General features: G+C 39.5%; 3 protein-coding genes across 10 annotated transcripts in view; 2 read left to right on the top strand and 1 right to left on the bottom strand.

Moving 5' to 3' along the window:
* Window positions 1–1,208, top strand: part of LOC124113393 (G kinase-anchoring protein 1-like) — a 13,605-nt gene extending 12,397 nt beyond the window's left edge. The window contains exon 10 of the mRNA XM_046473714.2: window positions 1–1,208. This exon is cut by the window's left edge and continues 1,569 nt beyond it. The gene's annotated coding sequence lies outside the window, so the exon portion shown is untranslated.
* Window positions 1,209–3,757: 2,549 nt separating this feature from the next.
* LOC124113392 lies at window positions 3,758–23,089 on the top strand. The gene is made up of 14 exons (XM_048392698.1): window positions 3,758–3,880; window positions 4,958–5,156; window positions 5,810–5,872; window positions 7,134–7,196; window positions 7,960–8,003; window positions 9,532–9,628; window positions 10,450–10,558; window positions 11,522–11,632; window positions 15,272–15,367; window positions 16,623–16,746; window positions 18,299–18,437; window positions 19,947–19,982; window positions 20,482–20,524; window positions 21,691–23,089. The coding sequence occupies exons 1-14, from the start codon at window positions 3,842–3,844 to the stop codon at window positions 21,737–21,739; spliced, it is 1,212 nt and encodes a 403-aa protein (XP_048248655.1). The 5' UTR covers window positions 3,758–3,841; the 3' UTR covers window positions 21,740–23,089.
* A 25,980-nt stretch (window positions 23,090–49,069) lies between these two features.
* LOC124113391 lies at window positions 49,070–140,178 on the bottom strand. Of its 8 annotated transcripts, XM_046473704.2 has the most exons (9): window positions 140,052–140,178; window positions 120,321–120,446; window positions 108,600–108,643; window positions 106,507–106,581; window positions 105,394–105,525; window positions 98,287–98,362; window positions 90,108–90,172; window positions 51,971–54,536; window positions 49,070–51,008 (listed from the first exon to the last, which is right to left on the bottom strand). In XM_046473704.2, the coding sequence occupies exons 3-9, from the start codon at window positions 108,627–108,629 to the stop codon at window positions 50,923–50,925; spliced, it is 3,030 nt and encodes a 1,009-aa protein (XP_046329660.2). In that variant the 5' UTR covers window positions 108,630–108,643; window positions 120,321–120,446; window positions 140,052–140,178; the 3' UTR covers window positions 49,070–50,922. The 8 variants fall into 8 exon arrangements, with proteins under 8 accessions (XP_046329660.2, XP_046329661.2, XP_046329663.2 ...); XM_046473705.2 differs by lacking the exons at window positions 106,507–106,581; window positions 108,600–108,643; window positions 120,321–120,446; window positions 140,052–140,178 and adding an exon at window positions 105,891–106,494; XM_046473707.2 differs by lacking the exons at window positions 98,287–98,362; window positions 106,507–106,581; window positions 108,600–108,643; window positions 120,321–120,446; window positions 140,052–140,178 and having other exon boundaries at window positions 105,394–105,527.
* Window positions 140,179–144,179: the final 4,001 nt, after the last annotated feature.

Genomic DNA, 144,179 nt, shown 5'->3' with positions numbered 1-144,179 from the left:
AGCTCTTCAAGCTGAGAGGTTTCATATCGCAGTAAATGATCAGATTTTATTGAGGTTGTCTTTTGTTTTTTTAACATTATAAAGTGTATAGTTATTCAGTATCTCACTTGATTCCCAAGGTTTAGATCCATTGTCTGGGTGATATGATTCTTCAGGTTATAGTTAGCATGTGATCATACTGAGGCCAGACCAGCTAGTCCACTATGTCAAAGGAGTGGTCAGAACAGAAATACAAACGTACTGTCATCAGGGTTGAGTTTAGTCTCCTACCTTTATATATATGAGGCTTAAAAATATACAGAATTGGTTCTCAGGCATTTTAAAAATACAGTGCAGGTGGGCATGCAAACTCCTATTGCTGCCATTACCATAACGTGAGATACGCAGTAAAGCAGTGAGCATGTAAAGGGAAGTAACTGCCTGCTATATTAGATCGCATTGTTAATAAGTATTAGGATTTCTTAATTTTAAAAAAAATGGAAATATAACTAAATATGCAGCAGACTTTATGATGATGCGGGCAGTGCCTGAGAACCAAGACTATTATTTTTTTTAGCCTGTAATAGAACTTTTAACAAAAAAATACAAAGGTGTTTTAAAAGCATTTTATCAGTCAATTTAGAATTTGTTTCCTTTTGCAAGATCACAATTGCTTAATCATTAAAACTCTAGCGTACATCGGTCTGGCCTAATCCCCAGACTGGTTCAAGTTGACGTGATATTACTGCCAGACAAATGTGTGTGCTGAATCACTAGACCTCAGGTCACCATGTCAGGATTCAGTGAAGATCTGGTGCGATGGGATGACCTTGAAATGGAAGGGGGATGTTTCTGGCTTCATGTTTACTCAGTGACTGCATGTAAGGGTTGTGGCACATATTTGCAGGTCCATGATGGCGTCAGTAAGTATGATTAGTATGTACATACCATTCACTTCAACATACAGTCAAACACTGTTGGGGCGAACTTTGATGTGTCGAACTTACGGTTGTCTCCAAGTAAAAGCTTGGTCCTTGCGTATTCCTTCTTTATTCATCATTTTCGGTTGTGTCGAACACACAAAGTATTTATGTAGGTTCCTTCAACTTCCCGCAACAGTGTTTGGCTGCATTTGCATTTCTCGCTCTGTTCTGAAGAAGATTCAGATTTCCTTGTTATAATTCATTATTGCCAGTTTATTTCAAGATGGAAATAAATGATTACAAACTTTTTTGTGTTTCTTTATCATTATGCAATGCCAGTCATGTTGATCTGTCAAAAATCACATGGTCTGTAAACAGCTGATAAAGCTAAAATTTTGCAGATCTCTGCCACTGAATGGATTGAAGTCACATGCATCTGAGTGTTATCCAGCTTGTAATCTTCTGCTTGACCATGTACTTCGAAAACAAACCTTCAGACCTGCAGCACAACATCTGACCCAGCTAGTTAAGACCATTGGCAATTTAAGATGATTGTGACCCGTGAAGGTCCGGGGTAAAATAGGTCTTCAGCAACCCATGCTTGCTGTAAAAGGTGACTATGCTTGTCGTAAGAGGCGACTAACAGGATTGGGTGGTCAGGCTCTTTGACATGGTTGATGCATGTCATCGTATCCCAATTGCATGGATCAATGCTCATGATGTCAATCACTAGATTGTCTGGTCCAGACTCAATTACTTACAGACCGCCGGCATATAGGTGGAATATTGCTGAGTGCGGTGTTAAACAACAAAGAAACAAACAAATAAGATGATTGGATGGGGCTGATGTGTATCTTCGTACCTGGATGGCCTACGCGTTGCTCATACTGTCAACCAAAGATACATGCATCATACTGTGCTTTCCTCATTGAGCTGGGGGCACGAATGGCCCAGTCGTCTAAGGAGCTGCAATTAGCTGTGCAGAGTTGCGTCCCTTGGGCACGCCAGAAACCTATGATTGTGGGTTCGAATCCCAGTTTGCCCCGATTATGTTTCTAGGTTTGTCAGCACCATACCCGTGCTCGTGGGTTTCACTGAAGTGGTAAACGTCTGAGACCTGCATCACTTCTGGCCTTCCTCCCACATTAAGCTGACACGCTGTGATATAACTGGATTAATGTTAAAAGCGGCGTTAAACCAAACTCACTCACACTCCTCATTGAGCTGCCATGCCATGACATAACTGAAATACATACCAAGTGGTGTTTAACCCAACTCTATCACCAAAGCACTATCACATGCATGTACATCTTTTCTTTGTCATCTTGGAAGTTATTTTCAATATAGTTCGTTATTTCTGTATTTCTTGAAGGTGACAAAGTGTGTGGACATTATCCACACTGTTGACAGTGCAGTTGCAATTTGCATCTATTGAGAAGAAGTGATCGACACAAATACTGTTTACTTTGACATATGACCTGAAGAAATGCTTGATTTGTCACATCCATACTCATTTACTGATGCACACCACAGATGACAACTGGAATTTTGTGAATATCCTATGCACTGCAGGTATGTTTGTACTCGAGAGGACAACCAGATCACATTAACACGTAATGAACATCTTACAAAATAATGATAGGGAGATTCAAACACAATTTGTTTTATATACATGTATGTTATAACTTAGGGTGTGCAGTATTGCCGGTATATCGGTATATTGAGGTTCACTCTTTCCATGACACATCACAATACAAGCTGAGATGAGTATTAAATGAAACAATGCGGCTTATGTTTGTTGTTGCTGTGATTTGATTTTATGTGAGTATAATGCCAGATCTGTGTACGATATGTTTTTTCACAACCGGAACAAAAGGCAGAATGATTTAGATCACATTCAGCCGGATACAATGAACGTAATTGTTTTACAAATACACACACGTGTACATGGACTTGGAATTAAATTTCATCAGTTTATTTGTAACTTTATTTGCTTTAACGCGAATTTAGGGGGAAATTCTTCATGCATTTTTGGGAGCCATGGTTTACCCCGCGGTGCATCCGGAGTAGCGGTACATCGAGGAGCGTTAAGTCGAGGGACCACTGTATCATTTTTTAATGCTCCGTATATCAGGTTATTTCAAATAGCAATTTTTATCATGTGTTTAATGTTAAGAACTTGCCAAATACCGGGAGCTTGCATTTGTGTGAATTTATTGAATTAGTAAAAATACTGTTCCAGCATCTTGTAATGTTCAATTTATGAACTTCAATTCATACAATGGTGTTTCAAACTGCTTCTGAATTGAAAATTTAGAATTATACAATATATAGTGATACGTATTGCAATATGTCCTTTTGCATCATAAAATATTGTGATACACTTCAAACCTCCATCTCTAATAATAACTGATACAGCATTATATATTATATTTATCAGGTACTCCTGCTTATTGAAAAATAGGAAAAAATGCATAACTTCTTAATAATATCGTGCTAATAGTTTTTACATAAATTTCTAATGTCAATACATTTTTTTTAGTTGTTAACCAAATTTTCAAAGTAATTTTTATGTTATGATTTTCCAATGATTGTTTCATTTGAAGCAGACCAACAGCTATGTTTCTTTTGTATTTTTAGTCTGCTGCATATAAACATATTGGCTTAAGAAATGTGAAAGTAAGATATCAAATATAACAACAGATATAATATTAGCATTGTGGTTTACATATGCGACGAGAAGGGTGATAATTTGTTTATGACATGATTATCCTATCTCAGAGACTGATTTTATGGCAACCTCTATCAGTTCCTATAGTGGTCAAAGGGAGGTAATTAATGTTAACCGGTAGTTCCTTCATTCTAAAAATAGACTCGTACTAATGTGTCAAAATGCGACGTTTGAGCTGTTGATATAGCAGAACACGAACACCCACAGAATGACTGACAAGACAGGAGAGTTACCTCTTGTTATACCTGTAAGTATAATCTTGTTTCATGATAGTTGCTAGTCTTTAATAATGAATACCATGGGTAGACAAATGATAGAAAATACGACGAGATATTACAAGGCCTCGAGTGGGTTCCACATGAATTTCAGGCAATTCCTTTCTAGCTTTTACCAGAGACCATATAGCGTTATGGTCTCTGCTTTTACTAAACCCACAGTGATCAATATCCAGAAGGGATAAAACACTGAACAGCAGTATCATCGTCCACAGTAGGACATCTTAGATGTATTCCTCTCAAAACAGCTTAAAACAAAGCTGTGAAAATGTCAATATTGAAAATAATTTTGAGAAACAGCCAGTTCAACATTTCAAATTCTTACAACTAGATCTATATGTTGTTAAAGACCTATAACAGTCAGTGCTATACATATAAATGTATGATGACAAGGGCTACTGTCCTAAAGTTACTCACAAGCAGTAGGAGGGGGCACGAATGGCCCAGTCGTCTAAGGTGCCGCGATTCGCTGTGCAGAGTTGCGTCCCTTGGCCATGCCAGAAACCTATAATTGTGGGTCCGAATCCCGGTTCGTCCCGATTATGTTTCTAGGTTTGTCAGCACCATACCCGTGCTCGTGGGTTTCACCGAAGTGGTAAACGTCTGAGACCTGCATCACTTCTGGCTTTCCTCCCACATTAAGCTGACACGCCGTGATATGACTGGAATACTGTTAAAAACGGCGTTAAAACCCAACTCACTCACTCACTGACAAGCAGTAGGACACCTCCGTGGATAGATCATCTGCCTGGAGAGCGGGAGGTCAGTGGTTTGATACCTGACTGCGTCATACCAACCTCAAAAGATGACACTTGTTGTTTCCCTGCCTGGCACTCGACATAAGTGATAAAACAAGGACTGGTCTGCTTGGAGCCTGAATACTGTCTGAATGGGGTATCCATGTTAAACTGTGGCATGTTAATTAATGTAGTTTCCAAGGATGAAGGCAAGGAGTGGCTGAAGAAGAAAGCTGACAGCCCTGAAAACGGCGAGAGGACTCCTGGCATCATGGCCATGCACCTCTCATGGTAGTTCCACTTTATTCTCAGATCTCTATCCTGGAGGAGTACTTCCAGTGTTCAATATGCCTGAACAACATGACGGACACCATGACGACGGTGTGTGGACATCGCTATTGTGGGAAGTGTATTCAGGAGTGGGTTGACCGCAACCATAACTGCCCGTGCTGCAACAGCTCGGTCAACTCCATCCAGCTCATCAAGGACCATCAGTTCGACAGTCTTATAGGTGAGAGCTACCTTGTGATGTAACTAGTTTCACTAGGAATTCAGAAGTAGGCTTGGAACGAGTCCAAATTTACTACCCGGGTACACGACCCCCTATTGCCTGACCCTACCCGTGTACCTGCTGTAGGTCTTAAGTTGGGTACAAAAAGTGTTTAGATATGTATAAAACGATCTGATTGTGCAACTGAAGTTGACTGAAGCTTTTTCTTTACTCAAACATTTAAAAGTTAGAAGGAATGTGCACATAGTACTAGTGTAACCATCAAATTTTATTATTTTTGTCATTAAACCATATATCACATGACTAACCACGGGTCCGGGTAGTCCTGTGGATACCCAGGTCCTGCTCAGGACCAACCCTACCCAAGTTACCCATCCCAGCCCTATTCAGAAGACAATATAATACTGTATCAAATATACAGGAAGAGTATTATAAAACACATAAAAGGAAAATATAATAAAAGTTATATACGCTTTAGTGACTTGTACTGACAAGTGTTCAATGTTTTGTAGTGTGACTACGAGTACATTCAGAACAGAAATTACATGTTATTTAAGACTTTCTTAATTTAGGATATATTCATGTCAGCATTTCATGTTAGTGTTACACATTTCTAGCTGATCTGTAACCTGTCTTTGTGATTATTATTTTAGGTGAGGTTGATGCTGAAAAAACCAAGGCAGAGGCTAACTACTTTGAGAATCTCATCAACAGTGGTATGTTGGAAATAGTTTATTACTATTATATTAGTGAATATTTCTAAATGAAACTTGCTTTACAGATCAGTCTAGTGGTGAACTGGTGCATTTAATGGTTTGGGATATTGTTTGTTTGTTGTTTAATGCTGCACTCAGCAATATTCCAGCTATATGATGGCTGGCTGTAAATAATCTGATCTGGACCAGACAATCCAGGGATTGACATCATGAGCATCAATCTACACAATTTGGATATGACAACATACATCAAGGAGGTCAGCAAGCACCGTTATTCTTGTAATGACGGCCTGTAGAGTAATTGGGGCTGTAGCATGTTTCCTGGTTACAGCCTGGTGGACCTCTGACCATGCTGTCAGCCACTTGTTTGGTCCAGACTTGAAAATTGAAGGCAGACATTAATTGGTTGACTGGTGTAAACAAGATTCTCTCTCACTCATTTTCCTCTCTGCAAACAAAAGATGGATTTTACCGGGCATGAAACAAAAGAAAATTATACTACACGCTAATTACTTTCCTTGTAATGCATCCAGATTTATGTTGTCATGGTGATTATTCTCTGAGAAGCAATGTCCGTTGTTTGCCTGAGAAAATGTTTTGTCTTGATATTGTCCCCCACCCACAGCTTCCTTTGCCTTCACAACAAGGGGGGACAACTCTACACAAGTTACAGTCTCTGTGTCAATGTGCTCCCCAAGTCTCATCACCGCCTTGCTTTCCCCCTCACCTTAGGATTGGGTTGTTACTTGTGTGCATTGTGAAATTTATTGCTTACTAAATCTAATCCAGTTAAAATCTTCAAACTGTTGGCTAGACTTGAGGCACAATATGTCTCCCAAGTACCATCACAGAGTTCCAGATACCAAGATTTGTTGGTTTAATGCTGCACTCAGCAATATTAGAGCTATATGAAGTCAGTCTGTAAATAATCGAGTCTGGACCAGACAATCCAGTGATTGACATCATGAGCATCGATCCACGCAATTGGGATACGATGACATGCATCAACCAAGTCGGCGAACCTGACCTGCTGATCCCGTTAGTCGCCTCTTACGACAAGTATAGTCACCTTTTACAGCAAGCATGGGTTGCTGAAGACCTGTTTTACCCCAGATCTTCACAGGTGTCAAGATACCAAGCAGGCTAGTTAGTATGACAGACTCCGTTAGTAATAGTGGGAAGAAGAGCTGGGTTCATTGTACTTCTGCATTATTTTGCATGTATTTCTCATCTTGGAAACCTGTTTTTTATATTTTTATAGCTACCAAGTCCTCCAGTGACTTCAGTGATCGCAAGTTCTCACCAGTAGAAGAAGTGTTGAAGAGTAAGTCATGGTGTATAAGTAGAGCTCTAACAAGAAACTTTGTGATGATGTGATACATATCTCCATAATAAGGTTGTGATGCGATACACGATACACGATACACTACACGCAAACTCCAAGCTTGTCCTGCTGGGAGCATGTTGCCTCATCAAAGGGAATGCATTGAACCAAACCAAACAGATATTTAGTAGATTTAAGTTCATTAATGAAAATGTCGCCTGGGCAGTGTGAAAACCGTGTGTGACCATGAAGCTGGATTGCACCTCATAAACTGCTGACAAAGCAGTCTCAGTACATTTCTCAAGTCATAGTTGTTTAGAATCTTTGAATGGAATACATGTTGTGACTGCTTAACTGACTGATATGAGGCTTAAAAAATAAAAGAATTGGCTCTCAGGCAATAGCTTTTGAAAATATAGTGCGGGCGGGCGTTCGGTGTTTTTGTTTTTTTTGGTTCAAACTAGTATGTAACCAAATTTTGTCTACAATATTTTTTGCAAAATCATATTCTTCTTAAATATTGTAGCATTTAACTGCTGGGGTCGTGTGTTCAAGATGCGGACTATATAAAGATTTTTGTTTTCCGAAAATGGAAATAATAACGAAACGTGATGATGATGATGCGGGCAGTGCCTGAGAACCAAGACTATTATTTTTTAGTACACACACATTACTGGGGCTATTAAGGAACAAGGTGTTGAATGTACAGAACGTTGCATGCCACTGTCACTACACTCCTGATACTGGGGTTGTTTCCTTGCAGAGCATTTACGACAGAGTCTGACATCACATGAAAAGTACTTCCAGGTGAGAAAGTCAGGTGTCGCCTGCTCCTGTGACGTGTGAACACCTGTGTCGTGTGTTCACCTGTGTCGTGTGTTGAAAGGACTTTGTGTGAAGGATAAAGCACGGCTCCCTGGTTATGGTCGAGGAAGTAAGACCTAGGCAATCAGGTATTGCTCCGAAGTATTACATTGCTGATACCTGATTGCCGAGGTCTTACTTACTCATCCATAACCGAGGAGCGGTGCTTTATCTCACTTATAAACCGTTTAAATGCAAGAAATAACAGAAAAAATAAGAAAACATTGAGATATGTTATAGTGAAACAATACAGTGTGTCGCAGTATAAAAGGAATGTGATCAAAGCCTGCAAGAGAAAAAACGTGCAGCATAGACAAAACTAAGTCATGACATCTAAAATTGAACATTCTCTCATTCCCTGCCCCGATGGCTCAGTGTAAAAACAATTTGTTACAAAACTCAACGCGATATGTGTGGTTGCATGTTCGGTTCCTGTCATCCATAATAAAAAAAAATCATTTCTTGTCTTTGATTTTAGAACTTTGAACTTTTGAAACACTAAGGCCAAATTCCATCTGCTAATCAAAAACATCAGGTCTTACTAGGAAAAAGTAAAACCTCATACCCAGGATGAGGTCTTTACTAGGAAAAAGTAAAACCTCCCAAGAGATTATTACAAGATAGAAAGACACCTACAATATAATAGGCAATAGTAGCAGGAGCTCAATAGGTCAAGTTGTGTACCAGTGTATGAATTGGGTGGGGCTCTAGGATATATGTGTACAGGGACTTACTGGATGCAAAATGGTGCATCTTATAACTGATAATGGCCACACACAGAATACATTGCGAGGCCTGTGGGATGCAGAAAAGGTATGGTTGTTTGATTCACTAAATTCATCAACATTGTAGATTGCATGTATAATGATGTTTGAGTGACATTTATTGTTTGGTAAGGAGTAGTTCTAGATGTCACTGGATTTTCTTCACTCTCAAAAAACATGATAATAATCTTAAGGCTTCTGAGCATGTGCAGTGATATTACATTAGTAGAATTCCTGGAAATCAAGTGAAGCGTGCCACAAGTCAAGACCTAGGACCCCCATGGGAAAGTAATGGACACCCCGCATGTATGCCTGTTAGCCCCCTGGCCATTAAAGCAAGCAAGCCAGTATGGTTTTACGCAGCTTAGCAATATTCCAGCAATATCACGGGGGACACCAGGAATTGGCTTCAGACATTGTACCCGTGTGGGGAATTGAACCTGGGACTTCGCCGGGATGAGCGAACACTTTAACCACTAAGTGTGAACGATGTGTCTACAAGTCTTTCAACATGGCCGTGTCTTGCTGTCTTGCACAGACATCTCCTGTCTGACCTGTATGCACTGACCTGGCCTCATGTTGCAGATGAAACCTGCATCACTTCGGGCTCTCCTCCCACATTAAGCTGACACACCGATATAACTGGAATAATGTTAAAACAGGCATTAAGCCCAACTCACTCACTCATTCACTTACTCATGTTGCAGAGTCTGCGCCTGGAGTTCACACAACGCATGCAGATGTTGGAGAGGGACACGGAGAGGGCGCTGCAGACGCTGATGTTCGATGGACTCTCGCCTACAGGTGGGGCATATCTAACTGACTGGTAGTCTGTAGCCCATGGCAGGAGGGGAGACTAACATTATTATAATGATTGCTGTATGAATGCTTGGCAGTGTGTTCTTGACAGTATTGAGGAAACTAACATTATCATGATGAAGTGTTTTCAAATTTTCAAATTTCAATATATGGAAATGTCAATAACATCTGCAATTTGAAAACATTAATATTTGACCCGTGAAGATCCGGGTCAGAACAGGTCCTCAGCAACCCATGCTTGCTGTAAAAGGCGACTATGCTTGTCATAAGAGGCGACTAATAGGATCGGGTGGTCAGGCTCGCTGACTTGGTTGATGCATGTCATCGTATCCCAATTGCATGGATCGATGCTCATGATGTCAGTCAGTGGATTGTCTGGTCCAGACTCAATTATTTACAGACTGCCGTCATATAGCTGGAATATTGCTGAGTGTGGCGTTAAATAACAAACAAACGTGTAGTATATATTAAAATAGTAAATACAAAACGTGATTCTTTCAAAGCATGCTCTTTTTAAGAGTACTCTATCAGCACTGACACTTGACATCACTTGATAGTTCACAAGAATGTTCACAAGAATGCTTCCTCTAAGCTGTATAACACCATAGTAGTTCTAGAATAGGTCAGCAGTATGTCATCTAAAGAGGATTGGGTGGTCAGGCTCCGTGACTCGGCTGATTTGTGCCCAGATGACGTCGATCGTTGGTCATGCTGGCAGTCACTGGTTTGTTCATTTCCACCAACACAGAAGTACTTGGACAACAGTGCTGAGAACATTCACTCAATAAGATGTGTGTCAATTGCAGAGGTGCAGCTCCAGACCGCGGAGATGGAGTCGCGGCTGACGTCACAGAAGGATGCGCTCACAGATCAGCTAGAGCGATGCATGGACCAAGTGGCAGACGCCTACGACAGGTCAGACTCCCAGCCAGATAGTCATCAGAGTGCATTTTATCTATTGATAGGTTTCCACCAATTCCTGCTTTATTTACAGGTTGAGGTGTATCCAGGAGTGTGAAAAGGGAGGTAACCCAGTAACACAGTGAAGAAGAACACATGGTTCTCTCCCTTGCCCCTCCTTCTGGATCCACTGGTGTAGATTCAAGTTGACGTCATTCAGGCTTTGGAGTCAAACCTTATATTACTGTTTTATAGATGTGGTCTTTTGAAACCTACTTAAAGTTAAACAAAACAACAAAATCGTGATGCCAAGTTTATCAGACTTACCACATCGATAACCCTATCCATTATAAGATAATCCTTGTCATTAGAACTACAGAAGATTTTTAGTTAAGCCTAAGTTACCTGATGTCATAACCATCACCACTTGTTAGAAAATACAAGAAACTGTATTACATATATATCTCTTAGATGGAAACTTTATCATAAAGCAGCACAATAATTGAAAGTAAAAGTGAGTATGGTTTTACACTAATTCCAACAATATACCATTCACCTCCCTGCAGGGGACAAGGAAAATGAACTTCAACATTGCCCCTCATGTTGGGAATCAAACCCAGGCATTCAGTGTGATGGGTGAATGCTTTAACCACAAGGCTACCCCTGTCTGACTGTAAGATGAAAGCAGGGCTATGTAGTGATGTGATCATTATGTGTGTACTTTCCACATAGTGTGACACAGCCCAGGTAGTGGGAAGAAGGCAGCAGTCTGTTGTTCTGACACTAGCTCTATGTTTTCTAGGGGCGGTCTGGTAGCCTAGTGGTTAAAGCCTTCGCTCATCATGCTGAAGACCTGGATTCCCGACATGGGTACATTGTGTGAAGCCCATTTCTGGTGTCCCCTGCTGTGATATTGCTGGAATATTGCTAAAAGCGGCGTAAAACCATACTCACTCACTCACTCTATGTTTTCTTCAGATATCTGACCAACCACATCCCCATGTTGGAGATACTTCCGGTGAAGGTGTCTGTGTACGTCATAGACAAGAACCTGCACATTCCAGACGTTACCATCAAGGCTTCTGACGAGTGAGTCACTTCTCACACATTGAACAATCTACAATGAGTATGATTCTTTGCCAGGTTGATCAAGATGTTGTTGTAACATTGTTCAGAATACCGATATTATAGATCAATGGCATGTTTTATTTAGTTTTTATTTGTTTTAATTTACAATTTTGAGGGAAAAATGTTTTATCCTACGAAAGCCTAATGGTGCCACTTAGGTAACATTTATTTGGTTTTTTTTAAATCAAAATTTCTCTTTACTTTGATTATTATCCTCCGCCACGAAGTGGAAGGGGGATATAGGTATGGGTGCCGTTCGTCCGTCCTTCCGTCCGGCTGTCCGTCCGTCCGTCCGTCACATTTCGTTTCCGGAGCAGATCTTGAAAACCGTACCATATTTCTTCAACAAACTTGGCACATAGATAGATCTAGTGGTGAACTGGTGCCTTTTGATAGTTTGGGATTTTAAAAAAAGTTATTTTTCGAGTTTCCATGGCAACGACTTTGCTTTAGACTGAAAATGGCGGTAGTCCTCGTTTCCGGGGTAGATCTTGAAAACCCGACAATATATATTCACCAAACTTGACACATAGATAGATCTTGTGGTGAACTGGTGCCTTTTGATAGTTTGGGATTTCCAAAAAAATTATTTTTCGAGTTTCCATGGCAACGAGTTTGATTTAGACTGAAAATGGCGGTAGTCCTCGTTTCCGGAGCAGATCTTGAAAACCGTACCATATTTATTCACCAAACTTGGCACATAGATAGATCTAGTGGTGAACTGGTGCCTTTTGATAGTTTGGTATTTTCAAAAAAAATAATTTTTCGAGTTTCCATAGCAACGACTTTGATTTAGACTGAAAATGGCGGTAGTCCTTGTTTTACGGAGCAGATCTTGAAAACCGTACCATATTTCTTCACCATACTTGGCACACAGATAGATCTTGTGGTGAACTGGTGCCTTTTGATAGTTTGGGATTTAAAAAAAAGTTATTTTTCGAGTTTCCATGGCAATGACTTTGATTTAGACTGAAAATGGCGGTAGCCCTCGTTTCCGGGGCAGATCTTGAAAAACCGTACTATATTTCTTTACCAAACTTGACACATAGATAGATCTAGTGGTGAACTGGTGCCTTTTGATAGTTTGGGATTTTTAAAAAAGTTATCTTTCGAGTTTCCATGGCAACAACTTTGATTTAGACTGAAAATGGCGGTAGTCCTCTTTTCCGGAGCAGATCTTGAAAACCGTACCATATTTCTTCACCATACTTGGCACATAATGTCATCTCACAGTATTGAACAACATTTCCTTTCTTGTTGGTAAGTTCTGCATTGCTTGACTGTATGTTCCTCCAAAAGTGTCATGGACATGGTTGTTACATTCACTGACTAACTTCATACAGAAACACAACTCATTACAAATAAAACAGTGTAACTGATCTTAAACCTACTCAACTGTATAAACAATATATATTCTTGTCAACCATACTCTGTACTTCACTTGCTTGATAATGGTGTTAGAACCTACGGAGAAACCGCATTATCAGTGGTTCATATTGGGAAAGGGAGGTCACTCTAATTTCAAACGGGAGCTATCTCCGTTGTTTTCGTATTTGCGAGAAATGGCGTCAGTCAAGCTGAACGTTGTTGGTCCAGCTATTAAATGCCCAGCTTATCCCTAGGGTAAAACGTATCTTAATTAAATGTTTGAATGCATTATATATTTATGTTTCCATCCGTACATCATCTTAGATTGGTTTAGTGCTGATAACCATTTTCTATAATGTAGGCCCACATTTTTCCCGTCATATATGGTAATCGAAACAAGTGGGCCCACATTTGTATATCGCCTAGCTTCGTTACGTTGTTTAATTAGTTCGGTTGATAATCAATTCCTAAATGTGGGCAGACGTTCTTCCGTCATATTGATTGCAACAGGAGGGACCACATTTATTAATCGCGAAATTCTACTTAAATGTTGATAACCATTTTCTAAAATGTGGGCCCACATTGTTCCCGTCATATATGGTGATCGAAACAGGTGGGCCCACATTTGTAAATCACTTGGCTTCATTGGGTTGACTAAGTCATTTAGGCTAGTGAGCTCACATTTGTCATTACTTTGCATGGGTATGTGACATTATATATTATTCTCATTTTGTAATATTGATGGGAAATATCTTTATAAATGCACAGAAAGTCTTTGAAGTTTGAATAACATCATCATAGCTGACCACACTAGTTTTGCAAAAATAGTTACAAAGCAAGAAACTTAGATCTACTTCAAATTAAATTTACAGAGGCAATACCACTCATTCTACTTTTTCCAGTATAACACATCAATCTAATCATAAGTTTGCCACTGGAAATATGTCTACACTTGATTTGATCTCGGACATGACAGTCATGATACAAGCCTTAAACCTTTCCGAGAACTTGTTCTATGAAAGGAATAACTCATGAATATTAATGACCCCACGACCTAGTTTGGCGATGTTCGTAGAAGTGAGTTCTGCTGTATTGTCATCGCATTTGTACATTCTAATCCAATTATAAGTCATAATACTTATTTTAAATAGACAAAATAGCAGTTCATAATGCGTGTTTGTTTACATAGTACATATTCTCAACAACAAGTGCGTTTAGTTTCGAATGTGGGCCCACCTCGAACTTTCGATTAGGCAAACGGAGTTAGCTCCCTTCTCGAACCACTGATAATGCGAAACCATCGCTCCTAATTGTAATAAAGAATGCCGTGATATGACTGGAATACTGTTAAAAGCGGCGTTAAACCCAACTTACTCACTCACTGTAATAAAGAAGTTGTTCGTCCATATGTCTCATCCTTACTCATGACAAATTCAGTAACATATTCTATCATAAACTACAGATGGAAAAACAACACCAGTAATAACTTTTTTTTAGTGCTGCAATTAGGCCATTTACAAAAAGGCCCAGTGAACATAGTTCACAGGAGCTAATGCATTGCACACACCCGACATGTCATACTGGCGGGGGATGTGAGTATTTCATGCTTGTTTTCTCGTTACTTTGATTATTTTCTCGTAATTTCAATTTTGTTGTTGTAATTTCTTGTTTATTTCAAAAACACAAAATTTCCATTTTTTTCTTGCTTTTTCAATTCATTTCTCGAAATTACCATTTTTTGCTTCTTACTTTCTCGTAAGGAGAAAAACCTCGAAATTGAGAAAATAATTCATATTACGAGAAAATAGTCAAAGTACCAAGAAAAACTCAAAGCAGCAAGAAAATAAATGAAATAACGAGTACTTAATTGAAGTACAAATTTCAAGTTTTTTAAATAAACTTGCAATAATGAGAAAATAATCGAAGTAACGAGAAAAAATTGAAATTTCGGGGTTTTTTAAATAACGAGAAAATAATTGAAATTATGAGAAAATGATCATAGTAACGAGAATAAACTAGAAATTTTGAGAATACAAACAAATAAATGAAATAAGAAGAATTTTCTGTTTAAAAAAAATATATATGCTTCCAAAGTGGCATCATTAGGCTTTTGTAAAACATTACAAACACAATTGGGACAATTATTACTGTATGACATGATAACACTGAAATTGGATTGACTGATGATATTCTGGTAGATACTTATGTTGATGCTTCTGTCAACTGTTCCAGCATCACCCACATACAGACTGTCATAGAGAAGACACTGAACCTCCGAGGGGACCCTCTCATCAGATGGGGGTGTGAGGGAAGAGTATACCTGGTGGGGTGAGTGTGTGGGGTGACTCTGTCATCAGATGGGGTGTGGGATTGGGGTATACCTGGTGGGGTGAGTGTGGGGAGTATGGGGGACCCTCTCATCAGATGGGGGTGTGAGGGAACAGTATACCTGGTGGGGTGAGTGTGGGGAGTATGGGGGACCCTCTCATCAGATGGGGGTGTGAGGGAACAGTATACCTGGTGGGGTGAGTGTGGGGAGTATGGGGGGACCCTCTCATCAGATGGGGGTGTGAGGGAAGAGTATACCTGGTGGGGTGAGTGTGGGGAGTATGGGGGGACCCTCTCATCAGATGGGGGTGTGAGGGAAGAGTATACCTGGTGGGGTGAGTGTGGGGAGTATGGGGGGACCCTCTCATCAGATGGGGGTGTGAGGGAAGAGTATACCTGGTGGGGTGAGTGTGTGGAGTATGGGGGGACCCTCTCATCAGATGGGGGTGTGAGGGAAGAGTATACCTGGTGGGGTGAGTGTGTTGAGTATGGGGGACCCTCTCATCAGATGGGGGTGTGAGGCGACCCTGGTGGGGTAAATAGTGTGATATATATGAACATAAGGCAATACTTGTATTTGAAAATTTTACGGTATGAAAATTATTTGAAACACACTGTTTCATGATGGTATGTACAAGTGTTGTATTTGTTAGGTTTAGTTTCTAGAGTCAACAGAGTAATCTTGGCTCTATATGTGCCCAGGGATTTATCTAGACCTGCTCAGAGGCTGACATTTGGTCCCAAGTTTACAGTATAATTTCCCAGTTTGATTTAAAAATTCCCAATACATCAGAATTTACAAAAATAAGAACATTAAAAATATCAAATTTTGAACAATATCACTATGTGCCTAGTTTGGAATCTTAGATAAATCGCAGTGTGCCTTGTTTGGAATCTTAGATAAATCGCTGTGTGCCTTGTTTGGAATCTGAGATAAATCGCTGTGTGCCTTGAACAATAGGAAGATATTACCAGAGATAAATTAGCTTTGCCAGAAACACTTGAATAATCTCCAACATTAGTATGAAGGACACATGTTAATGAGTTCATGAAGAATCAAGGATAGAATCTCCTGGCTTTTGTCACTTTTCCTGATTATACACACATCTCAATCTGCCACAATTAAGTTATGTCTGTACCAAACACATGACCAACTACGATAAGAGAATCTTCTGCAGGACAGTTTTCATATTGTAAGCAAGATAAATCATGATGAAGAGTGCCTGTATTCAGCAACCTATATCGCCTGTTTCAGTCCCTTGTCCGGTGACAACAGATGTGACCTTCAGAAGGTCCTTGACAACCCTGACTGTATCGAGTCCTTCCCGGACATCCACCTGCTGACCTGGCACTCCCGACCGGTTCTGCAGTACAGCATGGTGAGCTTCACCCCTTCCCCTGCATGGCATAGGCTAAAAAACAAGTAGTCTTGATTCTCAGGCACCGCTGCTTCTTCATTAAGTCAGATGCATGTTTTAGTTTTAGTTTCATTTGGGAGGTCGGGTAGGCTAGTGGTTAAGGCGTTCGCTCGTCATGCCGAAGACCCGGGTTCGATTCCTGACATGGGTACAATGTGTGAAGCCCATTTCTGGTGTCCCCTGCCGCGATATTGCTTGAATATTGCTAAAAGCAGCGTAAAACCATACTCCCTTTTTTGCCTTTAAAAAAAAATAAATCTGTAAATATTCTGTGTCTTGAACACATGACCTTGCTAATGCAATGCTGCAATACTGAAAATGAGAGGATCCAATATACTGCACAGTTACTTCCCTTTTCATGCCCATTGCTGTACTGTGCATCTGGTGTTATGATCATGGTGGCAGTAAGAGTTTGTGTGCTTGTTAGGGCTGGGACGGGTAACTCGGGTACCATGTTAAGTCTATGTTAAATTATCTAGAACTATATGGTTACACTAATGTTCGTATTTCGTTATGACTATGCACCATTCCTTCTGACTTTTATATGTTTGAAAAACGATAAAACTTCAGTCTACTTCAGTGTATGCATGACCAGATTGTTTTATACATGTATCTAAATACAATTTGTCCAGGGCTACAGTCAAACTATTCCCAATCGGACATCTCTTTATTTTTATTATACGTGTATCTCCTGCTACAAATACAGACCCTCTTATACATTATAAAATGTTATACATAAATTCCATGTATAAATCACTATCCGTGAATATATGATCATGATGATAGCTATGCAATAAATTGCAAAAAACAATGAAGAACAAAGCATGTTTTTTTTCACGATCAAACATTGTTCTATCATGATGTCATTTCTGGAGATTCGAACATGTGCTCGCAACTTGATGATGTCATAAATCAGACAACGTTATTTTTGAGAGGGAAGTGTCCAGCGAGTTGTTTTCCATATATGTAGCTGGGAAACGCAGATAAACGCGATCGCCGAACAATCGCATCCAAAAGAGGGAGAGATATGACATCAGTATTGGGAGGAAAGGTACAGGTAATTGACGTGAGGATTGTGAGAATGTGCAGGAAATACACACCTGTGCATAAAATGGGCTTGTCCGACATTGCCGAGGTCGGATTGTATTCAGGGAGTCATCATTATTAAAATATGGGAAAATATTTTTAAAGCATGTACACTTTATTGACATCTTTAAAAAGGATGTACAAAATGTTGATATCTCATATAAGAAATGAATGAATGAATGAATGAATGAATGAATGAACAACTTCTTTATTACAAGCTCACTTCTCTGGTGTAGGTATTTATTCTTTCCAAGGGTTGAAATATGGCACATGGAACATGTTATGGGTATTACGTCAGTGCGAATTTGTTATTTAAAACCCTTGGGACAATGAGAGATGTATTGAGTTGTAGTTGAGCTGTATCTGAGACACACTGACTGTCCATAGTTTAATGTTTTGAGTGAACAAGGTTTGACTTTAACTGCAGAAACCCGGCAGCCAGATCGTGGTAAAGGGCTGCTTCAAGTGTGAGAGTGACCTGCCCAAGATCTGCTTCGTCCAGAAGTACAAGGAACAGGGGCCCCACCCGGTCGACTACTTCTCATGTAAAAACTGTGGATTCAACTGTAAGTGTCCTGCAAACCACATCATTGACTATACAGTGATCCCTCGCTTTTGCTACATTACACGCGATCGCACGAAACGATGGAAATAATAACTTAGATGTAAGTTTGATTACTTTTAGATATATTTTTGTTGATTTTATTTATCACTTTGTATATTATATTTAAAGATTTGCTTAAAACGTCTTTATTTTGCTCTTTGACATGTTCGATGCGGACCCGTTGTCGAAATGTGTGTCCGAGAATTTTATTTTCAATAACATTGCGGGAAATAGGGCCTAGTGAATAATTTTTTAATTTATCGATAAAAAATGATAAATTGAAATCGAATACGTATTTCAGACATTGTGAAATGTGACAGATTTAATAAATGAATGATATTACAGGTAGATCTAGGTCCATAAAAATATATACTATTTTGACGTGACGTGAGATAAACACATATTGATGATTTGAGATTTGCCGAGCGCGCTCCCCCGCCTCGGCCACGGTTAAACGGCTCATCGTCTATAACGCCCACCAATTATTTGGACCCCATTGGTAGCGTTGTAGCGAGGGACCACTGTATCACCAACCAAGTCAGTATAGCGCAACACCGCTGTTAACAATAATCAAGCAATATCACCGCAGGGGACACCAGAAATGGGCTTCAAGCATTGTGCCCATGTGGGGATTAAAACCCAGGCCTTCAGCATAAGGAGCCACCACTTTACCCACTAGACTACCACACCCTAGAAATGTTATTGCATAGTGGCCATTATGAAATGTTTGTTAGTTTGTGTGTTGTTTAACACAGCACTCAGAAATATTCCAGCTACATGACGGCAGCCTGTAAATAATCAAGTCTGGACCAGACAATCCAGTGATTGACATTATGGGAATCGATCCACGCAATTGGGATATAATGACATGCATCAACCAAGTCAGCGAGCCTGACCACCTGATCCCGTTAGTTGCCTCTTGCGACAAGCGTAGTGCCTCTTATGGCAAGCATGGGTTGATGAAGACCAATTCTACCCCAGATCTTCACGGGTTCCATGGGGGCACGGGTAGCCCAGTCGTCTAAGGCGCCGCGATTCTCTGTGCAGAGTTGCGTCCCCTGGACACGCCAGCAACCTATGATTGTGGGTTCGAATCCCGGTTCACCACAATTATGTTTCTAGGTTTGTCAGCACCATACCCGTGCTTGTGGGTTTCACCGAAGTGGTAAACGTCAGAGACCTGCATCACTTCGGGCTTTATTCCCACATTAAGCTTACACGCCGTGATATAACTGGAATAATGTTAAAAAAGCGGCGTTAAACCCAACTCACTCACTCACCTACGGGTTCCATTATTAACTGTATTAGTTTTGATGGTGGTTGTATGAGCCCTTGTAGGGTGCTGACCATCAGTTCTCTGTACAACAGGTGGGATTCACTCGTTTTATAAAATTGGTATTACACGGGAGCTCGTTTAGTATTCTACATGTATCTGTGTGATGTCACTAATCAGGCTGTTTGTATCTTACAGGGATCTGCAAGTCATGTGTTCAGATTTGCCATCAAGGTAAGTTTAGTGGCAGTATTTTCCATTAGTTAGTGAGTGAGTGAGTGAGTGATTATGGTTTTACGCTGCTTTTAGCAATATTCCAGCAATATCACGGCGGTGGACACCAGAAATTGGCTTCACACATTGTACCCATCGGAATCGAATTCGGGTCTTCGGCATAACAAGCGAACGCTTTAGTCACTAGGCTACCCGGCTGCCCCAATCTCCATTAGTATTGGAAAAGACAATTAATGTCTTCCTTCAAGTCTTGCAGATTCACTCTCTGATGATTAATAAACACAACATGTTTGGCGAACATGAAATTTATCTTATAAGCGTGTAGTCTGTCATATAGTCCCTGAAACAAATATATCGAATACAGCCCATGCAAGTCTATAATATATGGCAAGTCTAGATTACTGCAGTATCAGGTTTCTGTAAAATATGTTCATTTCCTCGACTAGATGTTAGTCTATGGTAAAAAGTGTAAGGTATTTTTGTCATTGTTTACTTGCAGGACATGAAGTCAGTGCACATGTACTCAACCACAAACCAACCTGGTAAGTCACCATCCCTCCCAGAGACAACAGCAACAAGGATCAGTGAACTTCTTACCTGGCAATAGTTGGCTGCTTAATTACTACACGATATTTGTGAAAGTTATTTTGTGTTCCCTTCCTTTCCCAACTGTTGTATTTTGCATATTTCTGTGGATTATCCTTGATTGCTCCTTGATACAGAGCCATGGGGTCTACCTTTCATGTTGAAAGAGTTTTTCAAGTTAAGCTGATTTATCCACAGTCAGGCAGCCAGTTAGTCCTAGATTTACATTTCTTTGTGGTCTGTCTTCAAATTGTGGATAAAGTTTCAATGTGTAGAACTATCTACTTCAGAAAATATAATGCATTGATATTAGTTTTTGTAGAATTGAACATAGTGAACCGGGCCTAACCTGTCCATCATGTCCCCGTGTCCTTAGAAGTTGTGAGGGAATTGAGGAAGGTACATCTCATTATTATTATCGTTAAAATTTCTGAATGTAAACTCACTCATGTTTTTGAGGTAAATAAAGGTTGGTTGGTTTGGTTTGTTGTTTAACACCGCACTCAGCAATATTCCAGCTATATGACGGCGGTCTGTAAAATAATCGAGTCTGGACCAGACAATCCAGTGATTGACAGAATGAGCATCGATCCACGCAATTGGGATCGATGACATGTATCAACCAAGTCAGTGAGCCTGACCACCCGATCCCGTTAGTCGCCTTTTACGACAAACATAGTCGCCTTTTACGGCAAGTATGTTTTGCTGAAGACCTATTCTACCCCGGAATCTTCAGGGTCAACAAAGGTATTGTGGATAAAAATTAATGGATGAATTAAAGAATAATAGTTTGTTTTGTCATATACAGTGAAACATGGTTCTGATGAAGGCAGCGGGACTGTCGAAATGTCCGTATTTCATTCCTCTTTGCCTGACCCTCGACATTACAGGGATAAAACAAGGACTGGTTGGGTCAGAGTCAGTATGCTCTGGCATGGTATCTCAGTGGGTTAGCACTATAAAACCTGCATAAGTCGGGAGGAGTACAAGCAGCCACACCCACACACAAACCCACCTGTGCATGCACGTCGCTATATAAGTGCAGTAATGTTGAATGTGACGTTCACCCTATTTCACCTCACCCCCTGTAGGCTGTGAGTCATGTCTGTGTTGTCTGTTGCAGGGCTTGCTGCTACTGCCCAAAGAAGAAGAAATGTCAGCTCCTCACATGATGGAGGAGTTCCGTGTCCACATCCTGGACTGCCCATGGTAGTCATCTCTCTTGGTAGTGCATGCCCCACTGTGTGCAGTCTATAGCTTACCTGTGTGCTCCCAGTCCCCAGTGCATGTGGTAGAATCAGACTGAGTCTTGCATTTGAGGATGGTTTAAGAATGGAATCTCTTTGTGATGGAAAGTGTGCTGAGATTAGTGAATGTCTGCTTGTAGTGCAGGGTGAGTGAGTGAGTGAGTGAGTGTGTGAGTGTTCCGTGGGCTGCATCCAGCAGACCTCCAGCTATGTCGGGCAGTCCTGCATAGCTTGTTTGAATGAAGGACATAGAACCCTATCTGGGAACTCGGCGAGGACCTTGAATGTAAGCACACTGGGGGAATACTTTGTAGTGCTGTGTGTGTGACATGAGAAAGATGCTGTGATATGACAGTATAAATCGATGTATTTTATAAAACATGTTTCCTCCAAATATTACCTAAAAGGTACCTCTTTTTTTATTTATTATCAATCATATGTCTGGAGATAATAAGTCATTAGAGATTGTTAAAGTGCAATTAAAGTCTTCATGGGACATTTGATGGTGTATTAAAAAATAATTCAATCCTGTTTCCATATGACAATGTTCATGGAAGGGATGTTGATAGTTTTGTACGTCATTGTGATCAAAATTACCCTGATCTGGGCAAGTTTGTTTGTTTGTTTGTTGTTTAACGCTGCAATCAGCAATATTACAGCTACATGACAGGCATCTATGATGGCCATAAATTTGTTGAAGGGACCAAATTTCATTTTTATTTGTTATGGATTTGTTACAACATATCTTTGTTTTCGTTAAATGAAAAAGAACATAAACTGTACTATCTGATGGTAGAGTCTCCTATCAACATAGAGGTAGGGCAGCAGTTGTTAGGCTTCAATGATACTGTTTCCTCATAGGAAGGATCTAGTCCCCCTTCGTACCTCTCAGCAGTTGTTAGGCTACAATGATACTGTTTCCTCATAGGAAGGATCTAGTCCCCCTTCGTACCTCTCAGCAGTTATTCTTGTTAACCATCTCAGTCAAATCTTTGAATTTATATACCAAAATATCAAGTTTCAAATATAGAAATGTATATTCTGAAGAAAAAAGGACAGATATTGTGTTCTTGTAAGTAAATTGGCTTTCATTAAATTAGTGGAGTCATGTAATCTGAGCCCCGATCACATTAAAATCGCTTGCTACTTCTCAACAAAGATCTGAGGTCGTCCCATTATGGGTCACAGGACGACCTTTCATCCGACCAATCAGAGCATCACTTACCAGAAAGTGAGTGAGTTGGGTTTAACACGCTTCCAACAGTATTCCAGTTAGATCGTGGCATGTCAGCTTAATGCAGGAGGAAAGCTCAAAGTGATTAAGGTCTCAGACGTTTACCACTTCGGTGAAACCCACGAGCACGGGTTTGATGCTGACAAATCTAGAAACATAATCAGGGGAACCAGGATTCAAACCCACAATCATAGGTTTCTGGCGTGCCCAAGGGACAGCGAATCGCAGCGCCTTAGACGACTGGGCCCATGTGCCCCCTGTGCCACCCCCACCCCCCACCCCCTTACCAGAAAGTGACAGTCTAAATGTGTTTTCTAATCATGCAACCTCTAAAAGATCACATGGGGCATTCCGAACAACTATACTACAGATTTTGTCCCGCTTCAATAGGATAAACATTTGAAATGGGAGAGACCATCCTAAGCTTGTGGGAAGTACTGCTATGCATTTTCAAAGCGTAGTATGGAATGGAAGTCAGCAGTTTGAAACTAGTGACATAAAGCTCGAGAAAGCTGCTGTCTGATTGGCTAATGTCAACTTCTTGTTAGTCATTTCATTGGTTGGTCAAAGTTTGCAAAAGGCTGTTCTGACGTGACCCGTAATGGGATGTCCTCAGTTCATTGTTTAGCAGTAGCGAGAAACTAAGATCGGATTTTAGGGAGATTGTGTGAACCCAATCTCATATTGTTTCCTGTGTTGATCTGATTACTTAGGGAACATCAAGTATTGATTGTGTTGTTTGTTTGTTTTTTCTGGTAATACATGATATAGAAATGAAATGGTAACTGCTGATGTGATTATGGAAGAAATACCCAAATGACAAACTTTTATATATGTGTGACTCAGAATGAGGAAGAGGAGCTTTATAACTTAATGTCAGAAGACGATAAAGTGTATATAGTTATGTATATAATATTACCCCTAGCGGCACCAATATTGGTTATATGAGCATTACCTCATTGTTGTATGTTCCTTATTGTGACTGGCTATTTCATAGATTGTTCCATTGATGTGATTGTTTGAGAAGCAGCCTGAGTAACATGATGTCATATCAGCACATTGTCACAGATAATTGAAGCATTACCTCATTGTTGTATGTTCCTTATTGTGACTGGCTATTTCATAGATTGTTCCATTGAGGTGATTGTTTGAGAAGCAGCCTGAGTAACATGATGTCATATCAGCACATTGTCACAGATAATTGAAGCTGATGCCATCCATTGTTCTTGATGTCACAGAGGATATGTACGATATTGGGGGATGTTGTTCCAACACAAGATTAACTGATGTATCCATTTGTGTATGGGAAACACACATTTTATTTATTTTATTTTAACACACAGTTTGTTGGAAAAGGAAACTATGGATAATATATAGAACAAACTACAAGTGATGATATATTATCTGTTCTATGTGAATCAGTGTAACAGTCCTTGTTCAAGGCTTGGGTCTTGAAAAGAATTTCTTCAAACGTGACACAATCTGAAGTCACTTGACAATAGAGAATATCACCTGATTTCTTTTATATCAAGTTATATCAGCATATCTCAGTAAAAATAACTCTTGACGCTTTCCAAGATTTAGACTTTTATCAACAACAACAACAACAATAATAATAATAGCTATTTATGTTGTGCATATTTCCACACCACTCAGGGGCATGCTCAAAGCGCTATTATTACCCCAATCACTAGATCAATATGCACTCAATAAACAAGTGTTTTTATTTTTGATATAAAGAAGACACTTGGGTGAGATTCAATTTTTCATCCAAAATCATTCTTTCCACTTTGTAAACCGTATTAACCAGAGTCTAACAAGCTTGTCACATAGTGATGTCATTTGATTGTCACATGTGATTACACCCAAGTGATGACCACCTCAGTGGTCTAGTGGTAGAGCGTCCACCCACAGTGCAGAAGGTCCAGAGTTTTGATCCCCGGACGCGTCATACCAAAAGATGTTCAAAAGATAGTACTTGTTACCCTGTCAGGCGCTCGGCATTAAGGGGCTAAAACAAAGACTAGTCGGCTCGGAGTCAGTTTACTGTGTCTGAGTGGGGTCTTCATGTTAAACTCCATGGTATTCCAGTGGGCTAGCACTATAAATCGGCATTAGTCCGGACTTGTACAAGCAGCCACACGCATGCACACACACACACACACACGTGCATGCATGTCACTACGTAAGGGCAATAATCTTGGACGCGACGTTAAACCCTACTTCACCTCACCTCACTCAAGTGATATTTCCTGTGAAAGCCAGTTTTTGGATGATACAATGTCATGACTCAAAGGTTATTCTGTGAGGGCTTCAGTATGCTGTGTGTGGGCAGGGATTTGTCAGTACAGCTGCCTTGTGATCCATGTGACAAACATCGTACAGGTTCTCCAGCACTGACTCATTGCCCATCAATAGCTGATGACTTTGTAAATGATACAGATGGTAGAATATTCTCTCTCAGTGGTTCATCCACATTAATCATGTTAATACCAAGATATATCTAATTATCATTATCATGTTATAATGTGTTGCCATGGTTATTCCTATGCCTCTAACTGTGGAGTTTCCATGGAAACCATTAACCCTTCATGTGTATCATGGCATCTTCATGTGTTTGAAGTATAAATTCTTTCATTACAATTTTGTTGCTGTTTTTGTGACTATTGATATTTTACCTTGTGTGTATCCTGTGCACCAGCCTGCTCATTGCGCCATTGTTTGTTACTGTGTCATGGTAGGTTTTTCACATTTATTTGGCTTACCCTATTTTCAGATATGTTATCAATTTGTTGCTGAAGGAATAAACTGTTGAATCATTTGCTTCATGATCCCCTAGTTGTCTGGATTTTATCCCCCGGCCAAACTAAGCTTGGCGGGGCATATAGAAATGGGTTCCATCTGACCATCACGTTTTGTTGCAGAGCATAACTTATCTGTTTAACCGTTCAATGTTTCGTCATGAAACTGTGGCATGCACTGAACAGGTGCTTTTTATTAATCAGGAAGTTTGAATGTTATGTCAGGGCAACAGGTCTTCAGCAACCCATGCTTGCCGTGAAAGGCGACTAACTGGATCGGGTGGTCAGGCTCACTGACTTGGTTGATGCATGTCATTGTATCCCATTGCGTGGATTGATGCTCATGATATCAATCATTGGATTTTCTTGTCCAGACTCGATTACTTACAGATGGCCATCATATAGCTGGAATATTGCTGAGTGTGGCGTTAAACAACAAACAAACAATCAATATGGTCGGTTAGGGACCAAATATTGAATCCCTCTTGGGTGCCTCTCTCAAGAATATTTTCTAAAGTCACATAATAAATATATATTTAAATTAGAGAAGACTGATAATAGAAAAACATGTTAAGTAGACAGAGCAGTTGATGACAAGTCCAGTCTTGGTAGTTATACAAGAAGGTAACGTAAATATTCCACGTCAGAGGATACCACAAATTCAGCAGTTGGGACAGATACACACTTTATTATCAAGAGAACGGTTAGCATCTAAAGAGTCGAAGGTCTGTGGTTCTATCCCCGGCCGTGTCACACCAATATACCTTAAGAGAAGTACTTGGGTTAAAGGGATAGAACAAGAACTGGTCGTCTGGAAGTCCGTATACTATGTCTAAGTGGGGTGTCATTGTCATTGACTTGGGTTCCATATGTCACACATGGAATAGTAGATTTTCAATATGAAGGCCACCATTACTGTCTAAAACTGGCATCTTTGCCCCATGGATGCAATCAGATGCCGAATTGTGGCCTGGGGAAGGTTCACCCACTCTGCCTGCAGTGCCTCTGCCAACTGTCTGAGGTTCTGTGGTTGTTGCTGACGTCCTCGCAGTCGTTGATCCAGTGCATCTCATTAATGTACGATAGGGTTTAAATCTGGAGATATAGAGGGCCACGGCAGGGCCTGAATGTTGGGATTCCTGAAAAAGGCCGTTCTTGTCAGTCTTGGCGTGTGAGGTCGGGCGTTGTCTTGTTGGAAAATTGTGTTCGCTTGTTGCATAATGGGAGGACGTGTGGCCGAAGAATCTCATCCGTGTAACATTGTGCCGTCAAATTCTGGTGAATTCTGTTCTACTTGTGTAGGAGATGGCTGCCCACATCATCACACTACCACCACCAAATCTGTCCACTGTGAAAACAGTAACACTATCGTCTACCATCCGCACGGGGAAGAATTAAACGTGACTCTGACTTGTCTCCATCCCAGTTGTGGCCATACTCTGTGACCTTGACACCATTCACGTCGCAGCTAACCTGGCTACAGCTAAAGATGAGTCTCCTATTTGCAGTCGACACGTGCATGCACGTCGCTATACAAGTGCAATAATCTTGGACGCGACGTTAAACCCAATTTCACCTCACCACACCTATTTGCAGTCGGCCAATGGCGTTGTTGCGTTGGACTTTATTCATTCAATCATGGCATGTTTTCGCTGTTCACTTGCTGTAAGATTGTAATGGCATACAATTGAAAACCCAACGATTTTATAGCCCATCAAGTGATGTTGAACGTGCATGTCATGTTGGTGTGTTTCGGCGCCAGGCGCTCACGTGGTTATGTTTTTGCGATTTTTGCATCTTTTCACAAAATTTCTGCAGTACCTCACTCTTTCCACACAAATCAATCCGAAACCATGTGGAAATGACCAATTCAGTTTTGGTGTTAAGTTTGTATGGATGTCGGCAACACCGATATTTACGATTTTACTACTTATGCGTTTCTTGTTTAGTATGTGTATTAGGAACAAACGTATCATGCTAGCCTTTGGAGAACATAATACATATTTATTATTCCTAATATTTGATATTTATGAAAGGGTTACGAGGATAATAATCACCATCACAAAATGTCATAGAATAAAAATGTCTTTAAAAAATTAATGTTTCTGGCGTAATTTCGCAAAATGAACTAACTTTAGAAAATGTGCGTGAACATTGAACTGTTCCATTTGTCTCATGGTGCCAGGTGATTTATAGCCATGTTTATCTACATGATCACAATGACATCGAAAATTTAATATCTACACTTATTGGGAACCTTAGTCAATAGTTCATTGAGCAAGCAGGCATTGAATCGATGTATAGGGACTAAAAGTAGTTCCTACTTGGTGATCTTATTTTCATTATTTTCGGATAGTGAGACAATCTATATTGGATTGGTTTATCAGTTTGATAACACATTTCATTATATGATAATCTATAGCAATTTAAAGACTATTGTTATGGAGAGGATATTGGTTGGCACCAAATCCAGGTATATATTCCCAAGAAGGATTAAACAAATATCTGTCGCAAAATCTTTGTTGAAAGATCGTGTATTTTGTAGGCAAAGACGGCATTCTTGGAATTGTTTGTTTGCCATTTTATGGAAATTAAATATTGGGAACTTGTACTCGTTGTATTAAAATAGCAGTATATGATAACTATTGTATACATCAGGTGCTGGTATAAGTACGAGGGTTAAGTGACCCTCAAACAGAAACACTAGACCTAAAGATTTTTCTTTCATCATAATACCCATTCTACATTGATACGCTTTTGGCAACGAGCTTGGACGTATTTGTTCCCAATTTCGTGGAAGTCCTCCTCTTGCCTGTCCAAACGGTTCTCCACAGCTGCAATGACGTCATCGTTCGAGTTAAAATATGTTCCAGCTTTAGGTTTCTTCATGTGTGGGGACAGATGGAAGTATCAGAAGTGACTCCAAGCTATACTGATGGATTGTAGCCATGGCACTGACTGATTTGTGCACTGGCGTATTGTCCAGAAGGAGGAGCACACATTTTCCCAGCTTTCCATATCTCGAAGTCTTAATTTTTATATGATTGCCGAAAAGTGCAGCATTATATGCTCCGTTTGTTGTCTTGGCTTTTTTAAAGATAACATGAAGACACCCTCGCCATCCCACAACGCCGAGGTCATAACCTTTCCAGCTGATGGCACAGTCTTCATCTTCTTTAGTTGTGATGACGTCTAATACTTCCACCGTTTTGATTCTTGTTTGGACTCGGACTTGGTGAACTCAGGTTTCATCCACAGTCGCTAATCGTTGCAAGAACCTTTCTGGTTCAGCTTCAAACAAAGCTAGATTATCACGAGACATGTTCTGCCTGGTGCATTTTGGATCTGATGCCAGAAGTTCAGAAACCCAACGAGATTCTTTCTTCATTGCCAAAGTTTCTGTGATAGCGCCAATGCCACCTGAACAGAGAGTGAGTGAGTTTGGTTTTACGCCGCTTTTAGCAATATTCCAGCAATATCACGGCGGGGGACACCAGAAATGGGCTTCACACATTGTACCCATGTCGGGAATCGAACCCGGGTCTTCGGCGTGAGGAGCGAACGCTTTAACCACTAGGCTACCCGACCGCCCCCTGAACAGAGAAGATGACGCTCAGTCATTCGCCGGTCGGTGATCACCATCACCTTTACGGTGACATTGGGAGGGGCATCCTTCCCTTGTACTCATATCTTCATGGATGGCCTATGGTGTTTGTCCATGTTCCAAAGGTCACAGATCCCCGTTTTACTGCCATGTCACTGTCAAACAATTTTCTCAGTTGACATAAGTTTTTGTAGATGTACCTCTATGACATCATGTAATGTCTACAAGTCACAACACACGCAATTCCTTCTGTGTGAAGCTCAGAACTGATTAGCCAACCATCGCACGTTGAATAAAAGCAGCAAAAACCCTTTCCATATTTATATGAAATTTCTGACAAAAAAACGATAGTCGATTGTACTAACAACGCGTGGCGGTCTGACGTTGATTAATGAATAATTTGCATACTCGTATATGCCAGGGGCCGACGTATGGTTCTCAGTAGGAAGTGACAACTTGGAGACGATGGCTTGCGGTATATACAGTTTTACTTTATACATGTAGATATATACATACAAAAGACACTATGTGCCAGGTCAGCACATAGTGGTAGTGGTTGTTGTCTAGGTGCCCCGGAGCACACAGCCTAACCCTAGCTAGGCTAAGGGTAAGACCTTTCTTTCTTCTTTTTCCTCAATCTCTCTGGGCCAAGGCTTATATAGCTTATATAGCTTATATAGCACCTGACATTAGTAAGTAATAAATATAAATGTAAACAGTAATTCATTAGCAGGATTGCAGACGGTCGATGAACACAAAAATGGGGATCAACAATTAGGATTAGCATCTTATAAATAACAGCAACTAAGTGTTTCAAGGCATATAGATGTCATGGCTCCAGGGTAATGAGCCTTTGCAATTAAATGTTCTTCAGACATGGGTGTCGTAAATCAGTCGCTATGACAGTACAATTCCGACTTTTTCACGAACATGTGTTTATGAATCACTATCAAATAGTAATGATACCTGGTGTTCGCGAAAAGGTGAGCCTATCCTGCCCCACCAGTGGCAAATGTCACAAACACATGCAAAGGTACAAATCAAAATGGGGAATTTCGGCGGCGTATCTAGGCTGGTTATGCTTTGCTTTGACAATTTATTGTAAGTAAATGTTAGCGTCATCCAATCAGTAAATAAATAGAGTAAAGTTAGTTTGTTGTTTAACGCCGGACTCAGTAATATTCCAGCTATATGACGGCGGTCTGTAAATAATCGGGTCTGGACTAAACAATCCAGTGATTGACATCATGAGCATCGATTCACGCAATTGGGATACAATGACATGCATCAACCACGTCAACGAGCCTGACCACCCGATCCCGTCAGTCGCCTTTTACGGCAAGCATGGGTTGCTGAAGACGTATTCTACCCAGGATCTTCACAGGTTGTGATTGCACACAGGTCAGCAGTTTCACGACTTGTGTTCAGATTTATATTTGTGTACTCAACCTTCTCCTTTGTGGCAACTAAGTTTTCATTCTAAACAGCTGCATAGAATAATGAGAGGAGGGAATGATTTTAGATCGCATTTCACTTTCAGTCAAGCAAATTTACAATGTACTGTAATCTGAATAAAACATTACTCCAAGAAATTTTGTTTACTAAATGTTTTTGGTTAAGAGAAGGCTGTTTCGCTCAGTAGGGTTTGTTCCGCCATCAGAGAGATGTCCCTTGCATGCTGTGGAGTGTGCCAGGGGTGCTCTCCATTGGAATTCCATTATCTGCCGAAGTGTGAGATGGAGAACCTGCAACAGGCAAGGGATATGATGAACTAACGTTTTGGGAGATTTATCAGCTAAAGTTAAAGTACATAAGTCATTAAAGTACATTCTTTACTGGCGATTTCGATCCATCATACTGCTCATCATATGCACCAGCTGTTTTGTCCGGGAACCTGCCTCTGACATGACGGATCTAACCTGGGTAAACCAGTGTAGTTCCCGCTCGTGCCATGCCCCCACCATGCTGCAAGGGATGAAATAATATCAGAACATTATCCACCTTTCTCTATCTTCCTAGGAATCCTGCTCTTTCCCTCTGTGCTACTATGTGTATCTTTCGTGCTCTCTCTCACTCTCTGACTCTGCCTTTTTGTCACTGCTCTGACTTTGACTCACACTGCAAAACTATTCTTTGCAACACTGCACATCTCTCTCTCTCTCTCTCGCTCTCTCTCTCTCTCACTCTCTCTTTCTCTCACTCTCTCTCTCTCTCCCTCTCACTCTCTGTCTCTCTTACTCTCATTTCCTACCTCCCCTCTTCTCCACCTGTGCTCCATCTTCCCTTTCTCTCTTTTTATTCCTCTCTCTTCCTCCCACTCTCTTTCCCTTCCATTCTCTTACTTTCCCTTCCATTCTCTTACTTTCCCTTCCATTTTGTCTATCTTACCCTTTCACTCACTCTCCTGTGTTGCAATGAAATACACGCATACCACAAGTTGGCCATACTCATACATCCTTCCTGGTCTCCCCATGAAGTTGAAGGACATGGATCAGTCCGGCAGACACAATTAATCTGCAAATAGAACCTTTATATTATAACTTTCGGCAACACATCATTTACTGGAGTGTCAAAAATAAAATTAAACTATAAATTCGAATATAACACCTATACCTACCCTTCAGCTTGTAATTTCTTCTGCAGTTGCCCCATGATGCTGTACTGAGACTAGTGTCCAGTACCCGCTCTAGAAATAGTCTGGCCCCCTTCATGTGTCGCAAGTAGAAACATATAAAAGATACAGGGCTTTACAGGTACGGGGGAAAGGGATTGCGAATAGAAAAAAAGGCTAAATCTCGTTCTTACAGCGACGAAATGTTTCAGTTCGAGAATGTCAAACACAGCAACTGACTTAATACTTAACCACAAAAGATACGTCATTCCGGTGCAAGATTTCAGAGTCTTTAATTTAAAAAAATGATGAACACAAATTGAGAAGTAGGACTAATATGAAACATTACAGTTATGATCACCTTTTGTCAAAAAACGATGTCAAACGGTCTCAATAACAAAATCACCAGAACAGATAAGAACTCAAAGTCAGTATCTTGTGTGACCACCGCGGCCTTGATTACATCCATACATCTTCTATACGTGGAGTGAATTAATCGGTTGATGAAGGCCATTGGCACTTGGTCCCACACGCTCAGAAACACCTGACTGAGTTCATCCGCGGTAGTCCGCCTTGGTCGCATGTCATTCAGTCTTCTTTGAACCTCGTCCCACATGTGTTCTATGGGGTTTAAACCTGGGCTGTGCAGGTCACTGCACGGTTCGGATGCCATGTTGTTGCAGGAAGGCCCATGTTGCTCTGGCAGTGTGGGAATGGACGTTGTGCTGGAAGACATTGTTAGCACTGTGGCACTATGTGAGGTCTGATTACTTGATCGACGTAGCCGGCAGCTGTGACACCATTGCCTCTTTCCTGGACCAATACACTTGAACACCACAAGATCAACCTCCAAGCACCCCACACCATCATGCTTGGACCACTCCATGGGACTCTTACCATCACACAGCCATCTGGATAGCGTTCCCCACGCCTCACTCTGCCTTCTGCAGTGGAAACAGTGTCGGCTTTCGTGCCCTAAAGAGAACGGTTCTCTACTGCCGATAAGGCTAATTTTGATGCATGCTGTGTGGCCCACTGTAGGTAGTCGCTAATGGCGGTGACGAGCTGTGAGAATGGAGCAATGATACCGTCTCTGACAGTGGACATTCCTACAGGCCAAACGTTCACGCACTGTATCAGCCCTGATGCGTCTCTGGCGGGTTCCAAGCGTCTGTGGTGCAGTTTCTGTACCATGGTGAAAATGGGCTTAACACATTGTACCCATGTGGGAGTCGAACCCGTGTCTTAGCCCAGCGAACTCTTTAACCACTAAGCTACCCCACCGCTTCTGTGCCTCACCGCTGTCATCGTATCCCAATTGCATGGATCGATGCTCATGATGTCAATCACTGGATTGCCTGGTCCAGACTCGATTATTCCCAGACCGCCGTCATATAGCTTGAATATCGCTGAGTGTGGCGTTAAACAACAAACAAACAAACATTTTATCAAATAATTTTATTTTTTTAAACACAAACATATATTTAAAATTGTGATTTATCAATCTAAACATGTGACAAAGAATGGTAACAAAGTAAATACTGACATATTTGCAAAGTTTCCTCTGCACCATACAACGGCTGAAGCAGGACTGACGGGTATCGGGTTCATAGTCCATCTATACCGTAAGCGCCCCCTTAAGTGACACTTTTTTGACGGATCCGCCGACGTTTGCACATATGGTACTTGTTATCGGTAGGGTGAGGCCTGGACATGACACGGGTCCGTACAGGTCATTTATCGAGTTGGTATGCTGATTCGCAAACATTTTGATTGCAGTGATATGTGATTCCATTATTTGAATGCATGTAATGGATGACCAGTGTTGACACATTTGTCCTAAACAGTTGAAATTCTTTATGACACATGTTCAACTGGGTTCTGATCTGGGGATCTGATGGCCACTGAAGAATGGGAACGTCATTCTGAGCTAGGAAATCAGTTCTCAAGCGAGTTGAGTGTTGTCGGTCATTGCTATGTTAAGAATTCCCTTCAATCCTTTTTGCTTTTTGTTTGTTTGTTGTTTAACGCCGCATCGATCCACGCAATCGGGATACGATGACATGCATCAACCAAGTCAGCGAGTCTGACTACCCGATCCTGCTAGTCGCCTCATACGACAAGCATAGTCGCTTTTTACGGCAAGCATTGGTTGCTGAAAACCAATTCTACCCCGCATCTTTGCGGGTCCAATCCTTTTTGCGTCCAAGCATGACTTACAACGTTCACTGTTCGATACCCATACGCTTTACAGCCACTAGTGTTGCACGTGCCTCCAGTGTTGAGATTCATGTGACATTTCTTTTGCCGTTTCCCTTGCTTTCATGTTTCCAACGCGGCATTATCACATGCGAAATAAATGAAAACCAGGACCTGTGAAAAACAACACTATGAGTGAATGAGAGTGTGGTTTTACGCCGGTTTTAGCATTATTCCAGGAATATCACGGCGGGTGACACCAGAAATGGGCTTCACACATTGTACCGATGTTGGGAATCGTACCCGGGTCTTCGGTGTGACGAGCGAACGCTTTAACCACTAGGTTACCCCACCGCCCCCCAACAATATGAACAGCGTAAAACCATTTATTGATAATGATACCCATCTGTGAATCACACCGAAGACCATAGTTACGTTCCCCAAACTATGTGTAAGTCCAATATTCAAGTTCACGTAAAGTTCAAGGGAAAACCATTTTGTTGATTGTTTCAAACCCCGATCTTCGCAATAACTACCATATTTGAAATTATACCCATGGTTAAATCGGACGTAGGACTTCAAATGTTTCAGTAGAAAATGCCTACTTTGTCTACATTGTTGAGCTCTCTGCACTGAAAGTACAGGCGTGGGGGGTCCCATTTGTCAGACAGCTTAGACAAGGATTAGTCAAGGTTGGTTAGTCAAGCAATAGTTACCTGTTTACCTTTCATTAAAGTGGGACAGACCAAAAAAAAATCATTTTGAGGAATTTACAGGATTGGTTTATTATGCACTTATAATCATCAAATCAGACCAGAAATCACACTTTTTGAAGTATTCATTACATTATTGCAATATTGCTATACACACAATACACACTGATCACAGTTCAGTACAATGGCTGTTTTCAGCTCAGCTTCAGCAAATGTCCAACAGCATCCAGGAATTGAAGAGGTGTGTTCTGCCCACTGACCAGCTTCTCTTTAAGACGCACCAGCCTTCCCTCTGACTCTCTGAAGACCTTCTTCCTGGGTGGGGGAGCAGCACCAAAGTCTATCTGTGTCAGCTTGGCACCTTCCGACTTCTCAATGCCTTGAAGCAAGTCAACAAATCTGTACAGGTTGGGATGCTGATGTGGAAGACTGCGGTTGACACGGGCATGAAAACCCCCGAGGTTGTTGTTTGTCCTAGGTCCTACTGGTGGTGAAGATTCCAAGGGGGGAGTCGGAAAAGGGCCTCATCATCAACCCATGTCGTCACCATGTAATCGTTGAAATCTTGGGACCTTCCCACCTCAGGTGTCGCATCCATCGCCTCCAGCCAGGCTTCTTGCACTTCAGGAAGAGGAAGAAGGGGAAACCCAGCTGCTCTTCGTATTCAGCTCTGCACCTGGGGATCTTCTTTGTACTGGACAGCTAAGCCAAGGTCTTGAGTCTTCCTCCATGTAGCCTGACGGCGGTCTGTAAATAATCGAGTCTGGACCAGACAATCCAGTGATTGACATCATGTGCATCGATCCACGCAATTGAGATAAGATGACATGCATCAACCAAGTCAGCGAGCCTGACCACCCGATCCCGTTAGTCGCCTCTTACGACAAGCATATTCGCCTTTAACGGCAAGCATGGGTTGCTGAAGACCTACTCTAGCCCGGATCTTCACGGGTCCAATCTGTTTTTGCGATTATGGAGGTATAAACGTAAAAAGCGGCGTGCACACAGGTTTTTGCTTAATAATAACTTCATGAGCTGCTTTTTCAATTAACACATTAAAAAACTGAAGACAACAAGACGACATCAGCGACATTGTTCAGAGCAATAATCCAACAAAAGCCCAGACATTTATATTTAGAAGTAATCAAGAAACAGTAGTCCCTTAGTGGGCGTGCTTAATTTCTTTCATAAACATAAACGCGAAAGATATGATTAGTTAACCAATCAATTGCCACGGAATCACTTTTAATATATTTGTTTGAAAAACGACGTTACGTTGGTCCATGAATGGAATGATGGAATGTGTGGAATGATCTTGTTGCAGTAACGAACGGATCTTAGTTGTCTGGGACGTGGACAAGGGCTGATCTTGACGTGTATATAAGTAATAGCTTCTCACACCATAACCCTGTCACCACCAGATCTGTCCACTTGTTAAACACAGAATGGCGCCAACTGTCATTCATTACATTGCTTGTGTAGCTCTTCTCTTACACCCGGATTCATTACAGAAAACAACAATCCTCCATCGCTGCCAATGCCATCCATGTTGAATTTGAAGTTGGTGGTATGTCACGTGGCAGAACAATGTCACTTTATGGTCTGCGAGCTCTAATTCCTGCTTCCCTTAAACGATTCCTGACGGTAGGTCAGAGACTGCGCAAACCTGAGACCTAAGAGGAATAAGGTGGCATGGGTGGGCGTAGTCAGCCGTGGTCTTTGAGAAAGAGGCAGGTCACGTGTTGTTCTTTGTGCCTGGTAGCCAAAGTCGTCCCATTGTGCTCTGTGAAATGTTCAATAGCTTTGCCAGGGCTGAACCTCCTAATGGCTAATGGCATTGTTTCTTGGAGCCTCAGTGGATCCAGGCATGACTTACAACGTTCTATAAAAGCTCGATACCCCTGTGCTTTATAGCCACTAGCGTAGCACGTGCATCCAAGTGTTGACATCATGTGACATTTTTGCGGAAGATGGTCATGAAAACAAGGACCAGGACTAGATTCCAAGGGGGTAGTCGGAAAAGGGCCTCATCATCAACCCATGTCGTCACCATGTTATCGTTGAAATCTTGGGACCTTCCCACCTCAGGTGTTGCATCCATCGCCTCCAGCCAGGCTTCTTGCACCTCAGGAAGAGGAAGAAGGGGAAATCCAGCTGCTCTTCGTATTCAGCTCTGCACCTGGGGATCTTCTTTGTACTGGACAGCTATGCCAAGGTCTTGAGTCTTCCTCCATGTAGCCTGGGTGTAGTGGAAGAAACACCCCTTGACGTCTGCTGTTGGGAATTCACTTTCAATCGCTCGAATGGCCGCTATCTCAAAATCTGTCTATACGGTAGCTGGTGAGAAGGGTCGGTTGAGAGTCTGCTGTACCTCTGTTTTTTGCAAAGTGAAGAATCTGGCGTATGTCGAGTTTCCTGTACTCTATATCCTTGGAAAAACTTCTCGAAATCATTGCTAATAAAACACACGCAATAGTCTTCCCACAGTTTGGAGCAGCTCATTAATTAGTACTTAAGACCAGGCAGTTTTACTGGTCACACTTGACTGGTCTGTCTGACAACTGGATCGTCTGACAAATGGGACGTCTGACAATTGGGAGTGAACCGCGTGGGGTCGCCGCGGTAATCATATAAGTGCCTTCACGATATCAATAGAGGGAGTATCTATGCTCTGCAGTGTGAATCATGACGCTCTAGTGACGTTGCATCAATGCTGGTCTTACAAAGACTCCGTGCCGCTTGATCGTACATTTTGAGTTTATTTTATATTTTATTTTATTTTATCCAACTTACGAGGACGAGTTTAATGCGTTTTGCATATTACATGCTCACCTAACTGCAGTGAAAAACGACTGTTGCCAAGTGGAAGGCGACGATCACGTGCCTACCTTCCGTCCTTCTGAAATTATACAATTAATAGGGAACATAACGCGATTCTCTTCTGATGTCATATGGAGACTAAACGTGATTCTCTTATGGAATAAATGAAAATAAAGAAACTATGGAAGGTACATGACCACGAATGTAGGAGCAAGTACACGTTTTACATTTGTAAGGACCACGAATATTTGTCTACGATCACAAAAAGTAAAGTGTGTCTTGCGCCATCGAACGAAAAGCCTACACTGAAGATTGCAATGCATCACGTGTCAGAATCCATCTTCTGCACATGCAGTGAATGCCCTGAACCGCGAAGTATGTGGTGTTTATATGAATTGTTCATGTAACATGAACCAAAGTCATGTTTTGTTTGGTTTTTATTATATCTCCTCAACATACCTCCTCTTGATGATAGACCCATGTCTATCAACTAATACCAATAACAAGTTTAACACGAAGACCTATAACTAAACGAAGCCCGATCAAAATTAAAAGATTTACACTGAGTACAAGAAAAACTTATCAGATATGCTACATCTTCAGCCTTCCAGTTTCACTGTACTGGAACATTAATTCTCTGCGACACTGTTCCATTCTCAAGGACAAATCTTTGTCGCAGGTCTGTAAGTTTTGATTGTCCATCTTGAACCTCGACTCGAACGTGACCATCCTTTCCAGGAAATATCATGACTATCCTTTCAAGAGGCCAACAAGTACAAGGTGGTGTTCAAAGACACGATAATCACGACGTCATCAACTCTAAAGCCTTTGTTAAATGTGTGAACCATTTATTTCCCGACATTGAGAGTTGGTAACCATTCTCTCATCCAATGTCTCCAAACTTGTCTCACAAGCTTTTGGACTCGTCTCCATCGCCTCCTTGGAGTAAACGATGAATCAGTTTCTGGAGCAAATTCTCCTCCCATCTGGCCATGAAGGAAATTGTTTGGTGTTAAAGGTGTCTCGTCTTGTGGATGAGGACTCTGGTAAGTCAATGGTCGAGAGCTGACAAGAGCTTCTGCACCTGTGAAGGCAGTCATTAACTCCTCATCAGTAACATCTCCGGCGCTCAATATTGCAAAGATAGCGCGTTTGGCCGACTTGATCATGGACACAAAGACACCACCAAAGTGAGGTGCATGAGGAGGATTGAAAGTCCAAGTAACTCCTTTTTTGCAAGTGAACCTTTGTGCCATTATCAGAAATTATTTCCTTTGGCATCCCACGTCTATATGCCATTCTTAAAAGGAGTTCAAAAAGGAGTCTGTGTCAAGTCCATATGCCACCTTTAATGGTACAGCTCGTGTGCAGAGACACGTAAAGAGACAAAGGTATCGCTTTTGGTGACATTTTCCTCGATCTTGCACGGTGATAAATGGGCCAGCAAAGTCAACACCAACTGAAGTAAATGCACTAATGAACATTTCACTCTGATAGCCGGAAGATCTGCCATGATTTGATGATGAGTGGGTTTGTCTTTAGACACCGACACCAAGAACACTCTCTCTCCAACTCACGAATCTCTTCCCTGGTTATAAACCAGAATCTTCACGATAGTGCTGCCAAAATACTGCTCGTCCCCATGTGCTTACCTTCTTTAAAAAAAAAAACCTCTGTGGTCTAGTGGTAGAGGATTTGATCCCCGGCCGCGTCATACCAAAAGACGTTAAAAAATGATACTTGTTGTTACCATGTCTGGCATTCGGCATTAAGGGGCTAAAACAAGGACTGAACGGCTCGGAGTCAGTATACAATGTGTGAGCGGGGTATTCATGTTCAACTGCGGCATGGTATCACAGTGTCCTACCACCATAAATTGGCATCAGTCCGGACTAGTACAAGCAGCCACACACATGCATACACTCACACGTGCATGCACGTCACTATGTAAATGCAATAACCCCATTTCACCTCACCTCACCTTCTAAAAAGTTTTGACTGTCAGTTTTGTAACCCAATTTCGTCTTGGAAGTATGAAAGGAAATCTTGCGTCTGCAGATAACACCTCTGCATATTTCAATTTTCCACCAGATCGCAGGAAACCATTTTCATCAAGCATTGGATTGAGTTTACTTGTTGTGGGCAATGGTTTGACCCTTGGGCCAAGGCAATGTATTCTGCAGATAACGCCTCTTTTTGTGTTTTGGTCAACAGTTTCATTTCAGCATCTTTAATTTCTTCAAGATCCAGCTCACCTTTTTTACGGATATAGGTTGGTATACGAGAATTGTTGAAGAATCTGAAAACCCATGCAAGAATTCTGCAAAGTTGTTTCCCGTCTGAAAACGTAGAATGTTCTAAATGCCAAAGTGGTACTTCATCTGTTTCACAGAACATTGTAACTGCCATATGAGGAATTCGTCTTTCAAGTTTAGCACAGTGAATGAAATCAACAACTTGTTTTGGCGAATCCTTTTCAGTTGAAGTCATGAATTCAGGACCGTTTAACCATTTCCTGTTCTCCAATGTTTGAACTTGAGCACCTCTACTGACAATATATGCAGCATTGTGCAGTTGTGAGGGGACATACCTCCACTGATTAGGATTTGTATTCTCAAAGATGACTTCAACACTATTTCCCACAAATGACATAAAACTTCTACTCGAAGTTTTCACCCACCACAACACATTTTATCTGTCAGACCATAGTGTTGCAGACTGAGGTGTTATTGCTAAGGTTTTTACAACAGCATTGAGAAATTTAACTCCAATGACAGCTGCAAGCAATTCCATTATTGGAATACTCACTGCTTTAAGAGGTGCCACATGACTCCCTGCAAGTACGATATTACTTGAGACCACGTCTCCTTTGGCCACAGACAGTTACATGTTGCTGATGCGTCAAAGACTATTCTGACTTTCGTTGTTGTTCTATCTGGTTTCACGACAGGAACATGAGATGAGATTCATTTTGTTTCTTTAATTTCTTTTTCAGGCACCTTCCTGATGTAACCTTTGTTGGCATATTGTGCAATGATATCATCATATGCTTCTGATTCGCGTGTGAGTGAGTATGGTTTTTGCACTTTTAGCAATATTCCAGCAATATCACGGCGGGGGACACCAGAAATTGACTCCACACATTGTACCTGTCTGGCATTGCTCCCTGACGATAGGTCATAGACTCTGTGCATACCTGAGACGTAAGCGGATAAAAGAGTCATTGGCGGTCGTGCTGTTCTTTGTGCCTGGTAACTGTGCCAAAATCGTCTTATTGTGCTCTGTGAAATGTTCAAAAGCTTTGCCAGGGCTGAACCTCCTAATGGCTAATGGCTAATGGCATTGTTTCGTGGAGCCTCAGTGGGTCTAGGCATGACTTATAATGTTCTATAACAGCTCGATACCCCTGTGCTTTATAGCCACTAGCGCAGCACGTGCATCCAAGTGTTGTGATTCATGTGACATTTATTATGCCGTTTCCCTACAATTTCATATTTCCTCACTCTGCAGCAAACGCGGCATAATCACATGCTGATGAAAACCAGGACCTGTGAAAACCAACAATATGAACAGCGTGAAACCATTTATTGTCATTTATACCAATCTGTGAATCACTAACATAATTTATTAGTAGTATTTTTGAAGTATGTTGAAGGTAGAGAGGTGAAACTCATGCAAATATCATCATTCCTTAACTGAGGTGGGTATATCCCAGTGGTTAATACTTCCGTTCTTCACACCGAAGACCATAGTTACGTTCCCCAAACTATGTAAAAGCCCAATATTCAAGTTCGCGTAAAGTTCAAGGGAAAAACATTTTGCTGATTGTTTCAAAACCTGATCTACGCAATAACTACCATATTTGACATTATATCCATATAATCGGACGTAGGACTTCAAATGTCTCAGTAGAAAATGCATACTTTGTCTACATTGTTGAGCTCTCTACACTGAAAGTAAAGGCGTGGGGTGGCCGCGGTATTCATATAAGTGCCTTCGCCACATCAACAGAGGTAGTATGTATGCCCTGCAGTGCGGATGGTGACGCTTCAGTGACGTTGCATCCTTGCTGGTCTTACAAAGACTCCCTGCTGCTTGTACACACATTTCGAGTTTATTGTTTATTTAATTTAATTTATTCCAACTTACGAGGACGAGTTTAATGCGTTTTGCATATTACATGCTCACCTAACTGCAGTGGAAAACGACTTGCGCAGTGGAAGGCGACGATCACGTGTCTACCTTCCGTCCTTCTGACTCCACATGGATTATACAATTAATGGGGAACTATACGTGATTCTCTTATGATGACATATGGGGAACTATACGTGATTCTCTTATGATGACATATGGGGAACTAAACGTGATTCTCTTTTGGAATAAATGAAAATAAAGAAACTATAGAAGGTACATGACCACGAATGTAGGAATGAACCACTAACTATAGGAGCAAGTACACGTTTTACATTTGTAAGGACAACGAATATTGGTCTACGACCACAAAAAGTAAAGTGTCTCTTACTCCATCGAACAAAAGCCTACATTGAAGATTGCAATGCATCATTTTCTGCACGTGCAACGAATGCCAAGATGTGTTTTCCGCGAAGCATGTGGCGTTTATATGCATTGTTCGTGTTACATGAACCGAAACAATGTTTTATTTTGTACTCTCCTCAAAAATGGTGCTGAACCGAAGTGCATGTGTCCCAACAATGTGCATTTACTGGGTTGGCTTGTGCAAATGTATATGTTTACACAATGCCATGGTCTTGGGATTCTTCCAAGTGGTAAATTCTCAAGATATATGAAACTGTAAGCTTTCTTTACATATTATTAAGATACCCTGTGACATGACAATAATACTGTTCTTTGTCAGAGTGAGTGAGTGAGAATGTTTATACGCCACTTTTTTAGCAATATTCTAGCAACATCACGCCGGGGGACACCAGAAATGGGCTTCACACATTGTACCCATGTTGGGAATCAAACCTGGCCAGGGTCTTCGGCGTGACGAGCGAACGCTTTAACCAGTAGGCTACCCGACCACTCCTCTTTGTCAGATATATGTAGTTCAGTTAGTCATATCTCAACATACATCTCTCAATAGTTATTACTGTCAGGTAGCACAGTCTTATAATCGAAATCCAATCTGACCTATTCGTGTCACCTACTTTTAGCCTGGATGCATTTCATTAGTCTTGATGATGACCTCATGGTATTGATGTGAGAAAACATTATGGAACAGATGGCGACTTTTTTGCCCATTCCACCTTTCAACATCAGCATCATTTGGCATCTTCCAGTATCTGGCAGTCCAGAAAGAGAGGGGACAAATCATGGCATTAGTACCAGACACGAATACATGCTGCAGGTAAGGCAGTTATGAAAACATATTTATTGATGTCCACTGATCATAAATAGGAGGCCAGGGCAATGACTTTGTTTATGCAAGAGACAAAGACATCTTCATGAGAGAAGCAGGTTGAAGACAAAGACAAAGACAGAGAAGCAGGTTGAAGGTTATTATTTTGCAAAGAGTTTCAGCACATCCCTGAGACATTGAGCATGACCCTTATTTCCATCTGGAGGGTACTTTCATACCCAGGCAGCATAGGCTGTTCAGTTTGTTTAACCTGTGCAAAGAACAACATACAAATACAGTATCATAATTCTTTATTCATGAAACAAATAGTCACTAGAAAACTGTACAAAAAGTATAACAGCCATGATTGCTTTGGTCTACTAAACCGTACAGGACAGTAATAAGTACCATTATTGCTCTATCTCAACCACACAGGAACATAGAGCATGAAGATGGACAAGGACTATACAGACTTGCAAACTTAATCTCTTTGGAAAATGTTAAGCATCAATACAAAGGTTTGAATACCACGATCATGATGAAATAGTCAGTATGTAGTAAGACAACCCCAAACAAGTGAACATTTGAAGTACATGAGGAAGTACCTTTGTCAAAGACCTTAAATCCCATTGTATGAATTTGGTAGGATCTTTGATGTCTTCATCAAACTTGCCTTGACATCCAAAAACATAAATCTTCTGTTGTGTATTGCGAACAGATACAATAGCAATGATTATTGCTGAGTTTTTTCTAACTGAAAATACAGCACTTTTTAAAAATGGTATTCAAACCTTTCAAACAATTCTAAAGCACTAAACAGATTACCCTTTTCTTGCTTACAAATAATTTGGTTAGGGAACCCCAAACATGGACATCTTACCAGCAGTGATAATAACAGCAGAGTTTCTCACTTGTGTTTCACTACAGTATGTCCACATGTAAGATTTTTCAACAATACCTATGTAAAACTTCTGCAACCCCAAAGCCATTCAAATCTTCCCTCATTCTATTAACACACGAACTGATATGAGTATGTATATTACGAAGATACTTCAATTATCCAGTATTCATTGTATTTGAAGTTAACATAATAATTATCTTACTCTAAACACAAATGATAAGATCAAAAACTAAAAACTTAAACAAATGCAGCATAGTTACAAGTTCATAACAAAATTGAAAATGGAACAAATTACTAAAAATAAAAAAGAGTTTGGAAAGTTTTATTGCATGGGATACTACAAGTTTGGTAAAGTTCATCAAAGGTATTTACATTATCCACTGGCTTATCGACTCTAAGTATTAGTAAAACTTGGGATGGAAGAAAGCTGTTTTGTAGGTACTTAACAAACATACATATACTTCATACTTCTATAAAGCTATTTACAACATTGCTGACTGCAAAACACTTAATAAGCATTGTGCACTTAGCAACATACTTGTATGGGTACATATTTGTACACATTGCTCACATATTGTAGAAATGAAGATTTCTATCCAAGATAATGCCCATACAAAATCAAAATGGCAGCACAAAACTATATAATGATATAAGGAAAAGGAAATACTGACCTTTCAAAATAATTGTAATGTAAAGGACTAGAAATAAAACACTGCTTCCATCATGGTTTTGATATGATTAAATATGTCATTCATCGTAAATGAATGTGTTTTATCAAAAATAAGTAATGCCATTTAACACTTTCCAATCATTTCAAGCATATAATGCCGGGAAGAAATCTTAATGTTTCTGCTTCATTATATTAAGAAAATAGTCAAACAACTCCTCCAATATCTAAGTATGCATATGCATGTTCTGGAGTCTACTTCCAATGCATAAGTACATCTATACTGGCTTTTTCAGGTAAAAACTTCTCTGCATCATAGTACTCCAACAAACCAATAGTCAGTTATTCGGACATAATGTTTTCTCCTAATAATATATATTCACTAAAGCAACAATTGAAAGACTGACGCATTTTACACAAAAATGTTTTTTACAAAGTTGCCATTTTACTTACATCAGGGTCCAACTTTGGACACAAAAGACAAAATCTTGTTTCTTGTTGCTAGGTGATTTTGACCCTGCTGTTTGCCATCATTCTTCCTGTTACACAGCAAGGACACACTTCAGTGGTAGTATGACATGCAATTTTATGTCAAATTCTATTTTGCATTTGTATATCATTTTCCGAAGAAAGAATAATTGAATGCTTTCTTTATTTGATTCATGTTTCATTGCCTTCATAACATGTCTCTTTACCTTGGTAAAAAAACTAAATTATATTGTGAACTTTATCAAAAGATATCTTTGTCCTGGCTGTGCAATATTACTAAATGTATGAAATGATTCTTGTACCTTACTACACAATCTTTAATTCACATGATTTCAGGATTCCAGGAAACACCAACTGAAATGATGACTTACTATTTGGAAGTTATTGGCCTAGAATGGTTTTCATATCTCAGTTATCAACAAAACATTGAGTAGCATAAAAAGCACACATGGCCCTGTATTTGTAAAAGATACACACGCATAATGTGTATTTCATTGTGACCACAACCAAGGATCCTTACACAGTGAGACAAAAACACCACTGTGACCACTTTGCGGCAATCAAAGGGAACACTTGCACAGAGATTAAGTTCCGTAAGGTATCTACAGAACAAGTCAAAGAAAATGCCCAATAATTTCAGCCATGATGCTTGTTCAGAAAAAAATGTGAACTAATTTGACAAAGGCATCAACATGTTATCATCCACTATATATTGAAAGGATTGTTTGAGTCAATCACATATAAGTTTAAATTCATGACCAATGATATAGAAAAATAACAGTAGGGCCATAACACTGTGATATGAAAGTAATAGTGACTTACATCATATCACATAACAAAAAGTTCACAATTGTCTCATTACTGATTACTGATTACTTCTTAATATTGTGGCCATGACTTGTATTGGATCAGAATTTTGTGTGATTTCAAAGATGACACCATTGTCCATGAAGTTGAAACTTAACAACACTGACAATCTGTAGAAAGAGTTTGACATGTGTTTAGCACACACCACATACTGCTTATAAATGTATGCACATTGATATCATGCATACATGGCATATTATTGTACCAAAGTGACATTTGCAAAGTGGTTGTTGATCTGATTTGGCTGAGAAATGATGGAAATGACAAAACTGCCATTTATGCAAGTCCAGTGTTTTACCAATGCTCCTTTGGATTCATCATGAAGAAGTGGCTTACAATTCAGAATTAGTGGTGGAGAATTCATTTGCATGAATGATACTTAGCTCCTCCTACACAATGACCTCATAAATGCCATAAACATGCTTTCCAGGTCATTTCAGAAATAGGTTGCAGAAAAGATGTCAAACAAGACAACGTGCCATGATGAATAATTACCCACACCTCTGTGCCAGGGAGCCTGTACAACAGGTATACAAACTAAGGTGCTGAAAATGTACAACATGTACAACAAACCAAAGTGCATGTCAGAAACAATCACTGTACACACATGACTGATAGTACATCAAGTTGATATGAATGGTATCTGAACGGTTAGGGAACAGCCATGGCCCCATGGCAACGAGTGGGGAGATTCCCACCAGGGTCTATCTCAAACAATAGAGCCATGAGGCTCTGTAGCTCACCTACAATGCATAAGACTTCATTAAACAATGACCAACACGTTAGCCCCGAAATTAATATCAGATCTTATCTGTGGAGTGCCATTGTTAAGCCATGTTTGAAAGAGCAGAATTATTTGAGTACTACTGATCTGATAACTAATGTTGTTTACAATTTCAAGGACCATGAAACAAGTTCTGGGTTGAAAAACAAATGCTAAGGTAATATAACTATCAAAATACATAGTGCAACTTTTCTGCACACACCAAATGCTCACTGCACATAATATAATAAACTGATGCAGTGTTTGGCTGCCACTGTTAAATTTATAGTAAACACTACTACTTAATCCAGGAACATTTTCACTCAAACGGAGAAAATGACAAATTTGAAAGTTTACAGTGGATAATGGACAACATGCAAAATTCAAAAGCATAAATCACATGTAACTGTTGGTTCTGGTAAGCTAAACTTGTGACCCTGATTAGATTTACCTGACATGATCAGAGCAGGTGTCACTGTGTGTCGTATTTAATACACTGTTTCCTATTCAATTTTTACATACTGCCAACATTTTGGAGAATATTCAATCTCAATGTCAACTCAAAGAAAAACATTTCTCCTGATCCTATGTAGAACAAAACTTTTCCAAACGGTGATTATGGCCTTTTGCATAATTCTAATCAATTACATATTGAAAACATTAAACCCATCCCAAATCACAATCATAAACAGGGTAGCCCTTGTCCTTAACGAATGGCGATAAAGATACTATGTATGATATCTGTCTCATGCTTCGCCTCTTATCTGTGTCAGACATAAAGGTACCAACTCAGCAATAGCATACCTTCATTAAACACAGCATGATGTTTTATCTGCAAAATAAACTCTATAGTGCTGCTGTATGTATTTTAGTCAAAGGTCAATGCTTGAAATCAAATAACAATCAATACAGTCAATGAGAACATCTTTCATCATTTACTTATTTGGTGAAAAGGTTTTGATCACATTGCATCCTTAACATAATTCCAAGAATTAGGAAATGTATATATGACAACCAAGCCTTTCAACAAAATGACTTATTGCAATAAATTTTATACTTTGGCATTAAGATTTGAAGATTCACTCAATGTTAAATCATGAAGAAAACTTTGTGACCAAAGATCCCCTGAAGTCTGCTAGGTTCTGTGAATTAGACAACTTGTGAGAATCTCTGGCAAAATGATTCCAATGAAGGTAAACACATACACACAATAATAACATGTTCCAAAACAAGACAGACAACAGCCAATATAGAAACTGTCTATGATAAGTAGTGATGACACATGATCACAACACATATAGCACTGTGAAGTGGAAGCTCTGTACAGGATATGTATACAAAAACATACATGGTTAAATAGATCTAAGTTGGTCTAAGTAATGGCATGGTATCAACAGATTATTTGAATGACTAATAATTCAACACAGGAAAACAAACTTGTGAATTTTCATAAGGACATGTATTTGTTGGGTCCACTTGCACAAAGCAACCTTAGCGCTACAACATCTCCCAGACTCCATTGACTTACGACAGTGGGCCCTGATCCTTAAGGTGACTTGTGTTCCATCCAATATGAATGGGGAAGGAGGGCTATTTGATCAAGTTGTTTGGTGTTCATGCACTTGTGTTCAATCCAGTCAGTTGATGGAATGTCCTCTCGTGGATGCTTGCAATGTAATGATTAAATGTATCACTACAGTACTGCAAGCCCTACCAACAAAGTGTTGTATGATCTCATTTTTTCAACAAAATATTTGGAACAAAACAAAATGTCATATGTCTAAAGTCAAACACATTCTGTTATATTGATTTATATCAAACACTTCACCTACTGACAATTTTGGGCTGATTCTTGCATTCATCAGGTCATAAGTACAGGTATTAATTTTCTTCTGGACATTGCTGACAAAGTCACTTATATGTGAGTGAGTGAGTGAGTATGGTTTTACGCCGCTTTTAGCAATATTCCAGCAATATCATGGCGGTGGACACCAGAAAAGGGCTTCACACATTGTACACATGTCGGGAATCGAACCCTGGTCTTTGGCGTGAAGAGCGAATGCTTTAACCACTAGGCTACCTGACCGCCCCACACTTATATGTAGTTTCATCTTGATGCTAACATTACATGCAGAGTTACATAATCAGGTTTCATAATTCTTGCATGTACTTCATTATAGTTATGTTGATATCTGTCTTAGTTATCACACAGTTTGAGAATATATGTGTCATGATACCCATTGTCATGTTATTACAAAACACAGCAGTCCTTATTCTCCTTCAGACATTGTTCCTAAATGTGAGTGTGTTGTTAGTCAATACTTCAGTGTTTCCTAAATATGAAAGACAACGAAAGTATTTCCATCAGGTATTTCCAGTCGAATTACAATTCATTTTTAGCACATAGCACTATGTGTAGTATATGTCACAAGATAAAGACAAGAACACATGACATTTATAACTAGTCTTAAACAATGTACATGGATTTCATTTTAGTGAAAAAACAAACACAGCGACACAAAAGTTAAAAACAAATACTGCATACCTCTGCATATGGATCATTTTCAGTAATGCTAACTCAGCATATTAAAACATTTCATATATATTTAATCATGATCATCTTCATACAATCTTGAGTTCCAGGTCATCTTCAGTAATATTCCTCACAAACAAAATGGATTATCATGGAGAACATATTAAGCAAAAAACAAAATAAATTCTCAGACGGACTCTGACTAAATGGTGCAAGCAGGGATTTTTTCCTTTTTTGGGGTCGAAATGATTACATTAACTATTAGCTCACAAACATAGTTGTCTTATTTTGATGCAGGTGGTGCCTGAGAATCAAAGATTTGTTTTAGCCTGGATGCAAACATTGTCATGGAAGTAGCAATGGCCTAAAACAAATATAAATGGACACTAGTACAAAGTCAACTAAGAAAAAAACAAACACAACAGTTCCCTTATCAGGACTTCTTCTCACACTATCAATCCAACACTGTCATGGAACTCCTTTGTGATCAAACCCTTGCATAACCTTAGGTCATCATTCTGACTTGGCAGTGGAAACCCTTTTATCTGTAACTGTCACTAGAAGCCTTGTGATGAATGACTCCATCACCGATCATGTCACAAAACAACCCAGATTTTCATTTCAAGCTGAATTACTCAATCTCATTTCCAGCTTGCTCTAAGTCAACCTCTTATTTATTCCTTGAAGAAGTCAGTATTTCAAGAGAAATTACACAGAAAGCTCTTCCTTGTGGTTGTGGTTGTACTGTCTTCCTTCCCTCTGGTATGAATAACAGAGCTCCCAGGAAATCTTTTCCACATTCTCCAACTGTGTTCATCACCATGGATGGTCCATTTTGTCAGAGAGGTCATGTCACACAAAACGAAACAGCTGAAGTCAAAGAGCAGCTTCACTGCTTCTGGTGATTATTCTCAAAAAGTATTGGGGTGGGGGTACATTAAGAATTTGGTTACACATTAGCCATAAATGCCATTGTAAGCAGTGTTGCACCTTTACACTCGTTACCCTGAAGTCTCCAAAGAAATGATAGTACACTCTGCAAAATAAATAATGTGATAGCATTGTATGCAATGTCACAAAATGCTTTAGAATCCAGAATGAAAATGAATGTCTTGTTCTTGGTCACAAAAGAAGACATGAAACATCTCCAGTTATAGGTCACAACATTTACCACAGGGTTTCAAACAAGACTCACAGCGTCTCCTCTAATATCCTTACTGAAGCTCATGATAATGCTTCACATCCTTCGCCCAGCATTGTGTCTTCTGTGTAAGTTATCAAAATAGTTCTGACAAAATAAACATTAATCACTGTCCAACAGAGATTAAAGTTCTTAAAACAGAAATCTTGTATATATCCTTCAACTGAGCACAAGAAACGACAGTCTTTCATAAGAATACTGGTGATCCATTTTTCACATATCTGGAAGAAACTGACTCCTTTGCACAATATTCTTGGAGACCCATCCAAACAGACCTGTGTCAATACATAGATCAGTAGCAGTTCAAAATGTTTAAGTAAAACTCTTCTCTTCTTTAGTAGGCTCAGTCCAGAACAATGACTTCTTCTTTCCTGCCAGCCTCCCCATCAGCTGGAGGGGGAGGAAGAGCAACAGGCTTCTGATCTGCATCTGCAACATGAACATTGATGAGGAACCAAGTAATAATACACAAATAATTACTCTTGACGTGGTCAATATCCGAAAAACAAGCACCCGAGGACCCGACCCCTGAGGTCGTCTAACCGGACCAAGGCTTGCAAGATTTAGATTGTGACTTGTGCTACAATATAATGCAATCCTAACTACTAAGTAGCTACTTGTAATTTCAAGAGTGTTTCACAGAATATCTATGAAACATGTTTTTCCATTGTTTTTCTCTTAAATCTTAAAGAACAAGTCAGCAACATATAGTTGATTAATGGAACCACCTTCTTAGCAAATTAGACAGAATCCCACTGCTACGTGTAAGTGATCACACAAGTACTATCCCTCTCTACCCCTACTAACACAATAATTACATATCTTCGTTTCTTTCTTTTTGTTGTTGTTGTTGTTTAACGCCGCACTCAGCAATATTCCAGCTATATGACGGCGGTCTGTAAATAATCTAGTCTGGACCAGATAAACCAGTGATTGATGAGCATCGATCCACACAATTGGGATAGGAAGACATGCGTCAACCAAGTCAGTGAGTCTGACCACCCGATCCCATTAGATGCCTTTTACGACAAGCATAGTCGCCTTTACGGCATGCATGGGTTGCTGAAGACCTATTCTACCCCAGATCTTCACAGGTCTTACTTCACCTTAGTATAAGAAGCATACACCTTCACACAGACTTATTGTTATGCTGTGTATCATATCTATGTCGCAAATATTTCTTTTTAGTTCATGCTTGTGTTTCTATGCTATGTAACATTGTAATGAGAAAGATGGAAGAACTTGAGGTAGGGTCCCCTGCATTACCAGGTAATCAGAGTTAACAGTATTATGTAGAAAAAAATATGCATGAATTGCAAGATTGATGAGTTGGGTCCCCTACTGACTAACTAAAGTAAGATAAATGTCCAGCAGGAATGACTGTAACTTACCTTGTTGTTCCTCTGCGGGCTTATCACATCCATCAGTTGTATTCTGAGATTGCTTGAGTCTTTGGACCATTTCCTCTAGCCTTCGACAGGGCTGTTTCGGTGGTGGGGCAGATGGAAGGGTGGTAAGACTGGGCCGTTTACGGCTTGCTGAACTTTGGCTGTTGTCTGTTTGATTTTCTGCTGATGGGGCAGACAATGTGGTATCTGAAACCAGTGCAGGAGAATCAGTGGTAGGCTTATCTCCTGCAGTGCCATTCTGGTCCTCAGAACCCTCTGTGGGTGTATCACATTGACTGAACATGTAGGACATCTGTGGGAAGTACTTCTCAAGGTCTGTCAGACTGATCATCTTGTTACATTTGAGAACACTCACTGGCAGGTTGTAATACTGAATGAATGCCTTTTCTTCATCCTCATTACATGAGTGTAAAGGAATCTTCAACACATTCTGTAGGGCATAGAGAAATTCATTCATACTACTTTGTGAAAAATATAATTTACACACAGCTTCCACTAAGCAGAATTTACCCGGTTTCTCTGCATGATCCAAATGCATGCATGATATGCTCTTTCCGTTCAGCACTACTCCACTTATCTTGTCTACTAATGAGGACCGAGAACTAGACCTGCTTTGACCAGAGCTCTGATTGGAGGCTGGACGTTGAGGAGCATCACCATTCATTGTAGGGATACTGGCAGTTGCAGGTGCAGAATTTGGAACAGTCTTAGGGCTACTGGATACAGAGGAAGCAGCTGGAGATGTTGCTGCAAATGTAGAATTAGGAGTGCTTGCCAGCTTTCCATTTTGATTATTCATCTGCTGACCTGGGACCATGCTATGAGGATTGGGGAAACGAGAAATAGCACTTTGAGAAGGTGAGAGCTGTGGCATCTGAGCAGTGTGCAGCATTGGGCCTCTTGGCATCATCTCTGTGGGGGCAGTCATAGGCATTCTCATGCCTTGACCCAGGCCCAGTGGAGAGAGGCCTGGACCTTGACTGTTGGGTACAGTTTGACCAGGGCGAATCATGGGATTCATGGGTCCTATGCCTCCTGGATGTATCTGCCCTGGGAATACCCCCTGCATTGGATGCATCTGTCCATTTTGAGCCATGTGAGACATCATGCTCAGAGGACTGCTCTGGGGATGACTTGGTGATGGCCGGCCAGAAGGTTGGTACTGACCATGCTGTGAGGGCATCTGACCAGGACTTGGAAGGCTTTGTCTGGGTGGAGAGCCCATGTTAGTCCTAGGGCTGGGCATGTTTTGTGGAGGCATGAAGGGAAATCGTTGTCCTTGAGGTGGCAAGGGATACTGGCCCATAGGTTGTTGGGGATACCTCTGCGGCATCATTGGCATCATGTTGAAGAAAGGATTGGGTGGAGCACTAGGGTATCCAGCAAATGGATTGACATTCGGGGACTGCACACTGCCTGGAGGTCTCTGTCCTATTGGCACTTGGTTTGGTGCTGGTTGTTGGATCTTTGTTGGAGAAGGAAGGTCTATGTACTGAGCATGTTTCAGTGGATCATCAAATGGAAGCTCAAGAATGCTAACTTGACATCGTTGTGTTACTTCTGATAAGTGGATAACTTTTGTGTTCTGGCCAAATGTGAAATCAAATCCAGCAGCTTTACAAGTTTCATTGAGCAGATTGCACTCAGCTAAGGTAGGCAGTGTTCCTTCAATCTGCAACTCAGTCAATAAACCAGCAGCATATTTAATCACTGATAGGGGCACAAACTTTCCCGAGTAGCGTCTGATATAAGGGGACACTGTATTGTTGATTTGGACCCAACCACACACCTTAGCCAATTCAGATTTGACATGTTCAACAGGCTTTCCTTCATTCTGAACCGACTGTTGAACTTGCTGTTGTGGAATCTCTCCTCTTAGTTTTGCTAAATAGTCATCAGGGAAAGTCTTTTTGACAAGGTTATAGAAGTCCTCAAACTCAGCCATATCAACTATAAGGTCCTTGCATGTAAAAGCCTGTTGTCCATACTCACAGCTACAATGGACCTGGTTAATTTCATCAAGTAGTTTGGCTTCATTCTCAGTCACAAAATAACTAACCAGAGGTTCCTTCTTTCCCAGTTCATCAGGAAAAGAATTTGGGTACCTACTCAAAAGTTTCTTCTCTACAATCCGAACAGCCACATACTTCTTATGTTTCCTCACAATATATGGAACATTGACAGTGTCTATAGTTGCCCACCCAAATATTCCTTTGATACTATCAACATCAATTCTATCCTCAATGTTTTCATCTTCGCTTTTGTCAGAAGGTTCCAGTGATGGTTGTGGTTGTGACTGGTCCTTCTCTAATGTTGAAGGTTCTGAGGATTGTGGAGGCATTTGTGGAGGTTGGGGTTGTGGAGGTGGCTCTGGATTGTAGTTGAGAACTTGGACATTATGTGGAACATACAATGGGCCAGGTCCTGGTGGACGCAGCATTGGAGGACTAGTAAGAACATGTTCCAGCTGCTGAACATAGGGCATCTGCGGCGGGTTGTGATCCACTGGTTCCGGCTTCATTCTTACTGGCATGTTGAGAAATGGAACCTACAAGAAAGTAATATCATCAAAAAGGGTTCACATTCACCCTATCCTACAAACTAATGCTGCAACTTCATATACTCATGTCATTTGCGATCTGTTAAAAGGCTAAAGAAGACCAACAAACATAATACACAAAACTTATTGCAGTACAACCAGTTCAAACTGTCCAGGTTCAAGCTTAACAGTCTCATGACACATTATCAGTGTTTGAAATATAGCCTGCCAGCCCATATATGTTTTCAGCAGGACTAGAAACTAAATACTAAATATTTACCCTTTTCCTTACAAATTCGAAATAGTTCATCACTGTGCTGCTTGCAATTTCTAACAAGTTTTGAACACACATATAACACTTTAAGATATATCCTACTATAAAATGAAAATAATGTGTGAATTCACTCTTCAACACTTTTGACAATTCACAGTTGTCGGGCAAAGGTTCCCCTAAGTACCTTTGCTGATAAGGCTGTTGACTATTTTAAGATCATAAACCCTCAATCAATACTACCATGGCTACAACAGGTCTCTTTCGGAAACATGCATGAACACATCTAAACTCTTTCAAACTGAAAATATAAAATATTAAATAAACCTGCAGGTTACTAGATCATATTTATAGCCTGAAAGAATAATTAATTTCTTTTTCATTTGTCTAAAGATGATAAAAATAAGGTTTTTTGGTTTAATCACATAAATCATAACATGGTAAAGCCAGGCATATATTTTTTACAAACATGTAATTAACCTGAAGAGTCATCAGTCAGGTTTAAAAAAAAGTTAAATATAAATATTTGTGTTATCAGAACATCTATTTCTGAATTAACATTATCATTCTTGATCAGAATAACAAATAAATATTTCATTCTTGTGTTACATCTGAAGCAAATAATATTAACAAATGGATAATTGAGGTAAGCTGTTCATTATTACTGCATGAACTTCAGGCCTACAACACTTGAGCGAGTTACTACCTATCAATCATAAAACACTATCAATTCACAAGTGATTTGTTTTGACTATGTGAGTGCAAAGCAACTCATTTCAAAATAACAATGACTGATATCTAGATTGAAGAAGGCAAAACTATTGGTTGTATAACATAGTGACTTAAGTAGAAGTTTAAGTCCTCAAGACTTGTTGTGACATGTGCAGGTCAACAAAGAGCACATTCACATGTTTGTGCCTGTGGGTAAAGAAATGTAAAACATCAATGCCAGAGTATAACCAGTCTTGATTATCCGATGAAAGCGATTCCAATGCGAGTAAGGGACTGACCATTTGATATTCAGAAGGGGGTAGGGGTGCTGGTGGCGCTTCTGGTATTTTGTATTGAGATTAGATATTTTTTCTGTTTTAGTTACAAAACCAGGCATTTTTTAAATATCTTGCAACAACGTAATTTTGGTGGCAGATCATCTTAGCGCTAAGATTATTTTGTGCAAGTGGGCCCAGGTGTTCGCGAAAAAGGCTAATCATGTCCTGCCCTACCGGCTGAACCCGCCACTCACATAATTTACATGAAAATGTACGCATGCTGTCTGACAAGTAACATTAACTGCACTAAAAAAAAAACTGGCGCAATCAAATCTGATTGGAGCCCTCTGGTCACTATGGATTGCATTTTTTAGCTTATCAAGTAGACTAAGGAAAGGGTGGTGTGATCCAAGGACACAGGCTTCACAATAAAGTCATGAAGACCTGTTAAAGTTTTCCACACACTGTAAAAATCATCCACAGTCATAACATCAAGAGAATCAATTTTAAACACGTATTCATGCCTAAGAACTTATACCGTCAATATTAGCACAGGAAATTTTATGATATCTGAGACGATAAAAACAGAACATGTGAACTTCACTTCACCAATGTTTATTGTTTATTGAAGATATTTTAGTGAATATTGAGTTTGTCAGCCTTGATGCAGTATCATCTGTTTACAAGAAATAATCAAATTAAATCTTTGCCTTTGCTCAAAGCAACAAAGCTTCAAGTTCACTTTAAGAGTAGAGGTTTTTTTAAGTTGACCATAAAATATGTTCTTTTCCTCTAGCATGATTTTAACATGCCTTCTTGTACTTAAGTGCTTGACAGATATTCAACAGCATAGAGGAGAATGAAAAAGAATTTAGTCTAAAGAGGAAATATCAACGTAACTTCTGTATTCTGGGAGTAGAAATACAAATACAACATTTTAACTCTGTGTACCTGCATATTCTAGATACGGTAAACAACATGTTCAAAGGTAAGGTGAAATGGGATTTAACATCGCATTCAAGATTATTGCACTAACATAGCAACGTCCATACACATGTGTGTGGGGCTGCTTGTACTAGTCCGGACTAATGCCATATATCATCAGGATAAAAAAACTAGTGTCAAAGGTTTAAAGTAGTTCTTAAATCACACAATGTAGATACCTTTGAAGGCAATTTTCATGAAAAAGAGGGTAAATGCAATTTTGATTTGAAATGAACTTTGAAGAACATGTACATTGAAATATTTAGAAAGTAAATTATTTTGGTTAAAGGAATATTAATTTAATTCTATGTGCATATTTATAATGCACCAAATCCATGCCCAAAGCATGCTCAAATGCTGGTAAATGGATCAGTGACCACTTTCATTCTTATCTCCCTGGGGAGTATACAACCCAAGCTGCCTGTGAGGTACTAGATTAATACCATCTCATCCTACTGGATACCAATTCACTGCCGGGTGAACCGAGTCCTAATTTGGACAAAGTATCTTGCCTAAGGCAACACCACATGTGTCTACATGTGCTTCAGTGTGGGGCAGGACTGAAACCCTCTGGTGTCAGCTTGCCAAACACAGTCACCCATCCACCTACTCTCCACAAACAACAAACACAGTCACCCATCCACCTACTCTCTGCAAACAACAAACACAGTCACCCATCCACCTACTCTCTGCAAACAACAAACACAGTCACCCATCCACCTACTCACCGCAAACAACAAACACAGTCACCCATCCACCTACTCTCCGCAAACAACATTGTTTAACTTTACCTGATTTGTGGTATATTTGCCAGAAATAAACTAATGTTCAAGTCAAACCTGTACACAATTTCAAAGATATTGAACGCAAATTGTCATACTTGAAATGAGCAACTTTACCTTGAAAACTCTTCACAAAGAACAGATCAACTTCTCATGTTACATAAAGTATCCCCACAAACACCCCTTGCATTAGATTCAAGTGACATTACCCCTTGTTATAGGATACACATCTATCCACTTGCAATGAATGTCTATTCATGCCAGTGTAAAATCAGTAGAGGCTTGCTACACATAAAACCTTACAAGCCTAGAAGTCTTGTATCCATGGAACAATACTGCAATGCTGCCTGCATGGTTTTGTCGAGGTAAAGATTGAAGCAGGTATTTATTCCTAAGCCTCTGTGAAGCCACAATACTGGCACTTGTAATACTATAGACAAGCACATACATGTCATACTTTTACACAATAGGCAACAGGCTACAAGGAATTACAGATTATTTCCTGTGTATTGGCAGACAGAGAAAAATAATTCTAATTTCTAAGACGATTACAGATTGCCTTCATATTGCATAAAATGAAACTTGAGAGCATTGTTACTAAATTCAAAACATCAATGCCAGATTAAAATCAGTCTCGATTATCGGCCAAAACAGTTTCCATTGTGCGCAAATGGCCAAATAGTGATCGCAAAAACCCATTACTTCATTAACCGTTACTGTTATAATGTAACAGCTTCAGCTTCAGATGAAGTTATTTGAAAACTGTTAGAATAGGTCTTCAGCAACCGATGCTTGTCGTAAGAGGCGACTAACGGGATCGGGTGGTCAGGCTTGCTGACTTGGTTGATGCATGCCATCGTATCCCAATTGTGTAGATTGATGCTCATGACGTCAATTACTGGATTGTCTGGCCCAGACTTGATTATTTACAGACAGCAAATAGCTGGAATATTGCAGCATTAAACAACAAACAAAAGACAAAATTTGAACTGACTGAAAATTATGCAACATTGTCAACCAAAGAGGAACCAAGATATGTCCATATGAGATATATTTGTTTCAAAACATCTAAAACTTACAAATGACGGGTGACCATGATTTACAGCATCCCAGTATCACTGTGATACACGGCCAACTACCAAATCTAATTCATTCATACATACAAATAGTCCTCCAAATCTCACATTATATACACAGTTGCACCTTCCTAACTATTAACCAGGGAAAAAAACATACCAAATCAACACGACATCAAAGTAATCGGGCACATGTTAAAGCCATCACAGCCTGTCGAGCTACTTTCAACTTCGTTTTACAGATCAACCTTACACGTGAGTTTCCTTGAAGAATTATGTTCTTAAGGCTGTCACAAATGTTAACTTATAAAAGATTCTTAACAGTGAAGCAGTCATGCTCATCTTGTGTGATCCAGTGCTTTAATGCTCAACCATGGGTAATAGGTTAAACATTGTACCAATTTACACTACAACTTCAATTCAATTCTGAAATGAATAGAATTTAAAAATTCATTTTCTGCCTTCGTCTATATACATGCCCAACAAAGATGATTCAAGGTGTGGCAGGCTTGTATTGTAATTCAAATTAGAAAGTGCTTTTCAACTGCACACCAAATAACGCCTGCTTTTCGGCCGCTACAATTCACAACACAGGAAACTATCCCTACTACCAGCTAGGCCATCATTAAAACCGGGAACCCAGTCATAGCAGCATGTCATGCGTGACCAGGAGACTCTTTGTCACCTCTCTGTTTGTTGGAGACTCACCTGTCGAGGGCAATCAACCGAGACATCTATTTTACACCTGGAATTTTGTTTAGTTCCCTATACTTGCTGAATCATGGTAGCACAATAGCTGTGGGAAATCCAAACATTGCAATTAGTAGTAACATAATAATCTGTTCGCAATCTCCTTGATGTTTCCTTTTTAGTGGCATTACTATTGTTCTAATTTGATACTGGCATTATGGTCACAGACACTGAAAGAGCTAATTTTAGTCTTTAGGATCATTGATAGCTAAAAATCATTTCATGAGTTTTATGGATACCCATGTAATTAAGAAATGGTGGTTAAGAATATAAGATGAGAGCTAGTTTGTAATGCTGCCACAATCTCCACAATCTGTGCTCTTTTCAAGTCAAGGTTCAACCATGTGTGAAAACAGAGTGAGTGAGTGAGTATAGTTTAACGCCGCTGTTAGCAATATTCCAGCAATATCACGGCGGGGACACCAGAAATGGGCTTCACACTTTGTACCCATGTCCGGAATCGAACCCGGGTCTTTGGCGTGAAGAGCAAATGCTTTAACCAGTAGGCTACCTAACCGCCTGTGTGAAAAGAGAGACATGGTCTGTACAATTAGGGCGATGATTAACATCAGTACATCATAAAACTTGCATTAGCAGTCCAACAAAGTGGTGATTATATGACTTGGATCAAACTCACTGGACAACATTCCCCAAGACTATCCACTCTTTGCATCTGGTGCAGGAGCATCCTCACATCCCCAACAGCATTGACAAACCATCAATATTAAGTTCAACATCTGTCTGCCTTTTCAGCTTATTAAGTTCTAGGATGGTGTTCTCAGCCCTCTTAATGTTTATGAGTGAGTGAGTGAGTGAGTGAGTGAGTGAGTGAGTGAGTGAGTGAGTGAGTGAGTGAGTGAGTGAGTGAGTGAGTGAGTGAGTGAGTGAGTGAGTGAGTGAGTGAGTGAGTGAGTGAGTGAGTGAGTGAGTGAGTTTAGTTTTTTACGCCACTTTTAGCAATATTCCAGCAATATCCTGACAGGAGACACCAGAAATGGGCTTCACACATTGTACCCATGTACATGATGAGTGAACACTTTAACCACTAGGCTACCCCACCGCCCCTCACAAGAAGGAGAATGGGTACTTCCCTTCATTTAGCCAAATATGCCCTATGAGCAGTTTGGTACATGTTACTGTCACACCTACAGACAGTGAACCAGTCACCTCTCCACCTCTTCAGGGTGACAAGTGAACACTTTAACCACTGGGCTACCCCACCTCTCCTCACAAGAAGGAGAATGGGTAATCTTCCCTTCATTTAGCCACATATGCCCTATGAGCAGTTTGGTACATGTTACTGTCACACCTACAGACAGTGAACCAGTCACCTCTACACCTCTTCAGGGTGACAAGTGAACACTTTAACCACTCGGCTATCCTACCGCCCCTCTTGTTAATAAGATAAACATAATCACAAAGACTGACTACAACAAACAAGAGCAATCAAGGCAACACAGGATGCTATCGCTATTGTGCCAAACCATTACAAACCACAGAGGCAGTTACCAAGCAGTTAATAAGATCACTGATAACAATAAGACTACTGATAAGCAGGACAGGGAAAAAGCTGTTACATGTCTCTTTTTAAGACTTGTTTCCACATTCCATCTGCTGGGGGAATAACATGTCTCCTAAGAACACATGTGTAATCCTAAAGAAAGTTGAGAATGGTGCTTAATGTGAAACAAATGTCATATTTGCTTACGATGTTACGATAAAATATTTTCATCTGGCTGTTTGCCTACTAAGTAGCCATTGAAAGATAGAGTGTGTCAATTTTTTATTGGAATAAAACTGACAAAACCATTTCCATAATCATAAATCACCTCTGTTGTACAATTCATTACAATTCATAAGCAGGAGTTTATGAATGACTATCAGTTAGTGATAATACCAGACGTCTGCAAAAAAGAGAGCAACCATCACAAACACATGCAAAGGCAAAAGTCATTTGTTCACTGAAAAAGACATGGAAACATACGGTACAAGTCAAAATAGGGCATTGCAACAGACATCATTTATGTCACTGATGCATGAAATTTGGAAGTGTCCTCCAAAATTTGATGGTCACTTAGAGACAAATAATATCATGATTAATCCGAAGTCAAATATTATCCTTTTATGACATAATAAATTAGCAGATGATTTTTGTAATTATTTTTCAACTACTAAATTGCAAAAATATTACATAATCTGCACCTGTAATGTCCACGTAGTTGTAATAATGTAATATATCAATTTGAGCCTTCTTGAAATATTTTTGATTTTTGTTTTGACCAATGAAAGTTACCTTAGCTTCAGCAGTTTTGGTCAGAACATGGGAACAAAAGAGTTATTTAAGGCCAAATCTAAACAAATAAAAAGCATAACTTTTTTTGTCTTTCACAAACTTGAATCTATATAGGGCAATTATCGTTGACACAAAGTTAGAAAACATAAACTTTTCTTGCAGCATCACATTTTCAGCTTTATTAGCTAAGTGGTTTTCGGGGTGAATTTGTTCCCTTTTATCCAACAAAATGAATGGATCAGAACCTTTTCTGTTTTGTGAATTCATGACCAAGAAAAACTAAATGGTGTAATTATAAATATGCTTTCACGGGTGAGAAGATCCTGTGAGAAATTCAAATGAATATGAACGCATGTATCTTCTTCAACTAATATGTGCAATAGCCACAGTCTGCGTGTACATGCATGATTGAGTATCCAAGATCAAGCAGGACTTGAGTTGAGAGGTTTGTTCTTAACATAGAGTATTATTAACACAACGGTTGTCTCTATGACTAGATGTGTGACATAGATTATTGTTTTAGCTTTTATTGCCACTCATAACATTTAAGTTATATAACTTGCAACCATTAAAACAGGAAGTAAATATTTTCCCTTGGATAAAAAAACCCAGTGTGTTTGACAAGTAAACAGATTAGGTCTACATGCTACAGGCTAACACAGTGGATGGAAGAATAACTTCAGGTCCTGTTATCTTGGAAATGCGGTTCCAGATCTCGTTGAACTTGCTGTAAATGTGTGAAGGGAATCAATCGGTAAAAGTGAATTTAAAAATGTAGGACACAAAGTTTCAAATCTTGCTCCAAATATGCTTTTTGAATTATTTTTTTCTTCACTGAAGTCTCTCCAGTCTAAATCTAAATGTAAACATTCAAACTTGATGCAGCCCCATCCTGAATGGGACCATGGCTTGGCCCAATTCATATGAAAGTTCTTTGCATTTCCGGGCTGATGTCACATCTCAAATTACATGTCTTACTCATGAAATCGTAATTGAAACAAGATTATCACAAGAGTCAAATTGTACAATATTTAAGAAAGTTCAATAATTTATTCAGGTAACAAAGAATTTTGAATTTCAAACCTAAAAATGTCAGTATTGTACACTTTGCATTTCAACGAAAGCATGTTAAGTCATTTAGCTTCCAATGGTCAACTGTGTTACACTTGTTTCATTGTACAACATTTATATGTTATATGTTTATATGTAAATACTGAATTATGCTGTCATTCATTATCTATGCAGAGTTATGTAACATGACATGGAGAGAGAGAGAGAGTGAGTGAGTGAGTGAGAGAGAGAGAGAGAGAGAGAGAGAGAGAGTGAGTGAGTGAGTGAGTGAGTGAGTGAGAGAGTGAGCAAGCAAGCAAGCAAGCATGCTGTTTTAGAGTAATGAATATCCTACAACATCACAGCCACTTTAACACAAGTCCAGGCCAGGACAACAGGTGGTTGATAGCAAGATAGTAACTTAATACCTGTTTCAATTAAATGCAACAATAGAAGCAGCCCCATCTAAACCTTTTCCTGAATGCCATCAACATTTTCCCATCCGCAACACGTACCATGAACCATTTTGACTTTACCAAATCAGGTGACAACTGACATCCCAAATATCTACAGTCAAATCTCTTTAATCTGACAATCTTTAATCCGGCAATCGGCTTTATCCGACACTGATGATGGGAACATATTAAATCAGTGCTATTTAGACCTGTTAATCCTACAGGCTTAGCATTCCGACTCTGTAACACCTAATTTGCAACGAATTACTGAAATCACTCATTAATCAGTCTCATTAAATGTGATCAGTGTCCTCCGTGGCCATCTGCCCACGAGTACACAGCCCGTGTTTTGATGCGAGACGAATCGGCTGGTAGCTGCATATTACAACGGCTGCAGAGATAAACTTGCCTAACAATAAACAATTAATGCTTTAAATAAAGAAAACAGGATAAATCACATGTTTAGATTACCTCAATCTTATTAAAATCAGATTCAAGTTCTCGCTATTGACGAGGACATCCCATTATAGGTCACGTCAGAACAACCTTTCAAGAACTATGACCTACCAATGAAATGACCAACAGGCAGTCAACGTTAGCCACTTAGAAAGCAGCTTTCTAAAGCTTCAGGTACCAGTTTCAAAGTTGCGACTTCCATTCCAGACTGTGCTTTTCAAAGTATTTTGAATAAGTCATACAGTCCGTAACAGTTGTTTTGTGTTAAACTTTAGAGGTTGTATGATTAGAAAACATATTCCGCCAACAATTTAACATAACAATATGAATATTTATTTTAGATTTTTATTACGTGTTTGAATCCTTATCTGTCGTGTAGTTGTCCTATTTTCGATCATGAACGTTGATACTACTTAATTTCGTTTATCCGACATACTTGTTAATCCGACATAATCATGTGCAACCATCGATGTCGGATTTACGGGACTTGACTGTATCTACATTCATCATTGATCCCTAATGTTGCCTTATGACGAATAACATTTTCGATGCCTCCAGCTACCCTGAAAACAAGGAATAAGCACATCTTGTCAAAAGGGATACCTTGTGGATAAGAAATATATATGTGCATTGCAGTATAAATTTGAAAAAGAAAGTGTTATATCTCTAGTTATCCTAGAACTGAAGTAATGTGCACTTCTAGTCCAATGACCTTGACCTTCCAGACAATGTCTTAATTGAGTGAGAGAGTGAGTGATGCACGTCTCAGACCTTTACCACTTTGGTGAAATCCACGAGCACGGGTATGGTGCTGACAAACCTAGAAACATAATCGGGGCGAACCGGGATTCAAACCCACAATCATAGGTTTCTGGCGTGTCCAAGGGACGCAACTCTGCACAGCGAATCGCGGCACCTTAGACGACTGGGCCACCCGTGCCCCCCAATGTCTTAATTGAAAGCATATGTAGTGTTACAAATGTAAAGATACTGCAGCAAACTGTAAATACAGTGAAGAATACTGTCGCAAGAGTGAACTTAACGACCTTAACATGGGACATACATGTATGTACAAATATACAAACAAGTGGCTGTGTACTGTTAATCACTGATAAATATTCTGAAATAATATATTTCATGTTTTGACAATAAGTTTCTGGTAACTTTTACCCTAATTGGAGGTTATCAAGAATCTTAAAAATTAACAGCCAACCCTAGTGATCATGTATTCAAAGCTTAAACTATTACACAGCCATTTTTGGTGGCGTTCACCTTCAATGTCATCCAATCACATGCTGTTATTTTTCATGAGGTAATACTAAATTTAATAACATTTAAGCCATGTCTCATGATTTGACCTCTTGTGACCTTGACCTTACATAGAGATCACCTCAAGACCAAGTTTCATCACATTCCAATGATAAATATTCAAGTTATCGTGTACACAAACCTTTCAAGTCAAGTGAATAAGGTGTGACCTTGACCTTCAATGACACCCAAGTATGAAGTCTCTAACATCAGTCGATAAGTGTATGGCTGAGAACACTAATACAATTTTGATGTAATGACACAGAATCAGCAATGTCACGCATAGTAACCAACTGATGTGCCTGCTCTCATGACATGCAGGGATACAAGGAACATTCTTCTACTAGTAGCCCCAATGGGATCACCCGAAAAGAACTGCTTCCCCTTTTAACTGATTCACTGAAGATTTATCACCAGCCAATGATTAGCTGAAAATCATTAATGCAAAATGTTTTTGTTTCATTCATCTCCATAGAATGTGAATTTGAACGTAACTAACATTATTTAAGAGCTTAAGAATGCTGGGATTGGAAATGTTGCTGTCTATTTTAGCCTAGTCCTGCACCATGACTGTGGAATATATTTATTTTATGAAACAAAAAACCGATCTAGAATAGTATACAAAAGCAAGTCTAGCCAGCTCTAGCTAGCTCTATTCCACATGAAATCAGCATAGGGAAAATGATTTTTTTATTATTTTCAGAGTCGAGAATGGTATTGTGTAATATTAGATTTCATAAAAAACTCTTTGAAAATCATTCATTGTGGATTTACTGTGTAAGTCACCACTCTCTGCATGATCAGTTTTCTTCTTTCCCAAAGTAAACACTGCAATTCTCTTCCAGCTCATACATGCAGAATATCAACTGCCTAACACAGATTGTAAACATGCAGTGTTTTCGACCACTGACAATCATATCACATGAGTTCATTCTAATACGTTTTTTACAACACAGCACACCAGTATTCCCATCAATTTGAATTCCAGGCATTTCATCCATTTTATTGCTCATGGCCATAAATTTGCCAAGTCAACAAAAAATCTAGATCTAGGCTGATAAAATCTAGTATTAATGTAATGGAATATTGATCAATAGAAATACTATTGAAAAGAACATGGAAATTCAACATAAAATCTAATTAATTTTAGAGCAAAAGCATGCAACTTGAGCCATAGGGCATGCAGTGGTGAGAGTTAGTGATATAATGCTATCAATATGTAGCACAACAACACTGTTGCCACATTCCCAAGATCCTTTTCATTATCAGTGTCCATGTTAGTCTGGCATGGTTCGACATTATTCACCTTGAATTAATTACAAGCAAACCAAAAATTTGATGATGCTTACAAAGAGCAAATTTCATTGAAATTGTAACGTTTGTCCTCTTCCTAAAAATCAATTCAGATAATATAGGACATGTATTATTTACCCCAAACGCTCCATTTCTCCTTGCAAGTCATTAACAGACAAGGTAAGACTATTCATCAACTAACTTTTCAGTAATCTTCTTTATCAATACAAAATGATACAACATTTAGAAGAAAAACAATAGAGTAAGTTGTGTTTAACATTATCTCAGATATCAGCTTAATTTTGGTAACTCAAAAGTGACGTAAGGTCTTCATACTGACAAACCAAGGATCAGCCTAATCAGGGTGAAGCTGGAATTCCAACTCACAATCATCAAATCCTGGCACTCCTAAGGGATAGAACTCTGCAATATGAAAAAAGGTCCATGTCATAACAAAGCTATAATTTTTATGTACTGTGTTTTTATATTTCTTTCATAATACACATAATATTATGGCACAGCGTATGATGGCAGAGTGAGTTGCCCTGCCCTGTGTGGGGTCGACAAAAGTTAGAACAATATTGACACCATAAGCCAGAGCTGCTGCGTAGGAATAATTCTTGAAAGGCAACAAACGAAGCAGACCAACTCTCTGCTTTGAATTTGTGAGTTGTATGTTATCCTATATCAACAGTGGAGATCTCACATTATCAACCTGTAGTTTCAGACTGGAATACCTACAGGTATCTGTGACCTTGTGAGCTGTATGTTATCCTATATCAACAGCGGAGATCTCACATTATCATCCTGTAGTTTCGGACTAGAATACCTACAGGCTACTGTGATCTTGCTATTGCAAGAACCTTCAGGCCAGAACAAGGGTTCGATTCCCCACATGGGTAAAATCTGTGAAACCCATCTCTGGTGTTCCCCGCTGTGGTATTGCTAAAAGCAGCGTATAAAAATACAACTCACTCAGGCGACAACAGTAGGATCGGTCAAAGTGAAACCAAAAGCAAATATTTTCTATCAAGTTGTTTTCAGTGAATTACATTTAACTGTAAGTATGGGAACATGTTCTGACATACCTTTCCTTCAGAATTCCAATGCTGCCAATCTACATGTCAAAGCATGATTCCAATGTGTATGGCTTTGGGTCGGGAAATGAACTCATCCATCATTTTTCATGGAACCATTCCATCAGGTGTCACTGCATATAAATCTCCAGTCCCAAACTTACGCAATTGCTGGTCGCAAGAGGCAACTTAATTGGATCAGGTGGTCAGGCTCTGCGACTTGGCCGGTTGTGTGTAATCGTACCTAGACTGCACAGGGTGGTCAGGCTCTGCGACTTGGCCGGTTGTGTGTAATCGTACCTAGACAGCACAGGGTGGTCAGGCTCTGCGACTTGGCCGGTTGTGTGTAATTGTACCTAGACTGCACAGGGTGGTCAGGCTCTGCGACCGGCCAAGGCTCTGCTACTTGGCCGGTTGTGTGTAATCGTACCTAGACAGCACAGGGTGGTTAGGCTCTGCGACCGGCCCAGACTCTGCGACTTGGCCGGTTGTGTGTAATCGTACCTAGACAGCACAGGGTGGTTAGGCTCTGCGACCGGCCAAGGCTCTGCTACTTGGCCGGTTGTGTGTAATTGTACCTAGACTGCACAGGGTGGTTAGGCTCTGCGACCGGCCCAGACTCTGCGACTTGGCCGGTTGTGTGTAATCGTACCTAGACAGCACAGGGTGGTTAGGCTCTGCGACCGGCCAAGGCTCTGCTACTTGGCCGGTTGTGTGTAATTGTACCTAGACTGCACAGGGTGGTCAGTCTCTGCTATTTGGCCGGTTGTGTGTAATCGAACCTAGACAGCACAGGGTGGTCAGGCTCTGCGACCGGCCGGTTGTGTGTAATCGTACCTAGACAGCACAGGGTGGTCAGGCTCTGCGACCGGCCCAGGCTCTGCGACTTGGCCTGTTGTGTGTAATTGTACCTAGACTGCACAGGGTGGTCAGACTCTGCGACTTTGCCGGTTGTGTGTAATCGTACCTAGGCTGCACAGGGTGGTCAGACTCCGCGACTTTGCCGGTTGTGTGTAATCGTACCTAGACAGCACAGGGAGGTCAGGCTCTGCGACCAGCCCAGGCTCTGCGACTTGGCCGGTTGTGTGTAATCGAACCTAGACAGCACAGGGTGGTCAGGCTCTGCGACCGGCCGGTTGTGTGTAATCGAACCTAGACAGCACAGGGTGGTCAGGCTCTGCGACTTGGCCGGTTGTGTGTAATCGAACCTAGACAGCACAGGGTGGTCAGGCTCTGCGACCGGCCCAGGCTCTGCTACTTGGCCGGTTGTGTGTAATCGAACCTAGACAGCACAGGGTGGTCAGGCTCTGCGACCGGCCGGTTGTGTGTAATCGAACCTAGACAGCACAGGGTGGTCAGGCTCTGCGACCGGCCCAGGCTCTGCAACTTAGCGGGTTGTGTGAAATCGTACCTAGGCTGCACAGGGTGCTCAGGTTCTGCAACATGGCCGGTTGTATGTAATCGAACCTAGACAGCACAGGATGGTCAGGCTGTGTGACTTGGCTGAGTGTGACAGTCATCATCTAGACGGCATGTGAAGCTGCTCATTCATTTAGTCACTGGTTCAGAAGGCCCAGACTCATTTAAAGGCCACAGTGGCACATTTGGAATATTGTTCATTGTCGCAATAACAAACAAACTATAAACATATTTGATAGGACCTGCTAGATGACTGACTGAAGGTTGCCTTTCTATACCTCTTGTCCCGCCTACTGGAGGATTTAAACACCATGCTCATGCACATCCTCATGCTATTGTTAACAAGAATATTATGATGAAAAAGTTGAACTACAAGTTGTTTTTCTCACAGGAAAACTTTAGCGTGTACAAATGCAACCTGTTTTGAGTCATGCACTGATGACTTTTCAATGTGTAACATCACTTCAGAAGCAATTAATCTCTTCCTTTTAAATAAATACAAAAAAGAAAACAATCCATTTCATGCTTAGAATGATACTCAACAGCATTGGCCCCATATGTAGAATATACCATGATAGCTGCCAGTGTTGTCAAGGCCAGGGTGATCAAATACATTGGAGTCTCACAACCCCAGACATATTTTTATGGACATTAATAATACTTACATCCCTGCATGTCTGTCTGATCAGTCATCATTCTTCAGTTCTTCATAACACCATGGATTAAACACGTTTTACTTGAATATTTGGCCTTTATTACCAACATGAGAGTTGAAATAGGTCCAGAACAAAAAAACAGAAATAGAGCATAGTCCACTAAGATTAGTTGTGGATTTTCTGGACTATAGCTTATTTCAGCAAGCTACCATTTTCCTGTAACTTGATCTGCCCCAATGTGTTTGCCACATGGGAAGCATCAACAATCAAATATGCCAGCGTGAAGAGGGAGGCTGGCTATTTGCCAACAGTCAACTGCAACGCCTATTCAAATAAATATATTGCTTTTTTTTCTCCAACGTGTTGGAAAAATTATTCAATACAAATTATGGAACCAACATGTGTTTCTTTGAATTTGATATCGTTAGACTACCAGGGAGAAAGGGTTCTTGATGATCTCCAGGAGAGAATTATCATTGTAAACATATTTTATGTGATGTATATTCTTACTCTCTTGTTCTGGAACTTATTGCTCAAGATGCAACAGCAAGTGCCAGTATAAGGTTGAAATGTGAACTGTTTGTAATAAAGCCAGGGCACTTTCTTTCAGTCTAGGGTAAACATACACTTCCTGCAACGCCAGCACCGTCAAATGACAAACACATGCCAGGGATTATGGTTTCATTTCAAATATTTCAGTAAATTACTTCCAGCTCTTCTGTCAGTGTGGCAAAAACAATACTCAATTAACAGAGGAGAGCTCACTACCTGAGATTAATTTGCAGTGTATGTTAATCATCCATAAACCAAGCCAAAACAACTATCTGTATCAGTCTACTTCCAACTAATTATCAATGCAGCTAATAGTAAGGAGATTTCTCCAAACCTGCTGTGGAGAGTGGTTAAAGGAAATTTTTCTTGGTCCCATCACCTCAAGTCTGTTTTACAGGAATTAAATACCTTTTATTTATTAGCAACATATTTGAATTAGTGGACAACATGTCTTTACAGTCAGACATGTTTCCCTGTATCATCACATAGGCTGGTGCTGAAGACATCACACTCACGCACTCTCAACCCTGGTGAATAGTTCCATGTAGAGCTCACTCACTGACACTAAATATTTTCACAAATCTGAAATGTTTTATTTTGTAAAACCACTATTTCTACACAGGTGTACAGTGAGTGAGTATGGTTTTATGCCGCTTTAAGCAATATTCCAGCAACATAACGCAGGGGACACCAGAAATGGGCTTCACACATTGTACCCATGATGGGAATCGAACCTGGGTATTTGGCGTGACAAGCGAACGCTTTAACCACTGGGCTACCACACCGCCCCACAGGTGTACAGAGTGTGGTATTACACCACTTTTAGAAGTATTCCAGCAATTTCATGGCTGGATACTAGTAGTGGGACGACACACCAATGCATTGGTGAATTACATTTGTTTCTTCTCGATACAAGTATCAATCACAATCAATATCACGTAAATATTTTCATCCACTGCACCATACTTGACACTGCTAACTGGAAATTGTCAGTGTGCCAGGTATTTGGCCATTCTGTCTATGAAAAAAATGGCTTTCACGCCACAGATAAGATCACATGCACGTATTGTGATACGTATCAGATCATGAGCAAGGTACCGTGATATGTATGAGATTGCACAGTCGGTATATCGTCCTAACCCTACCGGGTACCCATGTAAGGTTAGAGGGACATCTAGTACGTGTAGTGAGGACATTAAGAATAAACTCGAAAATGTGGAAAATCTACCAGTTTTCAAACATAAAGTAAACTTCTTCAAGAAACAGCCTAGTGATACGTGATGCATTATTGTATTTCACTATAATTTATCGTTCAACTACATATCACTATTTCACCAAATCCTTGATGCCATTGTTAAACTGGTCATTTGATCCCCTGCAGCTGACTTCCGGATGTTTTCACCAAACACAAATGGCAAGGAACATAACTCATAATATCAATCACTGGTTTGAGTGGTCCAGACTCAACTATTTACAGACTAACATGACATAGCTGGAATACTGCTGAGTGGGACATTAAAGAAAGACAAACAACAGGAACCAATAACCAATACTATTGCAATCAGTTCTATTCAGACAAGGTGAGGTGAAATTGGGTTTAATGTCGCGTCCAAGATTATTGCACTTATATAGCGACATGCATGCACATGTGCGTGCGTGTGTGTGTGTGCGTGCGTGCGTGCGTGCTTGTACTAGTCCGGACTGATGTGGATTTATAGTGCTGGCTCACTGAGATACCATGCAGCAGTTTAACATGAATACCCCACTCAGACAAAGTATACTGACTCTGAGCCGGGCAGTCCTTGTTTTAGCCCCTTAATGCAGAGCGCCAAACAGGATAACAACAAGTACCATCTTTTTAACGTCTTTTGGTATGATGCGGCTTGGGATCGAACCCCGGACCTTCCGCTCTCCAGGCGGACACTCTACCACTAGACCACGGAGGTGGTCTCTATTCAGACAAGAAATAAAGCACAATTCTATACATAATAGATGGTAATTCTTCTACTAACGCAATAAATGTTATAAGTGTGAACGAGACTTCAGCATTTTTTATAGTCAGGCAGCAGAATGTGTGCCGAAAGAGAGACAGACAATTTTTATTAATTTGGTGAAACCCGTAGGCAAGGGTATGGCTGATTAATAGTTCAGCAGATTCGGGTACAACCAAGGGATGCAACTCTGCAGCACCTCAAGCCACTGTGCCCCCTCAAACTCTGAGGTCAGTGTGAAACCTTTTTGACTCCCATAAAAGTATAAGCAACTGCATGGTCATCGAACCTGAATAGAATTCACTAACACCAAGACAAGCATGCAAAAAATTCATGTCATTTCTTTAAAATGAAAAAAATAAAATAAATAAAGGCAATACCTGTAGATAGATGCGCTAGATCAGGTTGGAGAGGACTTGGAGTAAACTATTGCTTTTATAAGCGAGCACTTTCATGGCCATCCAGAACAGACTTACTTAATTTGTCATGTACTGGCATACCCTGAATCGGCTTGCTGGAGCTGAAAGAGCTTGACTATAAAAGGATGATTTATTAATGTTATAATGGGTGCAAGCCATGTATACTGCTGACAGTTGCATTTTAAAAACTTGATGTATATTTAACAATAAGACATGTTTATGTTTCAATTTTGTATGGCTCTAAATATAGAATATTTACAGTGTATGTTTATAGATACTGCTATTTTATTAGCATAAACTTGGAAACATTCAATATCAACAAAGTCTTATAAGACAGTTTATTTGGGTGTTGCCAGGGAAAGCTGCTCTCAGGAAGGATCAAGTTTCACTCCAAGACCAACTGTCCAAGTATGTTTCCAAATTGGAAAGAAACAAGTAGGCAGTATAAACAATTTCTGAGATATATGAATCAATTAGTTTATCCTGTGTCCCTAGAGAACTTCTGCAGCAAACAATCCACTGGTGCCACAACTCATTACATCTCAAGTTATACACAGAGACATTCAAACCTGTGGCTGGAGTCTATAGACAAATATTTAGTCTATAAAATCTTATATTTCACAATAATCTTCTCGCCTCAAAAATTAAACAAATAATTTTCCTGACTGGCTAGACTTGCTTTTGCAACCATATCTAGATAATAAAATAAATATAGTCCACAGTACTGGTGCAGGACTACTGGAGTCTACTACACTGGAAGAGTGAGTGAGTGAGTATGGTTTTATGCCGCTTTTAGCAATATTCCAGCAATATCACGGCGGGGGACACCAGAAATAGGCTTCACACTTGTACCCATGTCGGGAATCTACACTGGAAGAAAGCAAGCCATGCACTGTCTCAGCGTTTATGAAGGACAATGTTCCAAAACAGACTGAAATCAAGTCAAATCAAACTCAGTTTGTTCAAGCTTGGCACTAAAGACAGGGAATGGGGGTGCTTGTTCAGAAAAAGACATTGGCATTAATATCACGACCAGGATGGCACTATGAAAAGGTTCCAGTTCCAAGTAAAACATAGCATTATAACCAAATTGTGCTCCAATGGTAAAGCTCTCTTCTGCACAGTGGTCTCATATCTTGATATATGGTACATGTATCTTTGAAGGTCCCATGGAGTTAACAGAGTACCCGAGTTGTCCTATTTGTGCAAACATATACATAACATAGTGTTCCATATGATACAATGATCTGCCCTTATTTAAGACCTTATAAGGGTCCACAATCATCTCCACTAGCCTCACACCTTATACGAGTCCACAGAGCAACTTTACGATAACCAGCAATCACAACAAGACATAGAAAATCAGGGATATATTGCTGGACATTTCATATAACAATTTGTGTGTGTGTGCTGCAATATGACTATTCAAACACTTTAAAAAAATTCTGTCATCAAATGAGAAAGTGGAACGATCTTGGTCTGTAGCTCACCAAAAATTATACCATTTGAAATTAAGACATAGGTCATTCAAAGTTCTAAATCAATATGTACAAAAGCAGTTACATGAAAAATAATCAGATTTGTCACCACCCAAACAACTAGGCCATACACTGTAATCCCATGCATAGCGACCTACACAACCTGTTATCACGTGATTACCCATGTCACATCATTCTTTCTCATCACAACTCAGTGGAGACATGTAGTGTAAGATAGGATAAGTTTACAAATTTAGTTATTGTGGAAGCTAAAGCTTTCTGCATGATATTGCTTCATTCTAAAGTGAGGTCATGTATTTTTAAAGCATGTCACGTTACATAAACAGTGCTACAAAAAATCGGGATCATTCTTCAATGTTGGTTTTCATGTTAATAGATACTTAATAAATTCCACGAATTTGACAGGACATAATATTTATCTCCTTATTCAGTAAGTTGCAGCATGTAACTATCTACAATCCATCTTCTTCACGATCTACTTCTTTTGCAATTACCTTCACGGCCATCACACCAAACCAATGATTGGGCCTGCCATTCTTCACTATTTGATAACTGATATAGCATGGTCTGAAATGAATCCCCTTTTGAACTATTCGTTATCACATCTAAGATAAACAGTAAATGATATAGGCAGTGATATCACCTGCCAAAATATCTCATTTTATCTATGGTTACCCCAGATATGTAACCATTCCGGTCGTGATCATTATCAGAAGTGGTAGCCAAAATCTAGCTACAATTACCTGATTTACTGCAACATGACAGCTATCAGTTGATCAAGGTAGCCACTTGATACAATAATGGCACGGTCTCCTGGACTGTGTATGACAGGTGTGGTTTGAGTTAGCTACATTAGTAACTACAAGTTAGGCTCTCCAAATCACCTACACCATCAATCAACGGGTCAGAAAGATGTGATTCAGGTCGGCACAACTACTATGGAAACTGTCATGAGAGTATGAAGGAGTTGGGTCCAATGCTGTCATACAGTCACATCATGGCATGTCAACTTAATGTGGGAGGACTGCAGGAAGTGACAGATGTCGTAGAAGCAGTGTTCGAAGTAAGCACCTGCCCATAGGCCCGTGGCATCTTGTAGTTTCCGTAGTTTCAAATTTGAATGGTTTCTTATGGCCTGCAGTAAATTTACTTGTCAATATATTTGTCAAAATAAGCTGCAGTTTTTTAAATGAGGACCGGAAGAGTCTAGTCACGGCCTGCAGCTTCTTAAGTCCTAAAACATGGCAGCCTGGCAATATATTTTATTCCAAATACTGCGTAGAAGCCTTTACCACTTAAGAAAAGTAATGGTCCCGACAAGTCATCATTATCAGAGTCAAGCTGGGATTCAAACCTAGAATCAGCAGCTCCTGGCACAACTAAGGAACATCACTGCACCCTCCAGTCATCCATGACCATCCATGACCTTAGCAAACTGTGAAACACACACCCGACTAAGCCAAATACTGTTATGTCAAATATGACATAAAAACTCCCAACTATTATTGTCACACCAACAATATCGCTAAATCTACTGTGTTGAAGTTTACTGTTTAGGGGGAGAGACATGAGTTTGACACTGCTTTGTATTTCAGTTATGTCATAGTAAGTCAGGATAACGTCGGAGGGATCCCAAAGTGATCGGAGCAGTTTACATATGTTTTAACCAACCAAGATGAAATGATGTGTTTATCATGTTTATTCATTGTATTTTTTGTGTTTACTGATACCACAGACATCTAACCCTGAATCTACTATCTCTCATACTCTCCACTTGATAAGCCAGTTTATTATTTCATCAGAGACGGAAAGTCCTTTCCATGGTGTGTGAAGCAGATCCACTACTAGGTGACATATTTCAAAATGAAAACAAATATTCATGCATCACTAAAAAAAGATACTTATTAAAAATTTAAAAAATTCATTACATGGCATGGCATAGCATATGTATATAAAATATATATGCAAAATTTCAGCCCTACTGCTTTAAAAGATGAATATTCTTATTTGTCTGCATGGTACTAAATTGAGAGGTGCACAAAAGTACACCTCGATTAGCTGTATTGGGTTCACTTACATGTGAATCTAAGCACATCTTACCTTAAGTTTGGCCTGGATCAGCCTTGCCTTCGCTTTAAGGCAAGGCCGATCACACAAAAACAGCCCAAATTACAGTACTGGTTCGCTCTAAAGATTATAGCCCTTGTGAGGAGATGGTTGCCATTGACAACGGCAATAAATCATGTTGATACAAGTAACCTGACACACTGCTGGCAGGCTGCCAAAGGTTGCTGGGTTGCAGCCAATCCCAGTAAGGTGTTATCACAAACTTTAAATGCCAATGGCAATTTGCTCAGTGGGGAGCCACCATCGGTGGGCATTTACATGCAAATACAGCCACATAGTCATAAGTAAATATTTGAAGTCTGGGAGCGCAATAAAAACCATGTGAACCTGATTAGTAGTTGCCATGGCAACGGCCCATAATCAATAGCGGAAACCGCCAGGGTTCAGGAGCCCTGGCACAACAAAAGAGCCTTGCGGTGTAAATGGGCGGGCATTATTCAGTTGGAGTTGACACATGAACAGAGATAATTACACAATGAAAGAACTCCATCCATGCCAATAATGCACTTTACTGGTGTTTGGTACACTGCCGAACCCATTGAAAACTGCATTAGCATAAGAACAGAAGCAACCGCTATGTGCTTCATAACAAGAGAGGGGCACGAAGTAGTATTGATTGCAACGATTTTTTTGTGATTTAATATACATGACACAAAATATTTTCGTGTTGATAGACTGAGTAAGCGTTATACAGAGAATACTATCCTTTCTCTATACAGTGAAAAGTGGGAGACAAAACAATTTTCTCAATGTCATCAGACACAGGCATTGAATAATGAACCAGAGACCATATCTAATATATCGGTATATGGTCTCCGAAATGACATTCTATATATTAAATACTACTCATCATGCTCATTATCTTGACTATGAATGCCAATCGATGTATCATCTTTCAAACCACTTTCCGATTCTACTATCACTAACATTTTTTCAACTGCATACCAATATTAATGAAGTAGGCATGACAACATTAAATCCTACTAGTCACAAATATGGCACATGTGGCCTTATAACATGGTAACATAGGTTGTTGGGGAGAACGAGAAAGTGAACGGAATAGGAGCAAAGGAGAGACAATATTACTCCCCTAAGCATAAAATGCCACACACTTATTGCATAAATATGACAATAATACCTGAAGGCACTTTCAATCTGGGTACCAGGGCACATGTTACCAATCATTTCAGTGAATGAGTGAGTGAGTATTGTATTACGTCACTTTTAGCAATATTCCAGCAATATCACGGCGGGGGACACCAGAAATGGGCTTCACATATTGTACCCATGTCGGGAATCGAACCCGGGTCTTCGGCGTGACGAGCGAACGCTTTAACCACTAGGCTACCCGACCGCCCCAATCATTTCAGAATTCTGGGAGCATGTTTTCGAGACACCATTGCTGGGTTCACTGGCGCTATATCATCATACACATTCAGTCAGGGGTACAATTATTTTTAGGGACATGTCTAAATGTTGGTGATGAATGGTTACAGAATATAAGTGACAAAAACTATTTCATATTCATAAGAAATTTCTACGACAAGCACAGTCCATTGTATGACTATATCATGAGCATGTGTTTATGAATCACTACCAAATAGTGATGATACCAGGTGTTCGCGAAAAAGTGAGCATATCCTGCTCCACAGGGGGCATCCATCACAAACACATGCAAGGACAAGTCCCTTGTTCACTTGAAAAAATATGTGAACAATTGGTCCAAGAAGAAAATGTCCTCCACATGTCTACCATAAAACTTTTTGAAAACTTTACTTAGGCCTTGAATGTTGTAACCCTGATCAAACAACTTTTAAGCAAGTCATATGATTTGTTTTGTTTGTTGTTTACTGCCACACTCAGCAATATTCCAGTTATATGACGGCGGTCTGTAAATAATTGAGTCTGGACCAGACAATTCAGTGATTGACATCATGAACATCGATCCACACAACTGGGATACAATGATATGCATCAACAAAGTCAGCGAGCCTGACCACCCGATCCCGTTAGTCGCCTCTCACGACAAGCATAGTCGCCTTTTACGGCAGGCTTGGGTTGCTGAAGACCTATTCTATCCCGGATCTTCACGGGTCATATGACACTCTCGTAGAAAGAGCATGCTCTATAGTACATTTGTACCCTAAAAACTGTGAAATGTACACACCAAAGGCTTGAGCTGCTGGAACATTGCTTGACTTGAATATTGCGAAAGTTGACATTTAATGGGGTAAAACACCCCAAGACACTTCAGTTCATTTGAGCCTTCGGTTCAGGAAAGCTATCTACACAAAAAGAATTGCCATCTGCGACTTAAGCATCTTATCCAAAGCACGGATCTAGTAACATATCTTCCTGCCTAGTTAGAATAGCTGATAACTGTCCATACATAACACTACAAACTACAGACACAAAGAAAAACAGACAAATACAGGCTTGTAGGCAACAAATCTATCTGGCACAGTGAGTGAGTGAGTGAGTGAGTGAGTGAGTGAGTGAGTGAGTATGGTTTTATGCCGCTTTTAGCAATATTCCAGCAATATCATGGCGGGGGACACCAGGGGCTTCACACATTGTACCCATGTAGGAAATCGAATGTTTTGGCACAGAGTGGATTGCGTCATGAAAAATATCAAGCATGTTATCCGGGCAACTGCTGTGTCCCTGTATCTATTACCTCCTTTTCAATTTTGATTTGCAAAGTGTTTGCATTATTTGCAACAATGGAAGCCGCACCATCTGGACCTTTCATTCCCAAAACGTTTTATTTTTCACACTGCTCAAATCCCTGGCATGTCGATAAAATTTCGTTTAAAACTTGTGACCAGACTAAGTGCATGTATAAGAATTTATATGTTGTCTTGGAAAAAACGCATGCTACAGTATATCACATAAAAAAAGAACAGTGGTGGGTCTTATATCTGCCAGGCATCAGGCCCCGACAACCAAGAAAATACACTCCATGATCAAATTTTGCTTGACAGTTTTATATGATGTCAAGGCTATTACAGCAGAGCCACTGTGGCTAAGCCATGAATTTAAAGAAATAAAATATGTAAGAAAAAAACTCTTTCATAAGGGCCTACATCATTTCAAGGGGGTGGTTGGGTAGCCTAGGGCTTCGCTCGTCAAGCCGAAGACCCAGGTTCGATTCCTGTCATAGATACAATGTGTGAAGACCATTTCTGGTGTCCCCCGCCATGATATTGCTGGAATATTGCTAAAAGCGGTGTAAAACCATACTCACTCACTCATTTCTACTACTGACAGATTTGTATCATTTGAACAGTTGAAAGTAAACTATAACATGAAAGGTACAATTTTAGACTAATCGTTTAATACTTAGTATTCCAAAGCAATGCAGAGACACTATCTCAAATAATATGAATATTGATATCTATGGTGTTGGCTTGAACCAAAGTTGTTGAATAGCTGGGACACACTAAAGTGCAAGACACTTCAACAATTTATGCTAATTGAAACACTGTTTAACGATGTACGTTTTAAGTGGCAACTAGAGAATAATATTGATATTTGGAATGTGACATTTCTCTTATTTCGACAAAGTACCTATGATGTTAAGCTTCTTTATTTTCAACACAGATGTTTACATTGAACTATGTGTACCAAGAGAGAATGACTTAAAATGAAGCTAGGTGACATACATCTTTGTTCCTTTGTAAAACTGAGAATGAGACGCTAAACCATGTATACTATGAAAGTTCTTTCAGGTGTGAACAATCTCTCAAATGTTTTTGGTGATACTCAGATGAGCTATTTTAAACCAGTGAATCATATAATGGTGGCTGCGTGAAAATATATACATAACACCTTTTTCAAATGTGCATCCTTCTCATTTTAACCATAATAAAAATTCAAATAGGTATACTTTAGAAAAGTTTATTGCCAGGAAGAATGGCCAATACAGTGCTTTTGCAATAAAAGGGGCTTTTTTGAATATTTGTCTTTGAACAATAATGTTAATGTTTACAATATATTTCAATGTATCTCACATGGATCCATATTGACACTCTGTATAAACTTGTACCTGCACCTGCTGATGTGAATAAAAGAGTAGATTACATCCCTTTTATGAATCTTACTTTGTCATTAAGTGAGTGAGTGAGTGAGTGAGTGAGTGAGTGAGTGAGTGAGTGAGTGAGTGAGTGAGTGAGTGAGTGAGTGAGTGAGTGAGTGAGTGGGGTTTAACGCTGCTTTTAACAGTATTCCAGTTACATCATGGCGTGTCAGCTTAATGTGGGAGGAAAGCCCGAAGTGATGCAGGTCTCAGACGTTTACCACTTCGGTGAAACCCACGAGCACGGGTATGGTGCTCACAAACCTAGAAACATAATCGGGGCGAACCGGGATTCGAACCCACAATCATAGGTTTCTGGCGTGCCCATTGTCATTAGGGAAGGAAGTTAATGACATGCTATAGTTCACTACTACCATGGCAATGATCAACAAAGCTACTCTTATAACTTTGAAACCTCCAACCCTATGAGATATCACTGTTTTGTTCTCCATATAACCTAGAGGCTTCTGGTGTCTAAAAACCAATTCAATTTCAATCAGTTTGTCACATTGTGTCTGGAGCAAACAGCCTAAAGAGCAAGTAAAGTGAAAACATGGTTGCAATTTGTTGAGAATATCAATTTCTCCAGATATATTTATTCAGTTTCCAAGAGACAAAAATGCATAATATTCATAAAAGTATTTAAATGTCCAAGTGTAAGTGTTGAAATCACACGCTTGTAATCAGATTCCAAAACAAACCTCTTTGGGGTCATGGCCTAAAACTCCCGGCATAGCAGTGACAGCTGTTTTCATTGGCCGATATGATTGCCACGTTTATCAATCTTGTGATTCTTAGCCGATATACATATACTGTTTCTGTTGATCCTACAAAAATAACAACATTGCATACATTGTTGAATGTATGAAACAATCTTTGATCTTCACATTGTAAATAATTAAAATACCAATTAACAATTGGTAACTAGCATTTTATTACTAATATCCTGTTTGGGTAATAAAACACAAGCTGCCCTCTGCCCTATTCCACACAATAAATGCCTGTCAAGGAATAATCCCCAGAGTAGACAACTGATTACAACTGAGGAACCTGTTTTTACCCCAGTAAGGGGAATCCCCTCAATGGCAGAATGTTTCGTTTGGGGGACGATTTCACCTGTCATTTCTTATCTTCTGTTTAAGCTATTTCTGTTTTTCAAATAACATTTTGGCCAAGAATTTGTGATTAATTATAACCTAAAGTATTAAAATCTGCAAAGTTGCTGTGTTGACTTTTCTTGCCCCTTAAGTCGGCAGTTACAGGAAAGCCGTGTGTTTTTTTAAATGGTTTGGTTGTCAGGAAAGTGTATGGGTGTGAAAGAGGGATGTATTTTGCCAACCCCACATGTCTATCATAGAATGAAGGTGACACAAAGATCATTTATCTTACACTTTCTCGTTTGTGTTGATTAGATACGGTGTTCGGGCCTTGATGTGAAAGTAGGGATAATATTTCAACTTATACAATAAACTAATTAGGTAGTTCACAATTGATGTAACATGGAGACTGGAAAATTTACTAGAAAGATATCTGTAACTACTACTTTCAAAATATTATTTCAATCTTAACAATACTTCTTTGCACAAAACTAAAAAAATCTTGATTATGAACACAAGTTTATCATCTATTTTGTATAAAACTAAACGGATAAAATAACACTCATTAGTAATGGGATGTATCTAGATAATATTTACTTACGCAGCTTGAACAATGAGAATCTTTCAGTTTATGTGGTTGAGTGTAGTAGTGTTTAAGCCAAGTATCTTGAAATCTGTCTTTCCTATCTCTACAGTCATAAATTCAAAATGATATAGATGCTTGCCTTGACTAAATAAGGCAGAAAATCATTCCGCAATTGACAAACATAAACCAATCACATGTTTAAATATCACCTGTACAACACATCCAATCACAACCAGTAAAAACATTCAAAAATAAATATTGTTTTTAGACTTGTACGTGTGATCCCTTGTAGTTCATGCTGACATTCACCACAATACTTGGTTGCCAGGCAATGGCAGTAGTCTTCTTCAACAAAAAGATCCCCTGTAATTGCATTAAATTCTTGTATCACACATATTGTATCTGCTAAACATGAGTTTCCTAAAACCTTTGGCAAACAAAGTCTTTTTGTAAAATGTCAGTTTCAAAAACAAACAGCAACAGGAGAGAAGTTCTGTAGTTCACATGACACCAGTCTACATCTCTTTCTATCATACCGTAGAGTAATACTACACATGGAGCTATGGTAGATATAAAAAAGTGTGATGTGACTTTTAAGATACAATCGAGCATGCTCTTTCTACCAAGATTTCAAAGAGCGCCATACGTATCTTGCTCAGGAGTTGTTTGATCAAGGTTACAACATTCAATATTCATTGGATATGGAAAGGGTTCTGTCGCTTTGTTGTTCACACCTTGGTTACACTATTTGAATTTATTTAATTAATTTTTCACTAAATGCATCATTCAAAATCAAGGCAAACTAAAAACTGAAACTGGACAAAAGAGTCCTTCTTTTCAACATTTAGGTCCAATGATGAGGGTTGCTTAAACCTGAAATCAGTAATATACATAAAAAAGATCCAGCAATTTCCAACACCTCAAAATGTCATCAGAACTATATGTACAAAGTTAAGGTAAGATAGATGGATGAACAACTTCTTTATTACAACTAGGAGCGATGTTTCGGTGGAGGTTCTAACTCACTTCACTTGCTTGATAACAGTGTTACAACCTACACAGAAACGTCGCTCCTAATTGTAATAAAGAAGTTGTACCTCCATATATGTTATCCTTACTTAGTACTCCAACTTCTAAATGCCTCTCAAAGAAGTATGATATGTACATACAGACCATAGGTCAGTCCAGGGTTAGATAGACATGCAGAAAAGATGATACAAATGATGACATTTGAGAGAAATAGATACACTGAAGTGGCAACACTGAAGAGCCAAAGAACTCTTAAAGGGGGACTCTGATCATGATCTGGGGCCCATACCCAGGCTTGGTCCAGGTATCAGAATGAGTGCCATGTGTCAAAGAGCCACTCAACTTCCATTGATTTACCCACATGAACTAGAAATAGAAGAGGCTAGTGAGACCGCCCCCTGTTTCATATTTACATCTATGCATAAAGATTCAGAATGACACAAAACTCTCCACAAGACTGTATGACAAGTGTGAATGAGTTGGGTTTAACGCTGCTTTGAACAGTCTTCCAGTTATATCACAGAGTGTCAGCCTAATATGGGAAGAAAGTCCAAAGTGATGCAGGTCTCTGGTCGTTTACCACTAGAGTAGAACCTCATTATCTCAAACTCTGTTATCTCAAAAGTACCAATATCTCAAACAAATTCTCCGGTCCCGACAATCTCTATACATAATTTGCCAGCTTATCTCAATAAATATACATAGCGCCATCTTGAACCTTGGACTAGGTCCCTATTTTACTGAAGAATTTTGTACCTTTATCTTGAAGTTGGTATTGCCACAAAAACAGTTTTGAGAAGTGCAAGCATATCTTGTACCTTTCTCAACCTATCTAACAGTTATTTAAACGAAATGTTCAACCAATTTTATCTCACCTTACATTAGAATACGAGCTTCTGATGGGTTAACGAGTGGGCAATTATTTTTGATGTAGCCCACACATGCATATCATTTAGAAATAAATCGTAACACACCTTAGTTAACGTAGATAATCTTGGGTATCACTGAGCTGAAATGAACCGATGTTCATCCGGATGTATTGGGTAAAGGAAAGTAACTCAGGTTGTTTTCATCGTCTGCTAGCTGTCAACATGGCTGAATCAAAGCATTTTATTCAATGAAACTTCGGACATATGTCCCCGGTGTGTATGAATGAATGTCAGTGAGATAAATTCGTTGTCAACTGATCCCTCTGGGCATATGGTGTGATGTATCCTGTATGTGAGCCAATGTACCCCTCGTCTGACAGCTCGGGTTACATAGACTCACACACAATGTACATCACACCATATAGCCCCTGAGATTGATTCACAACTTATAATGTACCGTATTCGACGTAATAAGCGCCCACAGCGATATTTGCTGATATATCGGCTGGTGAACAATCCCAATTAGCACCTCTTCCGATTGATCAATGTACACAAGACTTTTTTATTCCCGTATAATACACACTCGTGTGTTATATACACCCTTAATTATGGGCAATTAAAATCTGGGAAAATATATCTGTCGTACATAAACATTTCAGGCTGTCACCATAAACCATGAAATTTATCTTTCAACTCTGTTTTTTCCACCAAAATAATATTCTAATAAGAGCCTCCTATTTCTAATTTTGAGAGTGCCCTGCGCGCTTATTACGCCGAATACGGTACTTATCTTTAAATCCAACTGTAATCTTTATTGTATGCTGATATCATTACTGTTTGATAGAGATTCATAAACTCATCTTAGGATCTATTTCGAATCGTACAATCAACTGTACTTTAAGTAGAGATTTCTTATGAATATGGAAAGGGTTTTGTCCGTTTACTAACTAACCCCTAGCACTGTCTCTGTATAATTAAGGAAATAACTGACTTGGTAACTTTGTTCAAAGGTCAAAGATCTCATAACATAATTGTTTTACCCGTAATAATGCTAACAACACAATCAACAAAATAAGGATCTGGGACGAACCGATTCCAGAGGAGTACCCACGTTTCAAAACTGTATCTTAAATAATCTTTAAAGATTGTCATACCGGTATAAACAACATTGTCATTTTCATTGATAACCAGATTGGCGGTGGAGCTGAAAATGAGTCTGCTCACCTAAATACCTCGGGAGGGTGTGACTCAACATCACAAGGCAGTATGTGGTCCTTGGTTTGTGCAGAACAAACACCACCAATGCCAGTAGACTGGCTGCTATTTATCTTCTCCTTTAATAGCATCTTCTGCTTAAGCAGAGTAAACACCGTCATACATCTCCACCAACAAAATGACAACTATCCATGCTTTCGTCTGTGTTTACTCAAATCTAGAGGGTGTCATTATCCAACATATTTTTTTCAGATTTCTTTTCACAAATTTACGTTATTTTTTGAGTAGCTTAAATATTTTTAAGGTTGCTATTTTCATGGGTTTTTATTAAATATTTTTACAGTTTACATTGTTTCAGGGGTATTTTCTGTCTGGAAATTTAACATCTGTTCTGAAATAACAAAGTAAGGAGAATGTTTTAAATATGGTGATCAAGCACAGATTTCTTTTCTGTTTCAGACAAATTGACAGATGCAAAGAAATGGATCTTATTGTAGAATTTGACGTTTGAACCTTTCAGAAAATGAATATGACCGTCCCGTACTCATATGTCTAAGACTTCCCACATTGCTGACAAGATACTTTTTTCTTAATTAGTTTAAGGATCCTCTAACCCTAAAAAGATGGTAAGTGACATAAAATACAAAACTGAAAAGCACTATCAATATTTTTGTCACATGAACTCTAAAACAACATAACAACTGCAAATAAATTGTACATACAACATGGCTGGCTGAGGAAGTAAAACACATAGTGGCAATTAACTTCTTACAAAAATCAGAGAAGTCTTTTTTAAGGTTTTCTCCACCTCTCAACTAGAAGTTTTACAATAAAAAGCCATAAACCAAAATAAAAGTGGCTGAACGAGGAGGAAGTGCTCTGAGACCTCTGATTTATTTTCCCAACTGTTTTCAGATTTTCTAGACTAACATGACAAGTTATACAAAGCAAACACAAGCTGAGACTTGCCCAAATAACAGTTGTATTACATTTGTAGCTCGTATGTGAACACACAAAAGCTATTCAGGTGGAATCATGCAGAAACACAAGAGGGGAATTGTAAGTCTGACAATGTGACATCTAGGACAAGGCAAGATCAAATATTCAACCTTTGACATATCAGAACACAATCCTCTACAGGTATATCTTGCCAGGTCAGGTTACTGCTACAGCTGTCCCGAAAGACACCTTGAACAGGTTCATTGAAGCACAACCTAAACTTAGCTCTTTTTGGGCCAAACCTTTGACATGATTAAGACGTAAGACACACAGGGACCTATGAGCACTAAGCCATTTGTGATACACTAGTTTCTTCTGGGAAATAAGCAATGATATCTGCTAGTATGTTTTGTAATCACTGCACTACTCAAACTGTGGTGTGTGGTTTGTTTGTTTGTTGTTTAACACCGCACTCAGCAATATTCCAGCTATATGACGGCAGTCTGTCAACAATCAAATCTGGACCAGACAATTTGGTGATTAATATCATGAGCATCGATCCACGCAAATGGGATCGATGACATGCATCAACCAAGTCAGCAAGTCTGACCACCCGATCCTGTTAGTCACCTCTAACGACAAGTGTAGTCGCCTTTTACGACAAGCATGTGTAGCTGACGACCTATTCTACCCTGGATCGTCACGGGTCGTGGTGTGTGGTAGCATTCTAAGAACATATTTTAAGTCAATTCATCGCCAACATAAAGTATTACATTGTAACCAGAATCTATAATCAAATTTCTTATGAATATGGAAACAGTTTTGTTGCTTTTAGGTTATTATTATCATTAACATATTTTTAAAAGCTGAATCCTATTATAGAATTTTATGCAAAAATGTTGACACAGTGATATCCAGGATGCCTCTATTGTAAAATGTGATTTTGATGCACAATTTAACAAATGAGTTGAACCTGTGAGAATGCAGAGACACCTTATTTGCATTCAAACAGTAAAAAAAAACATTATTAGTTAAAAAATACATATTTTACAATCATCATCATCATCTTGTAACTCAAAAAGGCTCATCCTTTCTCACAACTTCAATCATAGATCCACCAACTCCAGTTTATCTACGTATAAAAATGTATTTCTTATTTGTAAAACCAGACTAATAAACAGCTAAAAATATTAAAATAAGGGCCAGACAGTGCACGGTAATGTTCATATCTATTTCCTGGAAAAGTTCCAAGTTTGGGTAAAAAAGTAAGGAATAAGGCATTTGTCTGAATACTTTCTGTAGTTGTTCGAATTATTTCTCAATTAAGACAAAAATCAACTGATTTTCTGCCACTTAGTTGCCTTTTATTTTTATTTACATCATCCACCAGAAGGGCTCCATCCAAATCTGTGATGCCAGCCATCCACACTGTAGCTCACCTCATATTGGATGTCTGCAGCATCACAGATCCAATGAAGTTCATACAGGTCTTGAAGGACAAAATATGGAATACACAAACTATGTGTCACGAACAACATATTCACTGTAAATTAATTGATAGAAAAATAAATGTGAGCCTATCTTCCATTTTAACTGTCTTCCATTGGCTTCCTAAATACAAAAACGCAGCATCATTAAACTTGGTTCAAGCACAGCACGAAAATCAAAGGTCATAAGATGGAGCCGCATGTGCCTTTGAGGAATACCAGTATATGTTACTGTCACACCTACAGACAGTTAAGTCATCACTTCTACAGACAGTTAACCAGTGCAGCCTTCACTTTTACAACTGCAACGTTCACGCCAGTGCAAGGGCAATATATATTTTAGCTTGAACAATGATACATAGATTGTCACGTCCATAAAATTATTTTCTGTGATTCAGTGATACATCAGGGATAACCTCAACCTTTTAGATTGTACTTAGTAAAACCACTCAATGGCAGTCCGAAGCGGGATGGTGGGAGCACCTGATCGTTCATTCCTCATCATTTTTTTTGTTTTGCAAAGTGTATTCCTTGATGATTGAATTCCACACTTTTAAAACATGAAATATATTTTATTTGCATACATATCTATAGGTATGTCATATTATGGTCGTGTTTAGGCTATATACATTTCAGTACAGCGGCTACGTGATGGCAAGGGAAATGTGAAGGTCATACGCAGCATGTAAAAGTTGGTAAGAATTTTGTGAATTTTGACAACACAACTATTTAATAGGTATATTACTGAGAGAGGTGTGGAAAGCATGTTAACAGAAATACCTGTGATGACACAACACAACTATAGGACTCATTGTATTAGGACCAGGATAACACAGATAAATCTTTAATTAAACTATGGTATGTATATTGCAACTGAGAAAGTGATTGGTTGATAGACCGTACATTTGGTACGAGTGTATTCTGTGCTGCAGATGCATCTCCAACTTTATTACATCTCAAGTCCATGGTAGTATGAAAACTGGTTGCTGCAATATAAGGGCCTGCAGAGGGAAATAACACAAAGGCGGATAATAAAGTGAGTTTGCATTATTTTACTAAAAGTCCAGGACAACACAGTTTTTACTGGCATTTTAACCCAGTACCCATACCTTCCATTGTGACACTTTGTGTTTCATTGAAGACTGAAAATATGTTGCTATTCAAAACTAACAATCACTACTATAAAAAGCGACAAAACCCTTTCCATATTCATAAGAAATCTCTGCATAAAGCAGAGTCAATTGTACAATTCCGACTATATCATGAGCATGTGTTTATGAATCACTATCAAATAGTGATGATAGGTGTTCATGAAAAGGTGATAAAACATGAGAACATTTTGTACAAGTCCAAATAGAGAATTGCATCGGACACTGATGTGTCAAATACAGAAATGTCCTTCTCATGTCTACCATAAAAAAAGTAGAGAGCTTCACTGAGGCCTTGAATGATGTATCATTGATCATGTTCTAGTTTCAGAGATTCAGTTGCAAATGGCTGTTTTTGAATGAAGGTGCAACCTAACCCAATTGAATGGCCATTACAATAACTATCAAGATGGGTTTAACAACAACAGTTCTCAAAGAATCTTTCTTGAACCATACACACTTCACAGCATACTGGGAAACCTAAATTCATTCCTTGCAACCATACTAGAAAGCAAATGATGCTGAAGTGAGCCTTTCACTATTGCGTATGTACCTGCTTTCTTAATCATAAAAACACATAGACAAGTACCTGCAGAATATTAATGTGGCTGCATTGGCATGTGCAAACATTGTTTGAAACAGTGTATATTTTCACCATTTGGCTAATTTCTGTATTGGTAGCCACTGACTGCTGCCATGACTCTGAATCTTCTTACATAAGTTAGTAACAGAGCTGAACTTGTCAAATCTTCATTCACGTGAGCAAATATGATCGTCAGTTTATGTCAGTTGTAATAGTTTACAAAATCAGCATCATTTATGTCCCCTGTTGCTGTGATTCTGGAGTGGATGTAATACAATCTCATTAAAATCTGACCTTAGTTCTCGCTACCGCTAAACAAAGATCTGAAGACTTCCCATTAAGGGTCACGTCAGAACGACCTTTCATCCGACCAATCAGTGCGTCGCTTACCAGATTATGAAAGTGACAGTCGGAATGTGATTTCTAATCACGCAATCTCGAAAACTTTAACATGGAGTATTTCGAACGATAGTTACGGGTTTAACAACAGAATCCTTACAATCTAGACCATCGATTAACAATTCCAGAATGTTTTTTTTTTCAGGTTTCAAACTTGTAATCGAGAATTTGTCAAAATATGTTTCGAAGCGTAGTCGCCAATGTGAAATTTGTGCCGTAAAGCACGAGAAAGCTGCCTTCTGATTGGTCATTCCATTGGTCGGTCAAAGTTCGCGCAAGGTCGGTCTGACGTGACCCCTAATGGGATGTCCTCAGATCTTTGTTTAGCGATAGCGAGAACTAAGATCTGATTTTAATGAGATTGGATGTAATATGACAAGGCCATGAACTCTTTACAGATGCTGGACATGTGGCTGCAGCTCAGCAAGCACCTGTTTGATACATGGCTCTGAAGAGGACATCAATGCCTTCATGTGGCCAATTATAGCATTGTTTTATGGGAAAACCTCAACTCACATCGATCTACTTTAGTATTTCATTAATGCATATATGCCATGTAAGTGCAGCGCGTCCAGACTTCCGCATACATGCCATGTAAGTGCAGCGCTGCCAGACTTCCACTATGCCACCTGGTGTCCTGAGGCACACCAACCCTGCCTACAGGACAAATGTTTTACTATGCTACAGAAGGAGATGATGCTTACCTGATGGACATACAGATGGGCAGCTTGCTCAGCTTCTAACAACAGGCGATTATTCTCAGCAATTTCTGAAAGATATAAGGCATAATGTCCAATAAAATTCATCAAAAGCATTTTGAAAATCAATTTATACAAGCAGCATTGTAGATAAAAAACCAACAAAGTCACACACAACCCAATTCCTTAAGAAAATAACTTAAAGTTTTTTTCTGTGAACCCTTTTATTGACTAATTGACAGTCACCTAGATGTCAGAGGAAAACCGTAAGTGATGCAGGTTTAGACGTTTACTATGAGTCTACATAATCAGGCAAATCTGTACCCCTCACTCACTGGCATGCCTCAGAGATGCTACACAGAAAATAGTTGCAACACAAATCAAAACAATACTCTTGAGTTCTCACAACTGTATTGACAACTCACCAATGGCCTCATTAATCTCAATTTGTTTCCCTGGCTTGTGAGGGGATCAAGTTTATTTTTAACTCCTGTTCAAAATGTAAACTATAAACTGATACGGTCAACACTGTTAACATGTATCAGAGATCCAGATAAGCTGCGTATCTGCGTAAAATACGCATCAGAAATGCAGAAATACGCAGTAAAATAATATCCAAGCGTATCAAATACGCAACGAACATTACAGATACGCTACAAAAATAAAACTTGTGCGTATATTCAAAATATTGTGAAGTAACCTTGCGTATTCGATTGGCAAATCAGCAACTTATTTTGAAATTATAAACGGGCATTCCGTTAGCCTTGCCGAACTCCACGATGACAGTTACATCATGATCATTTGCCATCACACTTTCTTGTGGAAGTATCGTGGTATTTTTGAGTCCTATAAAGCTCTCGAACCCACACAACACCAGTTTGCAGGGACTAGATGAGTGTTTTTAAATATTTAACTTAAATACCCACATGTGTAAAAACTAGTGGGTAACAGAAATTTGAATACCCAGATAGAATAGCTGATACGCAGTGATTTTAAAATGCATGGGTAAAATACCCACAACACCAAAAGCTTATCTGGAGCTCTGTGTATTATGCCTAGTATTATATCATGCTAAGTATGCCCTCAGTCTAAGGCACTGCAGTTCGCTGCGCAGAGTTGCGTCCCTTCGGCATGCCAGCAACCTATGATCATTAATTCAAGGACTGGTTAATCCTGATTATGTTTCTAGTAGCTTTGTCAACACCATACACATTCCTTGGATTTCACCTGTATCTCTTTGGGCTTTCCTCCCACATCAAGTCGCCGTGATATAACTGGAATAATGCTCAAAGCGGCGTTAAACCCAACTTACTCACTCATGATCTTTTATCGCAGTTAATGATTTACTACCAGCACAATAAGAGCACATCGGAACTCTCTTAGCATCTTGTTTACCATATGTGGGTTAGAACTGGAGAATTATAAGACATTTGGTCATAGTTATTTACTGAAATAGTGCCAAATACCAAATCCCAGATATACTTGGGCAACATCAAAGCACTAAAAAACATCTTTCACTCGAAGCACCTCACAAAGGGCAACTGGAGAGGATCGACTCAGTGCCAGATCTATCTTCCACTCTCTTTTACAGAACACTTCACAACTGAAAACACGAAATCGCCAGACTGGCATGAATGCTCATTACTTTATTCGTTGCCAAGTATGTGTCTCTATAAAAAATTTGGTTTTCTGAACCAAACATTAGCACCCACCTATATTTGCTACTGAAACTCTTTGTCAATTACACATAACCATGTTTTAGTTAATAAAATAACAAAATGGTGATCATGGAAATTAATCATAATAATTATAACAAAAAAAGACACAAAACTCTAATCAGTACATGTAAAAATATTAACTTCTTACAACATCACAAAAGACAATACTGGTAGCATTATACGTACAAAATTACAAAATGACCCTAGAAACACATTGGTATAGATCTCGCTGTTAGGAATTGCTCACAATTGATGTAAGAAGAAATTATGCAGTAAACACAACAATGAAAACAATCAAGGCACACCCAACAAGAAACAAAGATGCATGACACACACACTGAGGATAACAACATGGACAACAACACAACTGTGAGAACCAATGCATGGCAACATTTATTGACAGATAATCACATCATAGAAGTACACATGTTTAAGGTTTGACCATGGATACCATTTACAATCACTGAAATCACTGAATATAAATAAAGGTGACAAAACCCTTTTCAAAATCATAAGAAATCTCTTAGAGTCAGGTGTTCACGAAAAAGTGAGCATGTCCTGCCCAAACAATGACACCCATCACTAACACATACAAAAGCAAGTCTCCGTGCTCTGAAAAACATAGGAACATTTGGCACAGGTGTAGAAATAGAGAATCTCAATGATGTTGGAGGATAAATAAAATCTCACCCTCAAGTCTTTTGATATCAAGAGTTGATAAAAGTGGAAAAACACCGAGGCTACAAGTGTTGATATATTTGATATCAAAAGACTTGAGGGTGAGCTTTTATTTATCCTCCAACATCATTCTTCCAACTTTTTCAGTTTGTAAACAGTAATAAGCAGTGTCTTAAGTGTAAAAAGTACTGCTAACAGCTTCAGTAGCAGAGCCATTAGTGATGTCATTTGATTGTGACGTCATGGTAACAAATGACGTCACAATGGTCTGCAAAGCATTGTGATGCAATTTCATTGCAGCGATATCTACAATGTAATCTCACCCAAGCGATATCTACTGTGGGAGCCAGTTTGGGATGATATATGTACATATGTACAAACAATATTCAAAAATATTATCTGGATTTCTTGTGGATTCATGCATTAAACTTTTGGCAACTATATTCCTCATGATGGAAACTGCCAACAGAATACTGAAACCACCAGTCTTTTAAGTACAAGGTAGTCACTCTTACTGAATGTGAAGCATCACTATCCAGGCCTTGCCTGCAATATTATGAGACTTCTCAAGAACATGTTAGTCACTCAGAAGGGGTGGTGGGTTAGCCAAGTGGCTAAAGCGTTCGCTCATTTGTCGAGTTTGATTCCCCACATGGTACAATGTGCAAAGCCCATTTCTGATGTCTCCTGCCAGGACATTACTGTAACATTGCTAAAAGTCACTCAGTATTCACTCACTATTGAACGTGAAACTTCATTTTCAGAAGTTTATCTTAAGAGGACCATGAGCAACCCTCAGTGAACATGACATGAAGGACCACCATCTAGTCACTCTTTGTGAACACGGTGGTGCCATTACTGCCCAGAAGGACCATCATCTAGCCACTCTCAGTGAACAGGACAGTGTCTTTAATGCCTAGAAGGATTACCATCCAGTCACTCTTGGTGAACTTGACAGTGCCATTACTGCTCAGAAGGACGAGCTTCTGGTCACTCTTGGTGAACATGGCAGTGTCTTATAAGGGTGAAACGATACACCGATATTCCGATGCATCGCAATACTTGACCCACGATACGATATACGATAAACGTGGGCCCATTTATTGATACACCACGATACGGAACGCAAATCTCAAGTACAGCGTTTCCTCGCTATTGTGCCTTTCAATAAACCGCTAACTTGGTTATAGCGCACGGTAACGCATGGCTCCCAAAAACGTACTTACATCTTTAATAAGCTCAGGTTTTACACCGACAGATGTTTTTCCCCATCTCATTAAACGTTATCAGCTGATCCCCGCAAGCAAATGGAAATACAAGTCAGCAAGTCCGAACTGAAGTACCCAATTCTATACCATTATTATACTATCTTGTTATTAAAACGTGTTCATTATATATCTGGACTTGTGTTTGTAATATATTTTATTAATTTTACTCAAAATTTCATTTAATATTGTTTTCATTAAGTTAGGTGAAATCGTGTGTGAAGAGATACAGCAACCATGGTCAGATTACCGCTTTTGACGCATTGAAACGAACTTTAGTTGCTAGAGAATGGATACATATATTAAAAATGCCCTACTTTGACTCGTCAAAAGTCATATTTGTGGCAATTTGGCTAATATATGTCAACATAACGTTTTCGCAATCGAAATACATGTAGCACAGGAAGTCCCTAGGGTGACTGGTCAAATTGTTCCATACGTAAAAATATCCTGCATCAGCAATCACCAGTACCAAAATGCTACATTTGTGGTTCTTATAATTTTAAATATATATATAGTAAAAGCTGCAACTAAGGTAACACGATATTGGAATATATTATTCCTGATAAAACAATAAATTCAGATACAATTTCTTCAACCATTGCATCAAAATTTGTATCACTGGTGGAGCACATTAATTATTTTCTGGTGTTTGAACTTTGAATTGTTTTTAGGGAAAGTTAGAGAAAGTTCCACTTTGAAGCTGAACAACTTCAGTAGTCTTGTTATTATAAAATAATTTTGACTGTTCCAAAATCATGAAAGGTTCAATCTTGACATGCTTTAAGTTTGTTTTTTTTATCATTGCGTATCGAGATACGTATCGTATCGTGACCAGAATATCGAGATGCCTATCGTATCGTGACCTTCCTGTATCGTTGCAGCCCTAGTGTCTTACTGTTCAGACAGACCAGCATCTGGTCGCTCTTGGTGAACATGGCAGTGTTATTACTGCTCAGATAGACCACCATCCAGTCACTCTTGGTGAACATGGCAGTGCCATTAATGTTCAGAAACACCAGCATCTGGTCACTGTTGGTGGACATGTTGGTGCCATTACTGCCTAGAAAGACCACCATCCAGTCACTCTTGGTGTACATGGCAGTGCCTTACTGCCCAGAAAGACCACCATCCAGTCACTCTTGGTGTACATGGCAGTGCCATTACTGCCCAGAAGGACCACCATCCTGTCACTCTTGGTGAACATGGCAGTGCCATTACTGCCCAGAAGGACCACCATCCTGTCACTCTGGGTGAACATGGCAGTGCCATTACTGCCCAGAAGGACCACCATCCTGTCACTCTTGGTGAACATAGCAGTGTCATTACTGCCCAGAAAGACCACCATCCAGTCACTCTTGGTGAACATGGCAGTGCCATTACTGCCTAGAAGGACCACCATCCAGTCACTCTTGGTGAACATGGCAGTGCCATTACTGCCTAGAAGGACCACCACCTGTCACTCTTGGTGAACATAGCAGTGTCATTACTGCCCAGAAAGACCACCATCCAGTCACTCTTGGTGACATGGCAGTGCCATTACTGCCCAGAAGGACCACCATCCTGTCACTCTTGGTGAACATGGCAGTGCCATTAATGCTCAGATAGACCACCATCCAGTCGCTCTTGGTGAACATAGCAGTGTCATTACTGCTCAGATAGACCACCATCCAGTCACTCTTGGTGAACATGGCAGTGCCATTACTGCCCAGAAAGACCACCATCCAGTCACTCTTGGTGAACATGGCAGTGCCATTACTGCCCAGAAGGACCACCATCCTGTCACTCTTGGTGAACATAGCAGTGTCATTACTGCCCAGAAAGACCAGCATCTGGTCACTCTTGGTGAACATGGCAGTGCCATTACTGCCTAGAAGGACCACCACCTGTCACTCTTGGTGAACATAGCAGTGTCATTACTGCCCAGAAAGACCACCATCCTGTCACTCTTGGTGAACATGGCAGTGCCATTACTGCTCAGATAGACCACCATCCTGTCGCTCTTGGTGAACATAGCAGTGTCATTACTGCTCAGATAGACCACCATCCAGTCACTCTTGGTGAACATGGCAGTGCCATTACTGCCCAGAAGGACCACCATCCTGTCACTCTTGGTGAACATGGCAGTGCCATTACTGCTCAGATAGACCACCATCCAGTCGCTCTTGGTGAACATAGCAGTGTCATTACTGCTCAGATAGACCACCATCCAGTCACTCTTGGTGAACATGGCAGTGCCATTACTGCCCAGAAAGACCACCATCCAGTCACTCTTGGTGAACATGGCAGTGCCATTACTGCCCAGAAGGACCACCATCCTGTCACTCTTGGTGAACATGGCAGTGCCATTACTGCTCAGATAGACCACCATCCAGTCACTCTTGGTGAACATGGCAGTACCATTACTGCTCAGAAGGACCACCATCCAGTCACTCTTGGTGAACATGGCAGTGCCATTACTGCTCAGATAGACCACCATCCAGTCACTCTTGGTGAACATGGCAGTGTCATTACTGCTCAGAAACACCAGCATCTGGTCACTGTTGGTGAACATGGTGGGGCCATACTGCCCAGAAGGACCACCATCCAGACACTCTTGGTGAACATGGTGGCGCCATACTGCCCAGAAGGACCATCATCCAGTCACTCTTGTTGAACATGGTGGTGCCATACTGCCCAGAAGGACCACCATCCAGTCACTCTTAGTACACTTGAGGGCTCAATGCTCAGAGGCATAAAACTTTCAAAAGTCTGTCAACTGCCAAATATGCCCGGCTTCACTGCTCCCACTTTAACAACTAGATCACCCTGGAGTTCATTCCAACTCAAGATGCCAACTTAAGGACATCTGCTTATATGTTTCTTGTGATCAGAGCGAAACTCAAAAAGTCATCTCTGATGTGAAGAAAAGCTGCACAGAATCATAGACAAAAAGTCAAGTAATCAGAAATATCCAATCATTTCAGACCTTGTATTTCTTTAAGTGAAGTGACTGTGAGTTGAGCTTCAAAGTACATCTGTTGTGTGATCTCCCAGTTCAATTATGACACATGGAATGCTGTGACCAGTCCCATTGCACCATAAAGATCCTAAGAAGATCTATTTTAGGAAAACGTTAAAAACCTTTTAATACTGACAACCAAACTGCCAGCCATAATATTTAACACCTCTGCCTGCAGCGATTGTTTTTTCTAGACCACTGGCTAACATTGGCTTTTAATACACAGGATTCATGAAGAGAACTGTGAGAACCATATGAACATGTCACTGTGCCTGTCCTTGTGAAAATGCTGAAGGACTCAATGTGCAGATGTATGACAATCAAGGCAATATCTGAATGAGACACTTTCAGTTCATGATCATAGAAGCCATCAATGCTCAATGTTTTTTGTCAGTTGACCTATTTCCTGTTATAAATGGCGACCCAAATTGGAAAAGTAGAGTCTGGGTCTAAAACAAGGTGAGGTGAGGTGAAATGGGGTTAATGTCGCGTCCAAGAATGCACTTTTATAGCGACGTGCATTGTGGTGTGTGTGGTGTGTGGTGTGTGGTGTGTGGTGTGTGGTGTGTGGTGTGTGGTGTGTGTGCTGATGCCGATTTATAGTGCTAAAGCATTGAGATATGAATACCCCACTCAGACACAGAATACTGATCCCGAGCCGACCAGTCCTTGTTGTAACCCCTTAATGCCGAGCGTCAGACAGGGTAACAACAAGTACCATCTTTTGACGTCTTTTGGTATGACGCGGCCTAGGATTGAACCCCGGACCTTCTGCTCTCTGGGTGGACACTCTACCACTTGACCACAAGGAGAGCAAGGATAAGCATGACAGAGTGAAAGTCAGGTGCAGGACACACCAACCACACCTTCAAATGTCATGTCAAGATGAGTAACATTTGTAAGCATGAACGAGTGAGTGAGTTGGATTTAACGCTGCTTTTAACAGTATTCCAGTTACATCATGGCGTGTCAGCTTAATGTGGGAGGAAAGCCCAAAGTGATGCAGGTCTCAGACATTTACCACTTCGGTGAAAGACCACGAGCACGGGTGTGGTGCTGACAAACCTAGAAACATAATCGGGGTGAACAGGGATTCAAATCTACAATCATAGGTTTCTGGCCTGCCCAAGGGACGCAACGCTGCAGAGTGAATCGCAATGCCTTGGACGACTGGGCCACCCGTGGCATGACATCTTCATGATCTCGAATAAATATTAACCAAGTTAACAGTTCAGTCATCTTACATACTGACTGTTACACATCACATTCTTTGATTATCAGGAAGTTAGAAATACATTCATGACGGCGTAACAACTGGGTGTACTCATCTGCTATAAAACAAATACTACTTCATACAATTACTTCATACAGTGACGACATGACAAACTGAACAACAGCAAGATGAACAACATAAACTGTAAGAACTGGTACTTTACATGGAGCTGGGTCTTGGGAGGAAACTAAAAACTTGCAACTGCCAAACAGCAAGGAACTAAATGATAGCATGGAGACATTGAGCTTACGTTGGGCAGCCCCTACAGCTTCCTGGTAATCGGCTAAAGCAACCCGGTATGCTTCAAATGCCTTCTTATATTCCTCCTGCAAAAAAAAGAGTGGTGACTCACATGTTTATGCTACCTCCCATAGTTCCAAGACGAAAACTGTACAGATCTGGACCACAACAGACACAAATGTACACATCACAGAATAAGTAAAGCATTATCACATTCTGCACTATACCGACATGGCGATGACGTTGATATTCATCATATCTAAGGATCATCCAGGATCATCCAGCATCTTCTAGTATCTTCATCTGTTCCTTCTAAAGAACTGGCCCACAACATAGATACATGCATACATGTGCTGCATGCTGAAGGTGTTAATGAATAACATATACCTTCTTCTTTCTGCATGGAGACAGTCTGTTGTTGGGTTAAATATGTTTATGAAAGCATGGTTTGAAATTAAGCAAGTCAAGGGGTCTTGTTGTAACCCTTTGTTGAAAACTTGAAGATTCAAATGGTCTTTAGATTCAAATACTACAACAGCAAAATTCAAGCGACCCCTTAATTTCAAACACTGGCCAAATATGCTGTTAGTACATATAATCTACGTAGACGACACAATGCAATGTGTAATATTTAATTTGACAACACAGCTACGTTAGCATGGTGATTTAATAAGCACCTTTCATATAACAGTATATTCAAAGCATAACATATTTTGAAATACATCGAACATTTGTACACAGAATATTGTTTGACAGTCCCAACAATGGGCAAATGTTGTAGTTTTCATGTAGTCTTCATCATACAGATACGCTGCTACAGATCATGCATCTTTTTGCCATACATGCATCTTTTCATCTTTTTCAACAGCATTCCGTTCTGTGGTACATGTATTGCTTGTGATGGATGATATGGTCTCCTTGACAATATGTACTTTGACCTTCACTCCAACATTTCATTCTCAGAAACCATGCAACAATATCAACGTGTGATGTCCTTGATCCTTCTCACATTTTAGGGTTCATTGAGTCTGTTCCAGCCAATGTTCACTGGCAGTCAGCTGACGGTGCTAGTTGGGCAGGATAGATCCAGGTATGCACATTTACTTGACCCTGCAAAGACTCCCTAAAGTCGATTTGCCTTCATGCTACTGGGAATCCAACTCCTCCGTTGTGGTCAATATTCTGAACATGCAGTTAACCTATCATCAATGTTCATTCAAGCTGACAAAAATGAAGATCGTGACAAAAAGTGGGGTCATTTTTTAAAGGGAAGTCACAAACCACTTGGTGATCCCTACTCTCAGCATGGCTTGTCAAGGTGCATGTTCAGATTGAATTTTGATTTTTTTGTTCTTAATGTGCATTCAAAGTAATTTCCAATTTCGGTCAAAAGGCATCCAAAACATAAAGCTAACCACTTCATTTGGATAAAGCAGTCGGTATGTCATGGAGTCGGATCTCAATCCATATTTACATCTTACAATCACTTGCTGACCAGTATTAAAACGTAAATACCTATTGACAATAATAGATTCTATTGATGTAACCTGTAAATTGCCTGTAAACACGGTAAATTAATTTCTGCTGAACATTCACAAAATGAATGCAAATTTACCACATCAAAAATTTATCAATGAAGAAAAACATTTCCTGCACTGTCATATGTTGATGTAATGGGTTATCACCATCCAACTAGTATTGCAGTACCATACTAACCATGCAGTCAGTCATTAGTACACATATAATCAGATGCAAAGTGATGACAAAGAATATTGTATATAATCAAAAATGGCTAAACAAAACAGAAATATTTCAAAAATCAAATTGAAGGCAGTCATATAACTTAAATACTTGCACATACAAAACTTGAAAGACAAAGGCTGTTGTGTTTGCATTTGATCATTTATCTTTAAATTTCAAAGAGTGAGTGAGTGAGTGAGTATGGTTTTACGCCACTTATAGCAATATTCCAGCAATATCATGGCGGGGGACACCAGAAATGGCCTTCAAACAATGTACCCATGTGCGGAATCGAACCCGGGTCTTCGGCGAGACGAGCAAACGCTTTAACCACTGGGCTACCCGAACCACCCTTCACAGGAAGGGCTTTGCTTACTGTTATAAGCATGATAGGATGTTGTTGAATACTCTGCCATTCATCCCATGGAAACAATACCCTAATTCAAAACTGCACTTTAAGAAATGACAAGCACCCATAACCTAAGTTTTACTACATTCTGGGGAAAAGCTCTTCCTGTTCATTCTATGTACAAAATACAAACAATTAAACCCTTTATCCAATCTCTAAATCCTCGGCTAAGAACCTCAGTTCACTGTACGGTTCTGACTCTCATAAGCATGTGTTTAAGACTACTATCAATTAGTGATGACACCAGATGTTCGCAAAAAGGTGAACAATGTCCTAGGTAACTGAATATTCAGATTGGATTCCTACCTAACATTAACAAGCTTGCGATCCTTTCACACACTAGATGAGATCCTATAACAATTGTCTTTAATAATGTGGAAATATTTGTGTACTACACTGAAAAAAGTAATTAGGTTGAGATATGTTTCTGGGGAGGAAAAGCGGCCATCATGCTCACAGATGGAAATAATTTCAAACGATCTCCTACAAAAAAAAATTGTAATAAAATTGGCATCTTAAATAAACTTATTACTCACATGACAAAGATTATCAGCCTTTGGCAAAGTGTTTAAGGTTTCAAACTGAACAGAACAGATATCAAACTGCAATAAATCATATCCTGTGCCATTGGCTGATGAACCATAAAATATTCTGATTGTAATTTTGAGCCCATTTATTGAATTGATAAATTTTACACAAGTTTCATTTTGTTTGGTGATATACCTTTCAAACAATTACAAGCAAAAAAGATCTTTATGACATATCTGGCTATTGAGTTTTTTTATGAACAAATAATTTAAACATTGATATCAGAAGACACTATTATTGTGCATTTTCTATGCAGAGATAAAAATTAACATGCATTAAGTTGGATAATTAACATGTCAGTTTAAGCCATAATGGACATCATATCTCAGAACATGGTTTACGTTTAGACTGCTCATTCGTTTGCCAGTTGAAACAGATGAAAGGAAACTGTCAGTGATGTAGGGTGTCCTTCACGATGAATCATTCATACAGACACATTTACCATGAATGCCAGAGGTATAGAGTCAGAGTGAGTTAAAGTTTAACGTCACATCGGCAATATTTCAGCCATATCGTGACGAAACAAAAGTAGACATTAACAATATATATTAAACTGTATAGAATTTTGCCGACTCCAGGGGTATAGAAGCTGTATTAGATGACTTAAAAGCCAACATGCCAACCAACAACTTTGCAAAACCTTCTTGCACTGTTTTATGAAAAGCGGCTTTATCCAATTTGGTCAGCAACACTTTTGTTTTTCAACTATAATAACATCACAGGATTTTTAAATATATTATCATCATGTCAAAAAACTTTATCGACAAGATTTGTATGTAAGTCTCTGACATACCATTCACTGAGCAATGTCATGGGCAGCAGATGTCAGGCCACTATCGATTCCAACGGGGAACATACACGAAACTGATGTTAGCTGACCTTCACTTACGTACCGATAACTGAGATGACTACAATCACCAAGTGTTCTCTCCACAACATTTTGGCTCAGTACCTTGTACGGTTCCTCGTATAAATGTATTTTCCTTCCTCATACAAATCTGGATTTGCGTTTCTTTTTTTGAGGAGTTCATATTCATGTATCACATTCATACATGTTGTAACGCACTTCACCACACAAACTTCTCACATTCATGCTCACTCAACACACACAAGTATATTCATGTATCACACTTCACCATACAAACTTCTCACCTTCATGCTCACTCAAACACACACAAGTATATTCATGTATCACATTCACACCTGTGTAATGCACTTCACCACACAAACCTATTACCTTCATGCTCACTCAACACACACAAGTATATTCATGTATCACATTCACACCTGTGTAATGCACTTCACCTCACAAACTTCTGAACTTCATGCTCACTCAACACACACAAGTATATTCATGTATCACATTCACACCCGTGTAATGCACTTCACCTCACAAACTTCTGAACTTCATGCTCACTCAACACACACAAGTATATTCATGTATCACATTCACACCCGTGTAATGCACTTCACCTCACAAACTTCTGAACTTCATGCTCACTCAAACACACACAAGTATATTCATGTATCACATTCACACCCGTGTAATGCACTTCACCTCACAAACTTCTGAACTTCATGCTCACTCAACACACACAAGTATATTCATGTATCACATTCACAGCTGTGTAACTGACTTCACCACACAAACTTCTCACCTTCATGCTCACTCAACAGACGCAAGTATATTCATGTATCACATTTACACCTGTGTAACGCACTTTACCACACAAACTTCTCACCGTCATGCTCACTCAACACACAGAAGTATATTTATGTATCACATTCCCACGTGTGTAATGCACTTCACCTCACAAACTTCTGAACTTCATGCTCACTCAAACACACAGATGTATATTCATGTATCACATTCACACCTGTGTAACACACTTCACCATACAAACTTCTCATTTCATGCTCACTCAAACACACACAAGCATATTCATGTATCACATTCACACGTGTGTAACGCACTTCACCACACAAACCTATTACCTTCATGCTCACTCAACACACACAAGTATATTCATGTATCACATTCACACCTGTGTAACACACTTCACCATACAAACTTCTCACCTTCATGCTCACTCAAACACAAGTATATTCATGTATCACATTTACACCTGTGTAATGCACTTCACCACACAAACCTATTACCTTCATGCTCACTCAAACACACACAAGTATATTCATGTATCACATTCACACCTGTGTAATGCACTTCACCTCACAAACCTATTACCTTCATGCTCACTCAACACACACAAGTATATTCATGTATCACATTCACACCTGTGTAACACACTTCACCACATAAACTTCTCACCTTCATGCTCACTCAACACACACAAGTATATTCATGTATCACATTCACACCTGTGTAACACACTTCACCACACAAACTTCTCACCTTCATGCTCACTCAACACACACAAGTATATTCATGTATCACATTCACACCTGTGTAACGCACTTTACCACACAAACTTCTCACCGTCATGCTCACTCAACACAAAGAAGTATATTTATGTATCGCATTCACACGTGTGTAACGCACTTCACCACACAAACTTCTCACGTTCATGCTCAATCAAACACACAGAAGTATATTTATGTATCACATTCCCACGTGTGTACACAGGTGTGAATGTGATACATGAATATGCTTGTGTGTGTTGAGTTGGCATGAAGGTGAGAAGTTTGTGTGGTGAAGTGTGTTACACAGGTGTGAATGTGATACATGAATATACTTCTGTGTGCTGATTGAGCATGAAGGTGAGAAGTTTGTGAGGTGAAGTGTGTTACACACGTGTGAATGTGATACATGAATATACTTGTGTGTGTTGAGTGGGCATGAAGGTGATAAGTTAGTGTGGTGAAGTCAGTTACACAGGTGTGAATGTGATACATGAATATACTTCTGTGTGTTGATTGAGCATGAAGGTGAGAAGTTTGTGTGGTAAAGTGCGTTACACACGTGTGAATGTGATACATCTTGATGTTGTTCCACTGGATGTTGTTATCGGGGTGGGTTTGGGTGTGGTCGGACCCACCCCGATCACAACATCCAGTGGAACAACATCAAGATCCTGGCCAACAACCAATCAGACTACAAAATCAGGAAACTCCTAGAAGCCATCCACATCAAAAGGATCCAGCCAGCAATGAACAGAGACCAAGGCTATTACATCCCGCCTGCTTACCATCACCTAATTGCTAAATCCCTTTGTCCATCCAATTAATACAGTGGCTTCCATCATCTCCATCAGTCTGCTTGTTTACTCTGCTTGTATACTCTGTGTTCATTAGTCATCCACTGGCTTCCAATTAGCTTAATCACCTCTCTGTGTCCATCAACTAGTCACTGTAACAACTTAGATGTCAATAAGTGTATGTATACCTATGTTGTTTAGCCCTATCCATCACTCGCTTGATAAAGGTGTTAGGATCTACACCGAAACGTCGCACTAATTGTAATAAAGAAGTTGTTCATCCATAGAACTCATCTTACTTCTTCTCCATGTATGTTTAATTCTTTTAATTGGACTTGTGAATCACGTAATTTCGACTAGAAAATATTTAGGGGGGATGTGAAGATACATGTCAATCATCTCGATAGAATGACAACCAGCTTCCACTTGGTAATATTGTGTACAACATCTTCTTAGCTCATAAATCACCACAAAATGAGGCAAATGGAAGTCAAGATTTAATCTCAGAGTGCAGGAAAAGACGTTTTAGCGATGAGGAGTTTTCAGAACCCCAATAGGTGGCCACTCGACCTCAGGTTCAGCCACTTAGTGGCTTCCCCCATTTATTTGTAGGCCAGTTACCAGTTATTTTGGAGAAGGGCCAGTGACTTTTGTAAGGAGCAAGCCCTGCTGGCTACTTGCAAATGTGTTGTACAATCTACCCCTGCATATCACATCAAGTTATCACATCATATCACATCAAGTTATCACACCATATCACATCAAGTTATCACCTTCAAACATTAAAACACACCATATCACATCAAGTTATCACCTTCAAAAATATAAAACACTCAGTATCATATCAAGTTATCACCTTCACACATGTAACACACACCATATCACATCAAGTTATCACACCACATCACATCAAGTTATCACCTTCACACATGTAACACACGCCGTATCACATCAAGTTATCACACCACATCACATCAAGTTATCACCTCCACACATATGTTACACACACCATATCACATCAAGTTATCAACTTCAAACATATAAAACACGCCACATGACATCAAGTTATCATCTTCACACATGTAAAACACACCATATCACACCAAGTTATCACCTACATGCTGTCAACACACAACCAATAGTCACACACAATGTGTCAGCTCACCCTATCAGCTTCATACTCAGCAACATAGACTCGCTTCTCTTCGTCACTGAGACCTCTCCACATCTGTCCAATGATCTGACTGGTCTCCCATACTGGAGCATTGGGACGGTCAACTTTCACCTTCTCCCATATCTACAATGTACAACATTTCATGGCTCACCTCAACACAAACAGAGACTTTGTGAACACAAGGTGTGTAAAGATCAAACAAGAAATCTTACATTGATTCAGATGCATTTCATAACAATAGTACTGGCAGCACAAAATTTTGCTGGTCAGTTTTATTTCAGCCTTTTGCATCCTTTACAATAGTGTACTGTTTGTACCAATAAGTGAGTGAGTGAGTGAGTGAGTTGGGTTTAACGCCACTTTTAACAGTATTCCAGTTATATCACAGCGTGTCAGCTTAATGTGGGACGAAAGCCCGAAGTTATGCAGGTCTCAGACGTTTACCACTTCGGTCAACCTGAGATAGGATGTGATGGGCTACAGTGTACCTTCTTAGAGAACCTGAGATAGGATGTGATGGGCTACAATGTACCTTCTTAGAGAACCTGAGATAGGATGTGATGGGCTACAATGTACCTTCTTAGAGAACCTAAGACAGGATGTGATGGGCTACAATGTACCTTCTTAGAGAACCTGAGATAGGATGTGATGGGCTACAATGTACCTTCTTAGAGAACCTAAGACAGGATGTGATGGGCTACAATGTACCTTCTTAGAGAACCTAAGACAGGATGTGATGGGCTACAATGTACCTTCTTAGAGAACCTGAGATAAGATGTGATGGGCTACAATGTACCTTCTTAGAGAACCTAAGACAGGATGTGATGGGCTACAATGTACCTTCTTAGAGAACCTGAGATAGGATGTGATGGGCTACAATGTACCTTCTTAGAGAACCTGAGATAGGATGTGATGGGCTACAATGTACCTTCTTAGAGAACCTAAGACAGGATGTGATGGGCTACAATGTACCTTCTTAGAGAACCTGAGATAGGATGTGATGGGCTACAATGTACCTTCTTAGAGAACCTAAGACAGGATGTGATGGGCTACAATGTACCTTCTTAGAGAACCTGAGATAGGATGTGATGGGCTACAATGTACCTTCTTAGAGAACCTGAGATAGGATGTGATGGGCTTGCTGGGAGGACGGGGAGCTACAAGCATGTGAGGACCAGCCTGAAACAGAAAGAACAAAGTTATATCTACACAAAGTGTCTTCTACTAACTAGAGAGAAAATATCATGGCAACAAACAAACCGGAGAATAACAAATATACATGAAATAACCTGATAAGAACATGTTAATAATATGCTTTTTATTTACTGAAGTTATTCAAAGATATGGCTTTTTTCAGCTTTCAAACAAATCAAACAATACACAATACAATACATATTTCCAATGTCAAAAACCAAAATGACAGCCTGTGGTCCTTTACATTCGGAAGAAGCTCCTCGGGCATGTTGAACATCTCTAAAAGTCTTTACATATCTATCTTTCGTTTTTGTCTTATCAGTAACTGCCCAAGGCAGACAAATTGGAAAAATGTCTTCTTTTTTTTCAAAATGATATTGTTACTGAAGTTCTTTACTTAAATTCAGAGGTATTTTAACATGGCATTCAAGCACAACTAAGCACAAAAGCCTCTTCCTCTAATTTGGACCTGTTGTAAATGAAATACAAAGTACCTCAGCAAATTCAAGACTTTTGTTACAACTACCGTATATCTATAAAGCAACCTCACGTATAAGGCGACCCCCCTGTACAAGCCTTCAAAATCGATGCTAATTTTAATACACAGCCTATAAAGCCATAATAATGTATGAGTAATTGTTTTATTGCATTTTATGCAGTGGGCTTTTGGCTGAAACTCAGCCTCTGAGCAGGTCTAGATAAATAGCTACTGATATCATCAAACTTCAAAAAAGAAATTTGGTTTTGAAGTGATATTTACATTTGAATATTTTAATATTGATAAAATAGTCATAAAAGTTCAAATAATCTCATCTACAATGCCCAGAGATGACTGCAAATGATAAATGCAGTATTACATTGATCTGACACAGGTCATGGAATACACTTCATCTGCCAATTCAGTGTTATTTCCACAAGAGTAAAGTAGGTCAATAAAACCATGTCAAGATAACCAGTCTCAATAAAACAGGAAAAGATGATCATATGTATAGAGCCTAAAAATAGCTATTGAGTGAGGAGAACTCACAAAGGTGAGGAGGTTCGACGACTGTTGCCATTGAAGGTCTGACATAACACATGTGACATCTACTTGCATCTACTGGCATCTACTGGTAGACAGGGACAGTTACTCAGGATATGGACATGATGAAAAAATAATATAAAAAAACCAAACTCTTTTCATCATGAAGATTAAAAATATCAAAACCCGTCACTTGATAAGTTTGACGTAATCTTTCCCTGAGCCTAAAGTAAAATTACTTTTCTAATCCTAGTGTCAGGTACAAATCTTGAAAATGACATGAAACTTTTCTCCGTTGTGATCAAAGCATTTGGTGAAGCAGGTCTTATATGATGAGAGTGTAAATACAGCCGGCGTGACAGGACTACTGCCTCCATCACCAGAGCCAATATCTGCAGGGATCACATTCACCATGAATAATGCAGTTACTTAGTCATGCCTTACAACAATATTTGCACGAGGCGATGTTTGCCTTGAAAAATATTGAATAATGTAAGCAGGCAAATGAAGAGATCTCTGACATTCCCACAAATGGAATGTCAACACAAATGTCCTTCCTGGCATCTGAAAATCACATGTACTGATATGGCATTATTCCGAAAATGTGAAGTCGGTATTTTCAAAATTGATTTTCAAAATTGACTTTCAAACACATGTGTTCATATAATATTCACACGAGTGAAATAGGGATAAACACACATAGTAAGAATATAAATTGCATTTTAACATTATTAAAACATGAAAAGACAACTGAAAGTTTCACATTACTGGTAAACCAGACACCTCAGGTACAGAAGCTCACTTTAATAGGGTGAATTATCATCTAAGTTACAAGTTTCTTCTTGCCTAAATCAGGAGGCCCATTTTTTTCTAGACAGAAGCCATCCAACATTAAGTACAACACAAACCCAATCCAAGGAAACATGCATGCTAATTATCATGAAATGGACCATCTTGTAATTAAATAACTTCAACCAATTACCTGCTGTTGGACTTGAATTGAACTTGGCATTGATAAACGTCTCACTGGAATAAAATGAATCAGTGATGAGAAAACCTATTGGTTGGTTGGTTTGTTGTTTAACGCTGCACTCAGCAATATTCCAGCTATATGCCGGCGGTCTGTAAATAATCGAGTCTGGACCAGACAATCCAGTGATTGATATCATGAGCATCGATCCACGCATTTGGGATCGATGACATTTTTCAACCAAGTCAGCGAGCCTGACCACCCGATCCCGTTAGTCGCCTTTTGCCGTGTGAATATTAAGGCTGGGACGGGTAACTCGGGTACTCGGGTTGGGTGGGTTCTGCGTAGAACCAGGGTACCCACGGGACTACCCGGACCTGTGGTTAGAGTCATGTGATATATTGTTTAATGACAAAAATTATCTAGAACTCTATGGTTACACTACAAGTCACTAATGTTTGTATTTTTTCGGACTATGCACCCATTCCTTCTCATTTATTAATATGTTTGAGTAAAGATAAAACATCAGTCAACTTCAGTGTATGCATGACAAGATTGTGTTATATGTGAATCTTAATTAATTTTGCCAGGGTTCAAGTCAAACCTTTCCCAATAAGATAGTTTGTACCTATCTCTTGAGACCTACATCGGGTACCCGACCTATAGTGGGGTGGGTACCCGGGGAGTAAATTTAGACTTGTCCCAGCCCTATTGAATATAGTGAGCAGGATGTAATAAGGTGTTTCAGAGGCCAACAGTCGGTCCCAATGATGAGAAAACCTAGAGCTGTGTGAATATAGTGAGCAGGGATGTAATGAGGTGTTTCAGAGGCCAACAGTCGGTCCCAATGATGAGAAAACCTAGAGCTGTGTGAATATAGTGAGCAGGGATGTAATGAGGTGTTTCAGAGGCCAACAGTCGGTCCCAATGATGAGAAAACCTAGAGCTGTGTGAATATAGTGAGCAGGGATGTAATGAGGTGTTTCAGAGGCCAACAGTTGGTCCCAATGATGAGAAAGCCTAGAGCTGTGTGAATATAGTGAGCAGGGATGCAATGAGGCGTTTTAGAGGCCAACAGTTGGTCCCAATGATTAGAAAACAGAGCGAGTGAGTGAGTGGTTTTACGCCACTTTTGGCAATACTCCTGCAATACACCTGAAATGGGATGATAGATGGATGATGGAAGGATGATTGATGATGATGGATGATGATGATGATTGATGACTGATGATGATTGATGATGATGGATTATGATGGATGATGATTGATGATGATGGATGATGATTGATGATGATTGATGATGATGGATGATGATGGATGATGATTGATGATGATGGATGATGATGGATGATGGATGATGATGGATGATGATTGATGATGATTGATGATGATGGATTATGATGGATGATGATTGATGATGATGGATGATGATGGATGATGATGGATGATGATGGATGATGATGGATGATGATGATGATTGATGATGATTGATGATGATGGATGATGATGGATGATGATTGATGATGATGGATGATGATGGATGATGGATGATGATTGGTGATGATTGATGATGATACCATGACACTGTTTGCTTCAAGGATTGGCTACTGCATTATCCTGATTATGCCCAAATGTAAACAATTTCATACCCATCATATGCTACCTCTTGAATCTGGCTATGCATCCTAACTGTATTGCTGCAGTATTGAAGATGTGCAAACATAAATCAAGGTTGATCTTGTCAAACTTCACTGTAAAACCAGGCTATGCATTTTGTAACTTCAGATTTATATACATCACTGTACATTGCTGACATGTTTCATATCAAAAGACCAAGGCAGACAAGTATGTCCAGGAAGCTATAATACTGCATGGAATAAATCATTCAACATGTACAACAGACATGTAAGGCATTGTAAGGATAGCTGACTCAATGCATGCTTTCTGTCCTGACTGCTCAACATTGTGGCCTCACACAGCAGTGCATAACTTACTGTTACCATAGGAACTTAAAACTAAAAACTCCTATAAGAATAATTTTAACTTCTTAAATTTGAAATGTTCTGTTTTTCTAGGACTCATACCTTTCAAAAATATGAAAAGGCCAAATCAGGGGATAAACGAGTTCAAACTGACAATCATGAAGGACAGATGAGGCAACAGTTCTGTTTACAACAAACCCTTCTTATGTTGTAGGGGCCTATCCATGCAATACCGTACACATCCTTATGTTCCACATACTTACAACTGCCACACCCCTCTTTGTACCCTTTTACCACTTTGTAATGCCAATAATTCCCTAGAGCTTCTCCTTCCATACCAAATTGAATGTGTAACATGTTCGAACATGCTGACTGGAGTTCTCAAATGGTCCTATTCAGAGCCCTCTCTGCACAGTTGCAACTTAATTATGTATAGAAACTTTCCTGGGATCTAGTTCAAGAATCCAATTTTAGCTGATACCTGTTCTGAGATTGTTCGATGACAATGTTGAGAACATCAAATGTCATAGCAGAACCAAATCTCAAAATATATGTATGTAAAATCTACAAAAAAAATTTTCAAATTCACAATTTGATTGATATCAAATCAACACAAATTCCTGAATTAGCACGTTCCCAGCAGCCTATGCGAGTCATACACGACAACTTAACATATCGAATGGCTGGTGAAAATGTGGGTTAGAATTGGTCTTCAGAAACCCATGCTTGTCGCAAGAGGCGACTAACAGGATTTGGTGGTCATACTAACTGATTGGTTGATGCATGTCATCCTATTCCAAATAAGTAAAAAAATGCTCATGATGTCAACCACTGGACCATCTGGTCCAGACTTGACTATTAACACACTGCGGTCATATACCTGGTTAATATTGCTGTATGTAGCGTTGAATAAAAAAACATCAATCAATGGGGTGGTCAGGCTGTGACTTGATTGATAGCACGCTAAATGTGTAGATCAGGTTCATAAGATTTATCACGGGTTTGTCTGATCCAGACTCAATTATTGACAGGCTGTTGTCCTACAGTTAGAATATTGCTGAGAATGGAGAATAACAACAAAAATCAACACAAAAGTATGATGAACTGTAGGGGGTGTTTCTTTGGTTATCTTCAATCATTGGTTGAAAACAATATCGCCAATGGTGGCATGTGGTCCTTCGCACAGTACACAGGTGACAGGTCACAAATCAGGTGAAGTTAAGCAAAGTCTGTGGTGGAGAATCCTTGGATGGGTGACTGCGTTTCAGCAGCTTAGCTCCTGTGAGTTTCTAGGGCTTCAGTCCTGCCCCACACTGAAGCACATGTAACACATGTAGCGTCTCTTTGGGCAAGTGACTGTTCGAAATGTGCCTCTGTTCACCCAGCAGTGAATGGGTACCTAGTAGGATGAGATGGCAGTGGATGCTAACCTTCTAGCGTCTAACAGGCAGCTTAGGTTGTATACTCCCCAGGGAGCTGAATATGATTCTTGAGTGCAGTGACCAGGGTAATAATAGCGCTTTGAGCATGCAACTAAGCGGTGTGCGCAATATAGATAGCCTATTATTATAATATCTATTTCTAGAATTGTGGCACACATGAGTAATCATGATGACCATGATAACAGGGTGTAGCACTTGCTTATAGAAGTTTCATGTGAATAGGATTGATCAAACTAGCTGTGTCAATGATCATAACAGAGATTTGGTGGAGCATTATTCTACTGAAACTTAAAGACCAAATTAAGCTGGTTCAATAAAAGAACTTTGGTAAATCACTTGGCATCAATATTAACTGATAACTGGATAAGATGAAGATGTACTTCAGCACAACTTGGACCATCCTGCACACTGGGTACCATAGCTAATGGTTTTGAAAATACAGCGTTGACAGCGACTTCTCAATCCATACTGACATATCAGGAAGGAAACGACAAGCATGATCTTACATCGTCTTTTGGTATGACACTGCCTGGGATCCACTGACCTTCTACTCCCTGGGCAGATACTTTATCCACTAGAACATGCAGCAGTAGAAACATTTTAGTCCTCATAATGATAACATATGGAAAAAACCTTAAAACTGGCCAATTTCTACTAGTCATTATGATACCTTAACTATTGGGCAGTTTGTCCAGGACTATAGGACTAGGGCCAATTTCTAAGGCTGTCACGGTTGTCCAATGGTTGATGTAATATCTTTTTTTGGTTTAAATGGAGTAACAAATATCTGAAGCTGTCAGTAACATCAAATGGAAGTCTTAATAATGCTTTTAAGAAAGAGGAATAACCAGTTACCATGGCAACTGAAACTTGGCTTGTCTTTCCCATAACAATGTTTGTGTGAATTATTTTGGTTTGAAATTCATGAAAATGCAAAAAGCACATACGAAACATATTTATTTCTTCATATTTTTCTATATTAAACTTGAAGTGAGGATGAAGGGCATTTATTTAGTCTCTTAATGACCAATATGTACTCAGTGTCAATTCTATGATTCTACTGTTGCCCCTTCAACATAAATATTATGATTCTAAATTTTCAAGATTTTTTGGAGGTTTTTTATTTGATAAACAAAGATAAACTGTGATCAATTTATGTCTCATTTCAGAAACTAAAGACATAATAAGATATATATATTTTCTAAATGAGTGCGTTATAGGAAAGACATGCATGTTACAGGATTGACTATATTTGTTACAGAAAAGACATTGCAAATTCATATCATCAGTATGAAAAGAGTGGTAAAGATTATCTTAAATGTTTCTCATGTATATAATAATGCTTGCAAAAGTAATACCAGTCATTATCTTTTTCAGTGATATTGATAAATTTATTCCAACTTTTTGAAGGATAAATTCTAAAATCTGTTACAGTAAGGACAAAAGTTTGTTACATGACAGAACAAATTACCATACAATGACATTTTAGATCACAAAGCAGTTTCCGCATTTTTACTGTAATAGAAAATGTGTTACTTTGAATAACAATGCACATGTTTGTGATATTTATATTTTTAAATGATTAATATGAAGAATGTTACCTATGACCTACATTATAACTGTTACAGGAAAGACTTAAGATGTTACAGTACTGACTATGTGAAACGAAGTTTTGGTCAGCCTAGTTAGTTCACTATCATAAGTAAACAAAGGTTTACCAAACAGGGGTACCACCAGATGTAGTTATAGTTATATTTCCATCTCATTGTGAAATCTCCAGATTGATGTGATAGAAGACAGTTATGGTGAAGACAACATTTTGTTACATGAAAGACATTTAGAGAATAGTTTTCATGTCTTTTTATGGTTTCTATGATCAACAATCAAATCCAAAGTTTTTGAGGTTGAGTATTAATTTTACTAATATTGTGAAACACTGAAAGTATTTGGTAAACGAATCGAGGTATACTGAAAACCAAGAAAGACTTGGTCAACTTGTAGAATGAACAATTCAGAAAATGTCAGAAAACACATGACCTACAATTAGAACACAACTTTCAACTGCAAGTAAGAATCTAAACTACAACCTGGAATGCAACACTTGAAACATCAAGCCATCTAGGAAGAAAGTTGAAAGATTATAGCTGACTTCCCAAGACATTATACGCCTTCATAGTGGCTTTTAACTGTAGACCAAATGTTAATGTCAACCTCACAATGAGATGATTCTGGAGTCTTCTGTAACTTTGGGATGACTGTCTCAATCACTAGCCCCCTCATCTTCAGCCTTCACCATCTCTCCTTCACTAGCCTCTCATCTTCAGCCTTCACCTTCTCTCTATCACTAGCCTCATCTTCAACCTACACTTTCTCTCCATCACTAGCCTCCTCATCTTCAGCTTCTTTCCAGCACTAGCCTCCCCATCTTCAGCCTTCACCTTCTTTCCACCACTATAGTTTCCTCATCTTCAGCCTTCACCTTCTCTCCATCACTAGCCTCATCTTCAGCCTTCACCTTCTCTCCATCACTAGCCTCATCTTCAGACTTCACCTTCTCTCCATCACTAGCCTCATCTTCAGCCTTCACCTTCTCTCCATCACTAGCCTCCTCATCTTCAGCCTTCACCTTCTCTCCATCACTAGCCTCCCCATCTTCAGCCTTCACCTTTTCTCCATCACTAGCCTCTTCTTGTTCACTCTTCGCTTTCTCTCCATCACTAGCCTCCTCATCTTCAGCCTTCACCTTCTCTCCATCACTAGCCTCCTCATCTTCAGCCTTCACCTTCTCTCCATCACTAGCCTCCTCATCTTCAGCCTTCACCTTCTTTCCATAACTAGCCTCCTCATCTTCAGCCTTCACCTTCTCTCCATCACTAGCCTCCCCATCTTCAGCCTTCACCTTCTCTCCATCACTAGCCTCCCCATCTTCAGCCTTCACCTTCTCTCAATCACTAGCCTCCTCATCTTCAGCCTTCACCTTCTCTCCATCACTAGCCTCATCTTCAGCCTTCACCTTTTCTCCATCACTAGCCTCTTCGTGTTCACTCTTCGCTTTCTCTCCATCACTAGCCTCTTCATCTTCAGCCTTCACCTTCTCTCAATCACTAGCCTCATCTTCAGCCTTCACCTTCTCTCCTTCACTAGCCTCATCTTCAGCCTTCACCTTCTTTCCATAACTAGCCTCCTCATCTTCAGCCTTCACCTTCTCTCCATCACTAGCCTCATCTTCAGCCTTCACCTTCTCTCCATCACTAGCCTCTTCATCTTCACTTTCTCTCTATCTCTAACAGCATCTTCAGCTTTCACCTTCTCCCCTTCACTAACCACATTTGGGGTAGACTGTGTATAGTGGTCTGTTCAAAACATTGGCCAAAGTGTGAATTTTCCAGATTCCCATAAAAGACTTGTCCCTCTTCACTTTGAGGGTTTTGAGTCGAAATATGCTTTTGACTATGTTGTCAGTGAGACAAGTTCCTAGAACATATATGTCAGAATACTGAGCATAATGACGTGGCAAGTTATGTCTCTTTACACTGACATCCTTCCTTTATGCCTTGAGACTGGAAATTTCCATCAAGATCTTTGGCTTCATTGGCAACAAGTTCAGAGACTACTCTCACTGTCATTTCTGCTGCTCTGTTAACTGTCCCAAAAGCAAGTACACTGCCACATGATGGTGAGCAGTTACCATTTGATAACACAGTACAAGGATACAGCTCACCATTTGTTCATTGCCATGGTTAATTTAGTTGTACAGCTCCACTCTGAAATTCCACTTTGGAGTTGCTTTGTATTCCAGTCAAGCACACATTGCTATTCAGTAAACCTTCATGAAATCAGCATTAGTGAATTTCAAATTATTTTGATGATGTAATGAAATCTATACATTATCATACTTGAGTGTTTGTCTTTGCCAACAAAGACCTTTTCAGAAAATAAAGAAGCGTGGAGAGTTGAATTTTAGTGCAGTGAAGAAATGTTTTTCTCCAAAACTCGTATTCTAAAACTTGTTTGACCTTTTAAAATAGAAAATACCCATAAGCTATTAGGTACTTCATGATCACTGCCATGATTCTATATTAAATGTAATGTTAGTCTTTTCTATAACCATGGTACCATATTAACTCCGAAATCATAAACACTTATTTTAGCAAGCTTAGGAACAAGTAACTAAAATCTCATTGATCCCTTTAGTACTATATATCATCAAACATAACAGAGAGTAGTTACTTTGATTCTGATTGTCTTATGGAAATGTAGAATGTCATTACTGAAGCAAAACTGTCTTTGCCGTAACACATTTCTTATAACAATTAGGTGTTTCAATAATTTTGCATAAAATGATGAAGTGCAAGTTTATCCTACAAACTGCTTGATTGAAATAATTAATTAGAATATTGAAAAAGAACAGAGAGTAATTTTCTTTGTTTCTTTATAACTTTTCAATTGCAAAATGTCATTACAATAACAAAATATGTCTTTACTGTAACACATTTCTTATAAAAACAATATGTTCTGACAATGTTGCTCAAAATAATAAAATACAACTTTGTCTTTCAAACTGCTCAATTAAAATATTCAGTTGGAATGTTGAAAAAGAACAGAAAGTAATAGTTTTCTTACTTTATAGCTTATTAAGTGAAGAAAGTCATTACCATAACAAAATCTGTCTCAGCTGTAACAAAATTTAGTGTTATAGGAAAGACTGTTACAGGAAAGACAAATCATTAGATAAAAAATTATATTGACTAATTAATGGTCCCTTCATGAAGCTGAATGTTCACACAATTTTCTGTTCATGAATTGGCACATAAACCTGGAACTTGAAATAACTATTTTGCATCTGTTCCATTGAATCATAGCGTAATGGGAAAGACATGAAATGAAAATACTCATCAGTTCCTTACCTTTTTGGTTAACTTTTGGTGCTTATTTGTCTCCTGGTGCACATGGCACATCACACTCCTATTGTATAGGAAATGGTACTAGGCATGACAAAAAGTACTGATATCCTTGCATTGGGGATGATTGATTATTCCAAAGTTTTATTCAGTGTTACAGGAAAGACACAAAATCTAAGGACGGTGTTATATATAATTATTATTCAGGAATTATATCAGTTAGATTGAAATTACACACTGAAATTCCTAAATGAATCTAGTTTTTATAAGATAACCACAGTAATATTATATATATGCCAATATTTATAAAATGACAGTTTCTCAAATTTGAAGCTAAATGCACTGGGACAGCCAAAAATGCACTTTCTACCCATTTAAAACGCATCAAAAACACATAATATGACACAATGATTGAAAATAACCGTTTTACCAGATGCATTACTTTGCAGGTGATAATCTGAACAAATTGCAATGTCAATATATATTTTTTTAAATTTTGTAATGGGTTCGGACAGAAATAGTGACATCTTTTGAAAATGACTCATAACTGCTCTTGATGCACTGGAGGTACAATGAATATTATTGTGCGTCCTTCAGGATGCTGTATATTCTTTTCTGAGTCCTTTATCTACATTTGTGCTAACAGGATGCACATTTGTGCATTGCGTAAAACCCTGTAGAGGCATCCAAATTTTAGCAATTACTAGCCCTACAGACATGTTACACATTATCAAGTCTCAATGGGACCATGGGACTATTGTTCTAGTTCAAAATGCAGCATTCTGAAATTTCTATCACCTTTTTTAAAGATAATGCAAGTTGTTTCAGGAAGCTCACATTGTACCAATGCCAACTATCACCTCTTCTTCCCCATTACTTGACCTCTGTTGAGTGACATCCGTGAGGTCAAGTACGGCAGAGTGAATCAGAACATAAACATGGCTGCCAAAATGTCTAGACTGGCTCCATGATTACCCGGCAGATAAAAGGCTTATCCATTTAACACAGATCACTGACTAAAGATACGAGAAAGGCCAATTACCTGTTAGACTTATGATAGACATATTTATGTCTGGCATACTTATGTCAAACCTTTCTTTCCATGTATACTACTCATAAGAAGTTCAAAGAACACCCGATTCTTTCATATTACTATAGATAATCTGTCATGGTATCACAGATTAACTATAGCATTATGAAAGAGTTGGGTGTTCTTTAACTTGTTTGTTCGTTTATTGTTTAACACCACACTCAGCAATGTTCCAGCTATATGATGGCAGTCTGTAAATAATCGAGTCTGGCCCAAACAATCCAGTGATTGACATCATGAGCATCGATCTAGGCAATTGGGATTGACATGCATCAACCAAGTGAGCGAGCCTGACCACCCAATCTCGTTAGTTGCCTCTTATGACAAGCATGGGTTGCTGAAGACCAATTCTAACCCGGAATCTTCACGGGAGTTTAACTTCTTTTGAATAGTATATATTATCAAAAGGAGCTTCAAGGTTAGATCACTTGCTAACTGGACTGATACAGTGTCTCACTGGACTGACAGTATCTCACTGGACTGACACAGTATCTCACTGGAATGACACAGTATCTCACTGGACTGACACAGTATCTCACTGGACTGACACAGTATCTCACTGTGGTATATATGGTGAAGTTGACTGACTGCACCCTACAATATACAGTATTGGTTTGCCTAGCCTAGACACCATGACTTCCATTGCTTCTAGACTACTGTGGTATATATGGTGAAGTTGACTGACTGCACCCTACAACATACAGTATTGGTTTGCCTAGCCTAGACACCATGACTTCCATTGCTTCTAGACTACTGTGGTATATATGGTGAAGTTGACTGACTGCACCCTACAACATACAGTATTGGTTTGCCTAGCCTAGACACCATGACTTCCATTGCTTCTAGACCACTGTGGTATGTATGGTGAAGTTGACTGACTGCACCCTACAATATACAGTATTGGTTTGCCTAGCCTAGACACCATGACTTCCATTGCTTCTAGACTACTGTGGTATATATGGTGAAGTTGACGACTGCACCCTACAATATACAGTATTGGTTTGCCTAGCCTAGACACCATGACTTCCATTGCTTCTAGACTACTGTGGTATATATGGTGAAGTTGACTGACTGCACCCTACAACATACAGTATTGGTTTGCCTAGCCTAGACACCATGACTTCCATTGCTTCTAGACTACTGTGGTATATATGGTGAAGTTGACTGACTGCACCCTACAACATACAGTATTGGTTTGCCTAGCCTAGACACCATGACTTCCATTGCTTCTAGACCACTGTGGTATGTATGGTGAAGTTGACTGACTGCACCCTACAATATACAGTATTGGTTTGCCTAGCCTAGACACCATGACTTCCATTGCTTCTAGACTACTGTGGTATATATGGTGAAGTTGACGACTGCACCCTACAATATACAGTATTGGTTTGCCTAGCCTAGACACCATGACTTCCATTGCTTCTAGACCACAGTCGCTTGTTTGTTATGTTTGTTTGTTTGTTATTTTACGCCACACTCAGCAATATTCCAACTATATGATGGCGGTTTGTAAAATAATCGAGTCTGGACCAGACAATCTAGTGATTGATATCATGAATATCGATCCACACAATTGGGATACAATGACATGCATCACCCAAGTCAGCGAGCCTGACCACCTGATCCCGTTAGTCACCTCTTACGACAAGCATAGTCGCCTTTTACGGTGAGGAGAGAGGAGCTTATGCACATTCGATGACCCCAGCAACACTGTCGCTAGGCTGACATCACATGGCAATATTTTTCGCCGGTGTATCATGCAACAAAATTTTCACAAATTACATCATAGGTTATTGTGACATGACTGTATAAGGCGATCGTAGCGCTACGATAGATTTGTGGAATGGATCCCTAAATTCTAAAGGTAGGCTGTTGTAAGCTATTAAATTAATGTCAACTTTTAATGTGTTTGAAGTATTATTCTGTTCATGTCATGGGCGGATACAGCTTTTTTTTAAAAGGGGGAGTGCACAATTAAGATCTATTTATTGTCTTTGGTGGTAATTTATACAGAAATAAGGATTTTTTTCGAACCCCCCCTCTGTATACGCCCATGCATGTCATTTGGATTATGCTGTGGATCGTGTAGATGTTGGCCTATTCACACACAACAGTGAAATTATTTTCAGAAAGTTATGAACAAGTAATAAATATTATACTAAACTCGCTTCCGTGTAATCCCTTTCGCTTGTTAGATACAGAACTATTCACTCATTTCATAAACTTGGTCCTACATGGGAGCTCATTCAGTATTCTGTATGTATTAAGCATATATTTTCTTTCAGAAATGTAAATTTTAACTGCACTGTAAACAATACCTGTATGAGTTTCACACCGAGTTAGAACAAAGACTGTTCGTTCCACCACCGTGCTTGGAGGAGGACATAGTGGAAACTGCCTTGTCCGTGATCACTGGTGAATGTTGTGCCCTTCTTGAGTCGTGACTGAAACAAAGTTCAAATCAAAGTGAGTAAGTTAGTGAATGAAACATTGTTCAAATTGGAGAGTGAGTGAGTGAGTGAGTTTGGTTTTACGCCGCTTTTAGCAATATTCCAGCAATATCACGGCGGGGGACACCAGAAATGGGCTTCACACATTGTACCCATGTCGGGAATCAAACCCGGGTCTTCGGCGTGACGAGCGAACGCTTTAACCACTAGGCTACCCGACCGCCCCTCAAATTGGAGAGAGTGAGAAGGACAAGGTTCAAATCTGAGAGTGTGACTGTGAGTGAGAAAAACAAGGTTCAAATCTGAAAGAGTGAGTGAGAAAAACAAGGTTCAAATCTGAAAGAGTGAGTGAGAAAAAAAAGGTTCCAATCTGAGTGAGTGAAAAAAACAAGGTTCAAATCTGAGTGAGTGAGTGAGTGAAAAAAACAAGTTTCAAATCTGAGTGGGTGAGTTAAAGAAACAAGGTTCAAATCTGAGAGAGTTCAATTGAATGGGGTTCGATACTGTTGACAGCACTGTGAAATGACGCGGTGCATATTGTCATTTTAGTTGAACTTACATATTTTTCACTCAAATACAAATGGGACTGACAACTATGACGATCCTGAAGTCATAATTTAACATGAACGCCAGAGAACAATCAGTCTTGATTATCCACCAAAAACCGATCCCAGTGGGTGTAAAAGGCAAATAGTGATCAAAATTATATGACTGGGTCATTGAAAATCAGTGATGACACTAAGCGTTCCCAAAGAGTAAGCTAAACACTAAACCTGCAACGAATGTCCATAGTACTGTGATGAATCCAACATCACCCACTGTGTACATAGTTAATCAATGACTGTGTGTGCCTATTGCTCTGTCATGTGTGGTATTTTTATAGCTACTAAGACAGCAATACCCCAGCTCTGTGGACTGCCCATTATGTTCTTCAATGTCTGCATCACAATGGACATTTGCTTGCTGCATGGTTGGTGCAAGGACTAGGTGAGGTGAAATGGGGTTAAACGTCGCGTCAAAGATTATTGCACTTATATAGTGTGAGTGAGTGAGTTTGGTTTTACGCCGCTTTTAGCAATATTCCAGCAATATCACGGCAGGGGACACCAGAAATGGGCTTCACACATTGTACCCATGTCGGGAATCGAACCCAGGTCTTCGGCGTGACGAGCGAACGCTTTAACCACTAGGCTACCCGACCGCCCCACACATGTACGTGTGTGTGTTTGTGTGGCTGCTTGTACTAGTCCGGACTGATGCCGATTTATAGTGCTAGCTCACTGAGATACCATGCCGCAGTTCAACATGAATATCCCACTCAGACACAGTATACTGATTCCGAGCTGACCAGTCCTGGTTTTAGCCCCTTAATGCCGAGCGCCAGACAGGGTAACAACAAGTACCATCTTTTAACGTCTTTTGGTATGACGTGGTGCAAGGTCTAAAGCATAGGGAGACAAGTATATGGCCACAACTATCACAATACACAGCAATCGAATTTCACACTAATCTGAAGCTACTAAATTGTACTGATGAGATTTGTTTTGTTTTTTGTTGTTTAATGCCGCACTTAGCAATATTCCACTTATATGACGGCGGTCTGTAAAATATTTGAGTCTGGACCAGACAATCCGGTGATTGACATCATGAGCATCGATCTACGCAATTGGTTTTTGATGACATGCATCGAGCAAGTCAGCGGGTCTGACAACCTGATCCTGTTAGTCACTTCTTAGTCTTACGACAAGCATAGTCGCCTTTTACGGCAAGCATGGGTTGCTGAAGACCAATTTACGGGTCGTACTGATGAGAAGTAAGCATCCAATGACGGCAGTCCTCATTGACAAGTAGCATTTGAGGGCTGTGATTTTGAACTACATCTCAATGCTTCAATTTTGCCTAAAATTGGATCTGAATAAAACTGACCAAAAATGGAAACACAGTAACCATGTTTGTCTCGCTGAAGCAGGGCTAGGTCTCCCTGGTTACCTCAGAGAATAAAGTCCATCTTGGCCATGCACTTATTGCCCATTAAAAACCAATGAAAGCCAAGCTGAACCAAACCAAATAATGTTTCTTCTATAATTCTAATCATTTGAAAAAACCCTCTGATCAATACTAGGTTCTTATTATTTCATTCCACCAGTAGTCAGGGGATCTTAACTCTTGCTCACCCAGTTTTCTGTATTTCCTGACAAAAATCATTACGTAACTTAGCGTTTATTCCACCTGAGATGCAGAAGTTACCATGTTGAACATAAATGTCACATTTCTTACACATGAATGTCAGGTTGACAAGCATGCACATCGCAGTTCTGTCGCCAGTACCAGCTATAAGCAGAAATTCAATAGAATTTTGTACATGCTGTAAGGACAAGTAAAAATAACCATTATTATCTGCAAAAGGCGAAGTCTTACCTTAAAAACCGATGTGAGGATGCTTTATACACATAATCATCTAGTTCACAGGATCTCAGTGGTGGGCACAAGGCAAAGAAAGCCAATCAAAAAGCTAGCTACATTCTAGGAAACAGTTCTGATGGCATCTTTTGTTTGCAAGATGCTTATTTCTGTAGGTGCTATTATGTGTAGGTTAAAAGCAGACTTGAGGTTTTGGTTCAAAATGTGAACCCTTGACAGTAAAAACAATAGATACATATTAAAATGATATCAATAAATCCTTGGTGATGTAACACTACTCTCATGGGAGGGTCTTCAAAATGTTGATAAACATCAAAGGCAGACAAAACCTGAGAACCCCAGGCATTTTGTAGGAATGCCTGGGGCATGGTGACAGAAAGCCCCAGGCATTCTAAAATGCCCAGGATTTCAAGGATCTTGACTAACTTCCAGGTTTAACAACAAAATGAAAGCCCAATAAAAACAAAATCTTTCTAACCCAGTTGTCTTTGAAAAGTCTGAACAGTTTGTCTAAATGTTAATTTCCCTGTTGTTTCCATATCCTCGTGCATGATATCCATTCATCCACTATACGTCACATTTCAGTATGAGGGATGCCAATCATTGCTAAAAGTAAACGAGATATTTCGGAATTAACGCTTAATGGGGTTGACGGAATATTACTGTGGTAAATATAGTATATGATATGAATTAATATCCACATACTATCAAGTTAATTGCAATACATTTGTCAAACATAATGTGAAATTACAAGATATTGCTCAACCATATTTAGTTTCCTTCTAAATGACGTCCGCCTATATAAAGTCTGGACCAGACAAACCAGTGATAGATATGATCAACTTCTCCCGTCGTCAGGGCACAATGGCACACAATGAACTAAGTCACCAAGCCTGACCACCTTACACTTAGCATCGATGGCTGGGTGAGGTGAGGTGAAATGGGGTTTAACGTCGCGTCAAAGATTATTGCACTTATATAGCGACGTGCATGTACGTGTGTGTGTGTGGCTGCTTGTACTAGTCTGGACTGATGCCGATTTATAGTGCTAGCTCACTGAGGTACCATGCCGCAGTTTAATACCCCATGAATACCCCACTCAGACACAGAATACTGACTCCAAGCCAACAAGTCCTTGTTTTAGCCCCTTAATGCAGAGCGCCAGACAGGGTAACAACAAGTACCATCTTTTAACGTCTTTTGGTATGACGCGGCCGGGGATTGAACCCCGGACCTATCGCTCTCCGGGCGGACGCTCTGCCACTAGACCACGGAGGAGGTCTCGATGGCAGGGGACCAACTCACATCATAAACATGACTGACTGGAATGTGTTCATGGTAAGCAAAAAACAAGACGTAGGTTGTCTAACGACATATATGTACGGCTTAGATAAATAAAACATTCGACTACCAAGTAGGAAGGAACAATCAACGATATCGCAATCAAAGTTCTGTGATGCTCTGGTTGTGGTACCTGATAACACCTGTTTGGATAATGATTGAATACTGATATCGACTGCACTGAAGCAGGGAGTAATCAGGTCCTAGTCTATAAAGCTGCCAAGGGCATTTCATGCCAGGGATAGGGTGGTCAGGCTTGCTGACTTGGTTGATGCATGTCATCGCATCACAATTGCGTGGATCAATGCTCATGATATCAATCACTGGATTGTCTTGTCCAGACTTGATTATTTACAGACCGCTGTCATATAGCTGGAATATTGCTGAGTGCGGTGTTATACAACAAACAAACATTCAATAGACAACACTGATCATGTGGATCATGTTGACAGTGTTTTGTTGCATTACACGCATGAATTCACATTGCTGGAGGGGCTAGAACATCACATAGGTAATAAATAATTTTTCTCAACATAAAGAAGACTTGTTTTACATCATGTATAAAATCTGTCATAGAACACACATTATACAATGTGAACTTCGACCATGTCGACAGGGTGCAAGATCAGAGGAACACCGCAGGACAAACACCACACAACATCAGATGAAGTTCCCAAATGTCTGTACAATCATTATATCAAGTATCATGAAAAATGTTTTGTTTCCCAAAAGAGCAATGCCTCAAGTTTAACAACTCAAGCAGCTAGTTTTAACATCATTACAACTTATGCATCATCGGAACAATCTTCAGCAGCATTGTCCTGGAGAAACATAACTCCCTACACTTCTCTCAGATGATAGATTGGTAGACATGATTTCTTCACAAAATCCTGCTCCTCGATGCATCTACATAAACAAAATGGAGACCAATCACATTCATCTCCTACATCCGCAATAAACAATCTAGACGAGCTGTATCACTAAAAAACACTTTTCCCTCGAAATATTTCAAAACATTCAAGCTATAAATATCAGTTTCTTAAGGTAGAGATAAGCCAAGAAGAAAGGAAGTTCTCAAACCAATTCCAGGAAATCCACAGGATGTTTGAGATACCATCTTGGCCTGCCTGACATATTAGGTGTCACCATCCCCTGCCAACAACCCACTGCAGCCATGGTGATGTGATTCCTCTCCCACTACAGCCACCATGTAACAAGTCGTCCTGCACTCTGTGTATGGGAACAATCTGTTAATCAGGTGCTCACCACTGCAGCCATTACATAGTAACCTGGGCACACTAGTGGAAATTTCATCAATGTATTCTCTATTGGGCTGGAATCAAATTCCAGCACCAAAATCAATAAACTGAAAATACATCCATTATATTGGGCTTGAAATACAAATATTGAGATAGATTTTTTTTCCTTCCACTCATGTCTGAACATTTCCAATACAGCTGAACATGCATGATAATTCACATTTCCCAACCATGCAACGCAGAAAGCATTTTTGTACAGCCCTGGAAACTGACAATGCCCTAACTTGAGGCCACACAATCAGGATTGCTTCTACAACACTAAGTTTAACATGTTTTTATTTATCAAGCGTTAACAAGTCCATAATAATTTGTTTCATATTTTATTATTACAACTGCTGTCATTGAGACACACATAGAGTACATGTGTTGTCTCATATGATCACTAGGCAGAGCTCCAGATATCTTTTTGAGCAATTGAGTTTTTACTCTGGGGTTTCTATCTTAATTAGGTTATTACATTTTTCATTGGGTAACCAATATTTTTTCACTCATCTATTCATTACACTATTGGGTTTTTACCAAAATTAGTGACATTTTAAGATTTTGAAAAATTGAAATAATGTTTCAGATGTATATAACTGTTCTGAATATATAGGCTTGACTCAGAAAGTAAATTATCTCGTAATTGTGTTTCGGAAATTAGCTCCTTTGTATGCATGCTGAAAAAGCTTCATTGGGTATTACACAAGCTGTTTTTATACATTTGAGTTTTTCATTTAATGCTTGCATTTCTGTATGCAAGTTAATTGAAAGTAATTGGGTTTTGAATATTTTTGGGGGGTATTTTACCCAAATACACTGCTTATCTGTAGCTCTGCTAGGACAGTGAAGTTGTCATTGTGACCAGCTTCAGGAGTAGTATTTCATCTCAAAAATAGGGTAAGTGTAGTGAATTCTATTTAATAAGGTCTCAGAATTACTCCGACCACATTATGGGAACCAGGAAATAATCAAATCTTGACCAAACAAACAAGTGAGTGAAAGTATCAGGAACACTTCAAGTCACTGAGGCACCCTGACACACAGTCAGCCCAATCCCCCAGCCTGACCACCTGATCATCTCTCGGCAACTCCACAGGTCCACAGCATGGGATACTCACGCTACGGAGATCTACTACTCCCTGGACACCCCATGGGGACAGCAATAATGATGAATCAGGGTCCGCATCCAGTATGCATAAAATGTAGAGAATGGATGCAAAAAAAAGAAACTGCATCCCGAAGGATACACAATAATATTCATTGTACCTACAGCGCATCAAGGGCAGTGACGTGTCTGTTATTTCATCCATCAATAATGACCACTGTCTACATGATCATTGATTCATACCAGGCTCTCAAGTAATTATCAAGATGTACAGTACACTACACCATATCATACAGGGCCCTCATATTGCCTGCAAGGACCCTTAAAAGTTATTATTTAGGGCCCCCCGGACCCCTAGTTCTATAAGTCAACGTAAAACTAGGTGAACATAAATTAAAACATTGGCATGCCTACCTGCACTCTATGAATAGCACCAATAACATGTTACATCACATTTGTGATTAAGGCTTTCATTGTGTTCACTTACCATGACTACACTATTGATTACTCCTATCATGATGGAGTACAGCACCTTGTCATAATTGGAGTTTCTGATGGGTAATTCAAATGAATTTAAACTGATATTCTGAACACACACATACAAATCAGTAATGCTGATCTAGTTTGTTTAAACAGACGAAGATCAAAGATAGATAATATATTATGAAACTCTGTATTCATTTGTAACAGCCCTCAATACCCAACATGATTTATCTGTGACTGAAAATGCTATCAACTGTAATCACTTCATGGTTATATAGGAAGCCATAAACATGGTCAGCGCTGACATCAACGAATGCAACACAGAAGAGTGAGTGAGTGAATGATTTGGATTTAATGCTGCTGCCACAACTGAGAAACGCAAAAATCAATGCAAGGGGGATTCATAAAGGATTTAATGTATCAGCAAAAAATATTATCTCTGTAGAGATGAGGATTTAAGTTTCACAGATGAACACACTATCATACCTTTAAAGATGGCAGCCTGCCATTATGTTAAGCCAGCATTAATTGAAATTTGTGTGTGTCTTGGCATTCTTTCTTCCACTAAAAGAACATTCAGAAGTCTCTTCTTTCATTTAGCTGACTCAAAGTTAATTATTTGTCATTTGAATTTTATTTCCTCAACCTTAGGTGTACATCTTTTTGAAAGATTTTAAGTGTTTTAGCTGTTGTATCTTTTGACATCCAGAAGCATAAACATGACAAACAACCTATTAGTGTACATAGAGAATCTCTTCAGGGTCTTTGAATACCAAATATATCAAGAACTGTTCATAAAAGTGGCACTTCAGTGGCACAACTAGGATGTGTTTTTACTCATAAACACAGATGTCCCCCTCCCCTTTTTCCGATACATTTGTTCAAGAAGTTACTATAAATGTGTTTGGAAATAAAGAAAGTAGCAAAAAAATTACTTAGAACTACAGAATTCTTTTCAAAATTTGGCTTATCTACGGTTTTATACGGTAATGCATTAATGAAGCATCACTACAGTTGATGCCATGTTGTCTCTTTATGGGAGATGAGACTATTGAACTTACAACAGCAGTTTGGATGGTAGATTGTATTGTGCTAGTAGATGTACCCATAATGAACAATCAGTAGCTTTAGGCTAAGTAGAAAGACTCTTCAGAGTTTCCAAGCTGTTCCCATGGAAACACAAGAAATAAAAAAACTTAGAATTGAAAACTATGAAAAGGAAATAATTCAGCAGGTGGTCACTGCACATGTACAGTTTCAAGCAAAAATATTCATTAATTTGAGGTTTATGGCTTGGAAACAAAGCACTGACTTGTTTGAGATGAAGTCCAAATTTTTAAAATGTGACAAAATAAAATTTAGAAAAATTAAAAAATAGCAAAAGACACCAGTTAATGGCATGAGCAATGCATATGCCAAGTTTCATTGAAAAACATGGAACAGTTTCAAGCTATGGTTCGGAAGGGGATGGGAACGCCGACAGCTAAGGGAATTAATTAGAATCTTCAAAATTAGAACATTACTAACATAGAGTTATTTCAAGAGAAGAGCCAGTGATTCCAAGGAGGACATTTCAATGAGCTGTGCCCTAAGGATACAAAATGCTGAAGGGGTAATTTATTTTTTGCATGCTAACATAATCATTTACAGTGTAAACTTTACAGATAAGTGATGATATATTTGATAGGAAAAGACACTCAGGTGAGATTCTATTTATCATCCAAAATCCTTCTTTCAACTTTTTCAGTTTGTAAACAGTTATAACCAGTGTCTTGAGTGTAAAAGGTTCACAAAATCAGCTTCAGTGGTAGAGATACTAGAGATGTCATTTGATTGTGACATCATGGTAACCAATGACATCATAATGATCTGCAACGCATTGTGACGCTATTAATTTTCACCCAAGCGATATCTTGGTTCCACCAGCTTCCACAGAAGATAATGCTTGGGTGAGACATAGCCATATATGCAAGGATATTAAACATAAACTCTGGGTTTCATGGTCATTCTCATGTTATCAACACGTGTAACTTCATGGGCTGTGTGTTCCCCTATCCCCCTTGTTTAGAGGATGCAGGAGGGGTAGACTTCAGCTAAAGTGTATCCTCCCCAGAGGAGGGGAAGGAGAGCAAGAGGAGACCTTATTAGCGAGGCAGACACACCTTTGTTGTGCTGATACAGCAATATTAGAAATTGATAGGCCACTAGCAGTACGCTAGTAAACCTTCTTGAGGTATAGCTAGCTCTGATGGCTACTACACTTTAACAGAATAATATCAATACACAAGAACAGACATTACTATGACAAATAACAGAACAAATTCTGAGCTGATTTGCTTCCGTTATTCACTAATAGTTTGGCCGGGGTCCAAGTCTGGCTAGGTAGCGAGTTTGGCAAGTCACACTGATTGAACTGAAGAAAATGATGAATAGAGACACATGCAATTTGTATTTCTTTTTCATGTCAACATTTCTGATTTTCAAAAAAAAAAAAATTCTTTTAAATTATGACATAACTGTTCACTATACAAATGGATACAGTTTCAGAGAATAACACATGAAATGTCAGAGATCAGACACAGGAGTGAGTGAGTGAGTGAGTGAGTGAGTGAGTGAGTGAGTGAGTGAGTGAAAGTGCGTGCGTGAGTGAGTGAAATGAGAACCACACATCATGTTATAATCTCTACATATCCTCTTGCAGGCAACACTTTCAACTAGCAACAACCAAACAAAATTACCAATTAGCCACATGTGTAGAAGATCAGTGATGCGGGGTTTCACAACCCCTTCTAGGTAACCCAATATTAACCTCAATTAATGCAAACATTTTCACAATCAAATCAACTGGAAAAGCAATTTAAGTAACCTTGGCTACCACTGGCAGCATGTTGGCATTATCTCCATAATGTCCCCATATAAGTCTTTTAGCATCTGGTTTCTACTCACAATTTGGAGATTAATTTTCAACATGCTCAAGTTGAACAGACTTTATCAGGACCTGCAGACTCAGCACTCCCTGGCTTAATGGGTGGTTTTGTTTGAGGCACTTTCAGATTAATGTCAAACAACAGCCATGATCATGGTGATGGCACACATTGAACTCTCTCACAGTTTATGTTCTCTTCAAATATCCAACTTAGAGGCCTCATTCATCGTACTTTCGTGTGGATTTTCAAATTCATACAAGTGCCACTATCTACTCTCCATCATACAAGTGCCACCATCTACTCTCTATCATACAAGTGCCACCCTCTACTGTCTATCATAGATAGTGCCACATCTACTCTCTATCATACAAGTGCCACATCTACTCTCTATCATACAAGTGCCAACATCTACTCTCTATCATACAAGTGCCAACATCTATCTATCATGTAAGTGCCACCATCTACTCTCCATCATACGAGTGCCACCCTCTACTGTCTATCATAGATAGTGCCACATCTACTCTCTATCATACAAGTGCCACATCTACTCTCTATCACACATGCACCACTATCTACTCTCCATCATACAAGTGCCACATCTACTCTCTATCATACAAGTGCCTCATCTACTCTCTATCATACAAGTGCCATTATCTACTCTCCATCATACAAGTGCCATTATCTACTCTCCATCATACAAGTGCCACCAACTACTCTCTATCATACAAGTGCCACATCTACTCTCTATCATACAAGTGCCTCATCTACTCTCTATCATACATGTGCCACTATCTACTCTCTTTCATACAAGTGCCTCATCTACTCTCTATCATACAAGTGCCACTATCTACTCTCTATCATACAAGTGCCTCATCTACTCTCTATCATACAAGTGCCACATCTACTCTCTATCATACAAGTGCCACATCTACTCTCTATCATACAAGTGCCACATCTACACCCTATCATACAAGTGCCTCATCTACTCTCTATCATACAAGTGCCTCATCTACTCTCCATCATACAAGTGCCACCATCTACTCTCTATCATACAAGTGCCACATCTACTCTCTTTCATACAAGTGCCTCATCTACTCTCTATCATACAAGTGCCACTATCTACTCTCTATCATACAAGTGCCAACATCTATCTATCATGTAAGTGCCACCATCTACTCTCCATCATACGAGTGCCACCCTCTACTGTCTATCATAGATAGTGCCACATCTACTCTCTATCATACAAGTGCCACATCTACTCTCTATCATACAAGTGCCACTATCTACTCTCTATCATACAAGTGCCTCATTTACTCTCTATGATACAAGTGCCACATCTACACTCTATCATACAAGTGCCACATCTACTCCCTATCATACAAGTGCCTCATCTACTCTCTATCATACAAGTGCCTCATCTTCTCTCTATCATACAAGTGCCTCATCTACTCTCTATCATACAAGTGCCACGTCTACTCTCTATCATAAGACACCTGCAGGTAGGCAGCTACAATCATTCAACCTTTCATGCTTGTAATAATCGTCCATCATCAGTTTAGACTAGAATTAACAACAGATAAAACTACTTCTATGCAAAGCAGACAGACAAAATTAATGAATATTTACTGTTTTTAACATTTGCCTTTTGTTTTATGCTGCAATCAGCAGTATTCCAGCAACGGGCAATACCCAGTTTGGGCAAGTCAAACCAGGTGTTGATACAATGAGCAACATCCCATGTCATCGGGGTTTCATGCTGTCAACAAAGTCACAGAGCCTGATCATGTGATTCAATCATTTATTCACCTCTTATGACAAGCAATAGAGTGTAGGGGTGTCCTATTCTAATACGGTTCCAACAGGTGTTTCTTACAGACCCTGAATGCATTCACCTCAGTACTTTGTCTAATTGTCAATATCTTGCAGCGCAACACAGGATTGCTATGGGTTTGGTATTTTTAAAAAATTATTATTATTATTATTATTATTATCAGATTAAAATAAAAAATGCAGCAAAGACGGTTTGGGTGATCCTGGCACAGTCAGGCTGGTTAGGCTCTTCATCAGCTCAGAGCCCTTGCCCCCTCTACACGCAGCCCAGAATGCGAAGCACCCAGAACTTTTCGGAGAATGTGAAGACTCCCCAACACTGCAGCCTTCTGCATTACCCAGATTGTCAGAAGGGCTGTTTCCCTGGTAGCAAACCTGGGTACTATTCCAGTGTCAGTCAACAGATTTGGAGATACCAAACCTAAGGCACCAAGAACAACGGAGAGTCGGACAACTTGCTACTTGGGATGCAAGCGTGACATTTAGAAAGCGAGGTCTGCATATTTGCCTTGTTTTTTTGTTTTTTATTATTGTTGTTGTTGTTATTATTTTTATCATTATTATTTGTTACTGTTCTTAAATCTACAAGCAAACAGCAGCAGGGAACGATTTCATTGTTTTCCTGCCAGCACCAGGTGCAACCAAGTGAATTAATCAGGTTGCACCACCATAATATTGGCTGCATTTTATCATAACTTGAAACACTATATTTTCAGTTATTTTGATTATTAAATCAAATCAAAGAGAAAATAAACTTGAGCATGTTGAGAAGTTGCTCCAGTATTTTATTTTTAGGAAATCTGCATGTGGCATTTCACATCTTGATATCCAGTAAACAACCTTAAACAGAAGTTTCAAAGCATCTGTTTGATATGATTATAACCTCATAAGTGACTGTTCTAGTGGTAATTGTGAAAAATTAATTCTGCAAGTTCACTGCATGCAGACCTGTGTATTTCACTATTTCCATGAACCTTTGTTTCCTGGACTGGACTCCAAGTTCTAAAAGAAGTTCCAGTTTTCCACATTTATCAAATATAACTGCTGTCGTGCACATGTGGTGGGGAATGTTACCTGCACCTGGTGCAAGCGGGCCAAGAAAGCTACCTGCACTTGCAAGGTTTTACCTCCACTGGTGCAGATTGGGATATAGCAAAATTGATCCCCGAGTATACACTGCTAATGCAATACTTCACCGAAGAGCATGTTACACATCACTCGACTTCTCTCAGTAAATCTTGGCATGTAACCTTCATTTACCTTATTCTTCCTGTACTACCTGATCAAACAGGAAGCTTACAGATACAATCAACAGTAGAGTGAGTGAGTAAGTGAGTATGGTTTTACTCCGCTTTTAGCAATATTCCAGCAATATCACGGCGGGGGACACCAGAAATGGGCTTCACACATTGTACCCATGTCGGGAATCGAATCCGGGTCTTTGGCGTGACGAGCGAACGCTTTAACCACTAGGCTACCCGACCGCCCCATCCACAGTAGAGATAAATACTAATCATTTCAAACCGATGGTTTATGGAACAACTAGTTTTAGGAGAAACACTCCAGATTTGCATTGTTTTAGTAATTTCTTACTCTGGAACTCAAATCAGTAATGAGTCAGATCAAATAATCAGTCTGATTCCCATTTATAATCTCTCATTCACCAATTAAATAGTCATTATTTGCTTGGAACACCAACAGAGCCCGCATGTTTCCCTCTCTGTTCCAGAAGGCAGCAAGAACAGTGAAGACAGACTGGAGACATCCTCTGCCCATAGCAACTCGGCCAGCAACAGCAGCACCAAGAGCCTGAAGGGCAGCACCCTCTGTCCTCCCCCCCAGCAAGCCCGGACAGCACCCCCTATTATTAATGTCACACATATATTTACGCATGCTCAAAGTACTACAGTATTATTACTACAGTTAATGAATCAATGTGTCATACTATTCTCAGCTCCCTGGGGGGGTATGCAACCTGGTCTATGAGGCTAGAAGGTTAACAGTCACGTTGCCATCTCATTCTACCGTGGACCCATTTGATGTTGTCATTTTGAAATACCCCTCATGGTTATAGTTTAATAATATTTAAAAAAATAGTATCCCAGCAGTGAAAGCATTTTCGGATTGCATGGATAATACGATTACTACTCCATTGTTGTCATCCACGTTTTCTGGTATAACGCTACACTTATGTATTTGTTGTCATTCACTTGATGCTCAGTTGATGAATTTATTACAGGTATAATTAGTGGTAAAGGTTCCTGTTTGGCATTTCTTGTGTCTGGGGTAATTATTCAATCTAAATCCAGGTTTGAAGTGAGGTGAAATGTGTGTTATGTAATATGCACATGGCAGCCAAGCAAGAGATGAATGATCAGTTGATTTACTTTTTTGTAAATCAATGGATCATTCCTAGCCATCAAAGGATTAACAGAAAATATGTTGATTGATTAATCACTGTTATCTTGCACAGTGGATATGTCAAAAGTAAGTGTTTACATGTCTAGGTTTACTAAAGCAAACGGAATACACTCATATCATGGTGTGAAATGCCAATGTAAAAACAACATACAGTCAAGTCCCGTTAATCCGACATTGTTGGTTGCATACGATTATGTTGGATTAACGAGTATGTCGGATAAACGAAATTAGGTAGTATCAACATTTGTGATCGAAAATTGGACAACTACACGATAGATAATGATACAAACACGTAATAAAAAAGGAAAAAGGAAATAATCATATTGTTGTGTTACATTGTTAGCAGAATATGTTTTCTAATGCTTAAGAAAGCTGCTTTTTTAGTGGCTAAAGTTGACTTCCTGTTAGTAATTTCAATGGCTGGTCAAAGTTTGTTGTTCTGACGTGACCTATAATGGGATGTCCTCAGCGGTAGCGAGAACTTGAATCCGATTTTAATGAGATTGAGGTAATCTAGGCATGTTATTAATCCTGTTTTGTTTATTTAAAGCAGTATTTGTTTATTGTTAAGTATGTTTATCTCTGCAGCTGTTGAAATATGCAGCTACTCGCGACTCGTCTCGTATCAAAACACGGGGCTGTGTACTCGCGGGCAAATGACCAAGGAGTACGCTGATCACTGTGTCTGATTAACGAGACTGATTTCAGCAATTTGTTGCAAATTAGGTGTGTCGGAGTCGGAGTGCGAGACTGACGGATTAACAAGTCTAAATAGCACTGATTAAATTTGTTCCCATCATTTGTGTCGGATAAAGCCGATTGTCGGATTAACGAGACTTGACTGTACTTTCTTCAAAGGGTTAACAGATAATACGTTGATTGATTGCTTATTGTTATCTAACTCAATTGATTTTTTTTTAAGAACCATGGACATTATGAAAATAGTTGTCACGTGGGCTTTCTCAGCTGACCTTTGAGACTTGACGACTATGTGAAACAACTGAAACAAACAAAGTGATCAGTTGAGAAATGAACACGGGTTATAACATCCCGAAATGATATATATATCTTAAAATATTTGATTGTTACAGAGACACGTGACATTGAATAAGTTTCTTTGTAACAGCTGCAGACAGGTGGGATATTGTTCCTTTATGTGGATATTCACGGATACATTCCTCGAACAAGGAAGCTTCCTAAAATTATACATATAAATTTGGTAGGTTGTAATTATGATATTTGCATTTTGTCTTTCTTCATTTGCAGTAGCATTGAGCAGATTCATTCTAGTTCCTCTACGTCTTGGTTGGGAAGTTCTTCGATGTGCGATAGACGTTGTTTTCACAAGTCTTTCCTTTGTCAATTAGTAAAATGTGATTCTCTCAGGCAATTTATAAAATGTCTAAATATTTCAGTCATTTTGACTGAAAAATCTGTCCATTTATTTAAATAATTTAGAGGGTCAAAAGGGCTTAAAAACATCACAATAGATTAATTATGCTAGGATTAGAAGCCAAACAATATAGAAATGTGCTTTTAATCCTAACATTTTCAGTCTCTTGAAACATAAAAATGTTTGGAATTAATAATAATACAGATGGACATAATTTTCAGTCAATTTGTAAAATAACTGAATATTTAGGCGTTTAATAAATTTCCTAAGTGAAAGTTTTGTACATTTTGACTAAAAATATTAACACGATAAAAATAAGCAATGTTCAGGTAAAATATTTACGGTACTTTGTGTTGCAAGTCAAAATAGTGTAAATGAAAATCGATGCTACCCACAAAGATACTAAACAGTTAGGGTGGCCTCTTCCCCGTGCGGCAATTCAATTCCCATAACTCTGTGTAGAAATTCAGTTTGGCCTGTTTTTACATTTTTTCCCCCTTTTTCGTATCAAAAGAGTATTAATTTGCATGAAGAAAGACACAAATAGTAACATACATTCATAATGTTTGTATTAGTGTACTTTTGAAAAAAAAAATTAACAGTAATCTTGACTTAGAAAGGGAAAATGTTAAAAAAAATGATGCAAAACAGTAGGGTAATTTCAATTGGCAACTGCAAACTTCATGTGATGAATTTTGTAATAAAACTTATATCATTAGAATCACAAATGCACAAGGAATACTATAACGCACCGTAACGCGATGTTTTTGCTAAAATTTCCTTATTATTTCCAAAACTATTTTGTTGATCAATGTGACCATACGCCCTTATACTATCAATAAAAGTTGGGGAGAGTCGCATTAAGTCGCATTAATATTGAGTCACATTTTTGGCTAGGGGTCAGCAGTCATATTAATTTAGAGACACGTTTAATTCAAGATTTACAGTAATACTTTGGCATAATAGAATGCCAAATATAGGATTGAATTATATATTCAGAGACTAATGATGTTTCTCTCCCAACCCCCCAACCCCCCCCACACACACACACACTCCCATCCCAATCCAAACCCCCTTCGTTTAAATCAAACTACTCCATGGCCACAGCTGTTCAGTTATTTTACACTGGTCTTGTTTACCCCGAACAGGTTGTCAAGGAAAACACCACAGATGTTGCACACATTGATACAAGTAACTGACAGAGCATCCAACACTGATAACTATTATCATTGACTTGGCCAGTCCTTGTTTCATCCCCTGCACAAGGCAGGGTAACAACAAGTATCATCTTCACAAAGATTGAACTGCCAAACTTTCACTTTCTTGGCAGATGCTCTATCCACTATGTCATAGAGGCAGTTTGTAGGAATACAAGTTTGCTACGGGCTAAAAGCTTGGTTGATCTGCTGCTCATTGCTCATGGTACATATAGAAACAATTCAGTTCCCCTCACCAAAGCATTTGTCATATCACTTTTGAATAAGTTTGGTTAAACATCACATCAAACACTATTTCAGTTATAACACCTTGTATCAGCCTGAAGTAATGCAGGTCTTAAATATTTCACACCCACAACAGGGTTAGAACTAAACCCAAACACTTTACTAGCCCAGGTAAAGATAAAATGCCCTTGTAATGTTAAAACAATGGGGAAATTTGGAAGTTTGTACTAGCCCTGGGCAAGTGGGATAGTGTTAATGTTGAACACTGTACGAGCATGAGTATGGTTCTGACAAACCTAGAAACAAAACCAGGGTGAGTGAGGGATTTGAACCCATGACCATCCTTGTGACACGCCTAAGGGACACAACTCTGCAACTAGGACATCTGTGTTCCTTTTAAAGTCCTAAAAGGAACTTCCCAAATCCTTGATTTCGGCTCCACAAACTTTAAACATTACAACACTTTGGGTTCTTCTGACACAGTGTATCGTTCACATATTGCCCAACTGGCTGCAATCTAATATGTATCACAATGCAAACTATTATCATGACAAGGGGTCTGCCCTTTGGAATGTAGTGAGTGAGTGAGTATGGTTTTACGCCGCTTTTAGCAATATTCCAGCAATATCACGGCGGGGGACACCAGAAATGGGCTTCACACATTGTACCCATGTCGGGATTCGAACCCGGGTCTTCGGCGTGACGAGCGAACGCTTTAACCACTAGGCTACCCGACCGCCCCTTTTTGAATGTAAGTGTGCCAACAAGTAAAACACTCTTGATCAATGAATGATCCTTTGTTCTTGTGGGAAATCATGTATAACAATTTCATAGACAGGTAGTGTGAAATTAGTGTCAATGACCTGGGCGTCGCTCCACAATGTCATATTATCACTACGACTGTCGCAAGTCTATATTAAAGTATGATCAATTTAACATATGATGATTTATGACAGACGTGGAATAAGGTCATTTTGATGGATGGCACCCTGGATCATAACTTGGAATGAATCCTCAAAAAATGTAATTTGACCATGAACTAGATAACAAGCAGTAGTAATTTAGAAAGTTATAAGAAGCCAGAAACTAGTATATAATTTTGTTCCATCTTGTAAGCTCAACTCAGCTCATAATAGTCACATAATAACACTATATTCGACTGAAAATGCGGCCAAGAGCCATGTTCAGGCTAGTATAGTCTTAAAGGTTTTTTTGAACAAACTGGATCTGGATTATCTAAACATGCTAAATGTCATATAATTTAAGGCCAAGAAAAGAATTCCTGTAGAAAACAAACATCATTAGCAGTGATGATCATGATGATAACCAATCACCTCCATCACTTCAAATGTATAAACTGAATCACAAGAATTTATAAACATGTTTAGTGAAATACTGATCCTTCAATGCAGTTTTACATGAGTTATTACAGTTTAACAGGCACTAAGTAAAAATGGCACCATATTGCCTGGATTCGACAAACATGGAACTTTTTCCGTAAGAATATGGCAGCTATCCTTTCGTGCCATTTCAGTAACATTACATAACAGTAAGATATACATGGATAAATAATTTAAAGCATTCAATTTTCAAGATAGGAACCGAAGCTTACGATTGCAAATAGAGAAGGGATGCTTGGAAAATATACCAAGTGAAGACTTAATTTCCTTTGCTTGCAACAAGAATGATCCAGCACAAGGCCAATAACTGTAACATAGCAGTGTAATATTACAATGTAATCGGTTACAATCTGTTTTTGACTGACACAAGGAAACATTGCCAAATCTATAACCCAGCATAATATGTCGGTAAATTAAATTTTTGACCAATTCAGTATTTCATACAAAAGAAAGTCTTTTTGTTCAACTTCATGGATATTTTATTGTAAGATCATAAAGATGATGAATGTGAGGAAAAAAGTATGAATGTTGAAATGTAATGCATGCTTGTGCTAATGTTGTATATGAGAAATGAAAGCACAGCAAAAAGAAATTACAAATTTGATTGAAAGATGTGACTGAGATATGGTGAAAACATATTCACAACATTGCATGACCAATATTATTATCCATTTGGAACTGCCCGTTCATGATACTAAGATCAGAATGGATTGCTTGATCTTACCGAGAACTTAACAGCCTCAACACTTATTGGCTGATAACAAAATCCCCCTGACATTAGATCCTATGGAAGGTATGTCAGATCTTCAAGGAGAGAAGTGTCACGTCAGAATAACAGATCTGATTATTATGAGATTGCATAATCTGCATGCACTAGTGAGTGTGTATGGTTTTACGCCGCTTTTAGCAATATTCCAGCAATATCACAGCGGGGGACACCAGAAATGGGCTTCACACATTGAACCTGGGTCTTCAGCGTGACGAGCTAACGCTTTAACCACTAGGCTACCCGACCGCGCCTTCTGCATGCACTAAACTTGCCTCAGCTATAATAGTGTGTGGGACCTTATCTTCTGTACATGGGATGTATGTGCAGAACGCAGAACGCAGAACACAAACAAATAAAAAATATGTAACAGTATCGCAGACCTTTGACATTTGTCGTGACGTTTCGGATAATTGAACACTAGATTTTAGAAAAATGATTAGCCTATTGACACGAGGCCTGGTCCACAAAATAAATTAAAGCAAACATCGACATAATGCAAATATGTACATGTACGGATCTAAAACATAAAGAGAGATCAAACCACCATATTTCCAAGGTTACAATGTGCTTAAATAACAGTAGCAACCTACTTGCAGAACAAACAGTTGTCAAAATGTCAGAAATTTGACAGCAGACGAATCTCAGAATGAAGGTAAACACGTTCTGTTTTCATTAACGTTTCGTGGCTCAAACTATAATATATTTAACTACAGCATGCACAAACTTCGAGATTAAAATATAAAGCATACGTGAACATAGTTATTACCTGCAACACTGCGATCACAACTGTATAAACAACTTATTTTGACAGGTTTGCACATGGATTTATCATTGTCTAGTGGTGGTCGCCATATTTAAAAGCCGTAACTGGTCGATAAAGTGCTCCAAGCGGGTTCACACTACTAGTCGATAAATTCGGAACACGTGCGAGTCTGTGTGCAACCAAGCTGTGTTAGTGAAATGTAAAAAAAATACTGTTCGGAACATATCACGGAATATGATTGTGATGTAAAGTCATCATTTGAACTTTACTTTAAATTTTAGTATTATTTTAATAAACTATTTCTAACTGACACTGGCTGTAAAGATAATTTTCGATGCGCTGTAGGACATGTAGGAATCATAAATGTAGAGTGATCCACGAACTAGTTTTGAATAACTCGTATATTTATAAAAAGTGCGTACTACCTCAGTACCATTCATATTAAGCTGCGACATGGTATCTCAGTGGGCTAGGTGACGGTAAAACCGCCCCCGTGTAACTTGTATTTATGAGTGCGGGTTGAAACAATAATCGCTGGTATTGTATACAGAAATGTACCCCAGCTAAAATCAGAAAACAGAAAGGTACCCTAAACGGCGGACGAGTCCATATTCCTCCACCCAAAACCGAAACCGGTTTATGTTCCGGTTCCCCTGATGACGATCTCGAGTGCATGCTGGATAATGTTGTGCATCGTGGAATATTAGAATAATGTACGTATAAGTCACAGTGTTTGCTCGCTTTTTTATCTAGCACACTGGAATGCATCTCATACAACAGTATGCCACTTCAGACCCATTTTGGTAAGTAAATACCGAGAGAAAAATATACAACGCCTACTGCGGTGTTGAATTTTACCGCGGTTTGGCATTCAGGGCGTCTTGAACGTATACGTATTAAAGCGTTCCATGATTCCATGAACCGGTTCAGCGCGTTGCGCAAAACGGCCTACGGCGTAAAGGTGAATTGGGGGTTAACGTCACATTCGTTTGAGTGAGTGAGTTTGGTTTAACGCCGCTTTTAACAGTATTCCAGTTATCCCACCACCACCACCACATTCGTTTGAAGTGTGCATGCACGTGTTTGTGGCTGCTTGTACTGGTCCGGACAAATGCCGATTTTATAGTACAAGTCCACTGAGATACCATGCCGCAGTGTTAACATGAATACCCCACTCAGACACAATATACTGCCTCCGAGCCGACCAATCCTTGTTTTGACCCTTTAATTCCGAGGGCAAGGCAGGGTAACAACAAGTACCATCTTTTAAAACGTCTTTTGGTATGACGCGGCCAGAGATCGAACCCCAGACCTTCCGCTCTCCGGGCGGACGCTAGACCACGGAGGCGGAATGAACTCTGGACTGGGGACTCTCTTTTGGCTGGGGTACATTTCTGTGTAGAGAAATGTTTCTGGGTTACATATCTGTAGTACTTGTGCCGACAACGACCCCTTCAGCCCGACACAGGCAATTACCCAACTAAAGATCCAAGAGGTTATCCTGGGTGAGAACTCCAGTACATGTATATGCTTGTCTAAAATGAGAATTGTATGGTAACAAATTGTCACCTGGCTGAAGACAATTGATGTTCCCCGATGGCGCGAATCGTTGCTCAAGTTGTCAACCACTTGTTTGCAGACCACAGACTCAATTATTTACAAACCTCTACTGGAAGATTTATAACTGTGAACCACTTCCACTCACTCCCTTCATAAATCTAACGTAGACCATTATCAACATCTTCCCAACAGAATCATTCAGCAGGTCACACAGTTCAAAGATGAAAATAGCTCCAATTTTGAAATTCAGCCAGCTCCTGTTACCGATGCTTGGATTCACCAGCTGTCACTGGGAGGAGCTCGTTATCCGCCAATATATAATAGTTGCCCGTAGTTAGTTTCAGATGACAACAGGGTGCAACAGCTGCCAAAGTTGGCCATTGAAAATAACGGACGTGATTAATGAAGCTTAACATATGACATCCTGGCTACTTGGATGACGCCATAGACCGTGGATGTCGAACGTAGCTGACGGATCCATGTGGAGAATAGATACAGAGTACTTCACGCATGGGGATCGATACACAGTAGCAGTAATGACGACATGTTTTATGGACGACAACTTCTTTATTGGTTTATGATGCAACGTTTACACATATATCCTTAAATCGTTGTCAAGTAAGATAAAGGATCTTATACCAAAACGCTGTATCACACTGGGATAAGGGGGCACGGGTGGCCCAGTCGTCTGAGGCACCGCGATTCGCTGTGCAGAGTTGCGTCCCTTGGGCACGCCAGAAACCTATGATTGTGGGTTCGAATTCCGGTTCGCCCCGATTATGTTTCTAGGTTTGTCAGCACCATACCCGTGCTCGTGGGTTTCACCGAAGTGGTAAACGTCTAAGACCTGCATCACTTCTGGCTTTCCTTCCACATTAAGCTGCCACGCCGTGATATAACTGGAATACTGTTAAAAGCGGCGTTAAGCCCAACTCAAACACTCACTCACACTGGGATAAAGAAGTTGTCATCCATAAAATAGCTTGTCTTTACTGTTACTTACCAACTTCTAAAAATGCAAATCAACAGTCCAATACACAGTATTCAGGGATCGATTGGTCACAATGGTGTATAACATACGACAGACTTGCAGATGACAGTCGGAACCATGGTCACGGGGGACCAGTCTTCAGTACAACATGAGTAATCATCAGGTAATATAATCAACTTGTATTAACCAAGATTAATGACATCTTCAAGGTGTATTATCAGCCTTTAGTAACATTGATTAATGGCATCATCAAGTTATATACTCAGCTTGTATTGACTAAGATTAATGACATCTATTTATATCATCTTTTATTAACGAAGATTAATGACATCTTCAAGGTGTATTATCAGCCTTTAGTAACCTTGATTAATGGTGTCATCAAGTTATATACTCAGCTTGTATTGACTAAGATCTCTGACATTAAGTTATATAATCAACTTGTATTGACTAAGATTTATGACATCAAGTTATATACTCAGCTTGTATTGACTAAGATCTCTAACATTAAGTTATATAATCAACTTGTATTGACTAAGATTTATGCCATCAAGTTATATAATCAGCTTGTATTGACTAAGATTAATGACACCCAGTTACATGGTTCGCTTGTATCCAGTTATATAAGTAAGATTAATGGTATGAAGTTATATAATCAGCTTGTATTGAAAATACAAGACATATAAGATTAATGATAACAAGCCATATAATCAGCTTGAATTGACTAGGATTAATGACATTGACATCAAGTTATATATTCAGCTTGTATTGACTAAGATTCATGACATCAAGTTATTTCCGCAGCTTGTAGTAACTCAAATTAATGACATCATCAAGTTATAAAAGGATTCCATTCATATAATTTCACCGTTATTTTGCCTTTTCCTTCCAATGGAATCTGCTTCGTTAGATATTCGAGACTGAATTTTCTCTGGTGTTGACGTTTTATATTTATTAACCTGTATTATAATCAATTTATATCATCAGCTTGCAGTTACGAAGATTATCTTGAAGTTATATACTCAGTTTGTAGTCACCACAATTATGATTATCAAATACACTGGTAACAGGCTCCAGAAGATCCAAAACACTGCCGCATGGATTGTAACAAAGTCACGCTTAAGAACACACATATCCCCAGCGTTACGATCTCTTCATTGGCTGCCTATTGCAAACTGAGCTGACTTCAAGTTGCTAACCCTTACGTACAAGTGTGTAAATGGAACAGCTCCATCTTATCTCAACGACCTTGTCCATGTGTATCCCGCATTTAGGAACTTGCGGTCTGGTGACAAACTTCAGCTGGTCACTCACATTTTCAAGTCGAGCCTTAAAACATTTTGGTTTGATAGCTCGGCTATTTAACTCTTCTTTACATATGTATGTGTATTGTCAGCACTTCGAGCATGCTTTGGTGCGTGGAAGTTGGCGCAGTATTATTATGTACAGATTAAAATAAAACAATGCAGCAAAGAGGATTTGGGTGACCCTGGCGGTCAGGCTGGTTAGGCTCATAATCACTTTGGTCCCTTGTCCCCTCTACACGCAGCCCAGACAGCGAGTGTGACTTCTCCCAGGAAGCG

This window comes from Haliotis rufescens, unplaced genomic scaffold (genome assembly GCF_023055435.1).
Source record: "Haliotis rufescens isolate VD_foot unplaced genomic scaffold, xgHalRufe1.0.p SCAF_1, whole genome shotgun sequence".
Classification (NCBI taxonomy): domain Eukaryota; kingdom Metazoa; phylum Mollusca; class Gastropoda; order Lepetellida; family Haliotidae; genus Haliotis; species Haliotis rufescens.
This window is presented reverse-complemented; position numbering and strand designations above follow the sequence as displayed.

Excerpts from the sequence above, each read along its gene's own strand:
- LOC124113392 (XM_048392698.1), top strand. The coding sequence starts at position 3,842 with ATGACTGACAAGACAGGAGAGTTACCTCTTGTTATACCT. Across the intron at positions 8,004-9,531 it reads CACATGAAAAGTACTTCCAG|AGTCTGCGCCTGGAGTTCAC; the intron begins GTGAGAAAGTCA and ends CTCATGTTGCAG. Across the intron at positions 20,525-21,690 it reads CTCAACCACAAACCAACCTG|GGCTTGCTGCTACTGCCCAA; the intron begins GTAAGTCACCAT and ends TGTCTGTTGCAG.
- LOC124113391 (XM_046473704.2), bottom strand. The coding sequence starts at position 108,629 with ATGCCAAGTTCAATTCAAGTCCAACAGCAG. Across the intron at positions 106,582-108,599 it reads CAATTCAAGTCCAACAGCAG|GCTGGTCCTCACATGCTTGT; the intron begins GTAATTGGTTGA and ends TTTCTGTTTCAG. Across the intron at positions 105,526-106,506 it reads ATCTCAGGTTCTCTAAGAAG|ATATGGGAGAAGGTGAAAGT; the intron begins GTACATTGTAGC and ends TGTACATTGTAG.